The sequence below is a fragment of the Cetorhinus maximus genome, chromosome 3 (assembly GCF_964194155.1).
Source record: "Cetorhinus maximus chromosome 3, sCetMax3.hap1.1, whole genome shotgun sequence".
In the NCBI taxonomy this organism is placed as follows: domain Eukaryota; kingdom Metazoa; phylum Chordata; class Chondrichthyes; order Lamniformes; family Cetorhinidae; genus Cetorhinus; species Cetorhinus maximus.
Genome location: NC_135881.1, coordinates 65,604,515 through 65,730,408, shown reverse-complemented (window position 1 = coordinate 65,730,408; position 125,894 = coordinate 65,604,515). Strand labels below are relative to the sequence as shown.

The window sequence follows — 125,894 nt, the reverse complement described above, 5'->3', positions numbered from 1 at the left end:
TCAACAAACACCAGAAACACTGTTCTATTGCGAAGAAAGAAACTTTAGGATTATTACTAGCTTAAACACTCTTAAACACTTTTGAGATATGTCCAAAATAGCTACACAGAGGCAACAGTCAAACGGACCATAATCCTTTAGCCTTTGTGGAAAAATTCAGAACCAAAAATGAGAGACTATTTTGTTGGAGTTTGTTCCTCCAGCCACTTCGCTTAAAAATTACCCACATTACAGGGAAAACCAATGTGATTGCAGAGGCACTGTCCAGAATTTAAACTCGCATAGGAACAATAATTCGAACCTCAACCAAACAGACCCAACAGACTAACAAGATGTGAGGCTGTGGATGAATGTATGGGTTTTGTTTTTTTTTAATATATTCTTTGCGTTTTTTCCCCAGTCGTGTAATGAAATGAGAGTGAATCTCATTTCATTGGTGCAGAAGTGTTATGAGGAAGTGCTTTTTTTATATTAAAAGAAATTGCTAATTCTCCTTTTCCTGGCTAGAATTTACAAAGCCAATAAACTGCAATCCTATTAAGGGAATGAAGGGATGCCAGTCAGACAGAATATACAACTTGCATTCCACCCAACTGGGATGAGAAGGGACCAGGCACCAATAATCCCGAAGAGCGTGAAAGGCCTCATATCTCCTATTGGCTTTCACACTACCCCAAAACTCTTCAAAAGTTTGAGATGAGGCATCAAAATACAATTACCTGTTCTACAAAACAATGACTGCAGCAGATATGGTAATCAAAATCCACTGGAATACACAGCCAGCAAGACTTTTAAGAACCATTTACCAAGCCAGGGAGATCGGATCAGAGATCAGAATGCTGTACTGAAAAGCTACAAGTGGTTTCTCTCTCTCAAAAGTATTGCACCCGGATTTACAAAGTAACCATTTGAGAAGAGGAACCTACCGCAAACCAAGATCTTTTGGGAATAAAACTTGAAAATCTGCTCCATACAACTACCCCCAGGAAGACAACTAAACAAAATGGCCACAACTATGGAATCACTGCATCAGGACCAGCCACAGGACAGTTAACTATGTTCCCTTGATGATTTATTTTCTTCACAATCTGTAAAATATCTTTAAGCCTGTCCTCTTATTCTACCATTGGCAAGAGTGTGTGCATGAGCCCAGGTAATGTGTGTGACGAATAAATGGTGGTTGCGATTTACCTAGTTTTTTTTTAAATTCGGAAGGTAGGGTCAATAAACTTATCTTGTTCTTCGTTTAAACTTGGAAAAAACTGTATGGCTAATTCTTTATAATTTGAAAGTGTATACAGTGGGACTCCTGCAGTATTGGCAAAGCACATCCTCACTGAATTCACAAAAAAAAACCGTGTTACGATCAGACTTGGAGTGGTATAATAGGGGTTTCATTTTTACCCCTCCTCACATGGCCGTAACAATAAGAGCAGTTCAGATACAGAAGCAGCTAGGAAGCGAGAAATGGTTACCTGTAATTTATTTGAGTTACAGTTATTAAACATTGAGAAGTGGAGGCCAATAGCCTCCAAATGCACAAGAAACAAAATGCAAAGCAACCACTACATAAGAGCTGTTTAAAGAACTAAAACCCACGGGCTAAAAAGGACAGTGACAGCATGGATACAAAATTGGCTATGGGGCAAAAAGCAGAGTAGCAGTGAATGGTTGTTTTCCACCCAGAAGGAAGTATGCAGTGGTGTTTCCTAGCAGTTAATATTAGGATCACTGCTATTTTTTGATACACAATGTGTTTATGAAGTCCATGCACAACTTTACAAACTTTGGATGTATACATGAGAGTAAACATATAAAAGCATAATTCATATTTTTAAAAATGTTTAGTTCTGCTAGCCATAAACACATACTTCACTTGAGAAGGCTGTTAAAAGCACTGTTTGGGCCTTAGCTGGAGAAGTGTATTCCAGCTGGGCACTGCACTTTAGAAAAGATGCCAAGGTCTTGCAGATAGAACAGGGGCGAGGGAGCAAAAGCGATTTATTAGAATGGTACCAAGAATGAGGGATTTCAGTTATGTGGAGAAGCTGGGGCTGCTCTCGAGCAGAAAAGGTAAACAGGAATAAAAGTTTTCAAAATCATGAATGGTTTCAAGAGTAAATATATAAGGATAAACTTTTTCCAGTAGCAAAAGGATCAGTAGCCAAAGAACACAGATTTAAGATTAGCAAAAGAACAAGAGGCAACATGAGGAAACATTTTTTTTTTTTACATAGCACATTGTTGTGCTCCACAATGCACTGCCTGAAAGGTTGATGAAAGGAGATTCAATTGTAACATTCAAAAGAGAATTTGATAAATATTTGAAGGGAAAATACATTTACAGGGTTATGGAGAAAGAGCAGGGGAATGGATTGATTAGGTAGCTCTACCAGATATTCAGGCTTAAGCACGATGGGCCAAACAGCCTCCTGTGCTGTATTGTATGATTCTATGGATTCAGAAAGGGCTTCTCACAATTGATTTGACCAGTGGATACCAACAAACAAACGAAAAAATTGCATCTTTCGAAAAGTCTTTATTTTTTCTTCATCAATCATAACAAAAGCTCATTTTTCTAAGCACAGTAGAGGTAAAATTTAGTTTTTATAATTTGGTTGAGGCATTTAGATTTGGTCACAATCCACATTTATGAATATTAGCAACAAATTCAAATTACATGAATATAAAATACCCAGTACAAAAAACCATACCATTCTGATGAATGATAATGTGCAGTGAAAACAGTATCAGCATAGTAATAGGTATACTAATCTAGGGTCATTATTTAGATCAGACTTGCAAACATTTCAGCATCCCTTGCTTCACTGCATCAAATGAGCTAATGGTCAGATGGGGATTACTGTCAAGAGCATACATACATCACACACATACAATATGCACAGATAAATATGCAAAGGCACTCCAATAATAGAACTTTCATATAATACAATGCGCAAAACATACACACATTTGAAACACTATTAAGGTCACTTAGGCAGGTTTCCCGCTCAGAAAAAGATACCTGGTAAAACTAGCAAAACTACAATAAGAGTAAAATGGTATTCTCAAATTAGGATTTTATTGGCACTCTTGTAAATCTTATTTGAAAGTGTAAATGCTGTGAATAGCTATAAGGCTTGTATGTGAATACCGTGTGGTAAAGCTGTGATATGCTGAAAGGGAGGATTGCCCCATCTAAGCTTTTGTATAAAACATTCAATCAATTTGTCAAACTTCTTTGGTACAATTGCTTGAAAGCTAGTTTTTGAAATATATAAAAATATTTGAATTCTTTTACAAATGACAATACAAAATACCAAGTTCTTGCACACATACAATTATTACAAAATGACTCTTCAGATTCAACAAGTCAGGCAGATGAAACATCGATATTATATTATTCCAATGAACCAGCTTGTTTTCTCAACTTCAGACACTGATTAGTTATACAGAAACTGCTGTAAAAGAACAAAAAAAGAATTCACTAAATCTATTCAAGGAGCAAAGATCTTACAGAATGATGGTAGCTACAAAATGTGTTTTCTTTAAGAGGCCTGGAAGCTGCACTATTCTTAAAGGCATATACGTAAAGCTCTTAATGTTGACTATTCATCAATCAATTTAGCCTAGCTAACCAGTGGGCAATCTATTTTCAGATTGTCACAAATGCTGCTCCTGAATGGGCTGCTTTGGGATGCAGACATGGCCAATTGACTATCCTTCCATTACTCTGGAGTGTCTCTCCTCACCATTTCCTTGCACATTCCCTCCCATCCACACAAAAAAATGAAATGGTACTGTCCCTTTTAAAATCCAGGTGGTTGCAAGCCTCTTCTCAACTAGCTGCAAATGAATGGAGTTTGGCCTAATTATAGACTTGGGAAAGGGAAAGCTGCCTGGTTTAAATTTCAAACAATGTTTGGCAGTTAACTGCCAGTCACCATCATTGGCAACACCACTTGCTAACCAACCAATCAGCACTCTCTTCACATATAAATTGTTGTTTTTCCCTTAAATTGGCATTCTTACAAAGTGTCCCCATGAGTGCAAGACAGAAAACTTAGACATGTCTCTTGTTTCAGCAATACTCAAGTTCTGTATTACCAAGTGATTATAAGAAATATTGTTTGACAAATCTGTTAGTTTTCTGAGGTTATAACCAGCAGGGTGGATATGGGGAAACCAGTAGATGTAATGTATTGGATTTTCAATGGACGTTATTGCACAAAATTGGGGCCACAGAATTTGGGTAATATATCAACATGGCTTGAGGGTTGGTTAACAGACAAAAAAAAAGTAGGAATAAACGTACCATTTTCAAGTTGGAGGCCTTAACCAGCAGGATCAGCGTTGGGCCTCAGCTATTTACAATTTATACCAATGACTTAGATGAGGGGACCAAATGCAATATATCCAAGTTTGCTGATGGCGCAAAGTTGGGTAGGAATGAAGCAAAGGAGGATGCAAAGAAACTGCAGAGGGATGCCGACAGTTTAAATGAGTGGGCAAGAACATGGCAGATGGAATATCATGTGGGGGAGTGTGAAATTAGCCACTTTGGAAAAAAAACTAGAAAAGCAGAACATTTTTTAAATAGTGAGACACTGAAAAATACTGATATTCAGAGAAAGCTGGATCTCCTTGTACATGAGACACCAGGTTAACATATAGGTACAGTAAACAGTTAAGAAAATGATGTGTTAGCCTTTGAAAGGGATTGGAGTCCAGAGTGTAGTAGTATTGATACAGTACCTCATTTGGAGTACTCTGTACAGTTTTGGTCTGCTTACCCAGGACAGGGTATACTAATCTTGGAGGATGTGAAGGTATTAGAGAGGGTGCAGGACAGATTCACGGTAACAGTTCCTGGGATAAAGAACTTTAGTTACATAGAAAGATTGGGAAAGCTGGAACTGTTCTCCTTGGAGAAGAGAAGGTTTAGAGGAGGTTTGACAGAGGTATTCAAAATCATGAGGGGACTAGACAGATAGAGAGAAACTGTTCTCACTAGTGGAAGAATCAAGATCCGGGGAGCACAGATTTAAGGTAATTGGCAAGAAAAGCAATGGAAACATGAGGAAAATCTTATTTATGCAGCAAGTGGTTCAGATCTGAAATGCACTGCTTGGGAGTGTGGTGAAGGCAGGGCCAGTTGAGACTTTCAGTCAGGAATTGGATCATTATCTGAAAAGGAAAATTTGTAGGGCTATGGGGAAAATGCAGGGGAGTGGCACTAGGTGAGTTGCTCTTGCACAAGAGCCAACATGGGCATGAATGGAACACAAATGAGCTCTCTGCCATTGCAACTTAAAACTATTTTTTCTAAGGATCCCCACTGCACTGCTGAGCTATGCACACCATAAATGATGTCAGTGTCACTGGGTTAAGGCTTACCACAAGTTCAACAAAGGTTTCCATCTATGTAATGCTATCCAATACCTACTGGGAAGAGACTGTGTGTGAATCTCAGATGATGACAGGATTTGGCAGAGCTGTGATAGCCTTCATGTTGTAGCAACCTGCCAAAACTTGCTGGTCAGGCCCACATATGAATAACTATTACTTCACAGTAGGATAAGCCTTCAGAATGAATGGGGGAAATGAATGCAAGGGTTCTGGGGTCAGGAGAGAAGAAGGGAAAGAATAGCTTTCAGTTTTCTAAATGTGGAAAGTTCCTTACTTGCTGGTTGAGGGACACACCACACCTTGTAGGATAGCCAGGCACCGATACCATATAGAATTGTTGATGCAAAGCCGAAGAACTACAAAACAGAACAGTGAGGTTAGGGGTTTTCTGTAGAAACAAAAAGGCGGCAATTATTCTTAATCATGTATCCTTCTGTCTCCCAGGTAATGAGTCAGTGCTGAATTAACTAAACTCAAACAGCAGATTGATACAAGATGTGATCATTAAACTCAACGGTCTTGAGTTTCTTCTGGGGGTGGTTGTGGGGGAAGGAGAAAGAAACTCCTCCTAATTACTATTCAACAACATTTCCATAATGGAATCTGCATGGACGGTATCAGGCTTAGCTATGACACCCCACTATCAGATAGCCTGGCAGCACTCTGAAGTTTCACATAGGAACAACGGCTACTTGCGCAAGCTAGCAGGAGTGCTTGGTACCAGTAAAACCTTGTCTCAGCCAAGAAACAAAGTTCACTGGTGGAGGTGGGTGGGGTGGAGGGAGAGAATGGCAACAAAACCATGCCATTGTTAGTATGGCATAATAAATACAACTGCAGTAAAAGAGAACAATTTTGAAACTGAATAAAATTAAAGCTTGCATGATATTTATATGAAATGTTGGATGTCAGTCCGGTGACTATTCTTGCAGTATTGAGTGTGCAGATCAAGCTTCAATGTAAGAGTTTACTGCAAAACATTTCAGCTTCCATTTCATCTGATGGAGCCCATCATAAGCCATAACTAACTCAACCAGGACATTCTCCAACAGTGACTCATAACTAAGTTCTGTTTGTGTTACGAAAGCATCAAAAGTTTGCCCTTTAGAATCGTTGATTGTAGTAGGCCAGTACACCGTTTTGGAAAGCAGTATCCTAGTTTACACTACTTTGTCAAAAGACGACACTTGCATTATGTTCCAAGATCTGATCTACAAGCATTTAAAGCATAAATAATTCTTACCACCCCAGCTGCCAATCCAACGTAACCATAAGTCTTAGTCGCTCCAACAATTGAAGCAATCAACAGCAGGATTGTAGCAACAACATAGTGAAGGAATTCCTGTATTAAAAGCACACAACATTGTGAATGGAACACTGATCTAAAATGACGGTGAAGTTACAATGCTGAACTTGCATTATTATGGCATGTCAACTACTTTACACCAATGCAGTACTAATCGCCCATTAAATAAAAATACTAATTCAAAGGAGGGGAGGGCAAAAGAATCCAATAATACCTCAACAAGTGCAATGTTACAATTCAATAATTTGGGTCACAAAGCTCAAGGATACCCGTGGAGTAAGAAATGGCCCAAACTCTCCAATGCCAGAAATTTAAAATACGTACAGGATTACATAATTTTACACTTAAAGCACACTTTCAAAAAACTATTGCAGGAAAAGCAAAGAGCCATTTAATTTTGATACCAAAGATTTATAGCCAAATATTAAGAAGTATTTTCGGAGTATTTCACAAAATCAGGAAGAATAGGGTTGGCTGACAGCAAGGAAATTATCGTAGCAAAATCTGACACACAAATCAATGGGGTATGGTGACTATGTCACTAGACTAGTAATCTAGAGGCTTTAGCTAATGGCCCAGAGACAAGGGTTCAAATCCCATCATGGTAACTGGGGATTTTAAATTTAATTAATTAAATAAATCTGGAATAAAAAAGTTAGTATAGATGCCACTGACCACAAAGCTGTTGGGTTGTCAAGAAAATCCATTTGATTCAATAATTTACTGTAGAGAAGGAAAGCTGCTATCCTTGCCCAATCTCCAACAAGAGAAAGTCTAACGATCCCCACTTGGCTTTCAACAGGGTCGCCATCACTAAATCCCCCATCGTTAACATTAATATTGACCACAAATGGAACTGGACCAGCTATATAAATAATGTGGCTGCAAAAACAGGTCAGAGGCTGGGAATTCTGCAACAAGTAACTCGCACCCTGACTCCCCAAAACCTGTCCACCATTTACAAGACACAGGTCAGGAATGTGATGGAATACTCTCCACTTGCCTGGATGAGTTCCGCTCCAAGAATTTGTTGCAAGATAAAGCAGCCCACTTGACTGGCACCCCATCAACCATATCAAGCTGTCCCTCCATTACCAGCACATCATGGCTGCAGTGTACCATCTGCAAGATGTACTGCAAAAGCCTTGGTGAGTTGCTTTAACAGCACCCCTCAAACTGGCAACCTCTACCACCTAGATGGACAAGGGCCATATGAGAATACCATCACCCTCCAAATCATGCATCATCCTGACATATCACTACCCTTTGTCATCACTGGGTCAAAATCCAGGAACTCCTTACCTTACCCACTTTGGGTGGACTGTGGTCAAGGAGGCAGCTTACCATCATCTTCAAGGGCAATGAGGGATGAGCAATAAATCCTGACCTTACCAGCAACAGCCACATCCCACAAATGAATAATAAAAGATCCATTATGTTACATTCTGGTCACACAAGGGCACTACTGAGGGAGTGCTGTTTAATGAGACATTAAACTGAGGCCCCAAATGCCCTCTTCAAGTGGATGTACAAAACCTACAGCAGTATTAAAAAAAGGGAGCAGGGTACTTCTCCCAATATCCTGGCAACATTTATCCATCAATGGGCATCCTCAAAATGGATTATTTAGTTATTTATTTAACTGATTCCTCTGGAACCTTGCTGTGTCACATGTCCTTACATTAAAACATTGGAAATTTTGCAAGAGCCTAAGGATGCACTGAGCACATGAAAGAATTTGCATTTATACAATGCCTTTTTTTCTTTCAAGCAAAGAGCAGGATTTTAATTGTAAAACAAGGGTGCAATTTATTTAAAAAATGGCTGCTGCAATTTATACATCAGATTTTATGGATAGCTTCTCAGACTCATTTTCAAGCTGGGGTTTCCAGAGGTTGCTGTATGTTGGTTGGACTGGCTGAGGAATGGTTGCTGAGACATTGGTATGTCTGATCTGTAACTGGTTCATTGGATATAACAGAACTGTATATTGATACACATGACTAGCTGTTACTTTGCCTAAGCTAGAAGCATTCTCCCTCTCCACACTTGGTCATGTATCTCGCCCATCCTCAGGTCCTGATCAACAATACTCAATTAGGTCCTGGAAACTCGATAGGAATGTGAAAACACATATAGTGCAACAAAATCTAAATACTAATTTGATTTGTGAATTATTTAAGTTAAACACTTACTGTTAGCGGCCAGTGCATGCAAGTGATTTTCAGATGAAGTCTTGTGAGGTAAATGGTGTAAAATACCAATGCCATAACAAGAAACCAGATGGTGACAACTTCAAAGTAGCGGTAAGTTGAGTAGTGTGTCCAATCCGAACACCTTATGCATAGGAATGCTATAAATACCACAATCTGAAAAAGGGAAAATGTTCATGAATTAAAACTCTGAGCACTCTTGATAACAAATGCATGGCATCATGAAATATCGTTGACTTCGACAATTTAGTTCAGTATTTAGACTGCTACTTAAAGTGTATTGCTCTTAGCGTAGAAAAGTAGAATTGTTACAATGCAGGAGGCCATTTGGTCTGTCCTATCTGTGCCTGTTCTCTGCAAAAGAAACTCTACTCCCCACTTTTCCTCACAGCCTTGCAGATTTTAATCAGACTTAAAAGGGACTAACCAGTAAACAGATTACATCCCAGGGTTTGCAAATCATGAAAGCTCGCAGAAACTAATGAAACTACTACGACAGGTGCAGGACTTTAATTTTTGTCACCATATTTCAATAACTGGGCCATTAACTGAAATGTGTCAACACCTGAGGGCCATGTTTAATCAACCAATTGAGGCAGAGACACCATAAATCTGCTTATGTCAGCCATGATTTGTAGCCAATAAGGGATTAGCCATATAATTTTCAGTCTATCCACTTGAGCGATTGGGAATAACAATGTATATATTTATACCAGCTTTAATTAATAAAATATCCCAAAGTACTTCTCAGAGCGTTATCTGGCAGGATTAGACATCAAGCCACAGAAGGAAATATTAGGGCAGATTAACTAAAAGCTTGGTCAAAGAAGTAGACTTTAAGTGGTATTTTAAAGTAGGAAAGAGAGATGGAGAGGTGGAGAGATATAGGGAGGAAATTCCAGAGCAGTTAATAATCCATATGGAATCCTGGGTTTTATAAATAGAACCATGGAGTAGAAAAACCCCTCCTGGCGTATTGTGCCCAATTTTGAACACCATTTTTTTAGGATCAATGTGTAGCCTCTGGAGAGCGTACGGAAGAGATGTACTGGAATGGTCCCAGGAGTTGGGAATTACAGTTACATGGATAGACTGAAGAAGCTGGAGTCATTCTCCTTAGAGCAGAGAAGGATAAAAGGAGATATGATAGAGGTGTTTAAAAATCAAGTGTTTAGATAGAGTAAACAAAGAGAAACTGTTTCCAATGGCTGAAACATCAATACTCAGAAGGAACAGATTTAAGGTGATTGACAAAACGACCAGAGACAACATAAGAAAAATAAATATGCAGGAAGTGTTTAGGATTTGAAATACATTAGCTTCTGAAATGGGATGGGGCCAATTTATATCGCTGATGTGTGTCAGGACCCTGAGGAAGTCCCAAGGTGTGCACTTCCATGATACTTGCACTCCAATTGGCAGTTCTACCCTACTCGGATTGCTCCACAATTCCTATGGCAGTGGGATGAGAAGGCCAGAACCATAGAGACTTGGGCTGTTTGCCCTAAACTTACCCTGTTTTTACATGGATTTACTTCGGGAGGTTCGGGGGTCAACACTGTCAGTGGGGGAGATGGTGCTGTTTTGAGGTTGACAGCTCCATTTAAAACAACGTAAGTCAATGAACTGAAGACAGACCTTAAGGGGCATCTCTTCAGTTAATGACAAGAAAAGGTGGCAAGGGGTGGCAATTTTAATTGCTCCAGCATTGTTGTCTGTGCCTTCAGCTGTCTAGGCCCTAAGCTCCGGAATTTCCTCCCTATACCTCTCTATCTCTCTTCCCTACTTTAAAATACCACTTAAAGTCTACCTCTTTGACCAAGCTTTTGATTAATCTGCCCTAATGTTTCCTTATTTGGGTTGATGTCTAATCCTGCCTCCCGATTCTGTCCATCCCTGCTTCCCTGCTGGAGCCAGGACCGGAAGCTCCACCTTAAAATGTTAACTGGGCAGATTAAATCACAGTTACGCAGTCATTGGATACACACTCTCCAATGCTGACCCAAGGATCTGGGCCATTATCTGATAGGATGGTGGATACAGATTTAGCAGTTGCCTTCAAAAGAGAATTGGATATTTTTTTCTTTGTTCTTTCATGGGATGTGGATGTTACAGGCAATGCCAGCATTTGTTGCCCATTCCTGATTGGTCTTGAACAGAGAGTCAACCACATTGCTGTGGAGTCACATGTATTTCAAACCAGGTAAGGACAGCAGATTTCCTTCCCTAAAAGGACATTAGTGAACCAGATGGGTTTTTACAACAACCAATGATAGTTATCATGGTCACCATTACTTAGATTAGCTTTTAAAAAAAATATATATTCCAGATTTATCAACTGAATTTAAACTCCACCCACTGCCGTGGTGGAATTTGAACCCTATGTTCCCAAAGCATTAGCCTAGACCTCTGGATTACTAGTCCAGTGAAATTACCACTACGCCACCATCTTCCTATAAACACAAAGAAAAATTTACAGGGATATGGGGAAAAGAACAGGAGAGTGGAACTAACTGCATTGCTCTTTGAAAGAGCTGACAGACTCAATGGGCTGTCTAGCCTCCTTCTCTGCTATACTATTTTATGATTCTACAATTAGTTTTATTCATTCAGTAAAATATGCATTAACATACAATAGACATCATGTGGCAATTAGCTTAAAATATTCATAATTGTGTCTCATTTTAAGTTACATTTGGACATCAGATGCTGAGAAAGATTCAAGAAAATACTTGTATCTCAACCATAAAGGAGGCATTGCTAGCTCTATCACATGTCCCTAACTGGAATGTTTCAGAGATTAGTTTCTTAAAGAAAAGGAATCACTAACTGATCCAATTTCTCACACTACCCAATGTATTCTATTTTTTACATCATGAAAATAATCACAGAAAGAGTCAGCTATTCCTAAGCAGTCATTACAACACACAGAAAGAAAACGTCTTTGATAAAAGACAGGAAAAGCAACTTCAGAGAGTCACAGACTGCTAATAAAAATTTAGGGTTAAGGGAGAAGGGAGGGGAGGAAGAGAAGATGACAGTTCAGTGTGAAAATATGAAATATGCTATGCTAAACGAAACAATATTGTTCTGGCAACCAGGTTGCAATTTAACATATTCTCCCAATCCCAAATAACACTTAGCAAATTAGATTTGATTTCTTTTGCCAAAATTATAAAGAACTGAACAATAGCTGATCAATAAATATAATGTAGCTATTAAATGTAAGTTAATCAGAATTCCCTTACTGCAGATGACAGTGGTGAAAATCAAAGTAATCTATATTCATTTCAGTTGTGGATATTGGAATTATTTATTGCTCTGAACATGCACACGGGTACAATGTTTATGGCACTGGACAAGCAGCCCAGATGTTGTGAACTTGTATACCATTACAAATTGTGAAATGGAATTGAATAAATAGGTAATCCATGAGTCAGCTTTTGAAACAATGAGCACAAAAGCTGAATTGTAACACTCTAATAATGTCCTACAGGAAGGAAGCATGCCATCCCAACCTGTTCTGGTTTAGCAAAACAGTACACACCAGAACTGAAAGCAGAACCACCACCATATAATATTTGTATAGTACCTTAGCACAGTAAAACATCCAAAGGTGCTTCACAGGAGCATTAGCAAACAAAAATTGACACTGAGCCACGTAAGGAGATATTACGGCAGATGATTAAAAACTTGGTCAAAGAAACAGGTTCTAAGCAGCATCCTAAAAAATAGCAAAGAGAGAGAGGTTTAGGGAGGGAATTCCAGAGCTTTCAGGATCTTAGCAACTAAAGGCATGGCTATCAAAGGTGGAGCGATTGAAATCCAGCATGCTCAAGAGGCCAGAATCAGGGGGAGCACAGATGCGCCAGGGAGTTGTAGGGCTTGAAGAGGTTACAAAGATAAGAAGGGGTAAGGTTATTGAGGGATTTGAAAACAAAGACAAGAATTTTAAAATTGAGTTGTTTGGTCAGGAGCCACCATAGATTTTTGATGGGTGAACAGGACTTGGTGCGAGTTAGAACATGTGCAACAGTGTTTTGTATGGAGGGTAGAATGTGAGAGGCCTGTCAGGAGTACAATGGAATAGTCAAGTTTCGAGGTAACAAAGGCATGAATGAAGGTTTCAGCAGCAGATGAGCTGATGTAGGGATGGAGTCATATGATTTTACAGAGATGAAAACATACATAATGATGTTGCAGATAGGTGGTCAGAAGCTCACTGGCTTACACTAAAAGCAAATTATTGTTGTCAGCAATCCTGGCTTTTATTGTAATCAAAAATGACCTCAGTAATTTGTGCCCATACTGAAGACACCACCTACAAGCAGTGAAATGTTAAGCTTCACTGCACTCTTATTAATCTCTCGATTTTTTACTCTTAAATAAATCTTTTATTCATTATGTTAAATTCATTTCAATGCCTCAAACAGTAACTTCTAACTAGAATTAACTAGAATCATCATTGTCACAATTTTTAAAAATTAATTCATGGGATTTGGGCATCACTGGCTAGGCCAGTATTTATTGCCCATCCCTAACTGCCCTTGAGAAGATGGTGGTGAGCTGCCTTCTTGAATCGCTGCAGTCCCTGTGGCGTAGGTACACCCACAGTGCTTTTAGAGACGGAGTTGCAGGATTTTGACCTAGTGACAGTGAAGGAATGGCAATATATTTCCAGGTCAGGATGGTGAGTGGCTGGTGTTCCCATGCGTCGGCTGCCCTTGTCCTTCTAGATGGTAAAAGTCATGAGCTTGGAAGGTGCTATCTAAGGAGTCTTGGTGAGTTCCTGAATGCAGCCAAATCTAACCTTGTCTGAATGCCAAATTTGGAAGCCAGTAAATAAAACTTTCCAGAAGTCTTTTTGAACTGGATGCAAGATGACCGATTGCCCTGTTGTGCAAATAAGCATGGCTTAGAAAAGAAAAAACTGTGGCAAAGTATTACTCAACTGAAGGAACTAAATACTCATAACACAGATACCATACAAATTGCTTGAATTCTTCAACAATGGCATTAAAGCAACTCTACAAACCTGGCTCTCTACAGATTCAAGCGTTGTGTAAACTGTAAAAGAGCAACAAAAATTGTTTTCACGAAGAAAAGCCAGTTTTTGCTTTAAAATGATGGCAAATTTTTCATAGGCAAAGATCATGAAAAATCTTGTCTTTCAGGTAGTTAGCATGGTCACTGGGACTGAAGAGGCCAATTCTTGATCCGTGGGCTTGAGGCACAGGAACTTCTGGTTTGGAGGAGCTATTTGTTTGAGTAGACTCCATCCTTTGCCTGTGTCTTCCTTCAGCAGCCTCAGATTTGTTTGTTTTGAACTTTCAAGTTGCTTTCCTGGTTGATGTGTGCCAGCTGTCTCTGTCTCCCACATCTTTTAGTCAGTGTCAGCCAGAGCGAGCCATCTTTTCAGTTGGTATTTGAAGTGCACCTCAGTCTCACTTACCAGAGCATAATTCACCATAAAGCATTGCTTTTGGCTTTCTGGAAACCTCCATGTGTGACATATGTCCTGACCAGCGCAATCTGTGTTGCAAGACAATGCATTCAAAGCTGGGCAGATTGGCTCTGTTGAGGACTTCAATGTCTGTGATGTAGTCCTGCCATCTGATATTCATGATGGATCAAAGACAGTTTTGATAAAAGCTCTCTAGCAGTCATATTTGTTTTCTGTACGGAACCTATGATTCTGACCCATACAAAAGGGTAGTGATGACGACTGCTCTGAATGTTTGAGTTTTGGTAGAGATGCATAGCAAATGGTTTCACCAGATGTGCTACGAAAGGCAGCCAAAGGAACCATTGGCCTTGGATAGTCGATTGTCTAAGTCCTTATTGACAGCGACATCATGTGTGATAGTTATACTCGCTTAATGTTCATCCATTCAACTCTTTTCAATATAATGCCACCAATGCAATGGGGGGGATATATCCTTTTAAAGTGATGATGTTCACTATTACATTGTTCTTGACCTCCTTGGTGACATCATCACTACTCCACTCACCGTCTCACCCCAAATGCCCTAAAGAATTATTGATTTGCTGTTTCCACATCCAGGTAACAGGGACTGGGAAGAGACTCACTGGGGATCGGAGGGAAGAAACTTGCTGGGGAACCTAATTCAAATTCATACCTTAATCCTTATGGGAAAATCTGATTTGCTTAGCATTGTTTCACTTAAAGTTGTACTTTTAAAGAACACAGCTAGGACATTAAGGAATGACTGTAATGCTATCTAGATAGATACACTGTTCTACTGGATTGAGGTTGCTGCTGTTGATTCTGACCTGCAGTGGATTGCAATTTCCACAGGGCCAAGGTTGGTACAACACTTGTGTTTTTTTTTAGGCTAATAAGGTCAAAGGCATTTGATGCCTCAGAGAAACAGTTTACAAATGAGCTACATTGTTTCTGCCGTGCATGCCAGAAGGGTGCAACCACCAACAAGCAGAAATTCCACAGTAAGTTCTTCTGTGGTTTTGGTATGTGCAAGTAGTTGTGACAGATTGAAGAGGCTGCAGTCTGTTTGGAAGCGGATGTATATGCCCTCTGTCATGCCTGCCTCTTGAAGCATCATACTGAAGAAATAGAGAAAAAGGCTGGTGCCAGAACACAATTGCTTAACACCACTGGAGTTAGGGACATTGTTTGAGGGGGTTCCATTCTGTTTCTCACAACCTTTCTGGCCTTCACGCAGGTGAAGGAGAATGAGGAAGAACCTTGAAGGACACCCAATCTAGGTGGTATATTCCAAAGTCAGTCCCAGCTGGCTGTAATCTCACCAAGGCTTGCGATACAAATAATGTATGGACCCATGTTTTGTTTGCTACACCTCTCCTGGATCTGCTCAGTACAAGTATCATGTCTAGTTCTCTTGTTGGGTTTGAACCCACACCAACTGTCAGTGAGGCTATTGTCGGAACAAGTCTATGAAGAATAGTTCTGGCATGATTTTGCCTACAATGGAGAGTAAGGCAATGCTTCTGTAGTTTGACAAGTCAGACTTGTTTCCTTGTTTTTATAGAGGAAGACAAGCACAGCATCACAAAGTTCCTGAAGCACTTTCCCTTTCTCCCAGCATGCTGTAAACAAGCCTATCAAAGATCACATTTCCTCCCTGTTTAAATCCTCAGCTGGAATCCCATTTATTTGGTTGTTTTTTTTTGGGGGGGGGGGTGGTAGAGCAGGAACACTGTGACTTTAACTGTGCTGTAACAGTCTTGATCACTTCATTGGTTCATGGTTCATCCAATCCAGACTTCACTTCTCTCTGGGAGATCTTTACGATGGACATCTTCTGCACCAGCTGCTGGTCACCAAATTAATTCTCAAAGTGTTCTGACCATTGGCGCAAGATGGACTCTATCAGGATGGTTGTGTCATCCAAAGGTTTTAGTGGTACCTGCACCTGGCCGGAATATCCGTATAGAGATGTCAAGGCTGTTACAATTATAAGGTTTATAAGATTATGTTTTGAGACTGTGTCTTAATTTGAGACAGAATGAGGGGGGCGGGGGGGGGGCATGTGACCTGTTCTGACATCTGCCTGACAGCAAGCCTGGCTGTTAGAGATTAAAGGGGACCCAGATTGTTTAATTGGGAAGAAGATGCAAGATGTTTAAACATGGAGACAATGGCAACAGCTGCATGCTGCCAGTGGTAGACTGAGAGTCTCCAAAGTCCCAGAAAAATGTTGAGAATATCAGGCTGTAAATAATCGTACATTTAGTATCAAGATGTAAAGTTGGGTTCTCAAAGATAGCTAGTTAGGATTTCTACCTGGATACAAGGCCCATGTGATTCACATTGCCATGGAAACAGGCTTTGAGGGGTAGAAGGATTTCTAAGACACCCCTGAAAACTCAGGGACACAGTCAGTCTGCCAGGGTCCAGCAGAGAGAACACATCGAGAACCCGAAAGTCTCTCTGATTTACTGTGCCGCAATGCAGGTGGAAGGCTCGCACTTGGATCGAAAAGACCAAATTTGAGAGGAGTTAAAATGAAGCTGGAAACCTCTAGCTTGGCTAGAGGGAGGATCTCCAGTAATACTCTTCCCATAAAAGACAGTTCTGGAGTTAAAAGTACCCAGGCTGGGAAAGGAAAAGATTGGAAGTAAACTCTCAGGAGCTAAGAATAATTTTGACTGATTCTGAGAGATTTGAATGTCTGCTTAAAGGATAGTGTAACATACACCTGATAGTAGAATTTATTTTGGTTGCATTAAAAGTTCTGCTCTGTAGTTTAAAGTCTATGTTGCCTACAAAAATAGTGTTTAGTCAATAGAGCTTTTAGTCTGTTTGTTACAGTAGACACCTTAAAAGTGTGAATCTTGTCATGTGATCCATTCAGCTATTACCTGGAAGTTCAAATTTGTTTTAAAAAATTATCGAGGTATCATAGCAAGGCTTTGTAGAAGGATTTCATTTCACCCATATTTACATACATTTTGTATCCTCTCAGTGAGTATTGTTCAGTTGTTTTAGATGATTGAGGTCGGTTTGCAGGGTACTGCAGGCTTTCTTTCCTATATGCAGCTTTTGTAGCCTAGTCATCAGGGGATGCAAGTAATCTATTGTGGCAGGAGGGTTTCTTTTAAAAAAAACTCTTGGATTTCAGTGTCATTTTCGTCAACCCAATCTTGGTTTCTTCTGGTTGAGAAGCCAACGCCTTGTGCATTTAAAAAAAAAAAGCATTGCTAAAGGCATATGCACACACAGACACACATTCCCAACATGTGGTGTTTAAAAGACAGGTGTAAAGAGAACGAATAATGAGGAAAGATTTGAGAATCTTAAACTTGAATGTAAAAAAACAATTAAAGGGACTAAAGCTCACAATATCTAAAATAGCTACATTCTGGAATATGAATAATTATTTCAAGTAAATTAAGAAAATAAGCCCATTAATGAAAATGAGTGAGAAAAATGTGGAATAAATAGCAAGGAATAACTTCTTAACATAGTGATTAACCTTTGAAGAGCAAAGCAAAAATTGGTAGTGTTAAAAATCAACAGATGGCAGAATTAATCTCCTAAGGAATGAGTTTGAATGGGCCAAATGCTATTTGTTGGGAAACCTGAATCATTATCCCCAACAGTGATTTTCACTGAAGCCCTCACCAGTGCCTTAAATCATCTTACCTAGAACTCACTAGCATTCTTGGCCCAATGGTTCAGCACACAAAGCCTGAATATTTCTCTAATTTTTCTTCTCATCCAACATCAGCAGTGTTCTAGTAAAGCACCCAATTGTCCATTCTTTATCTGTGAGCCTGGACAGAAAGTATTAATTTGCTATTCCAACATAATGGCATCAGAGCTGAACTATTTTCATATGATGCCCACACATACATATTTTTTTAAAGCAGGCAATGGACGGCAATCAGAAGTGGGAAACTGGCCAACTTTCCATGTGGAGGTTAATCAATGTCCCATTGCTGCCCTGACCAGATCAGCTAATTGAACACACACCACAAATCAAGACTGGGATGCCCAGGTCTGTCTCACTGTGCTGCATTGGACTAAGCTCCCTGCAGGACTTAGTAACTCTTTCAAGTACATTCACAGTTCTTGACTTTTTTTTTCCAGGAGTGGGACATGAACCCACAACCTTCTGACTCAAAGGTGAGGGTGCTATGAACTGAGCCACAGCTGACACCTCCTGCAGGACTTAGTAACTCATGAGTAATTAACTCAGTTAGTAATTCAAGCTGATTTTTGAACTCGTTATCCTATAAAAGCCTAAGAAATGGGAGCAGGGGTTCAGTCATTCAGCCCTTCGAACCTGCTCCTCCATTCAATATAATCATGGCCGATCTTCCACCTCAATTCCACCTTTCATACCTCTCAATTTCCTTAATATCCAAAAGTTATCGATCTCTGCCTTGAATACGTTCAACAACTGAGCAGCCCTTTGGTGCAGAGATTTTCGAAGGTTCACAACCCTTTGAGTGAAGAAATTTCTCCCATCTCAGTCCTAAATAACTGACCCTTTATCCTGAAAAGGTGGTCTGGTGTCCTAGGTTCCCCAGCCAAGGGAAACAACCTCTCAGTGTCTAAACCAGTCAGGACCCTTCGGAATCTTGAATGTTTCAATGAGGTCACCACTCATTCTTCTAAACTCCAGAGAATACAGACCCAATTTACTTGGCCTCTCATCATCATAAAACAACCTTTTCATCCCAGGGACCAATCTAACGTGTTACAATGGTGAAGGTTATATAATTATGATTTTTGGGACTATATCTTTTTGATCTGAAAGAGGATTATAGTTTGGGTTAGAGTTTAGGATTGTACCTTTAAATTAAGGGTAAATGAGAGGGATCATGTGATCTGTGCTAGAGTCTACCTTACTGTAAAGGCTGGGTGGTCGTTAGTAGAGATCAAGGCGAAGACTCAAATTATGTTACTGAAAGGGAGGAGAGTGATATTTACATTTGAGGAGAATCACGGCTGTTGTTACGTCCACAAAAGACTTTAAGTCTCCTGAAAGCCATAAAGAGGTTACCAGTATCAAATTGCAAATAGTTGTGGTTAAACCAGTCCCTTTGTTTCAAAAAGATTGTAGTGGTCAGAGACAGCTAACTAACATTTCTACTTGGAGACACAGCTAAGGTGTGTCCTGTTGCCACCTTAAACCAGCAGGTCTGGCAGCATCGGCGAAGAAGAAAAGAGTTGACGTTTCGAGTCCTCATGACCCTTCAACAGAACTGAGTAAAAATAGGAGAGGGGTGAAATATAAGCTGGTTTAAGGTTGGGGGGGGAGAGAAGTTGGGGTTCTCTTTATGGGGTATGTGGAACATTCCTTGTTCCAGTCCTACTCTGGCCCCCTCCCACAACTCTTTCTCCGGTACATCGATGATTACTTCGGTGCTGCTTCGTGCTCTTGTCGGGACCTGGAAAAATTTATTAATTTTGCTTCCAATCTCCACCCCTCCATCATTTTCACATGGTCCATCTCTGACACTTCCCTTCCCTTCCTTGACCTATCTGTCTCAATTTCTGGTGATAGACTGTCCACCAATATCCATTACAAGCCTACCGATTCCCACAGCTACCTCGACTACAGCACCTCACACCCCGCTTCCTCTAAGGACTCCATCCCATTCTCTCAGTTCCTTCGCCTCCGTCGCATCTGTTCTGATGATGCTACCTTCAAAAACAGTTCCTCTGACATGTCCTCCTTCTTCCTTAACCGAGGTTTTCCACCCATGGTCGTTGACAGGGCCCTCAACCGCGTCCGGCCCATCTCCCGCGCATCTGCCCTCACGCCTTCTACTCCCTCCCAGAAACATGATAGGGTCCCCCTTGTCCTCACTTATCACCCCACCAGCCTCCGCATTCAAAGGATCATCCTCCGCCATTTCCACCAACTCCAGCATGATGCCACCACCAAACACATCTTCCCTTCACCCCCATTGGCGGCATTCCGTAGGGATCGGTCCCTTCGGGACACCCTGGTCCACTCCTCCATCACCCCCTACTCCTCAACCCCCACCTATGGCACCTCCCCATGCCCACGTAGAAGATGCAACACCTGCCCCTTCACTTCCTCTCTCCTCACCGTCCAAGGGCCCAAACACTCCTTTCAAGTGAAGCAGCATTTCACTTGCATTTCCCCTAACTTAGTCTACTGCATTCGTTGCTCCCAATGAGGTCTCCTCTACATTGAAGAGACCAAACGTAAACTGGGCGACCGCTTTGCAGAACACCTGCGGTCTGTCCGCAAGAAAGACCCAAACCTCCCTGTCGCTTGCCATTTTAACACTCCACCCTGCTCTCTTGCCCACATGTCTGTCCTTGGCTTGCTGCATTGTTCCAGTGAAGCCCAACGCAAACTGGAGGAACAGCACCTCATCTTCCGACTAGGCACTTTACAGCCTTCCGGACTGAATATTGAATTCAACAACTTTAGATCTTAAACTCCCTCCTCCATCCCCACCCCCTTTCCGTTTCTTCCCCCTCCCTTTTGTTTTTTCCAATAATTTATATCGATTTTTCTTTTCCCATCTATTTCCATTATTTTTAAATCTATACCTGTAATACCGTCAGTCTTTCCACCCCACCCCCATTAGAGCTGTACCTTGAGTGTCCTGCCATCCATTCTTAATTAGCACATTCTCTTAGATAATATCACCACCTTCAACACCTCTTTGTTCCTTTATCTGTGACATCTTTTGATTATCTGCTCCTATCGCTGCTTGCTTGTCCCTACAACCACCACCCCCCCAACTTCTCTCCCCCCACCACTCCCCCCCCACCCCCCCAACCTTAAACCAGCTTATATTTCACCCCTCTCCTATTTTTACTCAGTTCTGTTGAAGGGTCATGAGGACTCAAAACGTCAACTCTTTTCTTCTCCGCCGATGCTGCCAGACCTGCTGAGTTTTTCCAGGTAATTCTGTTTTTGTTCCAGCTTCTTGAGTGTTGTTGGAGCTACATTCATCCAGGCAGGTGGAGAGTATTCCATCATGCTCCTGACTTGTGCCTTGTAGATGGTGGACAGGGTTTAGGGAGTCAGGAGGTGAGTTACCCGCCGCAGGATTCCTAGCCTCCTGTTCTCATAGCCATGGTATTTACATGGCTAGTTCAGTTCAGTTTTTGATCAATAGTAGGGTTTCAGCAATGGCAATACCATTGAATGTCAAGGGGCGATGGTTAGATTCTCTTCTGTTAGAGATGGTCATTGTCTTACACTTGTATGGCACGAATGTTATTTGTCAGCCCAAGCCTGGATATTGTCCAGCTCTTGCTGCACGTGGACATGGACTGCAGTATCAGAGGAGTCACAAGTGGTGCTAAACATCCCCACTTCTGACTTATGATAGAAGGAAGGTCATTGATGAAGCAGCTGAAGATGGTTGGGCCTAGGACTACCCTGAGGAACCCCTGCAGTGATGTTCTGGAACTGAGATGATTGACCTCCAACAACCACAACCATCCTCCTTTTTGCTCGGTATGACTCCAATCAGCAGAGTTTTCCCACTGATTCCAGTTTTGCTAGGGCTCCTTGATGCCACACTAGGTCAAATGTTGCCTTGATGTCAAGAGCAGTCACTCTCACCTCACCTCTGGAGTTTAGCTCTCTCGTCCATGTTTGAACCAAGGCTGTAATGAGGTCAGGAGCTAAGTGGCCCTGGCAAAACCCAAACTGAACGTAAGTGAGCAGGTTATCGCTAAACAAATGCCACTTGGTAATAGTGTTGATGACCCCCCTTTCATCACTTTACTGATGATTAAAAGTAGACTGATGGGGTGGTAAATGGCAAGTTTGGATTTGTCCTGCCTTTTGTGTACAGGACATACCTGGGCAATTTTCCACATTGCTGGGCAGATGTCAGTGTTGTAGCTGTAGTGGAACAGTTTGGCTAGGGGCGTGGCAAGTCCTGGAGCAAAAGTCTTCAGTATTATTGCTGGAATATTGTCAGGGCCCATAGCTTTTGCAGTATCCAGTGCCCTCAGTCGTTTCTTGATATCTCGTGGAGTGAATTGAATTGGCTAAAGACTGGCAGCTGTGATGCTGGGGACCTATGGAGAAGGCAGAGATGGATCATCCACTTCTGGCTAAAGATTGTTGCAAATGTTTCAGCCTTATCTTTCGTATTGATGTGCTGGGCTCCTCCATCATTGAGGATGGGGATATTTGTGGAGCTTCCTCCTCCAGTGAGTTGTTTACTTGTCCACCATCATTCACGACAGGACGCGGCAGGACTGCAGAGCTTAGATCTGATCCGTTGGGTGTGGAATCACTTAGCTCTGTCTATCGGTTTCTGCTTATGCTTTTTAGCATGCAAGTAGCCCTGTGTTGTAGCTTCACACCTCATTTTTAGGTATGCCTGGTGCTGCTCCTAGCACATCCTCCTGCACTCTTCATTGAACCAGGGTTGATCCCCTGACTTGATTGTAATGGTAGAGTGGGGGATATGTTGGGCCATGAGGTTACAGATTCTGCTGCTGATGGCCCACAGCACCTCATGGTTGCCCAGTCTTGAGTCACTAGATATGTTCCAAATCTATCCCATTTAGCACGATGGTAGTGCCACACAACACAATGGGAGGTATTTTCAACGTGAAGACGGGATTTCGTCTCTGCAAGGACTATGCGGTGGTTACTCCTCCTGATACTGTCATTGACAGATGCATCTGAGGAAGGCAGATCGGTCAGGTTGAGGTAAGTATGTTTTTCCCTCATCGGTTCCCTCACCACCTGCCACAGACCCAGTCTATGCAGTATGTTCTTTAGGACTCAGCTACCTTGGTCTGTAGTGGTGCTACTGAGCCACTCTTGGTGTTGGGCATTGAAGTTCCCCACCCAGAATATATTCTGTGCCCTTGCCACCCTCCCTGCTTCCTTCAAGTAGTGTTCAACATGAAGGAGTAATGATTCATCAATTGAGGGGATTACAGTATACGATAATCAGCAGGAGGTTTCCTTACCCATGTTTGATCTGATATCATGAGACATCATGGGGTCTGGAGTCGATGTTGAGGACTCCAAGGGCAACTCTCTCCTGACTGTTTACCACTGTCGCCACCTCTGCTGGGATGGTGATTATGGCATCTGGGACATTATCTGTAAGGTATGATTCTGTGAGCATGACCACTGCCTGACTACCCTGTGAAGCAGCTCTCCCAATTTTGGCACAAGCCTCCAGATGTTAGTAAGGAGGGCTTTGCAGGGTCCACAAGGCTGAATTTGCCATTGTCATTTCCGGCGCCTAGATCGATGCCGGGTGGTCCATCCAGTTTCATACAACTGAGTGGCTTGCTAGACCATTTCAGAAAGCATTTACGAGTCAACCACTTTGCTGTGGATCTGGAGGCTGCAGTTCCGCTTTTCCTTCAACATACAGTACTTCAAATTTGTCTACATTAATTTTTAATCAGCCATTGTTCTGCCTAAAATAATGTCTTGCCCACCTGATTCTGTAAACCCAAGAGTTGTCTCATATATTCCACAGACCCTTCCAGTTTGGCATCATCTGCAACTTTGACCAATTTCTATCTAGTTTCTAACCTAGAATTCCCCTCCCTTATACCCCTGAGACTCCCTCACTGTCACTCCTTCAAGGTCCTCCTTAAAACTTACCTCTGACCAAGCTTTTGGTCACTGCTCCCTCTTTGGTTCAACATCCCATTTTCCTTCACATTTCCTTCTCATTTTCTGGTTTCTAAAACATTCCCAATCCTCACTGAATATAAAAGCAAAAGTAATGTTGAAATTGTGAACTTGTAGTAGACATTGGTCAGGCCAGTTGGTGCACAGTGCACAGTTCTGAGCATCCCATAAGGATATTAGTGCAGTAAAGATTCATCAAAAATACATCTGAATAAGAAGTTATTAAAGCTTGAAAAATGTAGCTTTTTCACTGGAACAGCCAGTGAAGAATGAATCTAACATAGGCTTACAATATTATGGAAAAGTTCAAGCGGGTGAATAATGAGTTTGCCTTTATATCATAGTTGGTGAGTGGTTAAAGGGGGAAATGGGGAATGGACCATATGTTTCATGAATATAAGAAAAAAGGGGAAGTTAGAAGTGCCGTACCACCCCACCCCTTCGTAGATTATTGAAGCATGCAATATTTTACCACAAATGTCGATTAAGAGACTATGACATTAAAAAATGAACTGGTTAGATTTGAGGGGAATACATGAAAGGGTATGGAGGAAGAGCAGCAAAATCGAGTGGATAACTTTTGAGTTAGCACAGGTGTGTTACGCCAATTGCCTCTTTTTCTCTGCAGGCGAGATTGTTTAGCTTTGAAGCGTATCCTTCACGACAGCAGTACCAGACATGAGCAGTCGACAACATTCACATGAGGTAATACTGTCCTTTGCTTGGATTGGATGAAAAATTAATCTCACTTGTCAGTTTTCAAAATATGCAGGGGAACAGTAGTGGGTGAGAGACCACGCCTCATACGGATCACTTCACTAAAAGTGAATCATCCGACCCATTTCCCACCCACCCACCGTGTGCACTGTCGAACCCTCCACGCCAATACGAGTGAAAAGTTAGAACTTAGTTGGAAGTTATCAGGATCAGCTATACACTGAAGCTCTAACGGAGCGAGCGGCACCAGCAGAGATTGTGACGCCTGTTCACACATCAGCACAGGCAGAGCACACACCGAGGAGCGGAGTCCTGCCCACTGACTTACACATGGGACAATAATTCATATGATGGAAAATGTTCCATGTGAAAGGACAGTTCCTTCTAGAAAAGCAGTCGCAGGATATAGCGCTGGCCTGGCCGGTTCCGTTATTCACAACAAAGTTAAAAACAAAGCGGGAAATCGTCAAGCCCTTAAATTAAAAAAAAAACCGGTTATTATCTCCCCGGAAATGTCACGAGCCGGACTTGTCAGAGCCTTCACCTATTCCAGGAGAATTACTTCGACAAACCAAAACTTGCTGAGATAAGAAAATAACATTATTAACTAAATCGAACGAAAAAAATTAACTATCTTGCATAAATTAGAGAGTTTGGCTGCAGCCCCTGTCAAACACATCTTGAAATGCCTTAATGCAAAGCCATGTTTTTCACTCCTCGTTTGATAAACTTGTCTCCTATAAATGTTTTTTCCACCCCCCCCACCCCCGTTCCAGGCCAGTACGAGAAGAGACTCGCAAACACATTTTTCAGCAGAAAACCATTACAAAGTGCAGCAGGAAGATGGCGCGGGAAAAAAAATAAGAACGGGCGAATCCTACCGCTTGTACAATCTTCAAAATGCCAGAAAAGGACTTGGCATAATTTTGGTCTATGAAGCCACTGCCAGTACTCCTTGTGACGGTGGTAGTTGTTGACTCCTCCATCCTCATTCAGTCAGAGTCGCCACACAGACTCAGTCAGCGCCCCGCCCCGCCGCTCGGCTGCAATGAACTCAATTCCGCACACTCAGCATGATTGGCAGCTACACCGAGTTACTGATTGGCTGGTGAAGGGTGCCCCCCTCCCCCCCCGCCCCTATCTAGCTAAAAGTAAAACACTGCGGATGCTGGAAATCGGAAACAAAAGCAGAAAATGCTGGAAAAGCTCAGCAGGTCTAGTAGCATCTGTGCAGAGAGAAACAGATTTAACGTTTCAAGTCTGTATGACCCTTCTTCAGAGGACCTGCAGCCATGAGACATCAAAGGCTTCAGACACTGGTCTACTCACAGGGCTACACCCATCCGTCTGTGTACCATGCTGTATAGGCTGATACTCAATCTCAAGGCTCAATCTTGGAAAGTGACTTTTTAAGGCTGAATAATACTTTTTTAAAAAAAAGTTACTTGGAGTTACCGTGGTGCATTGAAACACCTACGGGTAGAGTATATTCAGAGGAAGAAGGTCATATGGGCTTGAAACTTTAACTCTGTTTCTCTCTCCACAGATGCTGCTAGACCTGCTGAGCTTTTCCAGCATTTTCTGTTTTTGTTCCGCTATCTGGCTATCCCTTTTCCACGGTGAAGAGGATATAGTTACTGAAAGTACGCTTCTTTTCTATTCTATGTAAAATTATCTTTTGTAACTGTCTCTAATAGTATCTTCCTCTGTACGTAGGTGTTTCAATACACCACCGGAACTCCAAGTAACTTTTAAAAAAAATTATTCAGCCTTAAAAAGTTACTTTCCAAGATTGAGGCATGTCCACTCTATCAGCCTATAGAGAGTGGTATACAGACAGATGGGTGTAACCCTGTGAGTAGACCACAGTGTCTGAACCCAATGATGTCTCATGGCTGCAGGTCAAACAACACCAAAAATGAATTTGATAGTGCTCTTCATGACTACAGAGTGCTCTTCACGACCACAGGATGTTGCTTTACAACAATGAAGTCATTTTTGAAGTGTAGGCCCTGTTGTAGTGTAGGTTATGCGACTTTTTAAAAAAGTTCCATTTTAACTGCGTGATAATTGTTAATGATTGTCAATCAAACTCCATTTCCCAGAAAGTGAAGTGGAGAGTCTCATTTCTTCACATTGTGCACTGTTGTTGAGAATACTATAAATAGTACATGTTAAATTATATTTTTTAAATTTGCTGGAGTCCTTCGGTAATTTTTAAAGTTATTCATGGGATGTGGGTGTCATTGGCTCGGCCAGTATTTATTGCCCAACCCTAGCTGCCCTTGAGAAGGTGGTGGTGAGTGACAGTGAAGGAACAGCGATATATTCACAAGCCAGGATGGTGAGTGACTCGGAGGGGAAGCCACTCCAAGCTTCCCCTTGGAGGAAGGGGAAGCTTGGTAGTGGTCTAGAAGGGTTTGGAAGGTGCTGACTAAGGAGCCTTGGTGAATTCCTGCAGTGCTTCTTGTAGATGGTACACACTGTTGCCACTCTGCATTGGGGGTGGAGGGAGTGAATGTTTGTAGATAGGGTGCCAATCAAGTGGGCTGCTTTGTCCTGGATGGTGTCAAGCTTCCTGAGTGTTGTTGGAGCTGCACTCATCCAAGCAAGGGGACAGTATTCCATCACACTCCTGACTTGTGCCTTGTAGATGGTGGACAGGCTTTGGGGAGTCAGAAAGTGAGTTACCTGCTGCAGGATTCCTAGCCTCTGACCTGCTCTTGTAGCCACAGTATTTTTATGGCTAGTCCAGTTCAGTTTCTGGTCAATGGTAACCCCTGGATGTTGATAGGGGTGCTTCAGTGATGATAATGCCATTGATGGTCAAGAAGTGATGGTTAGATTATCTCTCGTGAAACTGTGTGAAAGTGGCAAAAACCAGAGTACAGACAGTCTGTACTGTCCCTGAATTCTGAAAACTTAGAACTCCAAATGAATATATACATTCTAGGATTATCAGAAGGTTTCAATGAGAACAGTGCTTTAACCAAATGTGTCTAGATAATCCTTCTGAAAGTTAGAGTAGCGAAGGCAAAACACCATTCATGCTGTTACTTTTAATGACTCATGTAGCTGAGCATTGAAGTTGCTCTGCTCCTCTATTCCACTTAAAACCTTACCATTTACAGTGTATTTCCCATCCTTATTCTTCCAGTATACATCACTTCACATTTTCTACAATGACATATTTCTGCCACTTGTTGTCCATCCTGGTACCTTATCCATATCCTCCTGCCAGCTTTGAAAATCTTTGTCATAATTTGCCATGTCAAATAATTTGGTGTCAACAAAATTTTAATGGTTCCTTCAATTCCTTGGTCGAGATTATTAATATACACGGTAAGTAAGTAAGAGTGGCCCCAAAACACCTGTCGAATACCACTTAACATACTTATCATAGGTGTAGGAGTCGATGTTGAGGACTCCCAGAGCAAGTTCCTCCTGACTGTTTACTACTGTAAGGAGTAGACCATTCAGCCACTTGATTCTTTTCTGCTATTTAATTACATCATAGCCAATCTGTACCTCAGCTCCAGTCCTTCCTGATTTCATTCTCAATGACCTAGCTCTTACTTTAAGATTGATTTCCCCCTTGTTCTGTATTCCCTCAGCACAGGAAATATTTTCTCTGTATCTACCCTTTTATATCCCTCTATTATTTTAAATGCTTTGACTAAATCAATCCCAAACCTTCCAAGTTCAAAAGTAACAAACCAAGTTTAAGAGACACTTTCTTTTACCCCTGCCTTTTGCTGTTTGCCCTCCTAGCATTTCTCTATTTCTCTATCCATCTGGCCACTTTTCCTTTAATTACTTTTTCCATTAACTTTGTCATGGATCTCTTATGTCATATCTTATTAAACGTTTTTTGAAAATCCATATAAGCTATATTCACTTTAATTGACTCTACATGCCCTCTGAATTAGCCGAGCAAGCCACTCAGTTATATCAAATCACTAAAAATAAGTCAATAAAGAATTAAACCCCCGGACGGACAACCCAGCATCGACATAGGCACTGGAAATGACAATGGCGAACTCAGCCGTGTCGACCCTGCAAAGTCCTCCTTACTAACATCTGGGGGCTTGTGCCAAAATTGGGAGAGCTGTCTCACAGGTTAGTCAAGCAACAGCCAGACATAGTCATCCTCATGGAATCATACCTTACATCAATGTCCCAGACACCACCATCACCATCCCTGGGTATGTCCTGTCCTACTGGCAGGACAGACCCAGCAGAGGTGGCAGCACAGTGGTAAACAGTCAGGAGAGAGTTGCCCTGGGAGTCCTCAACATCAACTCTGGACCCCATGAAGTCTCATGGCACCAAGTCAAACATGGGCAAGGAAACCTCCTGCTGATTACCACGTACCGCCCTCCCTCAGCTGATGAATCAGTGCTCCTCCATGTTGAACACCACTTGGAGGAAGCACTGAGGGTGGCAAGGGCACATAATGTACTCTAGGTGGGGATTTCACTGTCCATCACGAAGAGAGACTCAATAGCACCATCACAAAATGAACTGGCTGAGTCTTAAAGGACAAAGCTGTTAGGCTGTGTCTGTGGCAGGTAGTGAGGGAACCAACAAGAGGGAAATACATACTTGACCTCATCCTCACCTACCTGCCTGCCACAGATGCATCTGTCCATGACATTATCGGTAGAATTAACCACTGCACAGTCGTTGTGGACGGGAAGTCCTGCCTTCAGATTGAAGATACCCTCCATTGTGTTGTGTGGCACTACCACCATGCTAAATGGGATCGATTTCGAACAGATCTAGCAACTCAAGACTGAGCAACCGTGAGGCGCTGTGGGTCATCAGCAGCAGCAGAATTGTACTCAGCCACAATCTGTAACCTCATGGCCCACCATATCACCCACTCTACCATTATCACCAAGGCAGGGCATCAACCCTGGTTCAATGAAGAGTGTGTGCCAGGAGCAGCACCAGGCATTCTAAAAATGTGGTATCAACCTGGTGAAGCTACAACACAGGATTACTTGCATGCTAAACAGCGTAAGCAGCAAGTGTGAGACAGAACTAAGCAATTCCACAACCAATGAATCAGGTCTAAGCTCTGCACTCCTGCCACATCCAGTCGTGAATGGTGGTGGACAATTAAACGACTCATTGGAGGAGGTGGCTCCACAGATAGCCCCATTCTCAATGATGGGGGAGCACAGAACATCAGTGCAAAAGACAAGGCTGAAATATTTGCAACAATGTTCAACCAGAAGTGCCGTGTGGATGATCCATCTTGGTCTCCTCTGGAGGTCCCCAGCATCACAGATTATAGTCTTCAGCTAATTCAGTTCACTCCACCTAATATCAAGAAATGGCTGAAGGCACTGGATACTGCAACGGCTATGGGCCTTGACAATATTCCAGCAATAGTACTGAATACTTGGGTTCCAGAACTTGACACACCCATAGCCAAGCTGTTCCACTACAGCTACAACACTGGCATTTAGCCAGCAATCTAGAAAATTGCCCAGGTTTGGCCTGTACACAAAAAAGCAGAACAAATCCAATCCAACCAATTATTGCCCCATCAGTCTACTCTCAATCATCAGTAAAGTATAGAAGGGGTCATCAACACTACTATCAAGAGGCACTTGCTCAGCAATAACCTGCTCACTGATGCTCAGTTTGGGTTCAGCCAGGGTCACTCAGTCCCTGACCTCATTACAGCCTTGGTTCAAACATGGACTAAAGATCTGAACTCCAGAGGTGAGTTGAGGTGAAAGTAACTGCCCTTGACATCAAGGCAACATTTGACCGAGTGTGGCATCAGGGAGCCCTGGCAAAACTGGAGACAGTGGGATTTGGAGCATAACTCTTCACTAGTTGGAGTCATACTTAGCACAATGGAAGAGGTTATGGTTGTTGGAGGTCAGTCATCTCAGTTCCAGGACATCACTGTAGGAGTTCCTCAGCGTCGTGTCCTAGGCCCAACCATCTTCAGCTGCTTCATCAATGACCTTCCTTTCATCATAAGGTCAGAAGCAGGGATGTTCACTGATGCTTGCAAAATATTCAGCACCATTCACAACTCTTCAGATATTGAGGAAGTCCATGTCCAAATGCAGCAAGACCCGGATAATATCTAGGCTTGAGCTGACAAGTAGCAGGTAACATTCGTGCCACACAAGTGCCAGGCAATCACCATCTTCAACGAGAGAATCTAACCATTGCCTCTTGACACTCAATGGCATTACCATCGCTGAATCCCCCACTATCAACATCCTGGGGGTTAGAATTGACCAGAAACTGAACTGGACTAGCTATATAAACACTGTGACTACAAGAGCAGGTCAGAGGCTAGAGATCCTGCAGCGAGTAACTCACCTCCTGACTCCCCAAAGCCTGTCCACCATCTACAAGGCACAAGTCAGGAGTGTGATGGAATACCCTCCACTTGCCTGGATGAGTGCAGCTCCAACAACACTCAAGAAGCTTGAACCATCCAGGACGAAGCAGCCTGCTTGATTGGCACCCCATCCACAAACATTTAATCCCTCCACCCAACACCGATGCGCAGTGACAGCAGTGAGTACCATCTACAAGAAGCACTGCAGGAACTCACCAAGGCTCCTTAGACAGCACCTTCCAAATCCATAACCGCTACCATCCAGAAGGACAAGGGCAGCAGACACATGAGAACACCACCACCTGAAAGTTCCCCGCCAAGCCACTCACCATGCGACTTGAAAATATATCACCGCTCCTTCACTGTCACTGGAAATCCCTCCCTAACAGTACTGTGGGTGTATCTACACCACAGGGACTGCAGTGATTCAAGAAGGCACCATCACCAACTTCTCAAGAGCAATTTGGGATGGGCAATAAATGCTGGCCTAGCATCCAATGAATGAATTAACAAATCCATCATTTATCTTCAGAAAAATAATATGAGATTGGCCAAAGTCTTTCAGTATTGAGTGCATGCAGGCCATTATTAATTTATGTTCCTCTGGTAGAAATTGGTGCACAGAAGGAGGTCTGTCAGCCTATTACACATTCCCCAGTGCTGGTTTTTCAACTGCAGCAATCACTATAATTTTATTTTTTTATTAAATCTATCCTGCCCTTACGCAGTAAGGCTTGTAATGTTTCTTATAGGTTAATTGTTGCACTGTGTTGCAGTGGCCACCAATGTATCAACTTGGCAAGCACTCCCTTTTTTTAAGTAAGAATGAGTTCGAGACTTACTCAAGGATTTGAGTGAATAATCAAGACTGACCTTCCTGTGTAGTGTCATGAATGTTCCACAACATCCATGGGATGTATTTTCATTGTATCGGACAAGGGAGGCTTGTTGGCTGGGACATTAGAAGGACTCCATGTTCCAGTACCACACGATCTTTAAACTTCTCCCAAACCACTAAAGCAAGCAAATGAAAACTTTTTATTTTGTTCTAAGGATAACAATCAACAGTGCAGAATTCTCTTCAGTACTGAAATCAAGTATCAATACAGATTATCCACTTAAAATAGAACCTTCTGACCCAGAGTTAAGAATGTTACCAACTGAACAAAGCGACCAGGGATTTGACTGAATACTTTGGAGTAATGTTGCTATCAACCATTTGAAGAGGCCAAGGGAAGACTAGAGACAGCAGCAGCTGCTGGCTGAAGAAATCCAAAGCCACCATTCACCAGCACTCAAAACCATTTCATTAACAGGGCAAACTGCCTCAACATGTCCAAGTAGATGTGTTTAAAGAGTCAGCAGCTAATTAGGACCATTGTAATTTTCTCTGTGACCTGTTACTTGAAGGTCTGCCATTTTTAGCAGTCAAAATGTTACCCTTAATTTCTTTTGCAAGTTTAGAGATGGAATATATATATAAAATGTGTTAAGCAAGATTATATGTTGTCATAAGTTGTTTTACATTAACATAGAAGTAGTGAAAGTAGGCATATTGCAACAGCAAATTTAATAGCATAAGTTGAGCAGAGAGAAAGAACAGTATAACAGCTAGGACGTAAAATGAAATAAGTACAAGTTTAGGGAAAGATGGAAATAAAAGGCAAATATTATCATGATTCACTGGAGACAACTCCACAGGTCAGGTCAGATGCATGGGAACACCGCCATCTTCAAATTCCCCTCCAAGCCAGACACCATCCTGACTTGGAACTATGTCACCATTCCTTCACTATCACTGGATCAAAAAAATTAGAGCTCCCTTCCTAACAGCACTGCGGGTGTTGCTGCAACACCTAAACTGTAACGGTCCAAGAAGGCAGCTCACCACCACCTTCTCAAGAGCAATTAGGGATGGGCAATAAATGCTGGCCTAGCCAATGACACCCACATCCCATGAACAGATAAATGAAAATAGAGCATCCTACTGGAAGTTGAAATTGCTAAATGACAGAGTTAACCTGTTATCCAAGGAAAGAAATTTCATGATTTAATGCTCATGTTGCCTAAGGAGCAGCGTTAACACTGGAAGACTGCTGGTGATTTGTCAAATATAAACTGCGCAAGCTTGTACATGGAATTTATACAATTAAACAAAACCCGGCTGTGTCTGAAATATTGTGATACAATTAAAACACTGTTACACATGATGATTTAGATAATGCTGATTGATATTAAGTGTCAATTTACTTTTTCAGAACCACCATTACTAATCCTGTGATGATACTAATTGTATTATCATAAATTTTGTAACATTAAAGTGGTATTAGTAATACACCTCTTTGGCCATCTCACTCTCTTGCGTCTAGCAAGTAAAACCTAAGTTACACTTCATTCAACCATGTATTGTGGTGCTGGTGTAAACAGATCTGATTTAGCGAAGAAAGAAAGAACTTGCATTTATCTATTTTATCCCACTCATCACAAGTCTAATGCACTTCACAACCAATCAATTACTTCTGGGGAAGCGATGGTGTAGTGGTATTGTCACTGGACTAGAATCCCAATGGGTTAATGCTCTGGTGGAGATTTCAAATCTCTGCCATGGCAGACAGTGGAATTTGAATTCAATAAAAATCTGGAGTTAAAAGTCTAATGATGACCATGAAACCATAGTTGATTGTTATAAAAACCCATCTGAGTCACTAATGTCCTTTAGGGAAGGAAATCTCCCATCCTTATCTGGTCTGGCCTATGTGTGGTAACAATGTGGTTGACTCTTAAATGCCCCTGAACAAGGGCAACTAGGGATGGGCAATAAATGCTGGCCCAGCCAGCAAAGCCCCCATGTCCTGTGAATGAATTTTTAAAAAGTGCAGTAACTGTTGGTACATTGTGACAAATTACATAATTAATCACTTGTTGATACTTTTTGAGGTTGGAATGTTATCCAGGACACCAGGAGAATCCCCTGCATCCATCTAAATCCTTACAACAGGCAGATGGGGGTCAAAGCTGAACATTTCACCATAAAAACAGCATCACTGGCTATGAAGCCTTCCTTCACTACTGCATTGAAGTGTCAGCCTAGGTTGGGGTGGAAGGATTTTTAAAACACCTTTTTAACAATTATTTTCTCGCTTGAAAAGTGGGTGACCAGCAGAGCAAAATCTGTCCATCTTACTTTCATCTGCCCATCCACTCAGTTTTCAAGCAGGACTTTAAATGGGGGCCTGTCATTCCTGCCCACAACAGGCAAGGAAACTGTACATATACTTAGACATTGAGAGACCTTAATTATTTTCCTTAAAATTTTTGTGGGTTAAGGAGGAAAAGAAGTATTTCCCAGGACTCTCAGAAATCTTCTGGCTCATTGATAGCTCATTCTCATGCCCCACCTCCCAGACATGCATGTTGCCATCCCCCCACCCCACCAACAGGCCTTACTCCCCTACTTGCAGCCAGCCAGCTGCATGCTACAGTGGCACATTTCCCACCACTGGACACTGGATAAGTTGAAGCTCACCAGAAAGCTGTTAATAAGGCTCAAACATGAAAACAGATTGCTGTGTTGACAGGCACCAAAGGCATGCCATCAATAACACACCCGTCTTGTGTCCAAGTAGAAAATCTCTCCCATCTGTCCAAACCTGGTGTTGGCTTAAAACCACAGCAATAACTGGTATCATTCAAACTGGGCTAAATGGAATCTTTCAAAAGAGCTAATTCAGTCAGTAGTGGTCAATGTTAAAAATACATTGCCGCTCCAGGAAGGGCAAAGACAGAAATTGAAATTTGGACAATATTAGTCATGACTGATTTCCATTTATAAGTCATCTCATTGAACTCTGTAGCCAGTTTTGGAGCTGGCAGCTGAGGCTTCTGTCCGAATTAGGCAAGAGTTTAATGAATCTATGCAAAAGGGGACAGGGCCATCCTTCATATAATTTCCTGATGTGGTGCCTGGAGGTTATCAAGTGCAAATCACGTCCAGGAAACCACTTATCCACAGTTGCTTGGGAATATGGTGCAGGCAGGAGTGCACTTAAAGGGTAAAGTAATGCACAATAAAGGTTTTGTCCTTTCCTTGCTAGAACTTAAGACTCTCGTAAGACCTTGTAACATCTTTGGAATCCCCTACCTCAGAAGTTTGGGGATGTTCTATCGCGCAACTTCTTTGTGACAGTCACTGGGAAACTTGTATATCTTAAAAATTACTGGTCTCTCTGGGGGTTATAACAACAACGTAATGAAACATTCCAAAGCACTGCACAGCAGCATTAAAAAACAAAGTATGAAACCAAACCATATAAGGAGATAATAGGTCAGATGGCCAAAGGCTCAGTCAAGGAGGTAGGTTTTAAGAAGTGACTTAACGAGGAAAGTGAAATAGAGAGGCAGAGAGGTGCAGGGGATGTGGATGGGGATTCCGGAGCTTGAGGCCTGGCAACTGAAGGCATGGCCAGCACTGGTGAAGCAATTATGATTCAGAATGCACAAGAGGCCAGAATTAGAGAAGTGCAGATATCTTAGATGGTCATGGGCTTGGAGGATATTACAGACATAGTGAGGGGCAAGGCCATGGATGGATTTGAAAACAAGAATGAGAATTTTAAAAACAAGATGTTGCTTGACCGTGAGGCTATGAAGGTCAGCAAGTACAGGAGTGATAGGGAAAGGCACCTGCTGAGAGTTAAGGCCTGGGCAGCATAGTTTTGGTTGATCTCAAGTTTACAGTTTAAAGGAGACCAGCCAGGAGAGTGTTAGAATAGTCAAGTCTACGGGTAACAAAGGCATAGATGAAGGTCTCAGCAGCAGATGAGCCGAGATAAGGAAGTTGAGTGATGTTACAGAGGTGGAAAAAGGTGGTCTTTGAGATGGCACAATATGAGCTCAAAAGCTCATCTCAGGCTCAAATGTTACACCAAGGTTGTGAAAAGACTGGCTTAATCTCAGGCTGTTGCTGGGGAGAGGGATGGAGTTGGTAGTTAGGTAATGGAGTTTGGAGCAGGGACCAAAAGCAATGGTGTCAGTTTTCCCAATATTTAATTGGGGATATTAAGATTTAAACAAATACCATATACCAGAAAAAAATGCATATACTCCTCAGCTCCAGGACATCACTGCAGGAGTTCCTCAGAGTAGTGTCCTTGGCCCAGCCATCTTCAGCTGCTTCATCAATGACTTTCCTTCCATCATAATGTCAGAAGTGGGGATGTTCTCTGATGATTGCACAATGTTCAGCACCATTCGTGACTCCTCGGATACTGAAGCAGTCCATGTCCAAATGCAGCAAGACCTGGACAATATCCAGGCTTGGGCTGACAAGTGGCAAGTAACATTCGCACCACACAAGTGTCAGGCAATGACCATCTCCAAGAAGAGAGAATCCAACCATTGTCCCTTGATGTTCAATAGCATTACCATCACTGAATCCCCTACCATCAGCATCCTGGACATTATCACTGACCAGAAACTGAACTGGACTAGCCATATAAACACTGTGGCTGCAAGAACAGGTCAGAGGCTAGGAATCCTTTGATAAATACCCCCCAAAGCCTGTCCATCATCTACAAAGCACAAGTCGGGAGTGTGATGGAATACCCCCCACTTGCCTGGATGAGTGCAGCTCCCACAACACTCAAGAAGCTTGACACTGTCCAGGACAAAGCAGCTCACTTGATTGGCAGCACATCCACAAACATTCACTCCCTCCACCAACGATGCACAGTAGCAGCAGTGAGTACCATCTACAAGAAGCCCTGCAGGAACTCACCAAGGCTCCTTAGACAGCACCTTTCAAATCCACGACCACTACCACCTAGAAGGACAAGAGCAGCGGATAGATGGGAACACCACCACCTGGAAGTTCCCCTCCAAGTCACTCACCATCCTGACTTGGAAATATATCACCATTCCTTCACTGTCAGGGGGTCAAAATCCTGGAATTCCCTTCCTAACAGCACTGTGTGTGTACCTACACCACAGGGACTGCAGCGGTTCAAGAAGGCAACTCACCACCACCTTTTCACAGAGATTAGGGATGAGCAATAAATGCTGGCCCAGCCAGTGAAGCCTACATCCCGTGAATGAATAAAAAAATACATACGTAACCAGAAATAAAAACATAAATACTTAGCAGGTCAAGCAGCATCTGGAGCGAAACAGATTTAACATTTCAGGTCAAGATGACATTTCAGCAGACATATGTAATCAAACCTAAAGGTATAACCTGCTCACTGATATCAGTTTGGGTTCCACCTGGACCACACAGCTCCTGACCTCATTACAGCTTTGATCCAAACATGGACAAAAGAGCTGAATTCCAGAGGTGAGGAGAGAGTGACTGCCCTTGACATCAAAGCGGCATTTGACCAAATGTGGCATCAAGAAGCCTTAGAAAAGTTGAAGTCAATAGGGATCAGGGGGAAAAACTCTTCAATAGTTGCAGTCATACTTAGCACAAAGGGAGATAGTTGTGGCTGTTGGAGGCTAATTATCTCAGCCAAGGACATCCCTGCATGAATTCCTCAGAACAGTGTCCTAGGCCCAGCCATCGTCAGTTGTTTCATTAATGGCCTTCTGGGCATCACAGGGTCAGAAGTGGGAACTTTGAAGATGATTGTACAGTGTGCAGTTCCATTCGTAACTCCTCAGATACTGAAGCAGTCATGCCTGCAAGCGGGAAGACCTCGACACCATTCAGACTTGGCCTAATGAATAGCAAGTAACATTTCTTGAATTAATTTATGGGATGTGTGTGTCATTGGCTAAGCCAGCATTTATTGTCCATCCCTAATTGCCCTTGAGAAGGTGGTGGTGAGCTGCCTTCTTGAACTGCTGCAATCCATGTGGTGTCAGTACACCCACAGTGCTGCTGTTAGAGAGGGAGTTCGAGGATTTTGACCCAGCGACAGTGAAGAGATAACGATATATTTCCAAGGCAGGATGATGAGTGGCTTGGAGGAAACTTCCAGTCCCCATGTATCTGCTGCCCTTAACCTTTTAGATGGTAGAGGTCATTGGTTTGGAAGGTGCTGTCTAAGAAGGTTTTGTGAGCTTCTGCAGTGCTTCCTGTAGATGGTAAATATTACTGTCATTGTGCGTCGGCGTTGGAGGGAATGAATGTTTGTGGATGTGGTACCAATCAAGCTGGCTGCTTTGTCCTGGATGGTGTCAAGCTTCTTGAGTGTTGTTGGAGCTGCACTCATCCAAGCAAGTGGAGAGTATTCCATCATACTCCTGACTTGTGCCTCGTAGATGGTGGACAGGCTTTGGGGAGTCAGGAGGTGAGTTACTCATCACAGTGGGGGATTCAGTGATGGTAATGCCATTGAATGTCAAGGGGCGTTGGTTAGATTCTTTCTATTGGAGATGGTCATTGCCTGGCACTTGTGTGGCGTGAATGTTACTTGTCACTTGTCAGCCCAAACCTGGATATTGTCCAGGTCTTGTTGCATTTGAACATGGGCTGCCACATAAGTGCCAGGCAATGATCATCTCCAACAATAGAGAATCTAACCATCTCCCCTTGACATTCAATGGCATTATATTGCAGACTTCCCCACCATCAACATCCTGGGGTTTGCCATTGACCAGAAACTTAACTGGACCAACCATATGAATACTATGGTTATAAAAGCAGGTTAGAGGCTGAGAATTCTGCAATGGGTAATGCATTCCTGACTTCTCCAAAGACTGTCCACCATCTACAAGGCACAAGTCAGAAGTGTGGATGTGTAGATGACTAGCTGTTTGCAGCTCCAAAAACACCCAAGGAGCTCAATACCTCCAGGACAAAGGAGTCCGCTTGATTGTCACCCCATCCACCATTAACAACATTAACAAGATGCACTGCAGCAACTCACCAAGGCTCCATCAACAGCACCCCTTCCAAACCTGTGATGTCTACAACCTAGAAGAAGGGCAGCAGATACATGGGAACACCACCAACTGCAAATTCCCCTCCAAGTCAGAAAGCATTGTCACTTGGAAATATATCGTCTTTCCTTCACTGTCACTGAGTCAAAATCCAGTAACTCCATCCCTAACAGTACTGTGGATGTACTTAAGCCACAAGGACTGCATTGGTTCAAGAAGGCAATTCACTGCCTTCTCAAGGGCAATTATGGATGGGCAATTAGGGCTGGCCTTACCAATGACACCCACGTTCCATGGATAATTAAAAAACTATGTTAACTAATGTAGTTCATTTGATCCATCACTAGATAGCAATCAGAAACAATTCGCTCCAACGTTTTCACTCAGTGTTAGCCCAAGAGCACTGAAGATATTGTAGTGCTCCCAGTGTCACGCTGGCTGAGATTATCTAACTCAACACAGACCAGAATCCTAGCCTGGGGCCTACCTGTTTTAAGACCATGGATGGAATATTGTGAAACTTCCAGGAAAGCGAGGTGGGCGGGGGCACCTATTAAAGGGAGGGGGCAGGTATGTGAAGCTTTCCTGGGCGGGGGGGGGTTCACCTCAGTAGATGACCGTCCACACAACCCCAATATGGGGAGGGTAGAGGTCCACCTTGGGCATGGGCACGTCAATAGTGAGGGACTCAGGGGGAGGGTAGGAATGTTGACCACAACAACCATGGGATCCAATATTGTTGGGGGAGGCTGGAGAATTACAAGAGGGAGCTCTACCTTCGCATATTGAGGTTCCAGGTAGATTTCTGGGACACGGACAGTGAGAGAGGAGTGTCAAAGTTTGTTTTGAAATAGTAGTGCAGAGCCACCATCTTGCTCTACTGGAGTTATGACGCAGTTGTAAATCGAAAGTAGAAGTGATTCTGAATGTGAGGGGTCTGAGGCTGTGTGGGAGGAGCACACTGCTGGGCTAAGGGGCCTTTTTGGTGGGTGCCCCATAACTTGTTGGTGCTGCAGGAGTAAACTGGAGTCTGATTAGAGAGAAAGGAGGAAGATCTCCATGTGAAGAAAGCCATTGGAAACCAATGCTTTTATCAGTGCTGTAACAGAGCAAGTGAGGACCTGGAGGCAGATATCAGCACCTGGTGGTTACTGCCTGGAGCGGCGCAGCACTGGTCAACGGTAAGATCACGAGGCCTCCACTGCTCCTTATGAATCCCAGGCAGAGAGGTCCTGTAGGAAGGAGAAAAGAGGGCAGTAGGAGTATGTGTGTCTGTATGTCTGAGGCCCACACAACGGAGCCTGGTCTCCTGTCGTCTCGGACTGCTTTGCCACTGGACTAAGGCCTTGAGTCTCAAGCCCGTGTGGTAGCTGGTGTGCAACAGCCACTCCATGTTAAAAGAACCCACACACAGGCATCTTCTACCTCCTTAAAATGAAGTTTGGAACCTGGAACGTAAGGACCCTCATGTACAATCCCAACAGTGACAGACTGGGACAGCGTACTGCTATCATTGCCTGGGAGCTCAGACGTTTTGATATTGACATCGCCACCCTAAGTGAGACGCAGCGGGCGGTGGGGGCCAGCTCAAGGAACAAGGTGGCAGTTACATCTTCTTCTGGAAAGGTAAACTAATAGAAGATCGTCGCCTCCATGGGGTTGGCTTTGTCATTAAAAACAAACTAGTTGACTGTATCAAAGACACTTCTTGTGGGATAAATGAGCGCCTCTTGACCCTTCAGCCCACCCTAGCCAAGAACCAATGTGCTACAGTCATCAGTGCGTATGCCTCGACACTGGATGCCACAGACAAGTCCAAGGAGGAATTTACTCCAGCCTCGAGCAATCCCTGGCCTAAATCGCAGCGGGCGATAAGCTGATCCTCCTTGGTGCCTTGGGAAGGATGCAGGCCTCTGGGGAGATGTAATTGGCAGAGAAAGGGAGGGAAATCCAACACCAACGGTGCCCTGCTCCTGACAAAATGCCTGTAACACGGCTTTGTCATAACCAACAACTTGTTCCACCAGAGAGACAAGTACCAGGCCTCATGGCAACACCCTCGCTCCAAGTACTGGCACCTGCTCGACTATGTCATTGGCTGAGTGAGGGACCGCAAGGATGTGCGTACCACCCACGCCATGACAGGAGCCAGCAACTGCTGAACGTAGTATTACCTAATTCGCTCTGTCATCAACATCAATGTAGCCCCAAAGCAGCGACAACAACAGAAACAATGCCACAGGAAAATCAACACTGAGGCGCTCAAGGACCCTGATAAGAGAGCCCTATTCAGCCAGCACCCCACTACCAACCTGGCGACTCCTGATGACCCAGAGACGCAGAGTGCCCACAGCGCCTGGTCTGCCCTCAAGGCCTCCATCATCAGCACCTGCAAAGAGGCGCTTGGTCACTCAACCAGGAAACACCAAGACTGATTCAATGAGAACGACCAGGAGATCCAGGAGCTGATAAGCCACAAGCGCAAGGCATTTCTAAACCAGAAACAGCAACCCAACTCGGGAGCAAGAAAGCAGCTCTACAGACAGTTGAAGGCTCAGGTCCAGCAAAAAGCCTGCGATCTAAAGAACAGATGGGGGGGAGGTCCTACAGTTAGCTGACAACCATGATATGCGAGGTTTTTTTAAGAGCACCTATGGCTCAAGCACCCAAGGTCCCACTCCACTGCTGGCCAAGAACAGAGAAGTGCTCATCTAGGACAGAGAGACAGTCAGCACCCGCTGGAAGGAGCACTTCGAAGATCTTCTTAACAGAGACTGTGTCTGCAACACGAGTGTCCTTGACCCCATCTCTCAGCATGCTACCCGCCACCATGTTAGCACAACCCCAACCTGGTGTGGGGTAGAAAAGGCCATCTGACAGCTAAAGAGCAGCAAGGCATCAGGAGTAGGTGGAATCCCCGCTGAAGCACTAAAGCATGGCGGAGAAGCACTATTGGCATGAATGCCTGGCCTCATCTCCCTTATCTGGAAGGAGGAGAGCATGCCAGGAGTTCTCAGAGATGCCAGAATCGTGACCGTCTTCAAGAAAGGTGACAAGTCTGACTGCAGTAACTATAGAGGAATCTCCCTGCTGTCGGCCACAGGGAAGGTCATCACAAGAATCCTCCTCAATCACCTTCTCCCTGTGGCTGAAGAGCTCCTCCCACAGTCGCAATGTAGGTTCCGCCCACTAAGGGGCACAATTGGCATGATCTTCACCGCACAGAAACTGCAAGAGGAATGCAGGGAATAGCACCAACCCTTGTACATGGCCTTCTTTGACCTCACAAAAGCCTTCAACACCATTAACCATGAAGGATTATAGAGCATCCTCCTCCGTTTTGGCTGCCCCTAAAAGTTTGTCACCATCTTCCGCCTGCTCCACGATGATATGCAAGCTGTGATCCTGACCAACGGATCCACCACAGACCCAATCCACTTTCAGGCCAGGGTCAAGCAAGGCTGTGTCATCACACCAACGCTATTCTCGATCTTCTTTACCGCAATGCTCCATCTCACCCTCAGCAAGCGCCACGCTGGAGTGGAGCTAAACTACAGAACACACAGAACAACATCTGCCGCTTGCAGACTAGATCCAAGTCCTCTGTCATTGAGCTACAGTATGCAGACTTTGCTTGCGTCTGTGCACAGTCAGAGGCCGAGCTCCAAGTCATCATCAACACCTTCACCGAGGCGCATGAGAGCATGAGCCTTACAGTAAACATCTGGAAGACAAAGTTCCTCTATCAAACTGCCCCCTCCATACCACGCTACCCTGAGGTTATCAAAATCCACGACAAGGCCTTGGACAACATGGACCTTGAGAGCTTACTGTCAACAAGGACAGACATCGAAGACAAGGTTCAACATTGCCCTCAGTGTGCCTGCACAGTCCTCAGCCACCCGAGGAAGAGAGTGTTTGAAGACCAGGTCCTCAAACCCGGCACCAAGCTCGTGGCCTACAGAGCAGTAGTGATGCCAGCCCTCCTATATGGCTCAAGAGATGTGGACTATGTACAGCAGGCTCTTCAAAACTCTGCAGAAGTGCCACCAGCGCTGCCTCCGCAAGATCCTGCAAATCCAATAGCAGGATAGGCGCACCAACCTCAGTGTTCTCACTCAGGCCAACATCCCCAGCATCGAAGCATTGACCACACTCGATCAGCTCCGTTGGATGGGCCACATCGTCCGCAAGCCTGACACGAGACTTCCAAAACAAACGCTCTACTCGGAGCTTCGACAGAGGAAACGCTTCAAGGACACCCTCAAAACCTCCTTGAAAATGTGCAACATGCCCGCTGACATCTGGGAATCCCTGCACAAGACTGCCCAAAGTGGAGGGAAAGCATCCGGGAAGGAGCTCAACATCTCGACCCTCATCACCAAGGGCTAGCTGAAGCCAAGTGCCAACAGCGCGAGGCAACCCGGGCACCCCAACCACCCATTTCCCCAACCACTATGTGCCCCACCTGTGACAGCGACTGTAGGTCACACATTGGACTCTTGTCACCTGAGAACTCATTTTTAGCATGAAAGCAAGTCCTCCTCGACCCTGAGGGACTGCCTAAGAAGGAGAAGAACAGGGTTACTCAGAAGTCAATGGTTTAACATCACATTCACTGCATCTCAACATTAACACATAGGAATGTAAAATTTGGCAATGCAACCGTAAAGGAAGCACAGGTGCAGCATATATGGCACTCCTTAATGGAGGCCTGTCATGTGTTCTCCAGAATTGGCATTCATAACAGGCTAAAGGATATCTAGTCATTAATCATGAGCAACTTACTGTTAATTAGTATGCCAGATCAGAGTTTGAAGCACTGAGCTAGGTTAGGTAGCTTATCATTGAAATCTTCTCATACCACTGTGGGATTCTGATGTTTCGTATCTGGGATGACATCTTGGTCACCTCGATGAGTGTGCTATTGTCGAAGAGGCTTGCATCAGCAACAATGCAAGTAGGGCAGAAACCTCTACAGACCATTATAGTTGCTATAGCTAACAAATTATGAGCTTCACTATCTTGACCCGTTAATTATTAATATCCTCAATGTTACATTTCAGAGAGAATGTAAAAGCAAAAATGGATCCAGCACTCAATGCTGCCTTTTTGAGGGTCCTAATGCAATGGAGGAGGGGGAGGCAATGTCAAGCGCAGCTCCAGGAGGAGGCCCTGCCTGAGGTCTAGGGTCAAGGGGAGCCACAATAAGAACAAGAAGGTCAGGAGGAGACACCCAGACAACAGATGCAACTTGTCAGACCTAGGATATACTGAAGAAGACTCTCCTATTTACAAATGAGTGAGAGACAGTGCCGCGCATGTTTGTGCTTGTCCCGAGCTCTGGTAGATCACATCTGCCACATTCTTTGCGAAGATGTTACGCCCCACGGAGTTGGAGGCCATCTCCTGCCAGTGGCTTGAAAGGTGGCCGCCACGCTCAATTTTTTTTTGCCTGTGGGTCATTCCAGGGATCCACAGGGGACCTGTGCGACATCTCACAGTCTGCAATACATAGATGCATAAAGGAAGCTACAGGTGCCCTTTACAGCAAGGCACATCACTATGTGAGGTTTGCTCAATGTAATTAGCCAGGCTGAGATTCACTGGCTTTGCAGCTATCTCACGCTTCCCAAGAGTGCAGGGTGCAATTGACTGTACCCATGTATCTTTAAGGACGCCATAGCTCCTCACAACCTGGCACTGCAAAGAGATGATTTCTTGCCAGAGGGTAAAATATAGGAGGATGAGAGCTCTATGGAGGATGAAGGTCATGAGGGCCAGGAACCTCAAGAGGGTGATGAGGGTCAGTTTAAAGGCAATGACACCATAAAGGAAGTAAGACACAGGAAACATGCCCATGATATTTCAATTGCTGCCAGATTCCAGGAGGAGTGAAGTGAAGGCAAGGGGAGGTGGCCACAGTTCTCCTGGCCCTCAATGCCATTCCATTTCATCTCAAAGGATGTCCAAGATCGAGAGCTAGTCCAGCATTCACACTTGTACCTTCTAGTCTCATGATTCACCAGGCCATGATCTCTAAGAAGGCCAGCGGTGCCTCTGTATGTGTTTGCTCTGGGAAGTAAGAGTTCACTCAACAACGAGAATGATGCAAAAATTAACTTGAATCAGTCGTCACCACAAAAATGAGAAACTACAGTGGCCAGTGAAATGAGGACATGGTTGGGGAAATCATCCTCTCGTCCAGGTCTTGTCCTTTGGCACTACCACTGAGGAGACACAACTGTTGAGCTGTCCTCAGACAATGGTGTTTCGTGAGGAAGGAGGGTTACAAGTACACATCTCCCTGACATCACACAAGGGTGTGGAATCTATCTTCAGTGAGGTTGACATCACACGGTTGTGAATCTCACAAGGCGAGACTATCACTGAGTGGGAGGATGGCTAAACATCGAGGTAAGTGGATTCATATCTACATAGTCACAATGCCTTCGTTCGACCAAGCCATTCACATACACATCAAATGTATTAACAATAGTGTAATATTTATACAGTGGTTGCATGCCCGTGACCCAAAAATGATTTCAATATTTACTAATTTTCCTAACCCTACCACTACGCCTGGGTGCAGCCCTGACATCGGCAGCAGAGGTGGAGGCAGCCTGCTGACTGCTATGTCCTGATGTCTAAGTTGACCTTGGTGGATGTTCTCTGGTGGCTCGAGGCCTGGTGGGTCCCGGCCTGACAAGGGTCTCCTGTTCGGGGCAGGTGCACCGCCCTCTGCCTAAGCAGCTGGAGTGGATGGGGTCACAGGCAGAGGGGACTATAAGCGGCTGGCCACCCTTGGGGTGTCCTGAGTGGAGGCCCCCAGGGTGTCTGGCTGACGCTTATCCTCCCTGTGGGTGCCCTGCTCCCTGCCCTGATTCCTTGAGGAGAAGGTGCACCTGGAGGGAGGTCAAGGTGGCTCGTTCCCCTATTGCCTATATCTTGATGGTGCCCACCAGGATGTGTGGCCATGCAGTCCAGGGCTGAGCGCAAATCTGGCAAAAAACTTGCTGGACTAAGGTATCTGTGGTGGTTGCCAACCTTCCCATAGTCACCTCCAGGCGCTCACATGTCAGCATCATGACATCAGACAGGACGCAGATGGACTCCTCCCTCCTTTGCTTTAGTCTGCTGAGTGACCACCAAATCTCTGCCTGATGTTCCACGCTGCCTGTTGTTGCGTCTCCACCAATGACTTGGTGGCTGCTCGCAGAGGTTCATCATCTGACTCGGACTCAGTGGGTGGCAAGTCTGCAGCAGCCCTCTGAGTGCCGTAGACCTGGGCTGAACCTGCTTCTGACTGCTGTGGGGACGTGTCAGTGAGGTGTGCTCCAGTAGGTGAGCCTGAGCCTAATGTAGAACTATGCCCCATCGAGGTGTGTGTCTCTGCACTGGTAGAGGGTGTGGGTGAACTGGGTGAATGGTTCTTCCAGAGCTTCCTCTTCTGACATGGTCTGGGGCTCGGACTTATAGTGGACTGCCTTGTGTGCCTCGATCTTCCGGTGCCTAAAAGATAGAGAACAGAGTTTTAGTTGATGAGCAAGAGGATTATAAGATTGCACGTCACTCACTATGATTGTCAGGTTGTGATGAACTGATGGAGGTGTGATCTGTACTATGTTACTGAGACAACCTGATTTCCCCTTCCCCGCAGGAGCGATGGCTGTCTTTCCCAGTGATCACGGCTGCAGCCTCCTCGAATTTGCTGTGGGCAATTATGTCGGCTGTCCCTCCCCTGGTCTGCGCTCTTTCCCTTCTGTTGTGGGACAGCTTGCCCTAGATGTAGACAAAAGAAAGGCATGTGATGAGAAGGGATGGAGCATTGGTTAGGAAAGATGTATGCCCCCTGTGTGTGTTAGGCCCTCCCCAGCAGGCCTGAGGATGGAGAATGCACATCATGATAAATGAGATGGTGGTGATGTGAAACTTTCCGTGAGGCAATCAGTGGTGATATGTGTCCCCTGCTAATGTTGAGTGAGGTCCCTGAAGTGAGTAGCTCTTTGAGTGCATGATGCCATGATGAGAGTTTGATATTGGAGGGAGTTGAAGGATGACTTACCCTGGCGGAGCGGATGACATCATTCATCCTCTTCCTGCACTGGATGGCATTTCGGATGTGGTTGCCAGCTGTGCTGATGTTCCCTGCGATGGTCTCCCAGGGTGGAGAGGTGAGGCTGGTATGCTTTTTGGAGCCATCCCCAGGACATAAGACATTCCTATGTGCCTGCACTCCTCTGATTAAGGCCTGGAGGACCTCGTGGCTGAAGCCTTCTTCTTGAGGCTTGCAACCTTCTTATTTTGGCTTGAAGACATCTCTGTGTGTTTCCTAGACACAGCTGGGCTGGAGAGAGTGAGATGTGTGTGCTCAGCTGGCATTTAAATATGGCACACAGATCTTCGACCCTGTCAGGTAATGGCGGGGCAGACGAATCAGCTCCCAACTCGCCAGGTGACTAACCAGTGCATAATTAATGAGCTTCTGAGCATGGAATCGGGCGCGATTTCCTGCCATTCCGAGCAGCGGGATACACACTGTGAAACCCGCCTGCCACTGCATTTAGTTTCAAAAACGGATAATTCTGCCCTAAGAGTTGGACACTTCAAACAGTTTCACAGTACTTACCTGAATAATTACCCAGGAAATGTTAGACAGATTAAAACCTGGTCTAACACCTGGGTAACTCAACAACTGAACCCCCAATCACCCCCTGACCTCCCCTGACTAAGCCCCATCGATTTACCCCCCGAACTGACCCAACTGCACCCCGATCTGACCCAATTGCACCCCAAACTGACCAATCCCCCGACTACCCCAACCTGACCAGACTTTTCTCCAGAACCAACCTGACTACCCACCGACCCAACCACATCCCAATCAAACCCCCAACCCAACCCAATTACCCCTGATCAGACATGACTATGCACTGATTCAACTACCTCCTGACCACCCGACTATGCACTGACTCAACTACCTCCTGATCACCTTGACTACCCCCTGGCCTGACTACACCCCATCCCAACCATCCGCCCGACCACCACCTTGACCCCTTCAGACACAACCGGTCAAACCCACAACCCAACCCAACCAGCACCCCCCCGCCGCCCAATCACTCGACTGTCCCCTAACTGGACCCAACTATTCCCGACCACTCAACTATACCCCTGATCAACCACCAACCCAGCCATCCCCTGATCACATGACTAACCCCCCTTACCCAACTACACCCTCAACCACCTGACTATCTCCAACCCGACACAACTACCCCCCAATCCGACCCAATTCCCCCCCAACCCAATTCTACCAACACTACCAACCTCAACCACCTCCTCACTCTATTCACCTACCCACTTCACCCACTCACGCACTTACCCATTTACTCACTCATCCATTCACTTATCCATTTACTAACATTCAAAGCCTGGATCTCTACACTTATCAAACACAGCTAGTGCTGTAATAATGGGGAATATCTTTCTTACCCCAACTATACTCCACTCCGATGAAGTTCTCTGAGGGTCGCTGCACTGCGCATCTCTTTAACAGTCAGGATCTGAAGATCCCCGAGGAAATGCGCAGCAGTGTCGGGGTGGGAGAATCTTCGAGCGCAGCAACAATCTGATCACCATTGTCGCTGCTCGGAAAATTCAGGCCATTGTCATTTCAGCTCGGGGTCCTGGCTATAAATCCAATATTCATTCTTGTTTTATCCCTCATCTAGTATTCCAGGAGAATATTTAACTTAGATTCAATATTAAAACACATCATTTCATTAGTTGTTGTTGACAGCTGGTTCATCTAAGAGGCACAGTATTTAAAAATCCTGTTAGATTGTGAAATACAATTTTGGGGTGAAAGTAACAGGGCAGTTAACAGTGCTTGACACATTATTTATGTGTAATTCAGAATTCAGAGCGTGCACATACGCAATTATACACAAAATCCAGAAGCTGCAGTCCAAGATGCAACTCTCCTCAAATTTAACAGAAATCTTGCCATCTGGCTGCACACATAAAACAGCATGAAATTGCTGTACTTACCTTGCAGATACAGATGGACCAAACTCGCCAACAAAGTTAGGCCTTGTCCATTCCAGGCAAAATATCCTTTTATCAGCATGGTAAATCTTAATTACTGCTGAACAACCTCTCTAGCACCGAAAATTAACTTTTCTTTCAGTTTTTAATTATTGCTGGGGATTTAGTAAAAGTAGCTTTTTTTAGTTTTTCTGTTTCTTTTGCACCCCCCCACCCCCCGCCCCCCCTCTCCCTCTCTTAAGCTGAATCATCCTTTCCCTTTCTTTTGTTTTCTATAGCTGATTTGACAGTGAATTCAAAAACCTAACTGATACCTCCTGGTTCACACCCTGTGCTGCTCAATAACGATTCTTCAGTCTGTTGGCTAAGGTGATACATTGTTGCTTGCCCATTTCACATAGGTCCCAGATGTCCTGGAGAGGGTGCGGTGTTGTCTGCATCTTTGCCTGACAGCAACTTGACTTCCAAAACCCATAGAAAGTCCACAGGCAAGTGTGAATCTAATGAATATCGCTAGTCACACCAAAATCCAGCTCAGTGGATAGGTGTTAGTTCATCTGAATGTTCATAGGCTTTACTGATCTTTCTTAATTCTGAAATTTTATCCATTACGGGATGATTGAGGTAATCTGTGATCCTTTCATTTCAGTGACCAGACTGGAATAAATCTCTTTATCAATTGGTAGAAAAATATTTACAGAGCATTCATCATCATGCAAGCCAACAACATTCATTTGTGGCACTAGATGACCCCATGATATTATTAATAGAGAAAAATAAAATTCTCTATCTCTTCCTGTAATGACTTCTCTGCTCATTGCCCACTTCCCAATTCTTTTTGTCTGTTTGTCTTCAGTCTTTTTTTGTTTCATTGAAGCCTGTAACCCAGAGTACATTGTCTATGCCCTTGTTTCCCTCACTGCCTCCTTCAAGTGATAGTCAACACGGAGGAGAACCAATTCATCAATTAAGGAATTGGGAAGGTGTTTGATGTTGATCAGCAGGCAGTTTCCTTGACATTATTTGACCTGTAGTGATGAGATGTGCTGTTAATGCTGAGGACCCCCAGTGCTACACACACCTGACTGTACACCACGATGCCTGTATCTCTGATGGGTCAGTCTACCAGTGGGACAGAACATATCCAAGAATTAGAATGGAGGAGTTTGAGATGTTGACTGACAAATGATTCTGTGAATGCAACAATGATAGGCTGTTGCTTAAGTACATTATGGGATATTTCTTCCAACTTAGGCTCCAATTCTTAGATTGTTAGAATCCTGCTCTCTTCCCTTAGCCTGTATTTTTCTTTGTTTAATGATTATCCAGTTTTTCCGAGAGATAAAATGACATCTGATTCCACCACTCTCTGTGTCAAAGCAGTCTATACTCTAGCAGCCTGTTGTATAAAGAAATTTCTCCTAACCTCTTTCCTCACATCCTTAAATTGATGACTTTTCTCCCTGATTCCCCAACCAAAGGAAATAGTCAGTAACTAATGCCCCTATCAGGCAATTAGTCATAGTCCATGAGGAACGATAGGCATCTCTCTCTGTTAGAGACAAATGGTTATATGGCTTGAGGGGCACTCCACATCAAGCATGGGGCAAGGCAAGGAGGGCGACCTCCATGAACTACCACAGCCAGCACCATTGCCATCATACTCTACCTTACTCTAGCCATCTGGCCATCTGAGCTAACTGACCCCGTTCCTCTATCAAATTCCTTACAATTTTCAAAACTTCACTTCTTTTCTCTTATAGCCTATGGACGGGATTTCCATTCCGGTTTTGGGACCCTAACATCACAGTCACTTCAGGAAACCTGCACTGTGCCAGCAACACTGCAGTTTCAATATGGAAAGCAGTTAATTGGCCTAGAATCACATTTGCTGTTCAATTTAAAGGGCAGGCAGCAGTCACTGCTGAGGCTGCCATCCATCCAAAGAATGGAAGAAGGGGCAGAGGTGAGAAAGGAGGCCCTCTGTACCAGGGCAGCCTGTTTTTAAGACACCTCACTGGAGGTGCTGCTGGAGGTGGCGACTGAACGCAGAAATATCTTGTCTCCCACCAGTGGCAGCAGAAAGCCAGCAAGTCTCACCAAGGGGTATGGCTGGAGGTGACTCATAAGGTCAGCAGCAGAGGAGTGGTCAGGAGGAATTGGGTGCTGTGCATTTAGTGTTCCAATGACCTTCTCAGATCTGAAAAGGTGAGTCCAAAGGTAAACCCAGATGGCATGTCTCCTGGTCACTGTTGTAATATACCTTTAAGGGATAGCAGCCTGCCATCACTAGGGGGTAAGTGTGTCATGTGATCCAGTCTTAGTTTCACTTTGGCCTGTGAACAGAACACAGCACACACAGTCCTGCTGCTGAGGTCTTCAAGCTTTCTACCTTCATATTAAATGTTTTCATGTGCCTAATCTAAATAGGTGAACCCACAATGTGTTTACCCAGTTCCTTATGAGTGATTGGCACTTTTATATCATTATAAAAGTGTTTTGGTGGTGTTCAGCAGTGGTTAAACAGCATAGCAGCAAGATACCACATAGTGAATAGCCCTATATCACGCTATGTGGCATGAGACGACTCTCAATGTTTTGGTCAGACCACAACCAAGCAACAGTGTTAGAGAATGTTGAAATCACAGCTGCACAGAAAAGCTTTGAAGACACAGTGCTGGGATAGTGCTCAAATAAAGAGCGATGAGAATACAGCACAGAGCCTGTCAATTCCGTGAGTGGGACAGCGCATCAGACGACCGGCAGTGGGTTAGCTCAGCCGGGAAAGGTGAGTGACCAGGGTGTCGGCTGGATTGATAGTGAGCGAGGAAGAGTTAAAAAAAAACAAATCCGTCATAAAAATCGGGCCAGGGAAGGTTGTGATTATAACAGATGTCTTCAGGGATTGCTGAAAAATAAATTGAATAAAACAAGGAGGAAGGTAAAAGGGAGGTGGTGACTGAGCGCAGAAATGTCTACAAAGTTCCCCGTTTGAATTGGGATGCAACTGACTGACTATCCAAATCCAAAGTGTTTCAATAGCATACAGAGTTATGGTTTCTTGATTCAGGTGTGCCTGAGCCAGACAAACTAGCCATAAAAATTCACCTAACAATTGGAAATGAAGGCCTAAGCAGGTTGAACATGTCAGAATTAACAGCAGAAGAGCTAAAGGATCCCCAAAAGAAATGGACCGGAAGACCGGTTCAGCATCAAGTTAAACTTCCAATTTCACCGACTAGAGTTCATGTCATTTCGGCAACAGTCTACAGAATCTATGGACCACTTCATCAGCATATTCAGAGATAAGGGTACATACTGTGATTTTTCAGATGCAGAACAAGCAGACAGAATTGTTGAGTTGGTGATCACATTCACACCCATGGAAGCACTCCAGCAAGACCTGTTAGACAAGACTAAAACGTATAGCATTGAAGAGCTAGTCAAGGATGAATGTAATTATAAAGTGACTCTTGCAGGTCGATGAAGCTTACAGGTCCTAAGCACAATGCCGATTGTTGACGTACTTACTAGAACACCCAAACCTAGCAAGACATGTGGAAGATATGGCTTCCTGCGTGCACCACACAGCTTTCCAGCAATTTTGCAAGGCATGTGGTAGAAAGGGCCATTGGCAGTGGCAGTGCACTGGAGCAAAGGCTGATGCAGCTACAAAGAGCTGTGCATTGAGCCAAACAGACTGTACACAATGGGTACCTTCAAGCAATAAGAATGGCCATCCGGTATCCCGTCAGAAACATGTACATGAGGTGATTGACAAATCAGAAAATGACGATGATGCACACAATGAGACGAAGAGCATTGAATATGTTTCACACCGTCAATCTCATGGAAAACATACATACTGTCACCACTTTCCGAAATGTTTGCCAACATTTGAATGATCTGTCCTAAGAAAGCTGGTAACTACTTGTTATTGGCCAAGATTGACACAGGGGTACGTACTAACATACTACCTCTGCAAATTCTAAAAGACATGTATCCACAGACATGGAAGGCCATGGCAAAACCTACTACTGCACAACTTATGGCATACAAATGGTTCACTAATTCCATGTGCAGGATCTGTAGCCCTGGAATGCAAGTATAATCAATCTTCTTGGGTGTCATGGATGTTCTACATTGTGGAAACTAAAGGCCCAGCGATTGTAGGTCTACCGGCATATAGGGACCTCACACTAGTAACAATCCATGGAATCAATCAGACCTAACATCGAAATATCCAGAATGTTTTGACAAAATTGGCAGTTTCAAGGGAGCTGTGATGTTACGCTTGCTAGAGAATGCAAGTCCTTCAATTGATCTGGTACATTTTTGCTCAGCGCAAATGCCAGCAGCTACAAGAAGAATTGGTGAAAGATTCCGAACTACAGAAATAGTGGAAAACCATCATCGAAGGATGGCCTGATTCAATTCAGCATGTCCACGAACACGTGAGACCATTTTGGCCTCATCAGGATGAGCTAGGCATCTCCCAGGGCGTAATTCTTAAAGGCAGGCAGGTCATTATATCAGAACCTTTGCGGCCTGATATCCTTCAACAATTTCATCATTCTTTTATGGGCATAGATCGGATGAGAGAACTCGCAAGAGAGACAGTCTATTGGGCGGGTATAAAGAATAACATTGAAGTAGCCATCAAGAAGTGTGAAACATGCCAAGAGCACAAGCCAAGTCACCACAAAGAACCATTGATTCCACGTGAAGTTCCTCCCGTCCTTGGTCCAAAATCACATCTGACCTCTTTCATGTCCATGGCACTGACTTCATCATTATCATTGACTACTTCACCAAGTACACCATTATTCAACAATTGCATAATACGTCAATCACAACTGTCACATACACTCTAAGTGCTATTTTCAGTTTATTTGGTGTGCCTAGAGAGGTCATTACAGATAACGGTTCACTATTTATTGGTAAGCCATTTCAGGATATGTGTGGGAAGTGGAATATTGATCGCACTACTTGTTCTCCTCATTACTGTAGATCTAACGGCCTAGTGGAATGAACTATACGCACAGTGAAATCCCTAGTTCTCAAATGTAGACAGACCGAGCAAGATCTACACATTGCAATTTTACATCTGAGAGCGACACCTTTAAGAGCAACTATTCCATCACTGGCAGAGCTCAGGTTCGGCAGACCAGTACGTGACAATTTACCTACTCTTACCCATTCTACTCTCTCAGAAACTAGCAAGCAACTTTTAAAACTGCAAGAGAAGATGACCAACATGCAAGGTAAAAATGCAGGTACAGAATTGCCAAGTTTACAGTTGGGACACCAAGTTTGCACCCAGGATCCCACAGAGGACACATGGCAACCAGCTGAGGTAACAACGACTTGCTTGGAACAAAGGTCCTATGAAGTCATTACACACAAAGGCGCAATGGTGAGGTGTAACCAAGGACAAATCAGATCCATTCCCACACCTCAACCACCGTGCAATCCTACTGCATCAAGGACAAGATCCCAAATGCAACCAGGATCAACATCGAAGAATAACAATCACCAGACCACTGTGAGCAATTAAAGGAACCTCCAGGCAAGGTTACCATCACAAGATCTGCACATACCAGCAGATTACCTCTTGTAAATAGTTATACTTCTTTGGAAGGGGGGGAAAGTATCTTTAAACAGAAAGGGGGATGTTGTAATGTGCTCTTAAGGAATAGCAGCATGCTATTCACGAGTCATGTGTCATGTGATCCAGCCTCAGTTTCACTTTGGTCTGTGAACATAACACAGCACGCACAGCTCTGCTGCTGAGGTTTTAATGCTCTCTATCTTTATACAAATGTTCTCATGAGCCTCGTCTAAAAAAATGATCCACAACGTGTTTACCCAATCCCTTATGAGGGATTGGTGCCTTTATATCATTATAAAAACACGAAGGTCACCAGTCACTAGTGTGCACAAGAAAGGGGCAACCTGAGGGTGCATAGAGTTCTCCTGAACATGAGAGAGATGTGTGCTCTGCAGCCTTGATGACCCATAAGCAGAAGTCAAAACCCTAGTGCTGGTAGATAGGAGTATAGACTGCAGCAGTGTTTATGATTGAAAAACTGCAAGTGATGAGGGAGAGAGGCATTTACCTAACGGCATCTCTTTTCACCTTGCAGGCCAAATGGGAGTTGAACACCAGGGAGTACTAGAGGGCATGCCTGGACAGTGGAGTGCCCCAGTTGGCATCACTGACATACTTTGAGGAGCTGGCCCTTGACTTGGCCAGAGTGTCAAGACACAGGGATGTTAGGGTTGGAGAGGCAAGTGTCCGCTGCAGACAGGGTGAAAACATTTCAACATCTCCAAGTTCAGGAGATGCACAGCAATGTTTCCCATTCATTGAGGTATCAAAGCATGAGCTATCATCTAATTACTTTTAGCAGCGTGAACATCTGTTGACTGTGCCGATCTCACATCACAATCAGTTCTTAAGTCTCTCAGAGGGGCAGCCACATAGAGAGGCAGGAACCCACGTAGCACAAACAAGTTCCCGAGGTGTGATGAGGATGAAAACGCCTCAGGATATGCACTGTCACATCTTTCCTGTGCACCCTCCACCAGTGCACATGCTTTCACCTTGGTGTATCCTCGTGTTATCAAAGGAGGTGACGCAGGGTGAAGTGCAGGAGGATATGGTGGAGGGGGTTGCGGGGGGAGGTGCGGTTGGTGATGGTGCAGAGTTAGCTGTGGCCAGTCCCCCTCAGAGGATGAAGGACAGGCACAGCCCTGCTCAGCAGAGTGGAAATGCAATGCCTCAGGAGTCTTCAGGAGGGACCAGCGTGAGATGCATGTTCCTATGTAAGAATTACCTGAAACACAGCAGAGTCATGGGTTGAGAATGGACAGTCTATCCATCCCACAACTTCCACAATGCCTCAATGCTTTAAGTGCATGAGAGGCTCCATTGAGGGAGTGACAAACCTCATGGAGAGCCATATGTGGCATCACTCAGAGAGAATGCAGGAACAGCACACTGACATGCATGGAATGCATGCCACAGTCTGTAGCATTGGCCAGTCAATGGTCCAAAGAAGCATGGAGTGGATGCCAACTGTGCCTCAGCGGGTGGCTCTCTCTTCCGACCAAAGGCACCATGAAAGGGCTGAGCGGTGAGACAGTTGATGAGGAGGCCACCCCTCAGGGGGCTCCAGCACTGTCACCTGCCTTCATGGCCCTCTGATGGGTGAAGCATCTGTAGAGCTATGCCCTATGACAGAGGCTGCCCCTGCAGTGATGTCAGTGCAGCAGCCTTTGGAACTGCCCTCCCCCAGTACCTCCACAATAAGGCTGAGTGCCATGTGCATCTCAGGCACAGACAGGCACTAGTGAGCAGTCTGCCTCTGCCTCCACCTCATCCTCAGCCACAGAGAGAGGACCTTGTATGGGGTGCTGTGAGCGCAGGCCACCATATTGGTAATGTCACTTTGGGCATCACTTGGGTGTGTCTGTTGTAAGGGATATCACATTGTACTTTGATAAAGCACTGGGCATGTTATTGCACTAAAGGAGACTTATGCATCTTCATTTCATCATGGCAGGGAATGTCATGAGTCCTCGGATACCCCTCAATGAGGATACACAAGTCAGTGACCATTTGCCAAACAGGTGCAGTCTTCTGATGCCCTGACATGTCCAGGTAGCTCCAGCTTTGATGGTGGACCCTCTGATGAGGGACTTGCCTTCATTGCCTTCCTGTCCCTCATTCCTGACTCCTGTGCCCCTGTTGCCCAGGGAACTGCCTCTGCTCCTGGAGATGCTGCTCTTCATCACTAGTCAACCCTTTCTTGGGGTAACCTAATCCCAATTCCTTTTATGTCCTCCTTTCCTTTCTACTGGAATGTGTAGTCTTTCTGAGCACCTGACCCCTAATCTGTGAAGCCTTAAACACTACCCCCATCAAAGTCACCCACTCCCCAAAATGCCCTTGTCAACAGTGAGGAGAAATGACAGATAATTGTCTAGATTTCTGTGTAACTCTTACCTGTGATTGAGGGCCTTTTCTAACCTATCCCTCTTTGATGGAGTCTTTTGCTGCTACCCCACCATGCTGAGTGCCTTTCCACATTGTTTACGTCTCCTCCTCCCTGTCATGGTTCAGTCCCTGTCTGCATCCTGTCTTTCAGAATGAAATATCAAGACTGGCCCTTAACAAGCTGACAATCTCACTACGTGGCTTAACTGACCAGTTAGGTAATGTCGAATGGGTTGGCTCTTTTAAAGTTGTAGCGCAGCGGCTGTGGCAAAGGGCGGTGCGTCCCGCAAGGCGTCGAAGCAGTCGCTGACTAAAGTCACCAAGAAGTCGCCCAAGAAGCGGAGAAAATCTCGCAAGCAGAGCTATTCCACTTACATGTACAAGGTCCTGACCCAGGTCCACCCTTCCACCAGAATCTCCTCCAAGGCCAGGAGTGTTATGAATTCCTTCACTGTCGACATTTTCGAACGCATCACCTCCGAGGCTTCGCTCCTCATTCACTACAACAAGCACCACACCATCTCGGCCAGGGAGATCCAGAGCGCTGGCCGCCTTATGCTGCCAGGAGACCTGGCTAAACGTGCCATCTCCGAAGGCACGAAAGTGGCCACCAAATACACCAACTCCATTTAGAGCAACCATTCTAAAGCTTAAACTTGGAACGTGCTGGTTCCATGTTGGGAAACTGGCATGCCAACATGAGGGGTGGGTTTAAACTCCTGCCCACCATTGTTCCTTCACTCAATTAAAGGTCCCGCCCTTACCTTTATTTATAAAATCCAAAATGTTGTTGGTCATCTTGTGGCTTCCCTAATTGCACTCAAACTTTCAGAGTATTTTAACCTCTAGGTGTCACCTTTCATCTACACTCTTCAGTTCCTTTCCTTGTCTTTTTCTGCCAGAAGTATCTCTTTACACATCCACATTAAATTGCACCTTCTCCACGTTCTCCCATTCTGCTACCCAGATCCGTCTGTACTGCAGTATTTTGCAATCACTCTCCATTTAAATATTCTTGAGTCATGAAATCATGAAGTTACTGCCACTCCTCCTTGGCAGCTTCTCAGCAATCCTGGTAATCTATTGGCAGACAAGTTCCTGAACAGCACTTACACTCTGCAGCCCACTATCAACACTGCTATCCACAGCCATGACGGCAGCAAGCTGAGCTTGTATGGCTTCAGTTTGAGCTTCTGCTCCAGCACTCAGGCATTGGGTGGAAATTGTCTGTGCTGCAATGGAAACTGTGACATCAGCTTTCCGATGCTCCATCATGGTTGGGTTCACAACCAGGTTGATGGAGTTTGCCACCACTTCCACATTGGAAAGGATGGGGTCCAAGCTCTGTGCCAAGGTGATGTCGGGCTCCTCCATGCTCCTTGACATTGCATGCAGGCTTTCTGGCAGACCTGCCAATGCACCAAACATTTCATTGTGTAGACGCATCAGCCTTCTTCTCTAGCCCATCCCATCGAGAGGTACTGGGGGATGAGTTCCCTGCAGCAGAACTTGTGTGACCTTACACTTTGGCAAACTGTGCCACCCTTGCCCTTTCCCCAGCTGCAGACCACTTAAACCTGATCACTTGCAATGTACAGATGTCACTACTAATCCATCCTCTAAGATACGCACAGTGTCGGTGTCTGGGTTGGTGGCTGCGAGTGTGAAATCCAAGTGACAGTTTTTCTTCATCATCATCATTCTCTTCTTGCTGTTATTCCACTGGATTGTAGTTTGGAGGGAGGTGGGGTTATAAGTAAGAGATGCGTGCTTACATCACCAACCGCTTCGAAATCAGAGGAGATTGTAGGGTGAGGAGAAAGTGGATGCGCTAGGGAATTAAGGATAATGATATCCGCATAACTAATGTTTTTAGCCCTGTCGCAAGCTCCGGCCTCAGCAAGGGCCATTTCAATAATAGCGAGCACAGTCTCCTTCCTGGGAAAGGAAGGTAATGTTGGGCTCCTCCATAGAACATGCAGGCATCTCTCTCCACCTCCATTTAGTCCCTGATGCTTTCTGTTGTGTACCACCATCTTCTGTAAGAGAGGGAAGTGTGTTAATGAGTGCCATGATTGGTGATGGGGCTGTCATGGTTGAATAGCTGGCAGTGTGTGTGTAAGCCTTGAGGTGTGGTTCTGAGGCCTGCAGCAGTGCTGAGTATCTGAGAGTGAGGTGAAGCACATGTATGTTATGTATGAATCCTGAATTATAGAGAAGGCTGGTACAGTGCCAAAATGGCTCTTATCAAAGTTATAAATACATGCTATCTGCAGCCATTGACATGGTTCAGTTCACCTCCTCCCCCAGTACCTCTCCATTGACTGCATTCTCCTGGTACTCCCAAGGATCTTTTCTTGGATACCCGCAATTTTTTTTACCTACATGTTCCGCCTCAGCAACATCATCTGGAAACACAGCATCCAGTTCCACCTGTATGCTGATAACATCCAATTCTGCCTCACTGCCACCTTTCTTGACTCCTCCGTTTCCCTGAGCTGTCAGACAGCTTGTCCATTATCCAGTACTAGATGAGCAGCAATTTCCTCTGGTTAAATTGGGAAGACTGAATCCATTGTCTTCAGTCCCGTCACAAACTCTGTTCTCTAACCACAGGCTCCACCTCTTTTTAGATAATTTGTACATGAACAATACCAGCATCCTGGTTAAATTAAATAGTGAAACATGTAAATTGAAAATATTTATTTAATCTCCACACAAAAAAGGACACACTGTACATTAAACATGGCAACAATATAATATTGGCAATTATTTTGAAAAGGTTGGAAGGACCAACTTTCTGTTTTATAAATTTGCAGTATTCAAGATCAAAGTAAACATCAATGTACAATGTGACATTTATTGCTATTTCACATCTGTCAACATCAGGGAAATGTTCAGAATGAAATTTCTGATCGTTAAAGAAATTGGGAGAAGATTTCTCTAGTTGGTATATGAATAAGGATGGGCACCTTATGCACATTATCAATTAATAATTCTGTACATGTTTATTTAAAAGCATTTGAATAACCACTTAATTAAAAGACAGCTGACATTTACTGCACCATTATTATTGACAGTCATTTCAATTTTTGCAGCTTGCAAAAAAACATGGGCAGGATTATTTGCTGCTACATAAACTGTGTTCATTGTTATCTTAATTGGTAAAGACACTCTGCAGTGTGGAACTGATCAGGTTGGACACAAGTTCAATGCCCAATCTCTGCTAAATTAGCCAATCCCAGACTGGGCAATGGTACCAATGTTACAACTGAACTCTCTCGTTAGGTCAGTATGTAAATGCACGATGCAAAACTGTGTCATAGAGACCACAGTGTCCCAGATTTAATCCTGACTTTTGTGCTTCTGAGTTTGATGAAGAATCACCATTCAGTAAGGTGGTAACCATGCATCTGTAACAGCAGGATTAGCACCTTCAATAGAGGGTGAGATAAAATGGGGATGGGTGGGAAAGAGTATGTAATATGAATACCGTTTGTAACAATTTTAGTTTAAACCTTGGGCAGATAGAAATCTTTCAGGTCATTTTGCTAAAGCATAGTGACAATCAGCTAAGGTTCCCATTGGGAGGGCAAATGTAAGGCAATGATACATGACAACGCTTCCCAGTCATTAATTTAGTAACACATTAGAACAGAACACAACTAATTGCCGTTTTAACATAGCGGTAAAATTCATAAGGTAAAATCTTGACCTTTTAAAACTTTTAAAAAGACACAAACAATCCCCATTGTCCAATGGTACATTCAATGTCTGTGTTGATGAAAGTCCCAGCTTTGACGCCAGTCTACGCTGAGCTTGCAGTTCTTGCTGGTACAGGAGTAGAGGGACGTTACAATTGGCCATAGCACCTCTTGGTTAAGAAAAGGAAAAATCAGTTACGATTCTCCCTGCAGAGTGTCATTTGAAGACTCCTACTGGAGTGTGCATGCTGAGTATGGACAAGGTGATGTACAACTAAGATGGTCCCCACAGTCAATGGGCCAGATGGATGAGATATCAATGGGAGAATACCTCTGTGGAACTGTATCCCAGTGAGGATAGTCAACGTCCCAGAAGGGGAGGAGGAAGTGATGGAAAATGAAGCAGAATAAGTCTCAAATGTCTATATTCACAATCTGGCACCAACACTATAGTAATACCTTTAACCGTTCTACAAATGTAATTATAATGAACACTGAGCCAAGTTAGCAGTCACATTAGTACAGCATATATATTAATTATAGGGGCTATTCACAATTCCTTTGTTCACACCAAGTCTTCTCTAGTTTCCAACAGGTGCTTTTAGAATACTAGCCCATTATGGTCCTTGGTCCCTCGATCTCCAAGTCTGAAAGCTAAAATATGCATTGCCAGAGTAACAGAGGGTGACCACGAAAGCGAAAATCTGTCAAAGGAAAGAAAATACACACTTTAATTCACTTCATCCTATTAAAATACACTGATTTTGACAGACATCTTGATATTCCTGGGAATTCTGCAGCAAGTAACTCACCTCGTGACTCCCCAAAGCCTGTGCACCATCTACAAGACACAAGTCAGCAGTGTGATGGAATACTTGCCTGGATGATAGCAACTCCAACAACATTTAAGAAGCTCAACACCATCCAGGGCAAAGCAGCCCACTTGATTGGCACCCCATCACCACCTTAAACATTCACTGCATCAGTGGTGGAGGGACAGTGGCAGCTGTGTGTACCATCTACAAGATACACTGCAGCAATTCACCAAGACTCCTTCGACAGCAGCTTCCAAACCCACAACCCTCCCAGCACCTGCAAGTTCCCCTCCAAGTCACACACCATCCTGACTTGGAATTATATTGCCATTCTTTCATGGCCGGCTGGTCAAAATCCTGGAACTCCCTAATAGCACCATGAGCCTACCTACACCAGATGAACTGACGCAGTTCAAGAAAGCTGCACACCACCACCTTCCCAAGGGCAATTACATATGAACAACAAATGCTGGCCTTACTAGCTTCCCACAAAACAATAGTACAAAATTAAAGCATGACAAATGAGGGACGTAAAACACTACAAAAAATGAACTAAAATGCTAAAACGTGGCAAGTCTGGCTCAACAGTGCCAATTGTTATATGCATGTTCCCAGCACACAGTCACCCTCAGTTTTGAAAGGCAATAGCTTAATTTGTACTGAAGCACTCTGTACCTCAACTTCATTGCATTCCACGCCTAACATTCTAATCTCAGGCCTGTTTCATTGAACTAGCCCACCAGTGGCAGCTCCACCAATTTGCAAGTGCGGGTGTGAAGGCAGGATGGGCAAGTAGATGAACCCATCCACTGAATGCTCCTAATTTTTGTTCTTTTCCTCACTAAACTTTTTCTCTACTCTCCTGAAAGCATTGACCCACGCAGGGTATCGCCTTGTGAGTGCCAACACCTTTCTTTACAATCGTACAATGTTCTAGCACATTGTAGAAGTGACCGTTTTTCACCATTAATCCAGGCTGTGAATAGCGCAGATTATTCACCATGGGAGACATCGCAGGCAAATCAGAGTCTCTCTTTACCTGACATCTGCACATGTTCAACTTCCAGCTGGACTCAATGGCTAACTACTAGCAGAAGATATCCTGCTGACTTTTCCTTCCCTAGTTAAATTTTTCAAATTTATTTTTGGGATGTGAGTCACACTGTTTGGTGGTATTTATTGCCCAACCCTGATTGTCCTAAGGCTTTAAGAGACAATAAGGTCAATTGTAGCATCACAAAATCCGATCCAACTCAGATCAGATAACTAACTCAGTGCATAGAAACAGGAATAGACCATTCAATTCCTTGAGCCTCAATTAAATCATGACTGATCTATATCTCAAACCCATTTACACACCTTTGCTCCAAATCCCTTGATTCACTTATCTTACAAAAAATTATCAATCCAAGTTGTGAAAATTTCCAGTTTTCCCAGCATCCTCAGGTTTTTTGGGGTCATTTCAGACTTCCACTACCCTTTGTGTGAAAAAGAGCTTCCTGAATTCACTCTGCATGCCTAGTTCTAATTCCAAGATGGTGTCCCCTTGTTCTGACCTCCTCTATCAATGGAAATTGCTCCCTGGCTGTATCTACTCTATGGAATCCAGGTCACTCCTCAACCTTCTAATCTCAAGAGAATGGGAGCCATGTTTATGCAACCTGTGCTCATAATCTAATTCTTTAAGCTCTGGTAGCACTGTCCTTCTGACGTAGTGTCTTAAAAACAGAAATGAAGGTCATGAACAATAAATATCTGTAGGTGCAAAGTTTGTTTTAAATTTCCCTTCCTCTTGGTGTTAAATTGCTCCTATACAGTTGCAGCAACATGTACATGTTAAACTGAGGGTAGAAGAAAAGGAAGTTGTGCAGAAAAGGAAGCTGCCAATAAAAGGAAAGGAGTGATGGGAATCGTACTGCTAGTTCACATGACTGGACTCCACATACCCATGGATGACCCTGGGGTCAAAAACAACTCATCAGATGAACATTGCTGTCAGTGGTAAAGTTAGCAAATAGGGGTCAGTTTTTTAACCAGCTTGGTTCTTGTTTATCCCTAAAGCATGGTGTGAGTACAGGAGGAAGAAAGTATGAGATCCAAAATTGACTTACAGTGGAAGCTATCCAGCAGTTATAGTTGTGTGTACCTTCTCCAGCTTGTTTAATTGAAATCGCATCCACAATTGAGGCTAAGAGGTACAACAAAGCAGCACTGGCATTAAAACTCAAACCCTGTAGTTAAAAGACACAGCATTATTATCTCATTAAAGTACTAGATTAATACTAATATACATGTCTAATAGATACATTTCTAATGCAGAATTAGAAGAAAGAACTTTGCATTAAGATGGCAAATATTTAACATATTCAAGATAACTGAAACCACTCAGCCAAAAGAATTACTTTAACTGTGTTGTCACTTATGTAGACACATGCAGCAATGAACATTCACACAGCAAGGTCCCACAAACAACAAGTGATATGGACAATCAGTTAATCTGTTTTTGGTGCTGCTGTTTGAGGGGACATTACTGGCCATGATGCCAAAACACTGCCGTTCTTCAAGCATGGGGTATTCTATGTCCACCTGAAGAAGCAGTCAGCACCTCAATACTGTACTGAAGTACTAGAGACTTGAATCACTGCCTTCTGTATCACATTTGCAGTGACGGAGTTTGCATAGTTCTTTCACCTGAATGGAAGTCATATAAAAAAAAATCAAAAACAGGTTAACGTATGACATTGCCTCAAAAATTACGTGATAAGAAAGATACGTTTTACTTAACACTTTACGGCTACTACTTTTGTCCTGTAAATTGCAGCAACACTGCAAAGGAAAACAATTGGGGTGAATTTTCTCAGCCCTTCTGATGCACAACTCTAGTGGAAGTGCAATGGAAGGAGCTGGAAATAGCCCAGGAGTTGGATGTATCAGGTCCCAATTTATGCTGGGCATTCAATTTGACCTTATAAGGAGAGGAGCCTCTGCCTTCCCAGTGATACAAAGTAGTTCCTGCTCTCTTACCTCAGTAGAAGTCCAGTGTAAGGTTTGTGGTCAATATTTCCAGATCTGGAAAATACGGCCTTCAGAAAGGCAAAAGTGGGCTCCACCAGGGAGTCCAAATTAGGGAAGCACTCTTTTTTAACCTCCAAAGAATAGATTTAAGAAAAAACAGTGTCAGCCCCTTTACAAAGAGGGCTGAAGAATAAATAAATTATTTCTCCAGAGGGGGGGAGACTGGATAACTGCCCCTTCCCACTCTAGGTGGCAGCAGACATGGCACTTGCAGGTATGGTGCCTGTTGGTGCCCACCATGGTGCACACACCCACACAAACCAGGTGCCCTCTCTCTGACCCTTGATACTTGGGTGGGGTCAGCACCTGAGGGAATTAGGGGGTGCAATACCAATGTAACTGCCATGTAACTTCAGAGACAGCTTTAAAAAAATATTGTAACCAGACATTTTCAGTGTCTTCGGAATAACTTTAGTTATTCTACAGCTTAGTATTTTCATTGCTCCTGATGGGATCATTCAATTTAATGAAATTCATCTACAAGATCATGTTGAAATGATACGTTACTGAGTGTCTTTCTTGTGTGAAAATTCAGTCACACAGAAGAGAAACAAGATGTATTGCATTACAATGGGTTACTCTGCCTTTGCCAGTAGATGGGACAATCGTATCCATTTTGTGAACCTGAAAAGTTTGAATGTGCACATTCCTCTGGGTGGGTGTCAGACTGTACATTATTTTGCAATATAAACCTATTCCCTACTTTGAATAGGCTATCATTGAAGAATGCCATGCAGGTAGCGGCTCATGCACTGCTTGCCCTGGGGAAATCAAGGTAAATCTGCACATTACGTGAATGAGATTCTCCTACCCACTCCCCAAACAGAATATAGAATTGCTCACTGCTACAGCCTCTCATTTTTGTGATCTACATGTCGTTCAATCCCTCTGGGTAGTCCATTGCTCCAAGGAACTACAATGCTATTCAAGGCCACTGTCCTTTCAGTCACTGTCACTGCCCAGCTCATACTCTAAGCATTATAGGTGTATAACAATTCCAGAAAACCAGGGGATCTATACACCTGGGAGGTCTGCTTTCCACTGCAGATGGTCACCCACTTCTCTAATCCAATCCTGCATCCTGAACTGTCCAGCAAAGCCTCAAAAGAACAAAGTCTAGAGATTCCCCACCACCCACATCCTCTCTGATCTTGCAGACTGAGACAAAGAAACTTGAAGGGAGTGATCTCACCAAGATCTTTAAAATAGTAAATGGATTCAGTGGTTAGATTCAAAGAAACTCTCTCTCTTCTAATACAGGAGTCATTTTAAATTGACAGCTAAGACATTCAGGAGCAAAATCAGGAAGCACCTTTTCAACAAAGAGGAAACTCCTATCCTCAAAAAAGCTGTTGAGTCTCGGTCAACTGAAATGTTCAAAACCGAGATCGAAAGATTATGCTAGGTAAATATAGATCCAAGGTAAATAAATAAAGTTGAGTTACAGATCAGCCATGATCTAATGGGATGACAGAACAGGGTTGAGGGGCTGAATGGCCTACTCCTATTTTTATGTTCCTATGACTCAATTTTCCAACACCATGTTCAAATGAGCTGCCTCTGGATATAGTGAAGATCCGTGCTGGCCCATGTTTTGCATTCCACATACATCACAAGAGTTCCTTGCATTACCATCCTCAGTGCCTGATTTAAGAATATGGATGATGTTAGCCTAAATTCCAAGGAACATCAAACGCTTGCAAATAATCAAACACTGTTAACTGAGTTCATAAAAGTATTACTTGAAGAAAATAAAACTCCTGTCCAACTGCACTTCCATACTGAACTCTAAGGCTAAACTTCCACTGAACTTCACACTCTCTGCCCTGAGCACCTCAACGGCCTTCCTATGCTCAAGGTTAATATTCAAGAAGTTACTGGGAGAGCCCTGGCTTGAGGGAGCAGAACTGGGATCAGTAGACAGTCATTATCCCAGAACTTTAGGATTTGCACACCATATGTTAACTCAGCTGCTCTTGTCCTTCCCTGCGATTTCCCCCGATTAGTTTCCCTACACCTCCAGTTTTACTCCCATTCTGTTCTTGACTGATCTCAGCCAATGCAGAAATTGAGATTCAAAAACTGACTGGAGCTCCCGAGCTAGGAAAAGGAAAATTCAACCGGAGTCCTGCTCTGAAGAGATGCGCACGTGCATGTCAAGGCAGGATCAGCGTTAGCAGTAATGATCCAACATAATAGCTCAGTTTCTAAGCTCATGTAGCAAGGCTGATGTACAGGGGAGCAGCCAGCACCATTTATCCCAACATGAATCAGTAACTACAGGATAGCAGGTCAGAAACTCAGGAGAATCATTTTGAAGAAATTAGAAAAATTATAAGCAAATGGTAAGCTGGAAGGCTACTCACCACTGTGGTCCATGGTACCTGAGGAATCTTAGTATAAGCCATGGTGATGTAGAAGATCAAAAAGAAGACTGTGAGCACCCAGTAAAAGACTGCCACAAACATCACCCAGCCAAAGGCAGGGACGGAGAAATATTCTGTACTCGCTATCAATATCCACACCAATAGCCCAAGTATCTGTAAAAAGAAGGTTTCAGTGAAAGATACTAGCTCTTGGCTCACTTTCTATCCCTTCAATGTCTGGATTTAATAGGGAATGAGCTGGGCTCAACTCACTGCATTGAGACCGCTTTTAAAGAACATATGGACAGAAGAATGTTTGCATTTTGTTTTTACACACGCACACAGCAGTGACACAAATCACCATTGAAACATATTGCTGCAGCCTTGTCACATTATTGCTACATTTCTTCTCAAATAATAAACATCTTTTGACACCTTTCTCATGAACTGTGAGCCCAGCCTTGCTGCTAAATAAAGAACTGCAACTAAAAAGGACATCAGGGAAAGTTGTGAAGTATTTAAAATATTAATATGCTAACTCCTGAATGTTATTTATTAGACAAATGACAGTTACAAAAAGGGAATAGAAAAAAAAGACTCATAATATTGGAAACTGAAATAAAAATAGGGAATGCATGTATTTAAGGGTTGGTGATGGGTATACACCACAAATGCTAATCCAAGTTTTCTCATGAGAGGTTAACAGGAGTATTGTGTAACCCAGCACTTTGCTTTTACTTCAGATTTCTAGCATTTGTAGTTTGTTTCCTTTTATTAAAAAAGGAATGAACACATTTAAGCATTGCCACAGACATCTGAGAAATGTTACGAGCAAATGACATATTATCACCAGTTAAAGCAGTCTGCTATGCAAATACGTGCGCTCAAAATATTATTGTTGCCGATGAATAAAACTGCACTCGCATTGCAGTTTGGGTCCCAAGGGAACTGAGCCACTCTTCCCCATTGAGTTTTGTAATGTGCAGCTGGCTTTCCTGTCAACCAATTGCCTTGTAGGGTTTCAGCAGCATGTTCCATTACGGTTGCACTGGTAACGTCACAACGTCACCCCTGAAACATGCTATTGCCATCACAGCAGTGTTTACTGGGCCCAGTAAGAGACTGCCAGCAGCTGATAAATCCCAGTGAAAATCTGCTATTCCTTGCCTTGTCCTGTTCTATAAAAAATCTGGCAAGTTAATGTGGTCACCAGCTCCAAAGGATCTCTGCTATGGGAGCCAGTGATTGAAAAACAATATGGAAGGATCTTATCCACACCAAGAGGCCATATATAAGCAGCCCTGTAAGAAGTTTAAACTCTTGGTGCTGTGAAGTATAACACTTCTTTTTCCCCTCACACCACACTCTCTTTAAAACATTCATTCATTAGTTCCAAAGTGCCTCAAGGATCTCCCAAAGACATTTTCAGAGGAAAGTATCACTGAGATATTTGAACATTTAAGAGATCAGACAAACTGTATATACAGGAATCATAAGTAGAACTACTGGTACTGACCTCAGAGTCATGGGGTCAGACTGCAGTGAGCCAATTATTGATGTTTGTATAGCTACCTGTACTTTTGATGTTTATGTTCTTTCATCTTTACCTATGCTGTGATTTTAATATTTTCATTCATTTAATCTTTCTTATACTTATATACTACCTTCACAGAAGCATTATAAAACAAAATATAACAGCGAGCCACACAAAGAGATATTAGTTCAGATGATCAAAATCTTGGTAGGTTTTAAGAAGTGTCTTAAAGGAGGTAGAGAGCTGAGAGTTTGGGGGGGGTGGGGAATACTTCTTATGCTTGTGGAATTAGATAGGAAATGTTCTAAAGATGAATTGGTAAACCTTCAATTTTGTTGCATCTCTCTATGTGCTGTACTACCTTATTCTTTTTATGCATTGCTGACTTGGAGCCAAATGATTCCCCACACTGCTAGATAGGATATTCCGCTTACATTCTGAACAGCACCACCCTGTGGGTGTAGGTCTACATTACAATAATATCAGAGCTCAATAGCCTCACCCAGTGGAAATAATCTCATACTAGAACAACATCATGAAATCTATCATCCTGGTTTAATTCAGAATTCTGCTCGCCAGTTCCGTGCATCAACTCTTCTCCTCTCCCCCCTTGGCTCTGCAATGAAGCTGACTCCCAGTGTTAGATCGATGATCTATCACACACCATTAGACAAGGCAGAGGTCCCTCAGTCTCCAAGGATTTTACTTCAAATTGAATAATTATAGAAGTATACGTAACGCACACCGAGACACACCAATAAAATGGGACAAGACAGCATAGGTTTAACATTATGAAGGAGAACTTTAGGCCAAACATCAGGAAGTATCTCCTCATACAAAGGTGGCCAGTAGCTGGATGTAAGATTAAAGTTGGTTAAATCAGCCCTAGGTTTTTGGGTTAATTTAAAGGATAAAAGAGGAGCATTTATGCCCAAGGCCTTACAGTAATACAGGTGGATGCTGCCCTGTCTCTTATGCTGTTTATTTCCAACACAATCCCTTCTGCCAAATTACTGAACACGTTCTTTTGATGATTTGATGATCCTGGGGAAAAATACAATGAAACAAGATTTATACTCTGCTGCTACAACTGGTACAGCAGATTTTAAATAACTGATTATGTATGTATGGCACCAAATGGAACAATTTGACCCACTCACATTTTTAATTTTGTGACCAGAAACAGTGATGATGTCATGGGCCAGCAAATTGCCTGTAGTGTGACCTCTGGACCAGGGTGAAACTATCCTGCAGAAGCCAGCAAGCTAGAGAAACATAAGGTAACATTTCCCTTGCAGTATTACTGATAGAAGAGCAATGAAAGGCATCGGAAATAAGCTCCTAAGTTCCATCCCAAAATATTCTGCTGTCCTTCCTTGTTTGCTCCTAGTTCCCTTGCCCAGTGACTGTGAGAACTTCACATTAACCCTGAAATTCCTCAGGATGTGACTCTATGGACATTTGAGAGGGGCCTGATTTTCATGGTCACTGGCACCACATTGGATACATCTCTGGTGCCCAGCTGTCCATAGATACTCTCAAACTCCAACTTTGCATCCAGCATGTGCAATGGGCTCAATTTCTCTGTATATCCGCTTCAAAAAAAAGACGAAAGTATGCTCTTTAACCCCTTCCTCTCTGCCTCCTGTCCATAAATATCATTGTCCCCCAGCGGCAAACTTCAGGTTCAGCCTGTGGTGTAGAGGCTACAGAAGCCAACACAAAATATCACTGTAGGCTCGCAAAATCCTACTTTCCACAATTAACTTCTCCACGTCACTCTTTAAAATATTCCAAAATGAATTCAGGAATTTGTCTGGCTCTCAGGATACTATTGCACAGCAGGGGGCATTTCCATCACCTAAGGCATCCCCACACTCTCGGGTCATACTCCTTTGTGTGATCAGAATCTGGCCTCAAATACCCAATGAGTTATAGTAATTCCCAAATTCAATGTAAACACCTACCATTTACCTGAGCTGGCATGGTTGCTGATGTGGACAAATGGAACAACTTGCCCATTTCAACCTTGGGAATGTTAAAAAGGATGGCACTCCCCAGGTCCATTTACTCTGAACTACCTCTTGAGAACCTATCAGCACATCACATCACATACAGATCCCAAACATCATTGTACCTGATCTGCTGCAGAGACCAAACTGTAATAACGGTAAGACCCAATTCACCCCTTAACACATGAAATTTAAAATCTTCATCTTCACCCTTAATTCTATTTTCTTGCCCCCACCTTACCTTGGAATCTCATCCAGATCGTCTCTCTCCAAATACTCCTTTCCTCTAACTCCCTCCCACACAAATTTCCTTACTAGGCTCTGCATCTCTTCCTTCTTCTTTAAAAATCTCCTCGAACCTAATTTCTTTGACCAAGGCTTCCATCACTCTAACCTTTTCTGAATTGCTACTAATTTTCCTGATTCCTATCTGAGAAGTAGCTTCAAACAAACAAGATAGAAAGAAAAGTGACAGAAACGAAAGAACTTGCACCCACATGTTGTCTTTCATGCTACTGCCCTATGTAGGCTAAGACATTGGGCCAGATTTTGCTGACAAAATAATGGTATGTGAATGGCACACGCCGTTATTAATGCACAAATCGGTCATGAGGAAGAGATACCGTGTGAATTGCAAATTGCCACAAATTGCTGGATGTTAAATGGCATCAAGAGAATTACCTCCCTGTGATTTTCATGGAGATTTGCACTTTAATTGGCCATTAATCTACCATAGAGTGTTAAATCTATTAATTAACAACGTATGTACCCTTTTAACAATGTGATAACTGTTAATGACTGCTGTTCAGCCTTTCCTGCCTAGAACCTCACTTGCCCAACTCTACCTCACCACTACCTCTCTTGATTCCTATTCTGTTGCTAAATTATCAGACTGTTTATCCAAAGTACAGTACTGGATGAGCAGAAACTTCCTCCAATTAAATATTGGGAAGACTGAAGCCGTTGTTTTAAGTCCCCGCTTCAAACTCCATTTCCTAGCAAGTCCATCACTCTCTCTGGCAACAGTCTGAGAATAAAGCAGTCTGTTCTCAACATTGGTGTCATATTTGACCCCATGATGAGCTTCCGACCTCATATTCGTAACATCACCAAGAGTGCCTATTTCCACCTCTGTAACATTGCCTGACATAGAAACATAGAAACTAGGAGCAGGAGTAGGCCATTTGGCCCTTTGAACCTGCTCCGTCATTCATTGTGATCATGGCAGATCATCCAACTCAATAGCCTGCTCCTGCTTTCTCCCCATATCCTTTGATCCCTTTCACCCCAAGGGCTATATCTAACTCCTTCTTGAAAACATACAATGTTTTGGCCTCAACTATTTTTTGTGGTAGCAAATTCTACAGGCTCACCACTCTCTGGGTGAAGAAATTTCTCCTCATCTCAGTCCTAAACGGTCTACCCCATATCGTCAGATTGTGACCTCTGGTTCTGGACTTCCCCACCATCGGCAACGTCCTTCCTGCATCTACCTTGTCTGGTCCTGTTAGAATTTTATAGGTTTCTAATTCTTCTAATTCTCATTCTTCTGAACTCCAGCGAATATAATCCTAACCCAATCAATCTCTCCTCATATGTCAGTCCCGCCAACCCAGGAATCAGTCGGGTAAACCTTCACTGCACTCTCTATAGCAAGAACATCCTTCCTCAGATAAGGAGACCAAAACTGCACACAATATTCCAGGTGTGGTCTCACAAAAGCCCTGTACAATTGCAGCAAGACATCCTGGACTCCAATCCTCTTGCTATGAAGGCAAACATACCATTTGCCTTCTTTACCGCCGGCTGCAACTCCATGCTTACCTTCAGCGACTGGTGTACGAGGACACCCAGGTCTCGTTGCACATTCCCCTCTCTCAATTTATAGTCTTTCAGATAATACTTTGCCCCTGACTCAGCTCATCTGCTGCTGAAACACTCAATGCATTCTGCACTTGTCTCCCACATTCCACTCTCTGTAAACTTGAGCTCATCCAAAATTCTGCTGCCCATGTCGTAACTCACACCAAGTCTTGTTCACATATCACCCCCACCCCCCACAACCCCGTGTTCATAGCCTACTTTGGGTCCCAGTCAAACAATGTGTTCATTTAAAAATTCTTTATCCTTGCTTTCAAATGTCTCCATGGCCTCGCCCCTCCCTATCTCTGTCATCTCCTCCAAGCCTACAACATTCTGAGACACCTGCGCTCATGTAATTCTGGATCCTTGAGCATCCCTGATTTTAATTGCTCCGTCTTTGGTGGTTGTATCTTCAGCCCCTCGGCCCTAAGCTCTCGAATTCGCTCCCTACATTTCTCCGCCTTTCCATCTCACTTTCTTCCTTTAAGGCACTCCTTAAAACCTACCTCTTTGTCCAAGCTTTTGATCTTCTGACCTAATATCCCCTTACGTGACTTGGTGTTATAACACTCCTGTAAAATGCCTTGGGATGTTTCATTATGTTAAAGGTGCCATATAAATAGAATTTCCATATGCAATTATAAGTGTCTCATTCTATCAGATTGTGAAATGTTTTAGATCTAAAAAATGGCAAATTTTAATGTTTTTAACTTTTCCTTTCTTTCTTCTCTCTTAATCCAATCTTTCTTTCCCTTCCTTTACTTTTCATTCTGTTCCTGATTTGACATTGAATTCACTCCCTTTAATGCACCCTCCTTTTCTGCCCTTCCTCTGCTTATTTCTTAATCCTTAAATCTCACAAGGAGAAACACCCTCTCATTGTTCACCAAGGTCCATCGCTGCAGCGCTATCAGCTTGCACCTGCAGCAACTTCATATGCTAAAATTTTAAAACCTAAATGTGGGTGAACAAGTCTAACTGATGGGGCACACCAAAATCTTGTTATTGTTGTTGCCTATTGTTCATGCGAATGGATCAGGGACAATTCCAGTTTCATTCTGGATTTGCCAACTCCATTCTGGGGTAGTTCAGTTTGCAGGAACAACACAATCTTAAACCTGATCAAACCAGAAGCTGGAAGCATTCTAGTTTATAAAGGACAGCATATACTTAAAAAAGGGTACAAAAGGTGAATAGAGGTTCAGCAACAAACAAAAGGGCAGGAGCAACAGTTGACTAGATAAAGGTTGCCATGGCAAGAGGTTTGTTTATTATTTAGGGAAATATGCAGTATGATTTAGAGAACTACCTGCAGGAACAACTTCTCTATTCAACATTGCAGTCAATCACTCCTTTTTAAGTATTTCTAATTTATTTTAAAATACAAATATTGTAAAATAGACATGACAGAAAAAGCTATGGAAACGTTCTCTGGACTAACAAAGTAATTGAAATACATTTTACAGATCACTAATCCTGAAGAATCATTTTTACAATAACATACCGGTTTGAAGGACATTGTGTTCAACAGTGCTGTTTGCAAACTGAAACTTAACAACAGTCACCAATGTGGCTGTAAGGACATTTTGGTCAGTTGCCCGTTTTTAGTCTTGGGTAATCAATAAATGTTTCTGTACAGGTTTACCTCTTTTTAAATAAATTGGCCAAATTGGAAGTAACACGATACCTATGAATAATCAAGCTCCTTTATGGGCCTTGATTTTGTGCAAATTCTCAATTTGTAGATTTTCCAAAGGTACCAGAGTCAGTGGAAATTACGGTCCAATTAATCAAAATAATCTTATTTCTGCTTGTTTGAACAGAAAACAAATAAAAGCAGAAAATGCTGGAAAAACTCAGCTGGCCTGGCAGACCTGTGGAGAGAGAAACAGAGTTAACGTTCGAGCCCTTATGACTCTTCATCAAAGCTTTTATCTATATGAACAGAAAACAAGTTCCCTCAAGATCAGCTCCCTCGGAGCAACCTGTAAAGATCAGTATATAAATCATAGGTGCAATAGCCAGGTGTTTATTGCACCAATAGAGTGCAGTGCTTCTGCAAACTGGTAGCAAGGATGATTATGATCAGCACCAATGCATATTGAGGGGATTTTATTACAATTAACAGGTCAGCTTGACTCAGTTGATGGTTGATCTTGCACGAGTCAGCAGCTTGTGGGTTCAAGCTCGATTTAAACATGATCACAGCAAAAGCAGAAAGCATTCCTATTTTCCAAGATTAAAGAGATGGAAATTACTTATAGTAGCAACAACTGGAAACCACTGGCCTGCAAGTTTTTACCAATACACAAAGTGTCAGTTGTGGCTCAAGGGTAGCACTTGCATCTCCTCATCAGAAAGGCATTGGTTCAAAACTCACTCCAGTGACTTAACCCTATAATCTAGAAATAAATAATGAGAACTAGAAGCATCAGTATCCAGTGACAATAGAATTGGAATATAGTCACTTTGACCCCTCTTACTCATGCAATGCAAGACTAATGGAAAGTATAACTTCTTAGTTTTATCCAATAGGTCAACAGTGTAATGTTGCCAACTTCTGTTCAGGTCCTTAGTTTCATAAACTTTTTTTTCATTTGTTATACACTTCAATGAAATGATAGAAATTTGTCATGGTTCTGCTTGTGCACCTGTTCACTGGTACTCACTCTGTCTGTTTGACAAGTATATTGTAAATGCATTTTATATGTGAATGGAGGCAACAACAATCTTTTTTACATATTCTTTCACATGATGTGGCAGTTGCAGGCTAGGCCAGCACTTTTATTGGCCATCCCTAATTTCCCTTAAGAAGGTGGTGGTGAGCTGCCTTCTTGAACCGCTGCAGTCCAAATGGTGTAGGTACACCCACAGTGCTTTTAGGGTTCCAGGATTTTGACCCCGCGACAGTGAAGGAACAGCAATATAGTTCCAAGTCAGGATGGGGTGTGTGGCTTGATGGAGAACTGCAGGTGGTGGTGTTACCATGCATCTGCTGCCCTTGTCCTTCTTGGTGGTAGAAGTCGCAGTTTTTTTAAGGTGCTGTCCAAGGAGCTTTAGTGAGTTGCTGCAGTGCATCTTGTAGATGGTACACACTGCTACCTCTGTGTTGGTGGTGGATGGGGTGCCAATCAAGCGGGCTGCTTTGAACTTTCTGAGTGTTAATGGAGCTGCACTCATCAAGCAAGTGCAGAATATTTCATTACACTCCTGACTTGTGCCTTGTAGACAGTCGACATGCTTTGAGGAGTCAGGAGGTGAGTTACTTGCCGCAGAACTCCCAGCCTCTGACCTGCTCTTACAGCCACAGTATTTATATGGCTGGTTCAGTTCAGTTTCTGGTCAATGGTAGCCCCTCTGGACATTGATAGTGAGGAATTCAGCAATGGTAATGCCATTGAATGCCAAGGGGAGATGGTTGGATTCTCTCTTGTTGGAGATGGTCATTGCCTGTCACTTGTGTGACGTGAATGTTACTTGGCACTTATCAGTCCAAGCCTGAATGTTGTTCAGGTCTTGCTGCATACGGACATAGACTGCTTCACTATAGTGCCAGGGAGCCAAAAGAGTACACTGTCCAAAATGGAGGCATAATCCTTCAAACAATGTTACAACTCTGTATCATCGCTGTGGATCTTACCTTAGGTTGTTCTTGGTTAGGATCAAAAGAGACTGCTGGAGAGATAAGATTGAGCACGAGGCTTCACATAGAATGATCTCTCAACATATTTGTCATGTGATCTTACATCACTGATGATGTAGATTGTATATTTACATTAACCCTTTGTTTATTCGTTCATGGGATGTAGGTGTTGCTAGCTAGGCCAACGTTCATTGCCCATCCCAATTGCCCTTGAGAAGGTGGTGATGGTGAGCTGCCTTCTTGAACCGCTGCAGTCCATGTGGTGTAAGTACACACAGTGCTGTTAGGAAGGGAGTTCCAGAATTTTGACCCAGCAACAGTAAAGGAATGGTGATATATCTCCAAGTCAGGAATGTTTGAGGCTTGGAGGGGAACTTGCAGGTAGTGGTTGGGTTCTCACGCATCTGCTGCCCTTGTCCTCCTAGGTGGTAAAGGTCGCTGGTTTGTAAGGTGCTGTCTAAGGAACCTTGGTGAATTGTTGCAGTGCATCTTGTAGATGGTAAACATTGCTGCTAATGTGCATCAGTGGTGGAGGGAGTGAACATTGAAGGTGGTGGATGGGGTGCCAATCAAGCAGGCTGCTTTGTCCTGGACGATGTCAAGCTTCTTGAATGTTGTTGGAGCTGCACTCATCCAGACAAAGACTTACACCACTTTTACACTACATCTATCCACCCCCAAGGAAGTCAGATTCTATCAAATACATTATTTACATTATCTTACAACAATCATTTGATTAATATTTATCCAAAACACAAATAAATTGGCCATTCATCAAGTGCTTTTTAAATCAAAATTTAAAAGATCCACACTAAAATTAATAAATCCTCTCTTGCACAGTCAGGCATTTCCTCACTCTCACACATCTCTTCAGCATTTATGAAAGATATTGAGATTTAGCACCAAATTTTCACAGCGTTGGGTGACTCTGGAAGCCTTTAAACACGGGTGGGACCCAAATTCTGGGATTCCAACCCACCCATTCCAGGTACTGGCCATTTTTACTGGCGCTTTTTAAGGGTGCAGGTAGCAAATCCGCCACCCTGCACTCCCAACCTGGCCAGTTCCATTGAGGGGGTAGGCATCTCATAGCCCCCCCCACAATTTTCATGGAGTAAGGCCAGCTTCTCGAGGTCTCATGGTTCACGGCCCCCCAGTGAAGTTGTGAACCATAGTCTGGATTCAGAAACCTTTCGGAAGGTATGTTTAAAAGATGTTACCCATGCTCCACCAGCACCCCCCCATATCACTTCCATGCTCTCCACACGACCCATTCCCATTTCATGCCACCCAGTATGCGCTATGTACAGAACCAATGAACCTTATAACAACAAATGATAAGTCTTGAAATTCCCCTGAAAAAGAACATCCATTCAGAAATCTGCTTCAAGAAAAGCTGCTGCTCTCACATCATAGTAGTGCCAATTAGACACTGCCATTCATAGTTTCAATCACAAAAGCTTTATCCTCCTTAATTTTGTCCAAATAAATATTCTGGCATTAAAAAACAGATCAAAGAAAGAGTAAGAAATCATAAACTCATAAAGATGTCAATCAATCAAAGATAACATTCCACTGCAGCATCTGTAAACAAACCCCTGCAGAGATAACCCATTAATGAGTCTCGAAATTCAGCCAAGCATTTATAATGAGGCCATGTGGAGAAAGATTTCTGGCCATCTGTTTCTTTTGATATCATTCCTAAATGGCCTCATTATGAATGCTTGTCCTAGCTCCAAGACTCATTAATGGATTAGCTGAGCAAGCATCTGCTTCCACAAGTTGAAGTGAGGTGTTGACTTTGATTGAGTGGCATCTTTATGAGTTTATAATAAGTTATTATTTCTTCGATCTGTTTTTCTTTCCAATGTCTGCATGTTTATTTGAATAAGATTAAGAGTTGTGAAGCAGTGGAGTAAAACTTCTGTTATTAAAGCTATGAATGGCAGTGTCTGATTGACACTTCCATAAGGTTGCAAGGCAGTTTTTTCAAAGCAGATTTCTGAATGGGTGTTTTCTTTTCATGAGCATTTCAAGACTTTCCATTGTTATTATATGGCTCATTGGTTTGGTACATGCTATGTGAGTGGGCATGGAGGATGCAGTGGGTCATGGAAAGGGCATGGGGATGTAAGGGGGTATGCAGGGTATGGAATGGGCTTGGAGATGACATGGGGAGTGCGTGGGGGTGAGGAGGAGTGAGGAGTGAGGGCTGGAGGGCCTAATAGCCTTTAAGTCCCAGAGAACTGAGATGGCCTTCTAACTAGCCTGCCTCAGCTCTCGCCCACCTCCATGATGGCATCCAAACTATTTCCAGGGTCAACGGGCTCTGGTCTATCCCGCCCCTGCCTCCCCAGATCAAAAATAGCGTGCACAGGGGCAAATTACATAAAGATGGCTGTGCCAAGTTGGGAAATTTCCTGACTCCAGCTTCCCTAGTTGGTGAAAATCTGGCCCTTACAATCAGTTGTTCGTGAAAATTTTTTGATATACAACATGTTGTATTTTTGTCTTGCAGCAAGTAAATGGCACTCTCAACTAATGTCAGGAATGACACAATTAATTATATATTTATTTAATTTAAACTTCTGCCAGGCACAAGTGGCAGAGATAGTATCTAAATGGCCAGACTTTGGCTTCATAAGAATAATCATTAGATTGAGATCCTGCTCATCTTTCCTATTAACTTGGGTTAATGATTAAAGAGACAGCAAAAAGTACATAGCTGTAATGGAAAAATATTGCTTAGCAACTAGACATTAATGAACCTGCTTGAGCACAATAGTCCAGTTCAGTACTGGTTTCAGGTCAAAGCAACTGTTAAGATTGCTAAAGAGCAGCAGTTTTAGCTCGCTGTGCTCTCCAGTTCTCTTAATAGTTCTGTTTGTATTGTCTTCATGTTTTGCATGTTAGTGCTGATAATAAACATTTACACAAACTGACATTTGCAACTGGATGAAAATTCATGTGGAGGCACTGCAATGGCCATCAGATAGCTCAGTGAATTTGTCACTGAATAGCTAACTCATACCAAACACCCAGGTACAATGCCTGATTCTCAGTACATGCTGAGTTCACTGATCTGAGCAAGGGCTCCACAGTTTGCCTCACCTCCCCTGTGTTGGGGATTAGAGAAATGGGTAAGGCTCAACTGAAATGTGCAAGGTAGCCAAACGGTCAATCACACTCAATGCCGGGGCTCACATATGGATAATGGGTAGCTGGGTGAAGTACCAGATGGAAGCTATGGTGCTGTATCCCAGCATGAAGTTAACATTTTCAGGGCAGAAGGCAGAAGAAAAATGGCAAGAAAAATTAGCAAAAACTGCAACAATGAATAGAAGGGGCTGTTCAATCGAGGGAGAAAAAATCCTTTTCTCTTGGCTCAGTTTGAATCATATTGATTTGATTGACTTCCTTCTCTCCCCTCATTGTATACCATTCATCACAATGAGATCTCCCTTAGCAGACTCTGAAATGGTCATTAGTTATGTTAATCTATGGTCAGGCAGCAATATGAGAGTTGAAGAGTTAATTCCTATTGAGCTCTCACATTCAGTATTTTAATGAACAAACAACTGGGACACAAGGAGAAAATGGAAGCATCACTCCCTGGTTTGTAGGAGTTCTGCAAACCCAAGCACTTTCTCTATGTTTCAATGGCAGGAAAAGAAAGTTTAGGTTTAAGCGCTTTCATCCCCAAAATACTGCTCTTTTCTGAATACAGAAATTTAAAAATGCCTGAACCAAGGTTATATCTCCTCTTCTGAAGACTCAACAACTTGTCCACTGAGTAACTGAACCATACAAAAATCAGAAAGATTCCAGCTTAAGTTAGGTCTCAGCCAGGGTGATGGTAAGGGATGTTCCAATTGGCCTCAGGAGCCCTGGGGTAAGGGTGGGATTATTGGCTAGAACGGGCACTGTTAACTATTATCCAGGAGGTTGACTTGGGCTGGAAAGTGGGCATCAGATACACACAGTCACCATGGTCTACCCACACTTCTGCCAAGAGCAACATATGAACAATGATTACTTCACTCAAAGGGTTTGGAATTCTCGACCCCAGAGTGCTATGAATGCTCCATCATTGAATACATTTAAAGCTGGGATAGAGAGATTTTTGGTCTCGTAGGGATTTGGGGAGCCTGGGTGGGGGGGAACGGAGTTGAAGCCCAAGAACAGCCATGATCATATTGAATGGCGGAGCAGGCTTGATGGGCCATATGGTCTACTCCTGCCCTATTTCTTGTGTTCTTGTGTTTATGAGATAGTATAGACAGTCCAAGTTACCCTAGCAGGGATTCTATGCCTTGAGGAGAGGAGGGAAATGGACAGTAAAAAGGAACACAAAGAGACGATCATCAAGTCCTGGAAGAATTAATCTTTTCACTTACCATTAATTTTATTTGCAAAATTAGACTGCAGAGTAAGCTCGAATGATAAAATATTAATTACAGCAAATAATGTCAACTGTAAAACTGTACTATGTATAAAAGAGTGACAGAAGTTTCCAAACAACTTTGATTAAACTGGAAGTGTAATCCCCTGGGCAACTAGAAAGTGTGGACGTCAAGTGAGGGCAGGATCAGGTTCAGATGTGTTGCTTTGCATGGCCCAATAAGCTATTGACACCCATTGTCCAGACTCATACATGAAGAATGGGCAACTGGATGAGTTACCAAAGGAATGCCAGTTATTGAAAAATGTACCTTCGCATCAGTTAGTACCTTCAGATAAGGAGAGGAGGGATTTTGGGGTACCACAAAGATGTGCTGGGGAATTCCTCTGGCAAGTTCCCAGGTAAGGGTTTGCATTGCAATTGCCCAGAAGTGCTAACTTTCTGAGGACAAGCTGCGCTGGGAGTGATCCAAAAATGTGATTTAAATCGCAAACTTCGGATGGTTCCGTCGGGGTTATATCAATAGTTACTCAGAAAAAGTTAGAGGAATTAAAATCTCTTCTAACTTCTGGGTAACTATTGTAAAGGCCCAGACCGACTCTACGGGACACCCCCCATCCCCTCCCTGACTCCTCCCCTGACCCCCGACTTCGGACCGCCACAACACCCGCCCAGATCTTGGACTCCCCCTGACCTCGGACCCCCACCGACCTCAGACCCCCCCAAGCAACCTCGGGACCACCCCCATCTCTGTGTAGACCTCAGACCCCTCGACCCCCAAATCCTATCCACTTACCTTCCCCTGGCCTGTCAATTTCCCTGACCCTTTAAATCGACCTGCCGTTAAAAAGGATACGTGGCCTCCTTCAGTCTGCTGGAGCTAGACTTCGTTGGGGCCTGTGAAGAGTCTTTCGCTGCAGGCCCCAAGCAGCTCCGGTGAATGGAAGTGGCAACGTAATTTTCAAGACCAGGTGCATTTATTTCTTCTAATTTCTGCGGGCCAGCACTTTCTGACACTAGTCAGAGGTTACAGTCCAATGAATGGAAAGTACTCTGCCTGCTGTATTTTCTGAAAATTATGGTGCTGAATTTCCACAGGTGTTCTCCCAATCATCTACTTAGATTTGGTGGAAGATCCATGGAAACCATGGAGAAGTGGGGGGAGGCTATGGTGTAGTAGTAACATCGCCAGACTAGTAATCAAGAAGCCCAGGCTAATGCTCTGGGAGACATGGGTTCAAATCCCACCACGGAAGCTGGTGAAATTTAAATTCAGTTAATAAATCCGGGATTAAAAAGCTATTCTCAGTAATAGTGACCTTGAAACCACTGTCGATTGTCGTAAAGACCCATCTGGTTCACTAATGTCCATTAGGAAAGGAAATCTGCCGTCTTTACTTGGTCTGGTCTACACGTGACTCCAGACCCACAGCAATGTGGTTGACTCTTCAATGCCCTCTGAAATGGCCTAGCAAGCCACTCAATTATAACAAAGTGTACAAGGAATGAACGAAACCAGACGGATCACCCGATATCGACCTAGGCACTGGAAACAACACCAACAAATTCTGCTCTGTCGACCCTGCAAAGTTCTCCTTACTAACATCTGGGGGCTTGTGCCAAAATTAGTCTCACAGGGTAGCCAAGCAAGAGCCTGACATAGTCATACTCATGGAATCATACCTTACAGACAATATCCCAAGACAAAACCATCATCATCTCTGGGTATGTCCTGTCCCACCGACAAGACAGACCCAGCAGAGGTGGCGGCACAGTGGTATCCAGTTGGGAGGGAGATGCCCTGGGAGTTCTCAACATTGACTCTAGGCCTCATGAAGTCTCATGATATCAGGTCAAATATGAGCAAGCAAACTTCCTGCTGATTATCACCTACCGCCCTCCCTCGGCTGATGAATCAGTGCTCCTCCATGTTGAACAATACTTGAAGGAAGCACTGAGGGTGGCAAGGGCACAGGGTGCACTCTGGATGGGGGACTTCAATGTCCATTATCAAGAGTGGTTCGGTAGCAACCACTACTGACCAAGCTGGCTGAGTCCTAAAGAACATAGCTGCTAGACTGGATCAGTGGCAGGTGGTGAGGGAACCAACAAGAGGGAAAAACATACTTGAGCTCATCCTTAGCAATCTACCTGCCACAGATGCATCTGTCCATGACAATATTGGTAAGAGTGGTCATGACACAGTCCTTGTGGACACAAAGTCCCGTCTTCACATTGAGAATACCCTCCATCGTGTTGTGTGGCACTATCACTGCGCTAAATGGGATAGATTACGAACAGATCTAACAACTCAAAACTGGGCATCCATGTGGCGCTGTGGGCCATCAGCAGTAGAATTGTATACAACCACAATCTGTAACCTCATGGCCCGACATATCCACCACTCTACTGTTACCATCAATTCAGAGGATCAACCCTGGCTGAATGAAGAGTGCAAGGGACATACCAGGAGCAGCACAGGCATACCTAAAAATGAGGTGTCCAGCTGGTGAAACTACAACACAGGGCTACTTGCGTGCCAAACGCAAGTGATAGACAGAGAGAAGTGATCTCACAACCAACAATTCAGGTCTAAGCTCTGCAGTCCGGCCACATCCAGTCGTGAATGGTGGTGGACAATTAAGCAACTCACTAGAGGAGGAGGCTCCACAAATAACACCATCCTTAATGATGGGGGAGCCCAGCACAGCAGTGCAAAAGACAAGGCTGAAGCATTTGCTACAATCTTCAGCCAGAAATGCTGAGTGGATGATCCATCTCAGCCTCCTCCGGAGGTCCCCAGCATCACAGATGCCAGTCTTCAACCAATTCAATTCACTCCATATGACATCTAGAAACAGCTGAAGGCACTGGATACTGCAAAGGGGCCTGATAACACTCCAGCAAGTACTAAAGACTTGTGTTCCAGAACTTGCTGTGCCCCTAGCCATGCTGTTCCAGTACAGCTACAGCACTGGCATCCACCCAGCAATGTGGAAAATTGCCCAGGTATGTCCTGTAAATAAAAAGCAGGACAAATACAACCCGGCCAATTACCACCCCATCAAATTATCAGTAAAGTGATGGAAGGGGTCATCAACAGTGCTTTCGTGCAGCACTTACTCAGCAATAACCTGCTCACTGACGCTCAGTTTCAGTTCCGCCAGGGCCACTCAATTCCTGACCTCATTACATCCTCAGTCCAAACATGGACAAAAGAGCTGAACTCCAGAGGTGAAGTGAGAGTGACTGCCCTTGATATCAAGGCAGCATTTGACTGAGTGTGGCATCAAGAAGCCCTAGCAAAAATGGAGTCAGTGGGAATCAGGGGGAAAATTCTCCACTGGTTGGAGTCAAACCTAGCACAAAGGAAGGTGGTTGTGGTTGTATGAGGTCAATCATCTCAGTCCCAACACATGTCTGCAGGAGTTCCTCAGGGTAGTGTCTTAGGCCCAGCCACCTTCAGCTGCTTCATCAACGACCTTCCTTCCATCATAAGGTCAGAAATGGGGATGTTCGTTGATGATTGCATGATATTCAGCATCAATCACGACTCCTCAGATAAGAATCAGTCCGTGCCCATATGGAGCAAGACCTGGACAACATAACTATGATAACATAACTTGGCTGGTAAGTGCCAAGTAACATTCGCACCACACAATTGCCAGGCAATGACCATCTTCCCATGACATTCAAAAGCATTATCATCACTGAATCCCCTATCAACATCCTGGGGGTTACCATTGACCAGAAACTGAACTGGACCAGCCATATAAATACTGTGACTACAAGAACAGGTGAGAGGCTGGGAATTCTGCAATGAGTAGCTCACCTCCTGACTCCCCAAAGCCTGTCCGCCATCTACAAGGCACATGTCAGGTGTGTGATGGAGTACTGTCCACTTGCTTGGATGAGTACAGCTCCAACAACACTCAAGAAGCTCGACACCATCAAGGACAAAGCAGCCGCTTGATTGGCACCCCATCCACCATCTTCAAAATCCACTTTCTCTATCGCCAACGCACAGTAGCAGCAGTGTGTACCATCTACAAGATGCACTGCAGCAACTCACCGAGGCTCTTTTGGCAGCAGACCCGCAGGCAGCAGACACATGGGAACACCACCTTCTGCAAGTTTCCCTTTAAGCCACACATCATCCTGATTTGGAAATATATAGCCATTCCTTCACTGTCACTGGGTCAAAATCTTGGAACTCTCTCCCTAACAGCACTGTGGGTGTACCTACACCACATGGACTGCAGTGGTTCAAGGAGGCAGCTTACCACCACCTTCTCAGGGGCAATTAGGGATGGGCAATAAATGCTGGCCCAGCCAGTGATGCCCACATCCTGTGAAAGAATAAAAATAATTGTGTTTATCTAATTTCGCCAGGATTTCCGCACAACTTTTGCTGAAGTTACAACCTTTATGTCTCTCATCTGCCTACTGTTAACTTAGAACTTGCATACGTTTTGTTAATTTGGTTTCTCACTAGTTATACTGATGAGCTACAATACCTACAACCTTCTTATCTACATAGTTCATTGAGCCTATGAAAATTTTGGAAAACAAAGAAAGTACTTGTAATTTACAAAATCACACAAGATAGTGTACAGGGAGGTTTAGAGAGAGGGGAATAAAAGATGGCACAGGGCTCATTTTTGGTAATGTACCAATTATAAGCTCTGACCCACATACATACTTGCATCCACCCTGAGCCTTTAGCAGGTTCTCCGTGCATAAATCTGTATTTCCTTCCATACAGTTTTCAATTTAGTTTGGGTATGAATTACCGTTTGTGTAGTATTCCTCCTTGCTCTCCTCAACCTTTTTTCGGCATTCAACATAGTCAAAGTTGAACATGGTCCACTTCTAAACATCTTAATTGGGTCTTTCTTAATGCTGCTTTCCCAATCCAACTAAAAGATGTCCTGCACTGATTTCTCCTCCCTTTTGCGGTCACCTCGGCTTTACCTGAAGGTTCCATCCTTGTCTATGTCTCAATCATGTCCTGAAGCATGACGCATAGGTGAGGGATCTGCTGCCCAACCACAACTCGATTCTGTAACCAGGACTGCACAGTCTGACTGCTGGTCCAACATCAGGTTGTGGGATGTCCAACAGATTTTTCCAATTTAGCAATTTCCTTCGACAGCACCTTCCAAACCCGCAATCTGTACCACCTAGAAGGACAAGGGCAGCAGATGCATGGGAACATCACAACCTTAAAGTTCCTCTCCAAACCACACACAATCCTGACTTGGAACTATATCACTGTTCCTTCATTGTCACTGAGTCATAATCCTGGAACTCCCTTCTTAACAGTACTGCGTGTGTGCCTAAACCGCACGGACTGCAGCGATTCAAGGCAGCTCACCACCACCTTCTCAAGGGAAATTAGGGATGGGCAATAAATGTTGGCCTAGTCAGGATGCCCACATCTTGTGAAAGAATAAAAAAATGGTAACAATGTGGCAAGGTGTTCCAATTCCCAGTGCTGAAAGATATCAGGATGAACAGGATTGATTTCTAGAGTTATATTCATTAAGCTGACACTATAGTAGAAATATTAAGATGCTACCAAATTTGATACTGGCAAGTTGTCAAAATTAAGTCCTACGAGACAGGCCCAAAATAACTGAATACTTCAAGACGGGAGGAGAACAAAGACAGAAAATTGAAACAAATCATATAACTACTTCAAACACTGTTCAGGAAACTCAAAAGCCAAGCTGCAGTCTGACCAGCTAATAGTGCAGTGTGATCACCAATCCCTCTGCCTTGTATTCTAATATTTTGGTGATTGAGTTCAACATCATTTTGGCTTTACTGTTTGTTACTTGTTTGGACAAGTTGAGCCTCAAACTTACTTAGGCTCTTATAGGTCTTATTCAGCTTTATCCTTAGTTGGCACAGCCCAATTCATCAAGTGCCCTTAGCAGGGAAAGAAACTGGTCCAGAGAGTTCAGTTACCCATGGCCTGTGCCACCTGAGCTGTCAGTGAAAGATTTCTCTCGTTTCCAATACCAATATGAGAATCTTGTCACATGTAAAGACTAAGAACTTGGCACTGTGTAAATAAAGTAATTATACATTCCCCGAGTAACCAAGGAGCATAGCAAAACTAGGAGTCATCAAGCAAAATTAGAAGGCATTCCAAAACTAGGGATCATAAATCAAAACTATGTGCTACAAATATGAGCTAGTCACTAATAAATGCAATAGGAAATTGAGGAAAGATGTCTTTAGAGTGGTTAGAATGTGGAACTTGCTAACATAAGGAGTGGCTGAGGTGAATAGAGTAGCTGCATTTAAGGGAAAGTTAGATAATTATATGAAGGAGAAAGGAATAGAAGGAAATGTTCATAGAGTTAGGTGAATGAGGAAGGATGCTGGTGTGGAGAATGAACTCTGGCATAGACTAGTTGTGCTGAATGAACTGTTTCTGTATTACAAAATTCGATGTAATTCTAAATAATTATCAAAATGTCAAATTTTAAAATCTTATTTTTCCCTTTCTGCCTCTTTTCTCTCCCTCTCTTAATCCAATCTTCCTTTCCATCTCTTTATTTCTTTGTGTATTTGATTTGTCATTGAACTCATGCACCCTTCACCCTCCTTCTCAGTCCTTCAAATTTATTTCTCAATCCTTTATCTCATCATTTAAGGAGATTCGCTGTCCCATTATTCAACAAGCTCCCAGATGTCCTCTTGCCCTTGACACGTCGTTATCAGCTCACACTTCCAGTAACTTTGTGGGCAAAAACTCTTCTGCAGCTGAAGGGTGTAGGAATGAATCTAACTAATAGGCACAAAAAATGCTGGGAAAACTCAGCAGGTCTGGCAGCATCTGTGGAGAGAGAAACAGAGTTAACGTTTCGAGTCCGTAAGAATCTTCTTCATACAGACTCGAAATTTTAACTCTGTTTCTCTCTCCACAGGCACTGCCAGACCTGCTGAGCTTTTCCAGCATTTTCTATTTTTATTTCAGATTTTCAGCATCTGCAGCATTTTGCTTTTAACTAATAGGCATGCTATGAGATGGCCCACTCCTGCATATGCTGGGCTATTATTTATTATGGTTAAACATTGCATGAATCAGTGCTCCAACCAGGTTAAAGAGCCCTTGAACAGTGTACTTGTATTTAAAATGAGTCCATTCTCATGACTCAACAGTAGAAATTAAGTATAATCATGAAGGTTTATTTTAATAGCAGTGTCAGTTGGAAGGTCAAATACAATCTGCTAAGATCTATGAAAGTACAAATGCTATCTGAAAAAGATAGGAATTAACCAACTAGTACAGATTAGTCCAGGAACTTGGAAGTAGTACTGATTAAACAGCCTTTGATGAAAATGATAATTTTTGCTAGTAAATACGCCCATCCATAACTGTTTAGTATATATGGAGTGTATATGCTCTATACCCTACTCCCAGAATGTCACCAATTAGCTTTGTTGCCAACTGCCAGGAACATTAGTTACTAGAATGACCCTTCCCTTTCATTTTCCCTCAGCCCTGCAAGGCAGCTTCAGAGTTTCCACTCAGCATGTATCAGATCAGGAACTGAGGGCAGTAAAGGACAATTTGGTTTCTAAAATTCTGCAAATTAAACACTATGAAAGCTGCATTCTTGGTAAAATCTTTAACCACAGCCCAAGTCAAAGCATTCAAAATGTGTGAGCTGCCTATCTAGACTACCTACCATCTGTTAATTCAAGTTAAAAACAACAGGTTTTGAACACCTTACAGAAAAGAAAGGATTAATTATCACCCCCTCTAGCCTCTTTCACATTTGTTGCAAACATATACACTAAAGTTGACTGATGAGGCACTCCGACTGATGAGGCACATCACTCCCGGAACAAAGAAAGTACAAAAAAGTTGACTGTGTTGTCCCTAGTCTACTACATTACCCTCAGCTCTGCATCAACAGACACCACAGAAAATCTAGGGGCGGAATTTTCCCAAATTTGCACTAAGTGCGGTAGCGGACAGGCAAAATGGCTTTCCACCCACCGACACCGATGGCGGGTTTTCACGGTATATTGTCCCGAGCCCACCACTTATGCATTCCCGGGAAACAAGCCGTTTCCATGGCAGACGGGCTTTCATTCACCTGCCCACCATCACCCCGCTGTTGCATCACGCCAGCCGCCATGTTTAAAAGGCAGCTGCCAGAACAGAGCTCAGCGCCACCAGGTCACCATCACTGCCTAGAAGACATGGCCAGCAAAGGAAAAGAGATTGCAGCCCCCACTTCAACAAGGGGTCCCTCGAGTGACTGCTGGACGCCGTGGAGGCCCGCCGGGATGTGTTCTACCCCCACTCTGGCCGCAGGATGAGCAGCAACGTGACCAATCCAGTTTGGGAGGTGGTGGCAGTGGTGGTCAGCGCCAACACCCTTCAGAAGAGGACAGCCACCCAATGTCGCAAGAGGATGAATGATCTCCTTCATTCCGCCAGGGTAAGTCACTCTTCTCATCACTCTCAATTCACACACACACAAACCATCACATATCCACAGGGCCCGCACTCACTGTCAATTCAAGGAACATCACCATTCACTCTCTCCCACTCACCATCATTGTCCTCATTTAGTCCATGGGACCACTCACCACTGACACAGACCAGGCATACTTATCATCTGGGCTCTCCCCTTCTTCCTCGAACAGAGGCTCAAACAATCCCCATCCACCACCACTCTCCTCCGTCTGGCTGAACTTGTTATCTCACTGAACAATTTCTCCTTAAACTCGTCTCACTTTCTCTTTTGCTTCCAATTTCCACCCCTCCATCATTTTCACATGGTCCATCACTAACACTTTCCTTCCCTTCCTTGACCTCTCTGTCTCAATTTCTGGTGATAGACTGTCCACCAATGTTCATTACAAGCCGACCGACTCCCACAGCTACCCCAACTACAGCTTCTCACACCCCGCTTCCTGTAAGGACTCCATCCCATTCTCTCAGTTCCTTTGTCCCCGTCGCATCTGTTCCGATGATGCCAATTTCCAAAACAGATCCTCTGACATGTCTTCCTTCTTCCTTAACTGAAGTTTTCCACCCACGTTGGTCGACAGGGCCCTCAACCGTGTCCGGCCCATCTCCGGCGCATCCGCCCTCACACCTTCCTCTCCCTGCCAGAACCATGTTCGGTTCCCCCTTGTCCTCACTTATCACCCCACCAGCCTCTGCATTCAAAGGATCATCCTCCACCATTTCCGCCAACTCCAGCATGATGCCACCACCAAACACATCTTCCCTTCAACCCCCCCGTCAGCATTCTGTAGGGACCATTCCCTCCGGGACACCCTGGTCCACTCCTCCATCACCCCCTATAGCTCAACCCCCTCCCACGGCACCTTCCCATGCAATTGCAGAAGGTGCAACACCTGCCACTTTACTTCCCCCCTCCTCACCGTCCAAGGGCCCAAACACTCCTTCCAAGTGAAGCAGCATTTCACTTGCACTTCTCTCAATTTAGTCTACTGCATTCGCTGCTCCCAATGCGGTCTCCTCTACATTGGAGACACCAAACGCAGACTGAGTGACCGCTTTGCAGAACACCTTCAGTCTGTCCGCAAGCATGACCCAGACCTCCCTTGCCATTTCAACACACCACCCTGCTCTCATGCCCACATGTCCATCCTTGGCCTGCTGCAATGTTCCAGTGCAGCTCAACGCAAACTGGAGGAACAGCACCTCATCTTCCGATTAGGCAGTTTGCAGCCTTCCGGACTGAATATTGAGTTCAACAACTTCAGATCATGAACTCTCTCCTCTGTCCGCACCCCCTTTCCGATCACCCTTTTTCCAATAATTTATATATTTTTAATATATTTTTTTCTTTTCCCACCTATTTCTATTATTTTTAAATTTATTTCCATTCATTGTTTTATCTCCACCTTTTAGCCCATTTCGATCCCTTCACCCCACCCCAGCCCCACTAGGGCTATCTGTCACTTGCTCGTCCTGCTTTCTACCCTTAATGTCACCATTAGCACATTCCATAGCTAATATCACCACCGTCAACACCCACTTTGCCCTTTTGTCTATGACATCTTTGGCAATCTCTTCTTTGCCTCCACCTATCACTGGCCCTCTATCCAGCTCTACCTGTCCCACCCCCTTCAACCAGCTTATATTTCATCTCATTTCTATTTTTCCTTAGTTCTGATGAAGAGTCATACGGACTCGAAACGTTAACTGTATTCCTCTCCGCAGATGCTGTCAGACCTGCTGAGTTTTTCCAGGTATTTTTGTTTTTGTTTCAGATTTCCAGCATCTGCAATATTTTGCTTTTATACTTATCATCTGGCCTGATAGGCGTCCTGCTTACACTTTCTCCATTTCTATCCATGCATCACAAGCTGGTACACAACAAGAGGGAGAGGTCGCAGACCGGTGGTGGAATGCCCAAATCAAGGTCCTCACAGACTTTGAAAACAGAGCTGTCCAGCTGGCTGACCACGATCTGGACCGGTCCTGTGCTGACAGTGAGGTTGGCGCTGCTCCACCAAATGAGGATCCAGCAGAGCAACATCCATCAGACAACCATGCTGTGACTGATGTGTCCTCTTTCACAGGTCACTGCCATTCACTAATTATGTCCCCTCGCTTTCGCAGGCACATCTACCAAACAGCCGACACAGTCCATGACCCAGGACCGCCAATCAAGCCCCGAAGAAAACTCTGAAGAGGAATCTGGAGGCACCCTCCCTGAAGACCCATCACAGCACTCATCCACACCCTCCACCAGCGGAGAGGCACACACCTCGGTGGGACCTAGCTTTAGAGTAGCCCCGGATCACAATCTGGTGAGCACATCGCACTGTCTGATCCACAGCAGGCGGCATTGACTTCCCAGGTGTCTGGTGCTTGGAGGACTGCTGGAGGACAAAACATTGCTGAGTCCGAGTCAAATGATGAGCCTCAGAACTCGGTCATGTCCAGTTGCTGGAGCTGCAAAGGCAGGCTCAGGAACATCAGGAAGGGATATCCGCTGCACTCCTCGGATTGCAAGGCATAATGGAGGAGTCTGTCTGCCTTCAGGCTGAGGTGATAGCACCTGCATGCCAGTGCACCAAGGTCAACACTGGCAGGATGGCGGCCGTCATGGAGACCTTGGTCCAGGACTTCACTCCTGCGCGGGTTGATCTCCATCACTGATGCTATACTTGGCCTCTAATGGTATGTACGCAAGAGGGGTGCCGGGCAGCTCGATCTCACTCCAGCTACCCCTGCTCCTCAAGGAGTCAGCCTGGAGTCCCCCAGGTACCCAGAGGAAGGAGGATCAGCAGGTGCGCACTCCGGATCCATCCGTGCAGGTGACTCCGAGAGTGTCCGGCCAATTCGACTCCCCTCTTCCTATGACCTCAGCAGTTCCAGCTCCACAGGCCGAAGAGGATGGCACTGCCACACAGCATGACCCTGAAAGCAGGCCGGAGCCCTCCAAGTCTCGGCCCTCCAGAGGATGACCACCAAAGTCATCACAGACAGGGCGTCGCAGTCAGCAGGCTGCCTCCACCTCCGCTGTGGATGTCCAGGGAGCACCAAGACATAGCGGCAGGGTTAGGACAGTGAAGGAGAATTGGTTGCACAGCCTGGCCACAGGTGTTGATCACTTGTACATACCATTCACTATTGTCAATAAACTCTCAAGAATGTCTCCCTGCCTATGGCTTCTTGTTCTGATGAGCAGTGTTCTTGTCACTCAGATGTGAAACCTTTCTGCACAAAATAAAGGCAGGTGTCTCAGTCCAGGGCTTCTTCCCTGTGCTCTGTGCAGCCTTCAGAAGAAAGTGATGGTCCAGCCTCACACTCCCTGAAAACATTACTGATGCCTGCACCTCGGCGGTGCTTGTCATTGCTGCCAGAATGTAGTGGGCAGGCACCACAGAGTTCTCTCATTCTCTCGATGTGCTCTCAGCACCTTTAAGGAGGGTCTGGCCCCCATCTCTTCAGCATCTGTGACCATTGATGCTGTGCACCAGCTCCTGAAGAGCTCAGGTCCTGAAGATGGACAAAGCATCAGATGCTTCCAAAGTTTCTTGGCTGCGTCTCTATGATATAACCCTGATCATGGAGCGCAAACTAGCTGCCCTCAGCCAGAGAGGAGTCAGACATTCTCAGAGGCTATGTGAAGATTTATGGAGTGTCCTCACTGCATGTTGTCATCATCCTCCTGCAATTGAGTGACTGTTAGGGCCTCCACCACCTCTCCATGACAGGAGCATTCTCACAGTGGGTATTCACGCTGCCATAAGTCAGACTGGAGTCAAACGTTCACAAATGCGATGTGAGGATCTATGGGGTCACCTCACTGCATGTCATCATCATCCTCCACAAACCTAGCAGCTATGAGGGCCTCCTGAGCGCGCCTGCCTCGTCTAGCTAGTGCGAGTTCCTCATCCCCGTCGGCATCCTCCTCATCAGAGATGTGCAGCTCTTCCATCTCCTCCTCAGCCAGCTCGTCTCCCCGTTGCAGCGCCAGGTTGTAAAGGGTGCAGCAGACGACAATCAAGCGTGACACCCTCTGCAGTATTGCAGGGCTCCACCAGACCGGTTCAAGCCACGGAACCTCATCTTCATCATCCTGATGGTCCCAATATAGCGTCGCTCTGCTACAGTCTGAGGTCACTGCATGGGTGTCATCAACTACGGCCTCTGCGGGTAGCCCTTGTCCCCAAGGAGCCATCTCTGCAGCTTCTGTGGACCCTGGAAGACTGCAGGGATCTGCGACCGACTGAGGATGTAGGCGTATATTACACACTCGCTGGAAACCGTGCGCATACCAGCTGCACATTCAGTGAGCGGAAGCCCTTTTGGTTGATGAAGTCCACTGTGTGAAGCGATGGAGACCTGAGCGCCACATGGGTGCAGTCAATTGCACCCTGCACCTGTGGGAATCCCGAGATCTGGGTGAACCCAATGGTCCCTGCATCCTGGCTGTCCTGGTCCCAGGCAAAATGCACAGAGTTGTGTGCCATGGAGAAGATGGCATCTGTGACCCTGTGGATGCATTTGTGGGTGGCATCTTGTGAAATCCCACAGAGGCCACCTGTGGAGCCCTGAAAGGAGCCACTGGCGTAGAAATTGAGTGTCGTGGTCACTTTCACAGCCACTGGCAGTGGATGCCCTCTATGTCCCCTTGGCGCTAAGTCCTGCAGTAAGTGGCAGATGTGAGCCACCAGGTCCTTAGACATGCGCAATCGTTGGCAACACTGGTTCTCAGTCATCTGCAGGAATGACAGGCGGCATCTATAGACCCTGGGTGTCGCTAGGCACTCACCAGCCACGGCTCGCTGACGCTCCTGGGCAGCTTGGGCAGGAGTCCCAGCAGCCCCTTCTTCCTGAGGTTGCCTTTGCGCAGCCAGGAGCCTCAGTCACTCTCTCCTCTGTCTTCTCCGCTCTCTGTAGGCCATCAGGTTAGCTTGGGTGTACTTAGCACCTTCCCTGGCCCTGTGTGACCACCCCTTAACGCTTTCCGGAGAATGCTGGTCACTCCTCGGGTGGCCACAGATGAGTGCGCTGCATGGCTGCCCTGTCAGCCTGTGACATGGGAGAGACTGCTCCTAATCGGGATGCTGAGATTGCAAGGGACTGTGTGCACCTCCAGCAGTGACTGCTACATGGCCAGCGTTGGCGGGAAGATTGTACAATGTACGCAGTCCAACTGCTCCGCGGTCTAGTAAAGTGATCGTGGACTCGCGGTCTGTGCCAGGGGTGGGGGTAAAGTCTGGGGCACTTGGTGGCTCCTTGTTGCTTGCATGGGTGGGCAGTCTAGGAGCCCAACCCCATTATATCACTGTGGCTGCGCCTGAACTGTCTCAGTTGCAGAGAAATGGTCAGTTTATACAGGTGACCCTACTGCGTGGCCACTTCTCCCACCTACCCTGCCCCTCACCTCGATTTCTTGTGCACGGGATCCAACACCAGAGCAGCAGCTGACCACCCCCACCCCCCAACAGTCGCCTCTGAGGCTAGGCAGCAGTTGACCCTGGATACCCCCATGGCAACAGTCGCCCCTGTGTCAGGGCGGCACTTCACCCTGGCCCCACGGCACCCCTGAAGCCTGCAAAGCAACAGGTGACCCTGGCGAGCTCTACAGAACGATGCTGTTCACTCACCTCCAGTTCCCCCAAAGTGAAGGCCGCCAAGTGCATGTCGCCTGTGTGCTGTTGAGAAACACATCGATGTGCTTTCCCGCTGATGTGGAGTGATGATCCGGTGGGGGTCCAAGAGCCTGGCGGGATGGCCTTTTAATATGCTGATGTATTACAATGAGCTCCCCCGACGACCATTGGCGGGAACGTGGCCCACCGTCAGCGGGCTGAGCAGACGATCGCGACCTGGTCTACGCACGCCACCTATCACACCCGCTGCCAGCGGGCATATAAAATTCCTGTCCAAAAGGGAGATTTAAGCCGCTAATTAAGAGAAGAGGGAAAAATAAGGTACAAATCCTCACAAATACCACTTACAGCAAAGTGGACAAGGACAAACTCATACAGTAAATGCTTCACACATTCCTTTCCTTGCTGTTGAATGAACACAGGAGGATGCAGCCTGATTGGAATTCAGTCTGGATTTGGTTACAAAAGTTATGTTTTGCTTCATCCTATACTGTCATGTTTGCAGTGGATAAAAAAATAAGACCTGACAGGAAAATTACAGAGTAAATCCTGCCAAACTTACAGCCCAAGCCCATGCTGAGTTGGAAATAAGCGCAACAAGATCTTCAGCTAGAGAATGAGTTTGGAGGCACTCCAGAAGAACATAGCTATGGTTATTATTAGTTAACCAGCGGCTAAGCAGAGATAAAACAACAAAAAGTGATGGAAATGCTCAGAAGGTCAGGCAGTGTCTGTGCAAAGAAACAGAGTTAACTTTTCAAGCCAAAGATTACGTTTCATCAGAACCTGACCTGCTGAGATTTCCAGTATTTTTTGTTTTTATTTCAGATTTCCAGCATCCGCAGTATTTTGCTTTTGTGTTAAGCAGAATTAAACATGTTTCATACTTCAGCATCTATATCAACACTTGCTACATTCCCTACATAGTGTGGATTAGAAACATTGCAAACAGTCAGCAGAGCTGCAGCTGAAGGAAGATAATCGGCAGCAGGGCCACTGCATTGGGAGGTGAAAAGGGAAGAAAAATGTTTAAAAACAGAAGCAAAGTTCCTATTCCCCATTGTTATTCTGTATCTGAGGCTGGAAAGTGAATAAGTGGATGTCACTTCTAGCTACCATGTCCTACATGGAATGCACAGCACAGAAATAGGTCATTTGGCCCAATGTTCTATGCTGGTGTTTTTGCTCCACATGAGCCTCATCCCACTCCTCTTTATGTAATCCTATCAGCATAACCCTTTGTGATAAATATATTTGCCAATACCCGAATATTAAGAATACCCACTTGCACAAGGTGCTGGAAAGCTGCTGGTTTCTGTACATATATCCTCCAGCTGCAACGAGGAGAGAGAAAGAAGGGGGCAATGCAGCAAAAAACATTGTTTTTCAGAAACAGCTACACGGGAACACAAGTTAGAACTGTGACAATAGGTCAGTGAAACAGTTGGAAAATGCTGCAGATGCAAGAAATAGTAACCTTTAGAAAAGTAATATGCATTTCATATATGAGACAATCAGAGTACATGATAGGTGAGAGATTGGACTCTTTAGCACATGTTTTTTAAGCATTACTAGTGCCCTAAGAGCTCCGAAATGGTGTTTACAGTTCACATCGACATGCGTGGGGTAAATCATGCTAGACACCACATTGGTGCAGACATTACTGCACATGCAGTAAACATCTGTTGGAAATGTGCACAGCAGGAAGATTGTAACATCAATCAGCATTTAATGATACCAACGCTACCATTCTGGAGTTCAACCCTCCCTTAACCTCGCAGAGCTGAACACGTGTTCAACAGCAAGAAGGACTCCCCCCTTCCCCCACTCCACCAGTACATCATCAACTATTTACAGGTTAGTTGCTGGTTGATAATTTTCTGGCTGTCGCTATAATTCTACAAGCAGTTAATGCTTTCTATAATTATTTCAAATTGCAAAAGTCTAAGGAAGGGCTATGGCTGGTGCTGAAGGACCTTTTTCTCTGACCTCAAGGCTTCTGCACAAACCAGGTGCTTCACACAGTCTGGCTTGGAGAAAGAACAGAGGCCACGCAGAGCAAGACAAACTGCTAGAAGGAGGAGGAGGGGGGCAGAGAAGGACTCTCAGCAGGATGCCATGTCCACTCAAGGTGGAAAAAGAGATATTCTCCTACCTGAACCTCAGTAAGGAACAATGTGCAAGTCATCTGTGCTTCGGTAAGGACACCATCACTGAAATCTACCTGCTGCTGCAGCCATGACTGCAATCTCAGAGTAGGATAAGGAATGCATTGAAAATGGCTGTGAAGGTGACTGAAGGTGCACGTTTATGCATCTTGCTCCTTCCAGGCTGCAGCTCGAGACATCTGCAGCATCGTGCGGTTTGCTATCCACAGTTGTGTAATGGAGAACACTAAGGCTCTCTATTCAGAGAGAGAGCTAACTTTATCCAATCCTTCCTTGCTAAAGACAAAGAGGCAGAACAAGCACTTGACTTCACTAGGAATGCAGCGTTCCCCATGGCACAGAGTGCCACTGAATGCACGCACATTGCTTTGTGGGTGTCATTCTTTTTATACTTGATCAGACAAGGATTCCACTCCTTTGATGTCCAGCTGGTGTGTGATCATAGAGAGCGAATCATGCATGTGAATGACAATGTTGTGTGGATACTGGACAGTCATGTGCCTTCATTCTGCAGCAGTTCACTGTGTCAGCTACATTTCATCCACCAGAGCAAACCTAAGGGTGCCTACTGTGACATCTGCTGATGACATGGTCGATAACTCCAGAATACAACTAATGCATACCCGTGTACAGCATGCACACAGTGAGAGCTATGCTGCCACAGGGAATATGATAGGACAGACCATTGGGTTACTCTGGAGGAGCCCAGCAGTACTCAGCAGAACAGGTGTTAAGATTTGGGGTAGTCTGCAACATGCTGCACTACCTCACCATCATGAGGGAAGAGCCCTTACCACCAACTATACGGTGAGCAGCTGAGGAGCAGGAGAGTAAGGAAGAGATCATCTAAACAGGCCCTTTATACTCGGGTTGTCCTTGAATAACTCATCCAAATGCAACACAGTAATCACAACCCCAATTTCTCATTGACCAAAAGTCCTACGCCTTACCTTCTCTCTGTCATTGACCATTACAGTCTCTTAAGGGTGAGATGAAGGAAATGAATGTTCATTGTGAAGCCTGATTGGTAGAGACTGTTGGTAAATGAGTGATGCGTCGATTTGACCTGTGGCTGAGGTTAGTGATGCATTTGATTGAATGTGGCACTTGATGCTGCATTCATTGACCTTGACTACTTACGTGAGGTCATTGAACTTCTTGTGGCACTGCATCCAGGTTATCAGGGCGCGACTATCAGCATTGGTTTCCGCAGCTATGTGTGCTCACTGGCTTTTGAGTGTGCATTTGGAGGGCTTCCTTCTCCCCTGGGGACACAAGACATTTCTCCTCCTTTCCACAAAGACCTCCAGTGCAGAATCCAAAAACCTCAGAACTCCTTCTCTCCCATGTTGTACCATTCCTCACTCTTTTCCAGGTCAGATTCTCTTCAACCACAACTGCCAGCACCTGTTCCAGGCACAATGCACCTCTCCTTTAGGTGCAGGCTAGGTTAAGTAATGCAGGATAGCTTTAAGTGGTTCAGATGAAAGAGCAATTTGCTGGTACTTCTTTCAATTTAGTATAGTGTATTTGCTGCTCACCATGTGGTCTCCCCTACACTAGGGAAACCAAGCGCTGATTGGGTGATCGCTGTGCAGAACACCTCCATCGAGTCTGCAAGCGTGACCCTAAACTTCCTGTCATTTTAATTGCCCACCTTGCTGGCCATGCAACTTCTCAGTCCTCTGCCTCTTGCATTGCTCCAATAAAGCTCAATATAAGCTCAAGGAACAGTACCAAATCTTTTGATCAGGCACTTTACAGCTTTCTGAGCTCAACATTGAGCATTTCCATTCTCTTTGCTGGTCTTGGTTTTTCACTTTTTTTCTCCCTCTTTGTTGTTTTCATACAGTAGCTGTTCATGAATCTACCATCCTCACCATCTCTAGACACATCTTTTGTTTCTTTATTTGTCCCATTTTTTATCTTGCACCATCATCCTTAAATTAATCTCTTCAGCTCTTCACCCTATCAGTGGTGGCTAAGAGAAAAAATAACAGGCACTTGAAGAGGTTTGAGTTAATTAAAGGACAGACAGCACAGATTTGTAACAGGCAGACTGTGTTTGACTAATTGAAATCTAATTGAATTTTTTGATGAAATAACAGAGAAGGTTGATTAAGGGAATGCAGTGGATGCTGTCTGTATGAATTTTAAGAAAGTGTTGACAAAGTACCACAGAAAATGCTGGTTAACAAAATTGAGGCTCATGCAATAGGAGGGTCAGTGTCAGCATAGATAAAAATTGGCTTTAGGGCAGAAAACAGCAAATCATGTTAAACAGTTGTTTTTCAGACTGAAGGATGACGGCAGGCAGTGGTGTTCCCCAAGGGTCAGTGCTAGGACCACTGTTTTTTTTTGATGTATATAAATTACTTGATTATTGGAATACAGAGTAAAATTTCAAAATTTGCCAATGATACCAAACTTGGAGGTGTGGTTGACACCAATTGGCTATAACAGGACATAACAATGCTAGCAGAACGGGCAGAAAAGTGGCAGATGGAATTTAATACAGAGAAATTGGAAGCGGTTAAGAGAAGGTTTACCAGACTGACACCTGGAATGGGGAAGGTTGTCTTATGAGGACAGCTTGGACATGAGTTTGGAAGAATAAGAGGCGACTTGATTGAAACATATAAGATCCTGAGGCATCTTGACAGGGTGGATGGGGAGAGGATGTTTCCTCTTGTGGGAGAATCTAGAACTAGGGGTCACTGTCTAAAAATAGGGAGTCACCCCTTTAAAACAGAGATGAGGTGAATTTTTTTCTCTCAGAGCGACATGTCAAGAAGATATAATAATGTCTATAACGCTATTAGAAATTATTTTAAAGTAGAGTTTAGTGGTGTCTCTGTCTATGTGTGTGTTTCTTAATTGGGTTAAAGCCAGCTGGTCTAGAGGCTTTGCTGCATAGAAGAGAAGTAGGTTTGAAATGTTACTTATGTAAACATGGGTGAAATTTGCATTTTTTCTTTAAACAAACTAGTGTAGCTTGGATTCAAAGAGAGGGAATGAAATATTACACCAAACCAGGTGAAGCTCAGAAACAGTGTTTGTTTATTTTTCCCAAGGATTACTAATAAAGTGGGTATTATGAAAGGGTCTTGTTATTAGAAGGGGTGAAGTTCAAAAGACACAGTGATACAATGAAAATTTGCATTCAAAGAGGAAAATACGTATAAAGGAAGGGAAGGCAGTTGGTTAAAAGGAGAGGGATTCTAAGATCTAAAGCCTCCAGCCTGTAAGCCTCAAGCTGCTGTCTGCAAGGACCCAGAGCTGAAAGAAACTCATTTTGAATGCGACTGTCCAGAGTGTGCTTTGCCAGGGGTCTGTTTAAATCTATGTGTTTTATTGTTGCCTTAACGGAGGTGTAACTAGGAGTCAGGTTAATTAGGGGATTTTTGTGGTTATTATAGTAGTAATTTTGTAGGCATACAACCTGTATGTGCTTACAATCTTTCTTGTCTTAATAAATGTTTCATTTAGTTTTCTAAAATCCTCTTGAGACTTGGTGGTCTTATTCCTACTGAATTCAAAGCCTGCATCTCGAAACATACAAATTGCAAAATGGGTTATGACAGTTGTTTCAAGTTTCTCTCCATGGGATTTGAACAGCTCAGCATTTATCATCGGCTGTGTCATAATAGTCGTGAGTCCTTGGAACTATCTTTCTGAAAAGGCATTGGAAGCAGAGACTTTGAATTTTTTAAGGCAGAGATGGATAGATTCTTGGTAAGCATGGGGTTGATAGGTTATCAGGGGCAGGTGGGATGCAGATTTGAGGTTACTATCAGATCAGCCATGATCTTATTAAATGGCAGAGCGAGCTCGAGGGGCCGAATGGCCTACCCCTGCTCCTTGTTCACATGTTCGTAAGTGTGAATTGATGCATTTTGGCAAAAGGGGTAAGGAGAGGGACTATATTCTGAATGGCACAGTTCAGAGTGTGCAGGAATAGAGGGAGCATGTGCATAGATCTTTAAAGGTGGCAGGAAATATTCAGAGAATAGTTACCAAAGTGCATGGAATCTTGGGCTTCGTAAAGAGGTATTGGGAACAAAAGCAGGCAAGGTTTTATAAATATAAATGAACTTTTATAAAACTCTGGTTATGCCACAACTAGAGTACTGCATCCAGTTCTGGATGGCATAGTGGTATTGTTGCTGGACTAGTAATCCAGAAACCCAGGTTAATGATCTGGGGACCTGGGTTCGAATCCTACCACAGCATATGGTGAAATTTGAATCCAATAAAAATTGGGGTTGATTGTTGTAAACACCTTTAGGGAAGGAAATCTGCTGTCCTTACCTGGTCTGGGCTCTGGGCTATGTGTGACTCCAGAACAACAGCAATGTGGTCACATTGAAGCCTCATGGCCTCTGAAATGGCCTAGTAAGCCACTCGGTTGTATCAAGCCGCTACAAAGTCACAAAAAAGGGATAAAACCGGACGGGTCACCCAGCATCGACCTAAGCACTGGAAAAGACAATGGCAAACTCAGCCCTGTCAACCCTGCAAAGTCCACCCCGCTAACCTCTGGGAGCTAATGCCAAAATTGAGAGAGCTGTCTCACAGATTAGTCAAGCAACAGCCGGACATAGTCATCATCACGGAATCATACCTTACAGGTAATGCACCATCATCACCATCCCTGGCTATGTCCTGTCCCACCGGCAGAGGTGGTGGCACAGTGGTATACAGTTGGGAGAAAGTTGCCCTGGGAGTCCTCAACATTGACTCTGGGCCCCATGAAGTCTCATGGCACCAGGTCAAACTTGGGCAAGGAAACCTCCTGCTGATTACCATGTGCCGGGCCCCATCAGCTGATGAATCAGTGCTCCTCCATCTTGAACACCACCTGGAGGAAGCACTGAGGGTGGCAAGGTTGCAGAACCTGGGGGACTTCAATGACCAAGAGTGGCTTGGTGGCACCATTGCTGGCCGAGTCCTAAAGGACATAGCTGCTAGACTGGGTTTGCGGCAGGTTGTGAGGGAACCAACAAGTGGGGAAAATATACTTGACCTCATCCTCACTGACTTGCCTGCCGCAGATGCATCTGTCCATGACAGTATCGGTAGGAGTGACCACCGCACAGTCATTGTGGAGACTAAGTCCCGCCTTCACCCTAAAGTTACCCTCCATTGGCACTACCACTGTGCTAAATGGGATAGATTTCAAACAGATCTAGCAACTCAAGATTGGGCATCCATGAGGTGCTGTGGGCCATCAGTACAGCAAAATTGACCAGGACAAAGCAGCCCACTTGATTGGCACCACATCCACAAGCATTCCCTCCCTCCACCACCAATGCACAGTAGCAGCAGTGTGTACCATCTACAAGATGCACTGCAGGAATTCACCAAGGCTCCTTCGACAGCACCTTCCAAACCCATGACCACTACCATCTAGAAGGACAAGGGCAGCAGATAGATGGGAACACCACCACTTGGAAGCTCCCCTCCAAGTCACTCACCATCCTGACTTGGAAATATATTGCCATTCCTTCACTGCCACTGGGTGAAAATCCTGGAACTCCCTTCCTAACGGCACTGTGGGTGTACCTACACCACATGAGTTGCAGCGGTTCAAGAAGGTCGCTCACCATTACCTTCACAAGGGCAACTAGGGATGGGCAATAAATACTGGCCCAGCCAGTGATGCCCACATCCTGTGAATGAATTGAAAAAAGTTCTGATTACCACACTTTAAGAAAGGTGTGAAGGACCTTGAGAGGGTTCAGATGAAATTTACCAGAATGATTCCAGGGATGAGGGATTTTAGCAACAAGGGTAGTTGGAGATGCTGGGGTTGTTCTCCTTGGAGCAAAGAAAATTGAGGGGAAATTTGACAGAGGTGTACAAGTTTAGGTAAAGTAGACAAAGTTGATTAGCTGATGGTACAAGGGCTAGGGGACATAAATTTAAGGCTTTGGGCAAGAGATACAGATGGGATGTGAAGAAGCACTTTTCTATGCAGTGAGTGGTACTGATCTGGAACTCACTGCGCACAAAGGTGATGGAAGCAGAGACGAGGGAAATAAACTTGCAGGGCTATGGGCATAGAGTGTGAAATGGGCCTGACTGGATTTCTCCACAGAGAGCTGGCAAGGACTTGTGGACTGAATTGGCTCTTTCTGTGTCGTAATGCTTAATGGCTCAATAACCTGCGCCTGAGGATCTCCTGCAATAATGTCCTGGGGCTGTGATGATTGGCCTTCAAAAACCACAGACATCTTTTGTGTCAAATGTTACGAGCCCCTTAGAGATTAATAACTTTAAAAAAGATATTTGAATTCCCAGTGACCAACTTAAATGAATTGTATAACAAGATTTCAAGTTTGAAGACTTTTACTATAACGAGCAAACCATTAAATCTCTGCGGGTTCTGTGTCCTTAAATCTCTGCGGGTTCCTTCTCTTCGACCAGTGGACAGTCTTATCCAGCATTCATCTGGTAGCTAACAAAGAAAAAAACCTTTTCCCTCAGTCTCTGTCACAAGTCTACAAAAACAAGAACATTTTCTTCTGCCTTTGTTTTCAGGTGATAAACCTAACATGTGCACTTCCCAGGGACCTAGGCCCCTTGATCTCCATTATAACCAAGCCACGCAGGCTTGTTGTCAGACAGAACTCATAGCAGATCACATGACTCTGCTCACTACTCAAATCTAACTTAAATTAAAGACTCAGTCCAAAACATAATCATCTTATAAACCCTCACGCTTGCAATGTAAGTATGATTCCAGCCACTTGAAGGTTTTACTTTTAACCCCCATTGATTGAGTTTTGCTGGGGCTCTTGTGCTCTGCATGGTCAAATGCCGCCTTCATTTCTCACACCCCGTTGAGCATTCAGCTTATGTCCATTTCTGGATCAAGGCTGTGACAAAGGCTGGAGTCGAGTGATTCTGGTAAAACCGGAACTGAGCACTTTGACTCTCTCTGGGGACTGTGCCAACAACAGTGTAGGATGTTACATTAATTTGCATTTCATTGCATATGCCTCAGCCAGTTGGAAAGTAAAAAACATAAAAGTGAACAACAAAAAAAATGAACACGATTCTCAGAACTCCAAACAAAGCATAACTGTGCTGTAAAAGTTGGAAACTAGTACCCTACATGTTATACAAGGATATTAAATTGTGGTTGGCATTTAGACATCACAGCTGATAATTAACCTCATGAATTTGGTCAGATTTTTATATATAGAACTGGATTTTACCAGCCCTTTGGAGAAAGGCTGAAAGGCACGAGGCCTCATAAAATTGCAGCGGAAGATGTTAGGAAGGGAGCCCAACTCCTTCTCACTCTGTAGATACGGGAGTCCAACTAATCCAATTAAGTGGCCAATTGAGGGCCACTTCCCACCACTGCCAGCATTTTACTGGCATCAGGAGGAGCATCCTCATGGGGATACCACCCACAGCAGCCTTCCATCATGTCCCCTGGGGTTGTGGGGGTGGAAGGAGAACTTCCTCTGGGACTGCTCCATGATACCCAGAGTGGCCCCTGGGCAGCAATGATCAACCCCGCAGCATTGGCACTGTTGCTGGATGGTACAATCCCCTCCACTGATCCCCACAGGCCAACCCCAGCACGGTAAATAAAAGAAACTTACCTTTCCTTTGAGGATGCTTCAAGCCCTCCTCTTCTTCCTACAACCTCAGCCATGGCTGTCTCTATTGGTGGCGCTGCCAAGGCTGCCAAACTGTCAGCGCTCTGATAGGTTTGGCAACTCTGAGAGGCAGGCTGCTGTCCTCAGTTGGATGGCAGTCACGCTGATGACCTCTTTACTGGCTGCTGCCAGTAAAAATGCCACCCAGGTTCTTGTCTCCCACCGGTGTGAGGCTGTGTCCCACTTTTGATCCCACTAACGGGACTTCCTGCCCTTTGAAAAAATTCCAGCCATGGTATCTACATTCACACTATCACACCATCCCTGGGTTGAAAAGCATTCCAATTTCTTTTATAAAAATCCTCCCACCCAAGGCACCCCCAATTCATTCACATTGTATGGCTGGTGTTTACATTTCATCAATACTCCACGGTTACAGTCTTGTACTTGACGAGTGACGCATTCTTTATGATTCATTCTAAACATTACAGTTAACCCTTACCTTATCTGATTAAACAAACTCTCCAGGGATACCATTTCTGATAATCATTAATCTTAAAGAGTTGAAGTGAGTATTAGGTGAGAAATCCATTTCATACTTTGTGTATACTTCTTTAATTACTGCACAACCCAAAACTATATCATATCCTTAGGACAATGGTGATTAGTGCTTTAAAGAGTTAATTTTCAACAAAGAAGACATTTAAATAATATTTTGTAAATTCAAATATTATTTTGCTTGGAAAAGAAAATTGCCTGATGTGTGTGGAAGAGGGCAAAAGGCAGTACTTTTATAAGAACTTGAATATTGCTGAAAAGAAATAGATGTTGCTGAAGATTTTCATCTTGCACACATCAGGACAAATGCAAGAATGGCAAATTTCAAACCACCACAACATTTTTGCGAGATGAAAAGCTTCAGCACCGTGTTGTTCTCTCTTTTCAGCGATATTTTAAAAGTGTTGGGCTCTATTTTCAGGACTTGTGCTCCTTCCCTAACAATTCTGTGCTCTTCCTAAAGTTTCCACTTACTTTAAGCTGTGCTGTAAATTTTTGAAACATTTATCATATTTGGTATGCTTCAGCTTCTTTTATTTCTCCTTCTCTACATTTCTTCTTTATCCCTCCATTGCCTGACACCAGTGACTCAAGTGAAATCTGTTTCACTGGTATATTCAAGTCTCCAATTCCTCTTCCTATGGCCATTCTTCATTTGTGAAGCTGGTGAATGAGTGCTGATGGTTCACCACAGGAACCACCTCAAGAAATCTGAACGCTATCATTCAAAATCCACATACGTATATTTCCTTTAGGATATAGATAGTGATCAAGGGCAAGGACTTTATTTAAGTTTTTTCCAACACTAGGCCAAGGTACTGAGGCCAAGGTTAATGCTATAATCCTGTCCCAACAGCTATCAGCTAACTGGGGGTGTAGAGTTGAAACCAGAGCCAGGTTTGCATGGCTCAGTCTCGCATCATACAGTGGATTCAACTTCTGAGCTGGGGGTACAATAGTATAATAGTTATGTTACAGAGCAAGTAATCCAGAGCCCTAGCCTAATTATCTGGAGACATGAGTTCAAATCCCACCACAATCGCGCAGCAATTTATATTTAGTTAATTAAATAAATCTGGAATAAAACAGCTAGCAATAGTAATGGCGACCATTTAACTATTGGATTGTCATGGAAACGCATCTGGTTCATTAATGCCCTTCAGGAAAAGAAATCTGCCACTCTTACTGATCCGGCCTATATGCGTCTCCAGACCACAGATCTGTGGTTTATGTTTGCCTGCCCTCTGAAATGGCCCAGCAAGCCACTCAGTTGTATAAGGTTGGGCAATAAATTGGCCTCGCCAGCCCATATCCTGCGAATGAATGAAAAAAACCACAGAACAACTAGGGAGTTTCTTTTGCAGTGTTGTTCATGGTGTTTCAAGCTTATGGAGATTTCCTGTCCAAATGAATGTAATGAATTAATCCACTACTCATATCTTTCCAACTATCAAAAGGCCATTAATTTGTGAAAACTGCAACCAGTATAATTTGGGATTTGCAAAAACTGTATAATAACAACAATCTAGGATACAAATTAAAAACCTTATTTTTTTCAACAGAGGATAAATTTTCAATGGTTCTTTCTCCTCATCTAATGCCACAGTGCAAGTTTCTTGATTCTACAGCAAAGGAGCTGAAAATACAATCCAATAATCCAATAGCATTCACACACATTTACAATGGAAGATCAAAATCAGGGCTCGATAGTTTTTGCAAAGTATCTCCAAGATCTTTGGAATATAGAGTGAATAAATAAAATATTGCTGTACCTCAATAAACCAACCTGCTTTTTGCAAGAAAAATGTAGAGGCAGATAGAAAAAGCAATACAAAGACATTAGGCAGCTTAAAGAGTGGCCTTACTCTTCCATCTACTGTGGTTGATCAACTGTAAATTTAAAAAAAAACATTCACATTTGTGTGCCACTGTTCCTGGTACCTGTTTACATTTGAAATTTCAGTGAAATATAGTGCAAATTGGCTATGGAAAGTGCCACATTGTAATTCACTCCTCCCACCAGTGTGTTGTGGCAGAAACCATCTCAATGGGAGGCTGCAGAAGGATTTGGACAGGTTAGGAGAATGGGCAAAGAAGTGGCAGATGGAATACAACGTGGGGAAGTGTGAGGTCATGCACTTTGGTAGGAAGAATAGAGGCATAGACTATTTTCTAGATGGGGAGAGAATTCAGAAATCTGGAGTGCAAAGGGACTTGGGAGTCCTAATCCAGGATTCTCTTAAGGTTGACTTGCAGGTTGAGTCGGTTGTTAGGAAGGCAAATGCAATGTTGGCATTTATTTCAAGAGGACTAGAATATAAAAGGGATGTGCTGCTGAGGCTTTATAAGGCTCTGGTCAGACCACATTTAGAATATTGTGAGCAATTTTGGGCCCCGTATCTCAGGAAGGATGTGCTGGCCCTGGCGAAGGTCCAGAGGAGGTTCATGAGAACGATCCCAGGAATGAAAGGCTTAACATATGAGGAACATTTGAGGACTCTGGGTCTATACTCGATGGAGTTTAGAAGGATGAGGGGGGGATCTGATTGAAACTTACAGAATACTGAAAGGCCTGGACGTGGGGAAGATGTTTCCATTAGTAGGAGAGACTAGGACCCGAGGGCACAGCTTCAGAGTAAAGGGAAGACCTTTTAGAACAGAGATGAGGAGAAACTTCTTTAGCCAGAGAGTGGTGAATCTATGGAATTCATTGCCACAGAAGGCTGTGGAGGCCAGGTCATTGAGTGTAATTAAGACTGAGATAGACAGGTTCTTGATTGGTAAGGGGATCAAAGGTTACGGGGAGAAGGTGGGAGAATGGGGTTGAGAAACTTATCAGCCATGATTAAATGGCGGAGCAGACTTGATGGGCCTAATGGCCTAATTTCTGCTCCTATGTCTTATGGTCTTATGTTCAAGAATAGATAGAATAGGTGAGTAAAGGGAATGGGGGGGGGGATTAAGGGATGGGAACAGGTCAGGTCAATGTGAGGAGAACTATATGCTTACTCAGATGAAGAACCATTCTATGAACACCAACCTGGAGTGGTTGGGCCGAATGGCATATTTCTGTGTTGTAACACCAATGTATTTCAAGGTGTGGGTGATGTGTCACCACTGTCAGGAGGATGTAGCTACAATAAACTGACATCACCAATCTCCATTAGAAATGTAGACACAGGAATTGATAATAGAAATATATAAAATAATAGCTTCAATTGGGGCGTTTGTTTATGTCTGCAGAGCTCTGATCCAATTATCGCCAACCCAGTCCATCTCAGGATGTTCGGAATCCATTCACCATATGCAAAGCCATGGGACATCGATGACTATTAATAAACCTGCCTAGACAAAATAAAGCTTTTTCATTTAAGATCAGCCTCAACAGTGCTAAGGACAACAGAGGATATAGTTTTGCCCACCCTCCCGTTACGAAGCAATTTCTTACACAGGGAACGCCAAGTAAACTATTTTCAAACAAATCCTCTCACAATCACTTACAATCTCGGCGATCATAAGCAGCCCCGGGAGGGTCTTAAGGAAAGCCCTGTCGTAACCCCTTGCCGTCGAGCTGAAGGACGCCGTGTAAGTGCTGCTCGTTGTGCTGATGGTCCGAGGGCGATCTTCCATCTTTGATCTGAACGATAACTTTTGGAAACTTTGCCAGTGAGTGAGTGGGAAGGAGCAGGACCCCGGGGCGGTGAAGTCAGAGCTCCGATGTGTCCATGCTATTGAGCTGCAGAGGCTGAGTGCAGGGCACAATGCAGCAAGAGCGCTGCGAGCCAGCAGACTGCACTCCCTCAGGTGACTATGACTAAGACAGGTAACTTCAGCAAAGCTCCCTCTCTGCCCAATAAATGTCAGCACACATCCTTCTGAAAGCTACAAAATGGAAACATCGCTGATCAGTTCTTAAAGAGACAGTCCTCTGAAACTCTGTTCAGGCTTTTTGTACACTATGCATGCATATTTCTGTATTGTTTCTAGAAATGCAAAATCCAGCAGTGGTGATTTTATTACGTTTTGGATAATTTACAAAGTCTTAGAACAAGGCCTTGTCTTTGTTTCTCAGAGAAAACCCACGTTTTGATGTAGCAAAGTGAAGATTGGAACTGGCACTTGAATTTTATGAAATCAAACTTTGCAGTTTATGTCATTCCTTGAGTTTTTTTTATTAACTCTGTGTCTGCTGCTTATCCATCCCTATGCTTAAGAATAACCAAGCTACTGAGAAATCCATATGATCCTTTTTTCCATAAGGACTGCACATTCTCTTCTCGTAGGGATGCAGCCCACAAAATTCAGTCTGGTAAATGTTAAGGCTTGGGACTTACGTAACTGTTTTTAGAAGTACCACAAAAACAATAAGTTATGATACATAGCATCTTTAATATTTTTAAATGCTAGTACTGTAGTGGAGGTTAACTAGCTAAGACCATGCAGTTTACTGGTAAACTACTTCTGACTGCCAACTAGGAGCACCCTGCCCATTACAGGACTGGAATGAATGATCACATGATGTGGTGTGGTGCGTGAAGAACCCCAATAACACAACAATCCTTCCAAGTGCCATCAGTAAACCTTGTCGACCAGTCAATTATTAAGTGTCTTGGATTACTACTGACTGGCCTAGTTTAGGTATCAGATTACCAAGATCAATTTGGTTCTAGTTTCTCATCACAAGAGTATCACTTTGGATACATCTCAATCCCAAAGAGATCCAATTCCCCCCCCACACACCTTCTTAAAGCATTGGCCAAACAAAACAGCAACATGCAGTCTTTCCAAATCGCCCTCATTTTTAAACAACAATCACCTGCACATTTAAGACTTGAGCATGTGTCTGATGATTTAATTCACTGTCATATTTTGTATCAGCCAGGATAAATTTATGGTTTGTGACAATCGAAAGATCCTAGAGACCCAAAGCAAACCCTCAAAATTTCTTCAGATTGGCTTTCTGGGGGAAATAAACTGTTTTTGGCAGGTCACCTTTAGTCAAAATAATCAGCCCGAATTCCATTCTATGACTTATCACTAAATGACTTATTGCTAAAGTTTGGACACTTTATTCGAATACTGAAATCGGACTGAAATATGCCGAATAACTAATTTTGAAGGAGAGGAACTCAGTTGAGGATAGCTGATGATGTCCATGATTCATTGGTTAAGTGCAAGTTGGCATTGTCTTTACTTAGTGTCTATACACACATATTTAGTGATCAGGTGCAGGAGTTATGGCTGAATTTTTACCTCTCTAAAGCAGAGACCCCAAAACTAGAGGCACCCCAGCTGCTTTTACCATTAGCAAATAATTTGACACAGACCCCCTATGAAAACTGTGATTTTGCTGTTTGGTTTGGTTCTGTACCACAACACATGGTGCATTTATCCACAGTGCCACCAGGGAAGAACAATAGCGAAGCAACACGTATTAGGAAGACCCCAGGTTTGACCCCTGGTCAGTGCGAAGTTTGTTGTTCTGAGGCAGGGTGGTGATTGGGGGAAGAGGGGCTGGGGGTGGGAAATCTACAATTGGACCCAGTACCTGTGGATTGAGAAGATGTAAAAATTAACAGGGTGCTCATTCCTGATTGTTATTCAGTGACTGCCGCTGAAAGTGCTCATGTATAGACATTGGGAGAGCACAGGGTCAAGATGGGCTGTGATGGTCCCCAAATTCAAAAAGCCTGCTGATGCTATCAAAATTTACATGAGTGATAGCCGATATGGTGTAATACTGGGGTGTGCCTGTCCCTGGTGGAACAATAACCCAGCAACCTTCTCAAGGGTTTTCCCTGGAATTTTCCTTTAAAGACGCAAGTTCTAACATTAAAATCAGGCCATTTTCCTCCCGTTCTCACTGGGCTTTCCAATCTATTAATAGCGCCTATGCAGTACCTGTCTGATGTGTTCATTTCCTTGATACTGAACCAGAGTCTTTAAAATTCTGCATAAGGTTTAATATCATCCCTCTTGTAGGTTATTGGAATAAACCGCAATTACTTTTCAATTCCTCTGATGCTTTTGTATCAGCTTTTAAGTTCACACACTTTGTCAATCATCCCGTTTCATTAATAATCTTTATAATTAGGTATAATAAATTAGAGGTCATGAAGGGAGGGCAGAGGTCAATTTAAAACAACGATTCCATTTATGGCAGCTCAATGAAACCTGAATTTAAAGAATGTGTCATTCCTTGACAGATCAGTATTGGCTGCAACTCAAAACCATCAGAAATCAAATACTTTTTTGCTGCCCATGCCTCAGTGAGCTTATCCACCAAAGTCGTACAGCCCATGGGGGTCCCAGGTTTGACCACCTGTCTGTGCTTAATTAGCTGATTTTTAACTAGAGCAGTTGTCAGATTTCCACAATTGCTCTCGCTGCCCCTGGCTAAGAAGGGAAAAAGCAACTGGGATTGTCAATTCTCATCCTTAACTAGTGGCTCCTACTGGAACTGATCTGTGGGCATCTGAGGAGGACTGGTTTAACTGTGGTGATCTTCCTATGGTCCAATAGTCTACTGTCATTCAGAGTTGAAGTTCACCCATCAATAGTGGCAACTTGTCGATCGATTTGCACTTGTGGAACTGGATCTAGGTAAGGCGTCAGTGAGGAAAGGAGGCTGGGTGGGGGCAATGTCATGGGAGAATAAAAAAATTCCAAACATGATTAAACTTTGTCTACATTTTATTAAAGTTCAAGGGATAGAACAAACTTCAGTCTCCCTAAGTCAAAACTGGGAACTTACTACTTGGATTTACACATCTGCAGCAATCTCAAATGCCAGGCACGACCAAGGAAAACGTATTTTTGTAAAGGATTGCAAATTATTGAATAATGACTGAAAGGGCTACAGCAAGATTCAGATTTCAGAGTCTTCAATGGAAATACTGCTGGTCTAAGTAAGCCTGAGCAGGTCATGTGTTTCAGGCAGAGATGAGGAAGCGATTCCAAACTAGGTGGCTGGGCACACTGTGAGAAGGTTACCTTGGCCACTCTCCCCTTTCTGTTAAACTGCTTGGAGAGCTTACCATTAATATCCAGTGGTTACCAAGGGTCTCTTTGCTCCCCCACACCTTCACTTCACTCAGAGTCACAACTTGACATGCACAGACCTATCATCAGCTCCGTAATACCAACACCTGGATGTGACTGCATTGAAAGGGCAGAAGAAGATATTGCCATTATATAAAAACAAAAAAACTACTGCGGATGCTGGAAATCCAAAACAAAAACAGAATTACCTGGAAAATCTCAGCAGGTCTGGCAGCATCGGCAGAGAAGAAAAGAGTTGACGTTTCGAGTCCTCACGATCCTTCCACAGAACTGAGCAATATTAGGAGAGGGGTGAAATATAAGCTGGTTTAAGGTGGGGGTGGGGTGGGGGGAGAGAAGTTGGGGGGGTGGGGGGTGGTTGTAGGGACAAGTAAGCAGTGATAGGAACAGATAATCAAAAGATGTCACAGATAAAGGAACAAAGAGGTGTTGAAGGTGGTGATATTATCTAAGAGAATGTGCTAATTAAGAATGGATGGCAGGACACTCAAGGTACAGCTCTCGTGGAGGTGGGGTGGAAAGACTGACAGGGCATTACAGGTATAGATTTAAAAATAATGAAAATAGGTGGGAAAAGAAAAATCTATATAAATTATTGGAAAAAACAAAAGGGAGGGGGAAGAAACGGAAAGGGGGTGGGGATGGAGGAGGGAGTTCAAGATCTAAAGTTGTTGAATTCAATATTCAGTCCGGAAGGCTGTAAAGTGCCTAGTCGGAAGATGAGGTGGTGTTCATACTCCAGCCCCCTCCCACAACTCTTTCTCCGGTACATCGATGATTACTTCAGTGCTGCTTCATGCTCTCGTCAGGACCTGGAAAAATTTATTAATTTTGCTTCCAATCTCCACTCCATCATTTTCACATGGTCCATCTCTGACACTTGCCTTCCCTTCCTTGACCTCTCTGTCTCAATTTCTGGTGATAGACTGTCCACCAATATCCATTACAAGCCTACCGACTCCCACAGCTACCTTGACTACAGCTCCTCACACCCCATTTCCTGTAAGGACTCCATCCCATTCCCTCAGTTCCTTCGTCTCCGTCGCATCTGTTCTGATGATGCTACCTTCAAAAACAGTTCCTCTGACATGTCCTCCTTCTTCCTTAACCGAGGTTTTCCACCCACGGTCGTTGACAGGGCCCTCAACCGTGTCCGGCCCATCTCCCGCGCATCCGCCCTCACGCCTTCTCCTCCCTCCCAGAAACATGATAAGGTCCCCCTTGTCCTCACTTATCACTCCACCAGCCTCCGCATTCAAAGGATCATCCTGCGCCATTTCCGCCAACTCCAGCATGATGCCACCACCAAACACATCTTCCCTTCACCCCCCCTGGCGGCATTCCATAGGGATCGTTCCCTCCGGGACACCCTGGTCCACTCCTCCATCACCCCCTACTCCTCAACCCCCACCTATGGCACCTCCCCATGCCCACGCAGAAGATGCAATACCTGCCCCTTCACTTCCTCTCTCCTCACCGTCCAAGGGCCCAAACACTCCTTTCAAGTGAAGCAGCATTTCACTTGCATTTCCCCTAACTTAGTCTACTGCATTCGTTGCTCCCAATGCGGTCTCCTCTACATTGGAGAGACCAAACGTAAACTGGGTGACCGCTTTGCAGAACACCTGCGGTCTGTCCGCAAGAAAGACCCAAACCTCCCTGTCGCTTGCCATTTTAACACTCCACCCTGCTCTCTTGCCCACATGTCTGTCCTTGGCTTGCTGCATTGTTCCAGTGCAGCCCAACGCAAACTGGAGGAACAGCACCTCATCTTCTGACTAGGCACTTTACAGCCTTCTGGACTGAATATTGAATTCAACAACTTTAGATCTTGAACTCCCTATTCCAACCCCACCCCTTTCCGTTTCTTCCCCCTCCCTTTTGTTTTTTCCAATAATTTATATAGATTTTTCTTTTCCCACCTATTTCCATTATTTTTAAATCTATACCTGTAATACCGTCAGTCTTTCCACGCCACCCCCACTAGAGCTGTACCTTGTGTGTCCTGCCATCCATTCTTAATTAGCACATTCTCTTAGATAATATCACCACCTTCAACACCTCTTTGTTCCTTTATCTGTGACATCTTTTGATTATCTGCTCCTATCACTGCTTGCTTGTCCCTACAACCAACCTCCCCCCAACTTCTCTCCCCCCCCACCTTAAACCAACTTATATTTCACCCCTCTCCTAATATTACTCAGTTCTGTTGAAGGGTCATGAGGACTCGAAACGTCAACTCTTTTCTTCTCTGAAGATATTGCCATTGTTTGTTGAAGATAATTCCTAATTCAAAAGAGATATTGGTCGCAAGTGGTGGAACAAAACTTTCAGCCTCTGTATGCCCTGTCTGCAGGAAGCTTTAGACCCCCCGGGAGCCAACCAGGAATCAGAGACAGGGGTGTTGAATGTTAGGTGTTAACCACAGGTTCATCATGACATTCTGCTTCTCTGCCTTCTCATTGGACCACACAACCCTTCAGCAAACTAGATGACAAAGCTCTAAAACCAGCCTTGCTTCTGAAAGTAATGTGAACTTTGCTGCTGAGCAATCTAATCGATCCTGTATTTGCTTTCTTCTTTGCATGCGATACAACAACACGAAGCAGAGGAGCATTATGATGAATACGTGCCATTGTGCACCCTCCCCTTCAGGAGCACCAGTACACAGACATCCATCTAAGGGGAATTACAGAGTAACCCTGAGAGGAGTGCACAGGATGATGCACCGTGCATAGTAGGTAGATGGAGCTGCGGTGGAAGATATGGAGACAGACATTGCTGACCAGAGGGTAAGGAGATGTCAGTCCTCAGCTGAAAAGTTTTGGGGCCCAAATCTCATTGGTAATGCTTTTAAAAATAAAGATCCTCGCAGGGCATTAAATGTGTGCAGTGCTAACAGGGCTGGAACAGGTAGCGGGTCAACTGGAGAAGTCCATGACCAGCTTCTGTCACATCATGATTCATAGATTCACAGCACTGAAATCCACCAGGGAGCAAGTGGAGCAGCTCCAGGCTGCCACATAGTGGAGGTCTTCACTACAGATGTGAAGGACAGCCTTAACTTCTGTCATGAATGCTCAGATCCCTGATCCGGGGCCAGTCGCTGTATCTTGCAGTTTTGAAAGATTACAATCTCTCAGGGCTTTGCTGATCTGATTGAGACCTTTCAGACTGCATTCGTGCTGAACTATGGCCATCCAAAGCCAGGTCCATTACATTGAAAGAAATGTTTTCACATGACACCACCCTTGGTCCCTCAATTTCCTGTATATATGGAGATAAGGGGTAAAGGAGACAGTTATACTGTTCTCAAACCAGCACAAGACACATCATCTAGAAAAGCCATCTCAAGACTTTGCTTTCCTAAAATAAAATAGCACCTCAGTCCAATGCTCCCTCTAGTTTTGTTTTGAGCGCGAGCCGTTTATTTAAGTGTGCAGGCCCTTTAGATATTTTTGTGAGGCTTAAAGGGGCCTGCTTGGGCACTTTTGATTTGCTGCACAGCTTAAAGGAAACTTTTCCTCACTCACAAGTTGTCCTGGTACTTTGAGGAAAGCCTATTAATGAATTTGCAGTGCCCTTATATTGCGTCTAGTTGTTCAGAGAGAAGCTGATGAACTAGCTCGTTAGCAAAGAATGCATGTATAACTTACTTGAGGCAGCTGTATTCAGCTGCTTGCCTAATGTTCCTGAAGCCTAGAATGGCCTCATCATTCAAAACAAATCAGGGGTGTGGTGATTTTTATAGTCAATTGCAAGGTATTAGGATGGGTATTGAAGTTTTAGAGTGTATAAAGCACAGACAGTGGGGTACTGCCTGGTTTTTTTCTTATTCTTTCACCGATCATGGGTGTTGCTGGCTAGGCCAGCATTTATATTGCCCAACCGTAATTGCCCTTGAGAAGGTGATGGTGAGTCGCCTCCTTGAACCTCTGCAGTCCATGTGGTGTAGGTACACCCACAGTGCTGTTAGGGAAGGAATTCCATGACTTTGACAGCGACAGTGAAGAAACGGCAATATGCTTCCAAGTCAGGATGAGGTGTGCCTTGGAAGGGAACTTGCAGGTGGTGATGTTCCTATGCATCTACTGCCCTTGTCCTTCTGGGTGGTCGAGGTCGCAGGTTTGGAAGATGCTGTCGAAGGATCATTGGTGAATTGCTGCAGTGCATTTTGTAGATGGTACACACTACTGCCACTGTGTCGGTGGTGGAGGGAGTGAATGTTGAAGGTGGTGGATGGGGTGTCAATCACGCAGATTGCTTTGTCCTGAATGGTGTCAAGCTTCTTGAATGTTGTTGGAGCTGCACTCATCCAGGCAAGTGGGGAGTATTCCATCACACTCCTGACTTGTGCCTTGTGGGTGGTGGACAGGCTTTGGGGAGTCAGGAGGTGAGTTACTCTGACCTACTCTTGTAACCACAGTATTTATATGGCCAGTTCAGTTCAATTTCTGATCAATGGTAACCACCCCAGGATGTTGATATGAGGGGATTCAGTGATGGTAATATCATTGAAGGTCAAGTGAAGATAGTTGGGTTCTCTCTTGTTGGAGATGGTCATTGCCTGGCACTTGTGTGGTGTGAATGTTATTTTCCATTTATCAGCCCAACCCTGAACGTTGTCCAGGTCTTTTTACATATGGGCACAGACTGCTTCAGTATCTGAGGAGTCACAAATGCACTTATTTATTAAAGGAAAATTGTGATTAACTTGACTGAGCTGTTTGATGAAGTAACAGAGAATTAATGAGAGTACTGTAGTGAGATTGATGTTGTGTATATGGACTCTTAAAAGGTGTACCACAAAGTACCTCAATAGACTTGTTAGCAAAATTAAAGACCACAGGATTAAAAGGAGAGTGGCAGCATGAATGCAAAATTGGTTCACACAGAAAATAAAGTAATGGTGAATGGCTGTTTTTCAGACCGGAGAGGCAGTATGCATTGGCATTCCCCAAGGGTCGGTATTAAGGCCACTGCTCTTTTTGATATACATTACCGATATGAACTTGGATATATAGAGTATAATTTCAAAGTTTGCAAATGGCATGAAACTTGGAACTGTCCTAAACAGTACCAGTAGACAGACTGGTGAAATGGATAGACACAAGCAGATAAAAATTAATGCAGAGCAGTGTGAAGCGGATCCTGAAGCGGAAGAATAAAGGGAGGCAATATGAACTAAATAGTATAATTATAAAGTGAGCGCAAGAACAGAGAGACTCTGAGAATGTATGTAGACCAATCTTTGCAGGTGGTAGAACATTTTGAAAAAGTTGTTTAAAAAAAGTACATAGGATCCTTGACTTTATTAAAAACAAGACTAGCATTTATATAGTATCTTTCAAAACTTCAAGATGTCCCAAAGTGCTCTACAGAATCACACAGTGCAGAAGAGGCCCTTCGGCCCATCGAGTCTGCACCGACATGTGAGAAACACCTGACCTACCTACCTAATCACATTTGCCAGCACTTAACCCATAGCCTTGAATGTTATGACATGCCAAGTGCTCATCCAGGTACTTTTTAAAGGATGTGAGGCAACCCGCCTCCACCACCCTCCCAGGCAGCGCATTCCAGGCCGTCACTACCCTCTGGGTAAAAAAGTTTTTCCTCACATCCCCCCATAACCTCCTGCCCCTCACCTTGAACTTGTGTCCCCTCGTGACTGACCCTTCAACTAAGGGGAACAGCTGTTCCCTATCCACCCTGTCCATGCCCCTCATAATCTTGTACACCTCGATCAGGTCTCCCCTCAGTCTTCTCTGCTCCAACGAAAACATTCCAAGTCTATCCAACCTCTCTTCATAACTTAAATATTTCATCCCAGGCAACATCTTGATGAATCTCCTCTGCACCCCCTCCAGTGCAATCACATCCTTCCTATAATGTGGCGACCAGAACTGCACACAGTACTCCAGCTGTGGCCTCACCAAGGCTCTATACAACTCCAACATGACCTCCCTACTTTTGTAATCTATGCCTCGACTGATAAAGGCAAGTGTCCCATTTGCCTTTTTCACCACCCCACTAACATGCCCCTCCACCTTCAGAGATCTATGGACACACACGCCAAGGTCCCTTTGTTCCTCAGAACTTCCTAGTGTCATGCTGTTCATTGAATACTTCCTTGTCAAATTATTCCTTCCAAAGTGTACCACCTCACACTTTTCAGGGTTAAATTCCATCTGCCACTTATCTGCCCATTTGACCATCCCGTCTATCTCTTCCTGTAGCCCAAGACTCTCAATCTCACTGTTAACCACCCGGCCAATCTTTCTGTCATCTGCAAACTTACTAATCGTACCCACAACATAGTCATCTATGTCGTTTATATAAATGACGAATAATAGGGGACCCAGCACAGATCCCTGTGGTACGTCACTAGACACTGGCTTCCAGTCACTAAAGCAGCCTTCTGTCATTACCCTCTGTCTCCTACAACTAAGCCAATTTTGAATCCACCTTATCAAATTACCCTGTATCCAATGTGCATTTGCCTTCTTTATAAGTCTCCCATGTGGGACCTTGTCAAAGGCTTTGCTGAAATCCATATAGACTACATCAACTGCACTACCCTCATCTACACACCTGGTCACCTCCTCAAAAAATTCAATCAAATTTGTTAGGCTTGACCTCCCCCTGACAAAGCCATGCTGACTATCCCTGATCAAACCTTGCCTCTCCAAGTGGAGATAGATTCACTCCTTCAGAATTTTCTCCAATAGTTTCCCTACCACTGACATGAGACTCACTGGCCTGTAGTTCCTTGGCTTATCTCTACAACCCTTCTTAAATAGCGGAACCACATTAAATACAATTAAATACTTTCCTGTGTGGTAACGCAGGAAATGCAGCATCCAATTTGGGCACAACAAACAATGTGATAATGACCAGATAATCTATAAGATGCACTGCAACAACTTGCAAAGACTTTTTCCACAGTACATTCAAAAACCAGAGCCTTTACTGCTTAGAAGAACAAGGTCAGCAGGCACATGGGGACATTGCCACCTGTAGTTACCTTCCAAGTCACACACTATCCTGACTTGGAAATATATTGCCATTCCTCCATCATCACAGGGCTAAAATCCTGGAATGTCCAAACAGCACTGTGGGTATACTGACACTACATGAACTGCAGTGGTTCAAGAAGGCAGCTCACTGCCACCTTCTCAATGACAATTATGGGTGGGTAATAGATATAGCCCTGTCAGCAACAGTCACATTCCTTGAATAAAGATAGAAAAAATGAGTGCTATTGCTCCAGTGATCAATATCGCCAAGGACACCAGGTGGAGCTCCCCTGCTCTTTTTTGAGGTAGTTTTATGAGTTCTTTTACATACACCTCAGATTTAATTTCTCATCCAGAATCAAGTATAAAACAAGGACGTTAAGCTATACCTTTATAAAACACTAGTTAGGCCTCAGCTAGGGTAGCCAGGCATCTGGTTTTGTACCAGACAGTTCTGTTTTTATCTGGTCTGGCCATTGCCCAGTACCAAATGTCTTCACATCTGGTATCTTGATTGTAATCTACTTGTCTTAAAGAAACACAGCCAGGTGCCTGTTCTTAGATTTACAGTGATTGGCAAAAGATTCAGAGGTGACATGAGGAACAGTTTATTTGTTTTACACATCAATTTGATGTGATCTGAAATGCACTGCCTGAAAGGGTGATAGAATCAGATTCAATAATATTAAAAAGAGAATTGGGTAAATACTCAAAGGGAAAATTCGTGACAGGGCTATGGGGGAAACAGTCGGGGTGTGGGACTAATTGGATATCCAAAGAGCTAGCATAGGCACAATGAGTGAAATGGCCTCTTCCTATGTTGTATTATTTTACAATTCTGTTTGTTTCCATTCATTGGAATAGTACAGATTACCAGGCAATGTTAGAAGTGTTTAAATTCATTATTGAGAAAAGAGATATGTCGAGACTTTAGGTCTTGCACTCACCAGGTCACTTCACAAGAATACCAATATAAGGGGAAAACAACAATTTATACTGTATGAGAAGAGAGTGCTGATTGGTTGGCAAGTGGACTCTGATTGGTAGGGGCATTACTATGGAGAATGCACCAGTGATGGTGACTGACAGTTAACTGCCAAGCATTGTTTGAAATTTAAACCAGGCAGCTTGACCCCGATTGGTCAAGGCATTGCCCTGAGGAATGAGTCAGAAAGTGGCTGTCATTTATTTTATTTAGCTGAAACAAGCGCAACGTGTGTACATGTTCTTTCTGTCTGCAAAGAACAGGGCCCTGTGTATTAATATATGTAGCTTCCAATACACAAATGCGCCACACTGCAAGACCGACTGACAATCTTAAATTGGTTGTCAGCGTAATTCTTAGCATACTGAGGATTATTTTCCAGGTAATTCTGTTATTATTTAGCAAATGTTGTCCAATCGCGGAATCACATCTAATATTGGACACTGCGTTTTGAGTTTTGCAAGCAGGGGCTGGTTGGGTATGGTCTGTACCTTGCCTGTTGCGAACAGCAGCTGGGACATGCCATTTGATAAGATCCACCAGTTTTTGGGATGTATGGCCTACATACCTAGCATCACACTGGCATTAAATTTTATATATCACATTACTTATTTGTGTGATAGGCAGAGCATCTTTTTGGCTTGACAGCTGCACCCTGTAAGTGATGAATACCTCTCGTGTTGTTAATGCATAGTAGCAGTGTGAAGCAGCTAGCTTCACCTGTTACTCAAATTGTTTTGAGATACCTTGCCCTTCCAGGTTTCCCAAGGTAGACTGGGCACTTTTCCGGGCTGAAAGTGACAGCCTTAGCCAGTGTTTAAAGTTATGAAAGGATGGGTCAAAGTTGATAGAAGTAGACAGTTTCCATAGCTGAACAAGAGGCCATACAGACAAGATTAAATGTAAGATTTAGAAGAAAGAAAGGGGTTGAGGCGTGGGGCAGAATTTTGAGGTGGCGGGTGGGTGTGATCGGTGGGCCCCTGAGCGGCCAGGAAAGGTGATGCCACTCGCAATCGGCCCCCGACCACGATTTCATGCTGGCTGGCCAATTAAGGCCCACTCAGCGTGAACGGCTGCTCCCCAATGGTCAGGAAGAGCTGAGCAGGGGCGGGGGGAGCCTGTCGGCTGCTGGGTCCAATGGTAACCCGGTGACTGGTTTATAAATGGCACAGTCAGCCCCTGGAAGGCTGCCAGCAACGAAGACATCTTCAGTGTTGTCAAAAGGAAATTATGGCTTCAAGTGCGGCTGCAGATGCCAGGTGGGAGGGCAGGTGGGATGGGCACTCGGCCCCCCGGTTTTCTGATGAGTGCCTCGTGATCCTCCTGGGGAAGCTGGCTGTTGGGAAGGATACCTTTGTTCCCAGGCATAGAAGGAGGAGGCCACCGCATCTTACAAAAAGAGTTTGGGAGGAGGTGGCAGCACTGGTCAGCAGCCATGATGTTGTACGGCGCACCTGGGCCCAGTGCCGCAAGAGGCTTAACGGCCTGCTGCGCTCAGGAAGGGTGAGTACCGTGTTGGCATGGATCAGTATGTTGACCTGTTAAGGTCTGGCCATCTCCCCCATGGAGCTCAGGGGTGTTAGAGCCTGCGTGCCAACTGTCAAAGATGCCAGAGCTGACCAAGAGAGTGAGCCCTGGCTGCTTGGACTGAGTGCCTTGCGGCTCGAGGCCCATAACTCGGATGTGCCCTGCAAGGTGTTCCTCAGCTGGGGTTGGCCAGGCTGCAGTGGTGCTGCAGGTAGGGAGTGGACTAGTCAATGCTCCTCTGTCCTTTCAGGAGAAGATGGCCCATAACAACATTGAAAGGTTGCGGACTGGTGGAGGCCCCTAATACCGCCTAACCCTCACGAGGTACGAGCAGGATGCCTTGAGGATGGAGAGCCAGCACACACCTCGGTCAACCAGCCGCGGAGAGGTTGGGGTGTCAGACGAAAGTAAGATTGCAGTGCACAGAGGTGAGTGTTTTGGATCGTGCAAGCATTCTTGTGTAGTCTCTTCATTGATGGGAACCTCAAAACTAGATTCCCCTGTGATCATTGAAAGACGATGGCACCATAATGCAGTTCTCCATGGTCTCACCAGGATGCCTGGCATGCACAGTGACATTTAACTAATGACATGTCCTTGTTCTCCCTTAGGTTTGCCACAATGCATCCAATCGCAAGACCCCGAAGAGCCATCCCTGATGCCAGAGGACCGCCAGGCTACAGATGCACCTGCATCACACCCGCTCTCTGAACCAGGCACCAGTGTAGATACCAGCACCTCGGTGGGCATTAGATCAGCGGCTATAATGTTGATGCACATTGGTGAGGGCACTTCACACTTGCTTGAGGTGCAGGCGGAGGCAGAGAATGCCCACGGCGCCAGCAGTCGGAGGACTGCTGGAGACCAGGACGATGCCAAGTCGAAGACAGGTGAGAACCTCTGGAGTTGTCCATTAGGCAGCAGATGCTGGATGTCCAGAGAGATATGCAGGAGGATCTGGCAGAGATCCATGAGGGTATGCATGCCATGATCTCTGTTATGGAGCAGTCCATGCAGAACATGAGCACTACATTGATACTCATGGCCAAGCGGACTGCCTTCTCCACTGAGAGAGCGACGTCTCTCATGGATGGGCAGCTCCAGGAACAGAATCAGGGGTTCCTGGGGTTGCACTTGGACCTGCAAGCCCTCACACAGGCACTGAGCTCACGTGGTCAGTGTCAGTGGGGAGGTGGATTTTTTTTTTAAGTCCTAATAATGGCTTTATTTAATTTGAAATATTATTCATTCATTTACAATGGAATGCTGGTCCAACTCAGCGTAGAGTTCAGACATTATATGAGGCACCCAGTATCCCAGCTAGGTGCCCGTTCATCACTGATGAGCAGGGAGGTCAGAGCAACCTCACGTTGGTGTACAAGCTGCCTGCCATCTCTGCGGGCTCCTCTCAGGGCACTCTGGATGATGGCAGCAGCTCCTCTGCCCCTCTGCCAATGACTGTGGCATCAGATGAGGCTGCGGTGACTGGGGAGATGCCAGCTGGGGCACTGGCCGCTCTTTCCCAGGTGGGACCAGCACAGGCTCCACTGGCCAGAGGATGACCACCAAGGTCATCAAGGCCTCCAATGCTGCTACCAGCGAGGGGGGAGCACCGAGACATAGCACTTGCAAACGTAAGTTTAAGGCACCATGAGCACAAGAGGGATTGGTCATGGATGATCTTCTGTTGTACAATCGGCATTCCATAGGGATCGTTCCCTCCGGGACACCCTGGTCCACTCCTCCATCACCCCCTACTCCTCAACCCCCACCTATGGCACCTCCCCATGCCCACGCAGAAGATGCAACACCTGCCCCTTCACTTCCTCTCTCCTCACCGTCCAAGGGCCCAAACACTCCTTTCAAGTGAAGCAGCATTTCACTTGCATTTCCCCTAACTTAGTCTACTGCATTCGTTGCTCCCAATGCGGTCTCCTCTACATTGGAGAGACCAAACGCAAACTGGGCGACCGCTTTGCAGAACACCTGCGGTCTGTCCGCAAGAAAGACCCAAACCTCCCTGTCGCTTGCCATTTTAACACTCCACCCTGCTCTCTTGCCCACATGTCTGTCCTTGGCTTGCTGCATTGTTCCAGTGAAGCCCAACGCAAACTGGAGGAACAGCACCTCATCTTCTGACTAGGCACTATACAGCCTTCTGGGCTGAATACTGAATTCAACAACTTTAGATCTTAAACTCCCCCTCCCCCCATCCCCACCCCGTTTCTCCCCCCTCCCTTTTTTTTCAATAATTTATATAGATTCTTCTTTTCCCACCTATTCCCATTATTTTTAAATCTAAAACTAAAACTTTGTTAGTCTTTCCAACCCACCCCCACTAGAGCTGTACCTTGAGTATCCTGTCTTCCATTCTTAATTAGCACTTTTAGACAATGTCACCACCTCCAACACCTCTTTGATCCTTTTGTCTGTGACATCTTTTGATTATCTGCTCCTATCACTGCTTGCTTATCTCCACAATCACCACACCCTCAACTTCTCTCTCCCCCCACCCCCCCACCTTAGACCAGCTTATATTTCACCTTTCTCCTAACTATACTCAGTTCTGCCGAAGGGTCATGAAGACTCAAAACGTTAACTGATTTCTTCTCCACCGATGCTGCCAGACCTGCTGAGTTTTTCCAGGTAATTCTGTTTTTGTTCTGTTGTACAATGGTTTGTTTATGCGTACTGATCTGGGCTTGAAGAACCGAGATGGTTAATTTGTTTGGGCTATCAAAATGAGATAAATTTTCTTTTGTTGTAATGGCCCGAACATGCTTCACCTTTTTTATTTAACGTGATGCAGGAAACACCAGTATGTAATGCTAAACTTTATTGCACAGGCACTGAGTGGACTTTGGGGTCAAAGGAAAAGGTTATTTCAGACATGCAGGATGGAGGCGACAGTCCTGGCATGAGGTAGTAGCGCTTATTTGGCAGCCTAGCTGAAGGAGCGTTGGATCAAGGTGTCCCTCGTGTCCTTGCCTCCCTGGAGGTTACAGAGCTCTGCCTCCATGCCCTCAGCATTCTCCTCGCTATGCTCCTCTTTGGAATCGCTACTGGATTCATTATCTGTGGCCTGTGGAACTGTGTCAAGATCCTCTTCCTCCAGTGGGTCCCCCCCACTTGCCAGTGCCAGGTTGTCGAGAGCATATCATGTGACCACAATCAGTGACACCCAATTTGGGGGGTATTGTAGTGTTCCCCCTGAGCAGTGCAGGCATCTAAGCGAATCTTAAGACGACCTATGGTTAGGACAAACAAGGCACAGGAATATACGAATGCTAAGACCCTGGGAAGTACTGAAGATCAGGAGGACCTTGCTGTATGTGTCCACTGGTCCCTTAAGGTAGCAGGATAGGTAGATAAGGTGGTTAAGAAGGCATATGCGATGCTTGTCTTTATTAGCCAAGGCATAGAATATAAGACCAGGGAGGTTTTGCTGGAACTGTATAAAGCGCTGGTTAGGCCACAGGTAGAGTATTGCGTGCAGTTCTGGAATCCGCATTATAGGAAGGATGTGATTGCACTAGAGAGAGTGCAGAGGAGATTTACCAGGATGTTGCCTGGGCTGGAGAGTTTTAGTTATGAGGAAAGATTGGATAGACTGGGGTTATTTTCCCTGGAGCAGAGGAGATTGAGAGGGGATATGATTGAGGTGTATAAAATTATGAGGGGCATTGATAGGGAAGACAGGGAGGAACTTTTCCCCTTGGTGGAGGGATCAATAACCAGGGGGCATAGATTTAAGGTAAGGGGCAGGAGGTTTAGAGGAGATGTGAGGAAGAATTTTTTCACCCAGAGGGTGTACTCACTGGTTGAAAGGGTGGTAGAGGCAGAAACCCTCATAACATTTAAGAAGTATTTGGATGTGCAATTACGATGCCATGGCATATAAGGCTATGGGCCTAGTGCTGGAAAATGGGATTAGAATAGTTAGGTACTTGTTTGACCAGCACAGACTTGATGGGCCGAAGGGCCTTTTTCTGTGCTTGTAGACCTCTATGACTCTCCGTCACCATCCTTGTGGAGGCATGGCTCCTGTTATACTGTTGCTCTGCCTCTGTTCTTGGGTGGCGGAGAGGCGTCATAAGCCACCTTTTCAAGGGATAACCCTTGTCACCCAGCAGCCATCCAATTGGGCTGGAGCACTGAAGAGCCTCAGCACCTGGGAGCATCTCAGGATGTACGCATCACGGGAGCTGCCAGGGTACCTTGCACAGACTTGCAGAATGTATATCCTGTGGTCACACACTATCTGCACGTTCATGGAGTGGAATCCCTTCATGTTAGTGAAAGCACCCGGCTCACCCGCTGGCACCTTGATGACATG

At 44.3% G+C, this 125,894-nt stretch overlaps 2 protein-coding genes across 2 annotated transcripts; both read right to left on the bottom strand.

The window, feature by feature from the left end:
- Positions 1-2,519: 2,519 nt before the first annotated feature.
- cmtm7 (CKLF-like MARVEL transmembrane domain containing 7) lies at positions 2,520-25,864 on the bottom strand. The gene is made up of 5 exons (XM_078538499.1): positions 25,652-25,864; positions 8,911-9,084; positions 6,653-6,751; positions 5,684-5,765; positions 2,520-3,461 (listed from the first exon to the last, which is right to left on the bottom strand). Exons 1-5 carry the CDS (start codon positions 25,760-25,762, stop codon positions 3,448-3,450), a joined length of 480 nt encoding a protein of 159 aa, XP_078394625.1. The 5' UTR covers positions 25,763-25,864; the 3' UTR covers positions 2,520-3,447.
- A 35,392-nt stretch (positions 25,865-61,256) lies between these two features.
- On the bottom strand, positions 61,257-108,733 carry LOC144678696 (CKLF-like MARVEL transmembrane domain-containing protein 8). Its single transcript, XM_078538498.1, has 4 exons — positions 108,467-108,733; positions 67,031-67,204; positions 63,701-63,820; positions 61,257-61,478 (listed from the first exon to the last, which is right to left on the bottom strand). Exons 1-4 carry the CDS (start codon positions 108,593-108,595, stop codon positions 61,392-61,394), a joined length of 510 nt encoding a protein of 169 aa, XP_078394624.1. The 5' UTR covers positions 108,596-108,733; the 3' UTR covers positions 61,257-61,391.
- Positions 108,734-125,894: the final 17,161 nt, after the last annotated feature.

Excerpts from the sequence above, each read along its gene's own strand:
- cmtm7 (XM_078538499.1), bottom strand. The coding sequence starts at position 25,762 with ATGAGGATGGAGGAGTCAACAACTACCACCGTCACAAGGAGTACTGGC. Across the intron at positions 6,752-8,910 it reads GCATGCACTGGCCGCTAACA|GAATTCCTTCACTATGTTGT; the intron begins GTAAGTGTTTAA and ends CTTTTAATACAG. Across the intron at positions 5,766-6,652 it reads TTGGATTGGCAGCTGGGGTG|TTCTTCGGCTTTGCATCAAC; the intron begins GTAAGAATTATT and ends TCTGTTTTGTAG.
- LOC144678696 (XM_078538498.1), bottom strand. The coding sequence starts at position 108,595 with ATGGAAGATCGCCCTCGGACCATCAGCACAACGAGCAGCACTTACACG. Across the intron at positions 67,205-108,466 it reads TGCTTATGATCGCCGAGATT|ATACTTGGGCTATTGGTGTG; the intron begins GTAAGTGATTGT and ends TTCTTTTTACAG. Across the intron at positions 61,479-63,700 it reads ACTGCTGGATAGCTTCCACT|ATTTTCGCTTTCGTGGTCAC; the intron begins GTAAGTCAATTT and ends TTCCTTTGACAG.